The sequence below is a fragment of the Equus quagga genome, chromosome 4, assembly GCF_021613505.1.
Source record: "Equus quagga isolate Etosha38 chromosome 4, UCLA_HA_Equagga_1.0, whole genome shotgun sequence".
In the NCBI taxonomy this organism is placed as follows: domain Eukaryota; kingdom Metazoa; phylum Chordata; class Mammalia; order Perissodactyla; family Equidae; genus Equus; species Equus quagga.
The window spans coordinates 80,162,444-80,306,622 of NC_060270.1; the positions used below are offsets into that span (position 1 = coordinate 80,162,444).

General features: G+C 38.9%; 1 protein-coding gene across 1 annotated transcript; it reads right to left on the reverse strand.

The window, feature by feature from the left end:
- Nucleotides 1-6,444: 6,444 nt before the first annotated feature.
- DARS1 (aspartyl-tRNA synthetase 1) lies at nt 6,445-65,240 on the reverse strand. The gene is made up of 16 exons (XM_046659153.1): nt 65,018-65,240; nt 62,630-62,687; nt 59,477-59,569; nt 48,771-48,873; nt 26,606-26,708; nt 23,801-23,881; nt 22,743-22,802; nt 20,970-21,081; nt 19,992-20,126; nt 17,816-17,963; nt 14,004-14,150; nt 12,673-12,715; nt 11,244-11,324; nt 10,066-10,177; nt 9,820-9,891; nt 6,445-7,117 (listed from the first exon to the last, which is right to left on the reverse strand). Exons 1-16 carry the CDS (start codon nt 65,081-65,083, stop codon nt 7,026-7,028), a joined length of 1,506 nt encoding a protein of 501 aa, XP_046515109.1. The 5' UTR covers nt 65,084-65,240; the 3' UTR covers nt 6,445-7,025.
- Between the last annotated feature and the right edge of the window lie 78,939 nt (nt 65,241-144,179).

A 144,179-nucleotide genomic window follows, 5' to 3' on the forward strand; every position in this document is an offset into this window, starting at 1 on the left:
TTAGAAGACAACATTGAGGAACTCATCCAGAACACAGCACAGACACAGAAGATGAAAAATATGACACAGAAAAGTTAGTGGCCCAAATTTAGCTAATTGGAGTTTCAAAAAAATTAACAATTGAGAATATGTAAAGAAGCAATATTTGAAGAAATACTTGCTGAGAATTTTCCATAACTGAAAACAGATGTGGATCCTAGACAAAAAGCACACTGAATACTGAACAAGATGAGGAACAGTCACACAGATCACAAGGCATTGGTAGAATATCAAAGATAAAGAGGCAACTTAAAAGCTATCAAGAAAAGAGGCCAGATTATCTACAAAGGAAAAATAATTAAACTGACAGCAAACTGCTCATAGGCAACACAAGAATTTAATGATGTAATACAGTAGTCCCCTCTTATTTTTGGGGGATACATTTCAAGACCCCCAGTGGATGCCTAAAACTGCAGATAGTACTGACCCCTATACATACTATGTTCTCTTCACTTAAAGGAAGCACTTTACAGCTTCTCTTTGGCATATCAGAATTGTCAGCATCACTATGCTTGTGCTTTGGGGCCATTATTAAGTCAAATAAGGGTTAGTTGAACACAAGCACTGTGATACTATGACAGTCAATCTGATAACCAAGACAGCTTAAGTGACTATGGGCAAGTAGTGTATATAGCATGGATAGGCTAGACAAAGGGATGATTCATGTCCCAGGCAGGATGGAGTAGGACAGCTCGAGATTTCATTATGCTACTCAAAACAGTGTGCAACTTAAAGCTTATGAGTTGTTTATTTCTGGAATTTTCCATTTAATATCTTTGACTTTAGTTGACCACAGGTAGCTGAAACTACAGAAAGCGAAACCAAGGATAAGGGGGGACTACTGTATTTCCAAGTGCTAAGGGAAAATAACTGTTAACCTAGAACTTTATACTGAGCTAAATGTATCGAAGAGCACAGGACACTTTGAGTTTATAATTAACAGATACTAAAAGAAATATTAAAGGAGGTACACTTTAGTAAGAAGAAAAGTGAACCCAGACGAAATATACAAATATAAGAAATAGTGAGCAGAAAACTTGATAAAAATAAATCAGTATATTAACTACTGACTACAAAAAATAAACTTAGCAAACTATGGGGAAAAAACCTTAAGGAAAGCAGAAGGAATGAAAATGATACAAGAGCAGAAATTAATGAATTAAAAAACAAAGAATAGAGAGGATCAATAAGATCAAAAGCTAAAAATGTTAGCTGAAGAGATTTAAAACATAGGTAAATGTCTATTAAGACATTAATCATTTACAAAAGTAAAAAAGGCACAAAAAGATGAGGTTAAATCTTTTTTAAAACCATTAGAGACTACTATGATCATTATCTCATTAAATATAAAACTTTGTCTCAAACAGTTTGAAAAAACAGGCTGATGATGCCATAGATAGCCAAACTGGAGGAGACCAATATAAAAAAGCAAATAATGGCTATAAACATAGATATAAAATCCTCAAACATAAAATTAGCAACTATAAGCAGACTGTAAAAGTTAAGAATGTATATTATAATCTCTAGAGCAATCACTAAAAAAACAATACAAAGAAGTTGAGTTAAAAATGCCAAAGGAAAACTAAAATGAAATTCAAAAATATATTTAAATAGCCATTAAAAAAAAAAGACAGGAAAGGGAAAATAGAGGAACAAAGAACAGAGGAGGCAAGTACAAAACAATAAAATGATACAAATCTAACCATATAAATAAATAATTACATTAAATCTTTTGGGAGGAATTCTCCAATGAAAATGTAGAGCTTGTCAGAACGGATAAACAAGACGCAAGTATATGCTGTCTATAAGAAACCCACTACATATAAAGACACAGGCGGGCTGAGGGTAAATGATGGAAAAAGATATACCATGCCAAACAATAAGCACAAGAAGATGAGAATGGCTATATTAAGATTAGATAAAACAGATTTCAAGAGAGAGCATTACCAGAGTTATAAAGGGGCATTTCATCAGATAACAGAGCCGAATCATCAGGAAGCTATAACAATCATACAGTTTATATGCCTAATACAAAGCTTCAAAATAAATGAATCAAAAATTTACAGAATTAAAGGGGAAAATAGACAATTCCAAAATCATCTGTCCAATTTCTACAATTGCTAGAACTAGACAAAAAAACCCAGCAAAGACAACGTTCTGAACAACACCATCAACACTATTTCTATTACTATACTCAACAAGGACAGAATACACGTTCTTTCCAAAAGCACACAGTTAGATTTACAAAGAGATGTGATGAACTAGTACACAGAACACTGAAAAGTACAAAATATTGCAAAGAGAAATGAAAGAAGACCTAAAAAAAAAAGGAGTATTTCATATTCATGGATTGGAAGACTCAATACTGTTAAGATGGCAATTCTCCCCAAATTGATCTATAGAGTCAATGCAGTCTCAATCAAAATCCTAGCAGACTTTATTGAGGAAACAGATGAGATGATATAAAAATGTAAATAGAGGGGGCCAGCCCCGTGGCCTAGTGGTTAAGTCCGTGCTCTCTGCTTCAGTGGCCCAGGGTTTCACCGGTTCAGATCCTGGGCGTGGACGTGGCGTCGCTCATCAGGCCACGCTGAGGCGGCGTCCCACACAGCACAACCAGAGGCACTCACAACTAGAATACATAACTATGTATTGGGGGCTCTGGGGAGAAGAATAAAAAAAAAAAAAGATTGGCAACAGTTGTTAGCTCAGGTGCCAATCTTTAAAAAAAAAAAAAAATTTAAATGGAAAGGCATAGGACTTACAATAGTTAAAATAATCCTGAAAAAGAGGAACAAGGTTGGAGGATTTAAACTCCCTGATTTCAAGATTTACTTTAAACTGCAAAAATCAAGACATTTTGGTATTGGCGACAGAACAGATATATAGGTCAATGATTCAAATAGAACAGCTTAAAAATAGACCCATACATAATGGTCAACTCTTTTCCACAAAGGTCCCTAGGTAATTCAACAGGGAAAGGATAGCCTTTTCAACAAATGGTGCTCAATCAACTTAGTATCTATATGGGGAACAAAAAGAAAAAACCTTGACCCTTACAAATACGACAGACAAAAATGAACTCAATATGGATCATAGACCTAAATATAAGAGCTCAAATGATTAAAATTATAGAAGAAAACATAAGAGAAAATATTTGTGACACTGGGTTAGGCAGAGATTTCTTAAACAGATTACAACAAGCACAACTATAAAGTTAAAAATTTTTGCTCTTTGAAAGGCAGTTAAGGAAAAAAAAGAAAATGCAAGCCACACGCAGGGAGAAACTAGTTGCCAAACATACATCTGACAAAGTGCTCCTATTCAGAATATATAAAGAGCTCTCATAACTCAAGTAGAAGACAATCAACCTAATAAAAGATATAAAGACACTTCACCAAAGAAGATATTCAAATGGTCAAAAAGCACATGAAAAGATGCTCAACATCATTACTTACTAGGGAAATGCAAATTAAAGCCACAATGAGGTACTACTACACAACCACTAGAATAGCTAAAATTAAAAAGACTGACATTTCTAAGTGTTGGTGATGATGTGGAGCAGCTTAAACTGTCATTCACTGCTGGCGGAAATGCAAAATGGTACAGCTACCTTGGAAAACAGTATGGCAGAATCTTACAAAGTTAAACATACTCTTCTCATATAACCCAGAAATTTCACTCCTAAGTATCTATCTAGTAGAAATGAAATGGGGCCAATAAGACTGACCTTGTAGGATGCTGTGAGGATATTTGGGTGAAGCACATGCTCAGCCCTGGCACATGGCAGGTGATGAGCTAGTAGCAGGGAGCATGTCTACACAAAGGCTTGCAAAGAAATCTTCACAGCAGCATTATTCATTGTAGATTAAAAAGCGGATGCTACTTCTATGACCATCGACTGGTGAATGGATAAGCAAATTATAGCATATCCATTCTATGGAGTACTACTCATCAATAAAAAAAAAATACACTGTTAACACATGCAACAACATGGATCAATTTCAAAAACACTGTGCTGAAAGAAAGAAATCAGATGCTATTGTTCCATTTATATGAAACTCTAGAAAAGGCAAAACAATAGTGACAAAAGTAGATCTTTAGTTGCCAGAGGTGGGGGGACTGACTATAAAAATGGAACTTTCGGGGGCAATGGAAATATTCTGTAGTTTGATTATGGTGGCGGATACCTGACTATAAAATTACCAAAATTCATCGAACTACAGGCTTAAGATGAGTTAATTTTGTTGTATATATTAGCAAGTTGAATTCAGTAGTATGTACACAAAATATTACCTACTGATCAAAAAGTATTACTTCCAGAAAAATAGCAGGAATTTCTAATAACATAATCTACCATATTCAAAACTGAAAGAAAAAAATAATTGCAGCAAATATAGAAAAAGTATTGGACAAATTAAATAGTCATTCATTACAGAAACTCAACATATAGAATATTCATTAACTTGATAAAGGGCATCTATTAAAAACCTAGAGAAAATATTACACAATCTTGAGACTTTAGAAGTATTTAAAATTAATCAACAACAAGAAAAGCATGCCCCCATCACTGCTTTTATTCAACATTTTACTGGAGGCTAAGCTAAATGCAATAAGTATGTATAATGAGGAAGAGAGAAAACTCTCCTTATTTGCCAGACACTCTTCTATGTACCAGGTGCTGTTCTGAGTGTTTTGCAGTTTTTAATCCCCACAATAGTCCCATGAGATAGGATTATGCAAATGAGGAGGGTTGAGGATAAGCAAGTTACCCAAGGTTATACAGTTAGTAAACAGCAAATTCAGGATTTGAATCCAGGCCAGTGTAGCCACAGGATCCACTTTTTACTACTATGCTATCTGTCCTCACATCTGTCTACTTGGAAAATACAAGACACTCAATATAAACTATTAGAATGAAGAAGAGTTCAGGAATGTTGCTACATAAAAAAAGCAACATATAAAAACTGATAATTGATAGTGTTCTTATGCCTTACTAACAATTTAAAAATAACAGAAAAAAAGGATCCCATTCCCAATTGAAAAGCAAACTGTAAAGTATGCTAGCATAAACTAAAAATTAAAAAAATTTTGAGATATTAAAAAATATCAATATATTTTACCATGACTAAAGAAAAAAAATACCAAAAAATGAAGGGACATACCATGATCACTCATTAGAATACTAAAGAGATAGAAATTCCAAGCCTTTCTAAATTATTTAAATTCAAGGTAATGCCAATCAAAATCCCCCAGAATATACATATCAAATAAATCTGTAAAACAATACTAATGTTTACAGAAACATAAATATTTAGTTAAAATATAAAAACATGGAAAAGAATTAAAAAACACTGAATTCATATAGTAGTTACCACTAGGGTGGGGAGGAATAGGATCAGGCTGGGTATACAGGAGGCCTTAACTGTATCCACAATTTCTTTTCCCCTATTTGAAGCAAATATGACAATGTTAAGATTTGATAAAGCTGAGTGGTGAGTATAGGGGTGTCCTTTTTATCCTGCTGTCATCTGGTTGGCATGTTTGAAATACTTCATAATAAAAAGAATTAAACAAAAAAGATTATATCATTCTAAGACTTTACAAACCATTTATTTTGAAAGAAGCTATAATTCTATGAACTTGAGAAGACCAGCTCTGGGGCCATTATTATCATACTACTTTAGGGCCTGGAGATTACACACTACAGAAAAAGATGGATAGCAGTCCATTTTATTTTTGGTGTGGTTTAAATTTATTAGACACTTTTGAGGTGCCTACTATACTCAAGATACTCTGGTAGGATATGAAGAAAGATATAAAACTTGAGTCTCTACTTTCAAAGAGTTTATAATCTAGATGGTGAAATAAATTAACCTTCAAAAATAATGGGCAGATGTCTATGGTCCAGGGGTAATCTCCTACCTTTCTGCCCCTTCTATTTTTCTGTATTACTTTTTCTTTTCCTGTAGGAAAATATCTGCATTACATTATTTTGTTCGTGCTCATTACGTGTGGCTCACTGTAAAATTAACATTAGCATCAACATATTTAATAATCTAGAGAGAAGGTGTTTCAAATTGTAATTCTTACATAGAAATTTGTTTTTGGTAGAGAAAATGGGAGTATATTTTAGCGACATTCACTAAATACCAGTACCAGTTAAAAATGAAACAAAATTCTGAAATATTTTTTAATCTATGTGAAATAAACTGTTAAGTAACCCAACCTTTCAGCTTTAAGAGCTCATATCCTTACACTTGATATGAATACATGTTATGAATAATGTTTCGTTTTTATGCATTTACATAAACCAGTTGTATATTTTTTCTTTTCCTAAATTCTAACTGCCAAGAATTAGTTAAAAAATCAGACTGCCATGAAGTAACACAAAGACAACTATAATTAGTTTTAAAATTTTATTGAAATCCAGCTTTATAATTTAACAATTTAATACAATATTATATTGAATACTTTCTAACCAGTATTCTCACCTGCTTTACATGATTTCTGGGCAGCACAACTTTTAAGAATTGATACTTTCTGCCTAATTTTCCATGATATGCCAATTATACATTCATTAAAATCTCAGATACTTCCCTACATTGTTCTTATCTCAATGTAAGAATTTAAAAAAATAAGCTCAAATATTCAAAATTTAAGACATTAATATTGTAGCCACTGTAATATAGAAAAGAAAAAAATTTACACAATCTTAACTGTTTAAAGTTGTTAACATTTATTGTAGTAATGCAAAATGAATTTTTAATGTAACCATATGAATTTTTCATTAAAATGTTCAACCATTTTCTAATGAAGCATGTCCAAAGTTATAAAAATCTTTTTTAAAGTAACCTATACTAAATTAATCCAAAAGTAATTGTGGCACTTCAGATAAGACATTTATTCTATTGCATATTTTAAGTACCTAAGGTACAGCCTGATCAATAGCAGGTTACTGGAAAGAATAAAAAGTACGGCTTTCTTTAAGGAGTGAGTCGTTTGGGATCACGGGGGAACATTGAGGTCTGTCGGACATTGTGCAATCCCAAAAACAGCATAGTCACTCGTTCCAACCCTGGGGAAAACGAAAAAAAAAAATTAATTCTTTTTCTGAAAACCTCTCAGAGTCTTACTTATGGAAAACTACCAACATAATATCACTGATCAGAAAAATACTCTTCCTTGTTAGGAAGGAAAATGACTTCTCTTATTTTGAGTTTATTTAAAATTGAATGATTTGGGTCTAATTCAGAATAGAGACGATGCTGATGTGGGAGGGACTAAATGAGATATCTTTAAGTTGTATGGATTCTGTGAAATATGATCTACAAAAATCTATATGAACATCTGAAATTTATGATATAAACAAACAAAACATTTTATAAGCCTATATGTTTTCAAATGAGACCAGATTTTAATTATGCGGCCCAGGCTATCAGTATAAGATGAGAGCCATAAACTTGTTCATGGAAATTTATCAATGGAAGTACCAGAAATTTACTGTAATTCAATAGACATGCAACAAGGTAGTTCCTAGTATAAAAGACTCTAGAGTACATGTACTAAATGTTTTGAGTGAAGAAGAGACTGATTTTGACATGGGACTTAAATATTATAGTACTGACAAGAATTAAGACTAACAAACAGAGCAGAACTAGCAAAGGAAATTTTTTGTGTGCAATTTATTTCACTAATGTTGTAGAGGACTAAGAGGAATATATTTAACTTCTAAAACAAAAATATAAATGAGAGAATTAACATTTTTATTGCTATTCCTTACTAAAAAGCATCTGCAGATGTAAATTTGAACCTTGTATTATAGTAATCTAACACTAATCAAAAAAAAAAACCATACCACATCCCATCTTCCTCTCAAACGTTAATTGTCAAAAAACAGGTGGTATTTTGATAACCATTCAAGTGTCCTTCTTCACAAGATTAAAATTTACATTATCAGTCACAAAAATTTGTAAAATATTATACAAAATACACATTACTGAATAAGAGAAAATAGCTGTAAATTTCCCATTAAAACAAACTATATAGTCAATGTAGCATTGTTTGTAATAACAAAAAGCTGGTAACAACCTACATGTCTATTTACAGGAAGCTAGTTAACAAGATTACAGTGTACCCTTTCAATGGATTTTATGTAGTGATAAAAAAAGAATGAAAAAGTTCTTTAAGTATTGATAAAGAATGAGTTACAAAATATAAGTGAAAAATGTGAGGTATTACACGGTTGATATAGTATGCTACAATTGTGTAAAAATGTATTTTAAAATGCATGTATTTTTGCATATGCAAAGATTACCTGCAAAGGTAAACAGAAAACTAGAAACAATACTTTCCTGTAAGGAAGTGAATGTACACTCCTCTATACCCTTTCATTTTTTTTTTTTTTAAAGATTTTTAAATTTTTTTCCTTTTTTCTCCCCAAAGCCCCCCAGTACATAGTTGTATATTCTTCGTTGTGGGTCCTTCTAGTTGTGACATGTGGGACGCTGCCTCAGCATGGTCTGATGAGCAGTGCCATGTCCATGCCCAGGATTCAAACCAACGAAACACTGGGCCGCCTGCAGCAGAGCGTGTGAACTTAACCACTTGGCCATGGGGCCAGCCCCTACCCTTTCATTTTGAAAATTTTCTAAGTATACTACCTATTCACAAAAAAAGCTCCAAACAAAAGCTTCAACAAACCTTTACATTCAGAATTCTTTTTTTTTTTTTTTAAGATTGGCACATGGGCTAACAACTGTTGCCAATCTTTTTTTTTTTTTCCTGCTTTATCTCCCCAACCACCCTCCCCTCACCCAGCCACATAGCTGTATATCTTAGTTGCAGGTCCTTCTAGTTGTGGGATGTGGGACGCCGCCTCAACGTGGCCTGACGAGCGGTGCCATGTCCGCGCCCAGGATCCGAACCCTGGGCCGCCGCAGCGGAGTGCGTGAACTCCCTCGGCCACGGAGCCAGCCCCTCAGAATTTTTTTTAAGAGTCTTTGATATGGACATCCAAAAGCTGAGTCAGTTAAACATTTACTCATTTTAAATCACAAAGCAGTATCTTACATATACTTGAGAAATCACCCTAAAAGTCAATGAAATGTTACATTTCAACAAAAACATTGAGCAGCAGTCTGTGCTGACTCAAGGGAAAGCATTAATTTGGGCTAATCTGAATGAACTTGTGGATGCAAGAGAAAACAGGATACTTAATATATGAGACATTTTGCTTCTAAACTCTTAGGAGAAAAAGAATAGCTAGAACTTTACTAAAATATTTCAGAACACACAAGTTAGCTCTTCATTTTCTTCCTTGGAAATCAAATCTCACTTTAAAAAATTCTTATAATTCGGGGCTGGCCCCGTGGCCGAGTGGTTAAGTTCGCGCGCTCCGCTGCAGGCGGCCCAGTGTTTCGTTGGTTCGAATCCTGGGCATGGACATGGCACTGCTCATCAAACCACGCTGAGGCAGCGTCCCACATACCACAACCAGAAGAACCCACAACGAAGAATATACAACTATGTACCGGGGGGCTTTGGGGAGAAAAAGGAAAAAAAAATAAAAATCTTTAAAAAAAAAAAAAAAAAAAAATTCTTATAATTCAAATTTGTATTACACTTAGCACTTACGGACTTATTTGTAAGCAATAACAATGAACACAATTTACTTTTTGGAGTCTAATGCTGAGGAAATTTACTTAAAATTGAATGAACACTTTGCCAAACGAAATCTGGGTTGGAAATATTATTGTCATAATATTAAAGGAATATTACCAATGCCTCCACCAGCATGAGGAGGGGCTCCAAAGCGGAAGGAATCAATGTATGCCTTAATTTTCTCCAGATCTACAAAAAAACAAACAATTTATTACCTTATTTAGCTTAAAAAAAGTAGGAAAGCAATTATTGTTCAATGAATATTAAAACAAATGACTGTGTTTCTGAGACGTCTTTAAACTATTTAAAATGTACTGTTTTCAGAATATTCATTACCCTCCTAAACATATTTAAGTTGTTTACCAATTCCATGATGTAAGGCTCTCTCTGTTAGCAGCTGAGGATCATGTATTCTTTGAGCTCCTGACAGTATTTCTTCTCCTCTCATAAACATATCATAAGAGTTAGACTGTTTCTGCAAGAAAAACAAACAAGAAAATACCACTCTTCAAGTGGCTATCATACTATTTCCACTACACTTTTGTGGGGAAAAAAAATCTCTGTTGCATGAAGACCAAGTCCATTTTTTCCTATAATTAATGTTGCAACCTGCTCCAGTGAACTTAATTTGTTTCTCTAAAGCAGAATTAAACTAGTGAGGGTTGAATAATAACTTTTTATTTGCCTCTATCAGATTTTCTCCCATCCCTTTCAATAACAAAGCAGAGCACCATATCCAACTTTTAAGATGTAGTATGGACTGTTATTTCCTTTATCATATGAAATGTTTTTAAGTGTGATATGATTTGGGGGTCACTTTTGGAACTTCAGATTATCAACAGGTGTTAGTCTTTTTAATTTTTAAAATTCCTTTTTTATTTTAAGGAAAGTTAATTGCACATCAACTTATCATAGCTTAACCTATTCCCTATTAGGTTTTAACTTACTTTCCCTAAATTAAATGGTTCTCACAGTGTGATTCCTGGACCAGTAGCCTCAGTATACTGGGTAACTCGTGAGAAATGCAAATTATGAAGCCCCACCCCATACCAACTAATCAGAATGTGTGGTGATGGGGCCCAGGGATCTGTTCTAAGGAGTTCTCCAAGTGATTGTCATGCACACTGGAGTCTGGGAACCATGCAACGGAAACCGGTAACAGCCCACAAGACATTATTTCCATTAACTCAAGACAGAATGTGAATTATTAGTTCCAGGTCAATGAGAAGATGATTTGCTGAAGTCTGCAAAGCTAGTAGTACTATTTATTATATTTATATGGTATTTCTTCCTTATAAATCTTTAAAAAATGGCAACTGATAATGATTTTTAATATTGGGACTAATTTGCTAGAATATTCAAATTTCACAGTATCATTTTGACCTGAATTGGCAGAAACCAGTTAGTAATAAATATAACAATGTGTCCATCAAAACTGGAAATTACTAATGAAACCATTATTCCCATTGTACAATTTGACACAGTGACAATAAAGTTTTCCTTCTTCCCCAAAACAGGTTATTTAAAATCAAATTACTTACAGGATTCCTTGGGTCAGGCATGGTATAGAAAGGTCTTACAGCCAATGGATATTTATCAAGAATATAAAAATCTGTATCATACTATAAAAAGAATAAATATCATTAAAATAGAGTTTTAAGAAATTTAATAAAAGTACCAAAATGTTAGCCTTCTTTTTAATTAACTGTCTTATTTTTTATGTTTTGTTCTTCAAAATTACTGTAATTACACTGAATATACAGTAAGTATTCTTCTTTCAAGTAACATCTGTATCCTGTAGTATTTTGCCATGATGTTATAAATTCTTCCAATACTTAATTTTTGGAACCTGCTGACTATGCAATCATAGTTCAAATATTCATTCATTTTATGAACATGTGCTTTCTTTCCAATTTCTCCCTCATCAAAAATAAGACTGCGGTAAACTTATTTGATTTTCATTTTTTTTTCCTTTTGCTATTTTAGCTCATTTAGGCTTTCAGATCCATTTTATAATTGTTTTTGTTAAATTATCCCAAACCTCTTTGGGTTTTACAAAATCTATAAATTATTAAATCTATAAATTATTTTGGAAAAAACTGACATCTTCTACAATATTGATCTTCAAAAAAATCTTGATTCTTTTCCCAATAATTTAAAACTCCATTTAAATATCTAAAAGAAATTTGGTAGTTTTCTTCAAATGAAAACTACACTCGAAAGAAATAACATTAACATGCAATTACAAATTTTTGTTAGAAAGAGTATTTACTATGGATTTAATTAAAAAGAAACCAATCACATTTCAACTGTTTTGACGTTAAACATTTTTGCTAAAACTAGAGTGCAGAGGGAATGTCAACAGAGCTGACAAACTGGAATTGGCTCTGCTGAAACAGCATTTTAAAGGTATAAACTCAGTGCAGTTTCAGAAATAGTTCCCCAGTCAGTTTAACACTTTTGAGTGCAACCAGCAGGAGGAGCTCAGGGTCTGTTTTCATTTCATAACAGAATTCTCTTAATTTCTTTAAAGACAACACTAAGTTTAGCTTTTATCTTATCTGGAGTTTTAGAAAATGAGATAGGAAAGTAGCTTTTACCTAAGAGGTGGAAAGGAAACTCATTACCTTCCAGTCCCATGAATCAGCAGGGGCACTCAGGGAAGACCATTTCTAAATAATTTCAAAACATCATGAGGTCTTTTCCAACTAATCTGACAATCTGACATACATACCACTTTTAGTGATATAACCATACAAAAATCAAATATTGAGCTAATCAAGCCATCTGGGCAAAGCCTGTCTGGAGATTTTTTATTTTTCCAAAAATTAAAAAAACTGCCCCCCTTGGTTTTTATTTATTCTGGAATCATACCATTCTAGGAAGATTAGTGCCCTCTGCAACTGTTCTTTAGTACCAGGATATGTTTCAGATTTAGAAAAAGAAATGCAGCATGTAGAAGAATCCTACCTTTTCCTTTACCAAACGACCCAACAGTTTTTCATTTGGTGTACTGAAAAAGAAACATGAAATCAGGTGTTTGAAGATCAAATAGTAACTTAAAAGAGTTATAAGTTAATAAGGCACCTTTTCTATTTGAAGTTCTCAAAGGATAAAAAATTTGGCCAAAATACAGTTATCTATCCTGCTGCTTTTTTAAAAGGTAAACACTACTGGGAACCACTTATGAATGCACCTGGTACAGCGACTTAGCATTTAGTAGATGCTGCTCAACAATATATAAATAAAACCAAAAACACAATTTAGCAATTCAATGATTCAGAAATGATACGGATGAAATAATTTCCTAAATTACATACAATAAAAGTTCACCATACCAACATAGGCTATTCTTGCCATTAAATGGTTCTGCTTCAAAATGGTCTCTCTTTTTTAATTTTTATCAAAGGTTTATAAAAACAAAAATCAGTATTTCCAAGTCTTTAAATACAAGTGTTTATATAAACCAATTAAATTTCTATACCTAAGAGGTTGCTACTTTAGCTACTATCCTATTTAAGAACAATTTCCAAAATACTTAAGAAAATATTGTCCAAAGAATTTACAATTTGCCTTAAAATGTCATCTAGCAATGCAGGGGATGTTTAAAACCATATACATGTATCTATATATTTTTGTTACACAAAAATAAAGCGTTTTGAGTAAAATATGTTTAAAAAAATAAAACCTAGGAAATGACAATAATCATCCGTTCCCTCCTACATTCATGTGAATTACTGTGATAACTTAAATATCTTAATTTAAGAACCTTTCAATAACATGTAAGTAGATAGTAATTTCCAATCTTTATTAAACTACATAGTAATTTGTTTCAAAATTATAAGTTGTATGATCTGAATTTAGATAATACTGGATATCAAATAAAGAACAGTGATTTACAGAACTTTTGGCGATCTTAACCATTGTATGCCCTAATTCTATGTGGGGATGGATTTAGACTGCTATCTATCCTGTCTAACACACTGATTTAGAAATAGAGGTTACACATGAGATGATAAAATCACAGACAAAAGTCCCTATGTTCTTTAAAGTATTACAAATATGAGGGGGGGAAAACAAAAAATGGTGTTTATAAATAAAACTATTGAAGCTTAGGCGAACTGCATTAAACCCAACATTTTATTTCAGATCACACATTAAACAAAACAGCAGCATACTATATGCAAAGTTAATAAACCGAAGTCTATCAACTGGGTAAAAAAAATCACCATTCATTAACATATTCAATCTTTCATACCTGAAACATAATCACTCAAGTTTTAAAAATCACAAAGACAAACCTCAGATCTTCTTCATCTCCCATTTCGATCCCAGCTTCCCTCAGCATAGCCAGTGCTTCGCAGTACTCTAGTCTTAAAGTTGGCTCCAAAAATTTGAAGGGCTCACATGGGAATTGTTTATTCACCGTCTGAATTTCAGTTTGAAACCTATTTGTACAATGATTCAGTTAATAAAAATGTGTGAGATAAATGTTTTCCCCACAAGAGGTCACTGTAGCAATGTATAAAAACCAATTTAAAAAAAAAATTCTATTAAAACTGGTGAAATAAGGAGCATACAGCTTTATTCTCCCACACACTTGATACACTTTTTTTTTTTAACAAAGAAAACATCTTTAACATTTCACAGGAGTCACTATATGTGTAATGATGAAGAGGTTCAGGCGTGAAAGCTCAACGGTTAGCTAAGTGCCCTCTCCAGCTGAACAACGCAGCCCCACAGACCCTCCCAGCTGTCTCGGGAGCCTGTTCCCACGTGGCTGGCTGAAACGGACCCAAGAGTCAACTGTATATACTATCAGTTCTAGGTGTTCCACTGAATACAATTTGAAATTCAGAGATAACTCAAAAGGAAATGCTTTTAGAATAAAGCTCTTTTGTGTAAAATCAGCCTCAGTGCAGAAATTGCCTCAGGGCCGTTTTGGCTCTTCAGTAGTATTACCAACAGCAAAGAAAAAGTACCTATCTATGGCACAGAAAATCATTCTTTGAATTAGTGTATGTACCAGGAACCAGGACAAAGTATTATCAAGAAATTTAGTTAAAGAATTTAAATACTTAAAATATTAAACACCACTTCTCAGTCTCCTGTTGTTAGTCACCACTGTGGTATTAAAGGATTAAAAACTTTGTAACTCATAGGAGCTAACATTGTTAGAAACATAAAAGACCCATTTTATGAGGCATTAGAAAAAATTTGGAGCCAGCCCTGATGGCCTACTGGTTAAAGTTTGGTGCGCTCTGCTTTGGCAGCCCAGGTTCTGTTCCTGGGTGTGGAACCACACCACTCATCTGTCAATAGCCAAGCTGTGGTGGTGGCTCACATAGAAGAACTAGAAGGACTTACAACTAGAATATACAACTTTGTACTGGGGCTTTAGGGAGGGGAAAAAAAAAAGAAAGCAAGGTTGGCAAAAGATGTTAGCTCAGGGTGAATCTTCCTCAGCAAAAAAAAAAAAAAAAAAAAAAATTGACTTTTTAACCCTTTAACAACACTTATCTATCATCAATGAAGACCAAATGAATGAATACTTATCTTTCCCCATTCTCATTATACTGTAAGGTTGTTTAGGAGAGTACCAATTTCTTTCCCATTTTAATAATCACTACAGTATAGTGTCTAACCTCTCAACAGTAGGCACAAGATAAATGTTTACTGCACTGAACTGTTGCTATGGAGGATGATATTTTATGAAGATTAAAAAAGAATATTTTTGCTAAAGTATTTATGGATGAAATCATAGCTGGAATTTGCTTCAAAATAATAAGGGGGTGGGAGAAATGGGTAAAACAAAACTGGCCATGGGTTTTGTCTGACTGAAACTGGGTGATGAGTACATAAGAGTTCATTAGGCTAATCTCCCTACTTTTGTATGTGTTTTGAAACTTTCCATTATTAATAGCATTGAAAAAAGTATGTTTATATTCTATGAAAACAGTAGAAATTAAAACAATATCACTTCCTGTTTAGTCTTAAAGACTTTCATGGGAGCAATAAAGCTAAGCCATTGATTTATTCAAATATTCACATAAGAAGGGTTAAGAAGACCTCAATAATTGATTTTTTTTCCTTTTAAAGATTGGCACCTGAGCTAACATCTGTTGCCAATCTTTTTTTTTTCTTCTTCTTTCTTCTCTCCAAAGCACCCCCCAGTACACAGTTGTATATATTCCAGTTGTAGGTCCTTCTAGCTCTGCTATGTGGGACGCTGCCCCAGCAAGGCTTGATGAGCGGTGCCATGTCTGTGCCCAGGATCCAAAGGGGCGAAACCCAGGGCCACCGAAGCGTAGCGCATGAACTTAACCACTCGGCTTCAGGGCTGGCCCCCAAATAATTGATTTTTAAATTGCTTTTCTTTGCTTTGGATATTAACCTCCATTCATGTCTATCAATGGTAATACCAAAATATGACTATCAATATTTTAAAATATGTTTGTGTATTTTTCTTCTATGAGAGATAAGTACTAATGATAACGTGAGAGGGATATGACATAAGCCAGGGAACCCAATTTACAACTGAAGTGACTCATAGAGTATAGAAAGAAGGCTTTAAAAGGTCCAGTGATAATAGTGTCTGGGTCTCTAATTTGCTAAGGAGAGATCTGATTAATCCCAAGGGCCCGATTCATGATTGGTCTGTTGTTACCAAGACCAAAGTGAAAATTTCACATTCCAGTATTAAAAAGACAAGATATCAGTATCTAAAATAAATGGGTTTCAGAAATTTTCTTTAATTATAAATGTGAAAAGGAAATGAGAAAAGTTCTGTTCCTTCATTGTAGTTTCAAAGGATATTCTGTTTTATAAGGAAACATTAACTGTTACATATACTATCTGAATGAAAGTTGTTTAAAATTAAAACTGTATTGAAATGTTTCAGAGGACAAAAGTTTAAAAAAAAAGGCTGTCAATTAACAAGTTATCAAATTAACTGGTATTAAAGGTACAATGCAATGCAGAGAATGCCTGGAAAATATCTTATCTTTATAAGATCAATGATTAATTTCTGTGTTCTTGAAATTACTCATTAAACTTGCAATGAAGTAAATAAGATTAATATTTCTGAACTCTTTATGTATCAATGAAGCATATCCAAATACGTCAATTAATAGTTAAGTCTATTATAGCCTACTTACTACTTGAAGTACTGTCATAAGAATGGAGAAAGGGAAAAAAAGCCTCTCTTGATTCTACTAAACTTGCTTTCCATTTTCTTTCCCTATTTTCTCTATATTAAACATCGTCACAAGTAAACTTCAATGACCCTTAAGGGAGAAGCTGTTTGCCAGTTTAGAGGGTGTACCTAAAGTGAACATTTTACATAATTCAATTTTCTGACCATCCAAAACATGTCTAATAATTTTCTGTAAATGATGTCAATTTACCAAGCCCATATAAGTCAAAAGTCACTTCAGTGTACTAGTTTCGAGCCTTTACTGGGCACTCAGTGTAAATAAAAACTGATGTAAGAATTAACCATTCCTGACACAGGCTTAGTTTACACAGAGAAATTCAGTAAGATTAGAAACTAGTAGACTGAAGGGACTTTTAACTTCTGAGGTATATTGTCTTCACTTACTATAGCTGAAGAAATTTGAGGCACAGAGTTAAATAACTCGCAGAAGGCCCACACAGATATGTAGCAGAGGTGGGATTTGAACTCAGGCTACCTGGATCTAGCTGAATCCAAGCTCTTAACCACTACCCCATACTACCTCCTAAATAATTAATTGTTATAAAAATAACATAGGCACTATTTCTTGAGATGTTCAGGTTGTCAGTATAAAGGAAAAACAAATATGGTTAGGTTGTTCACAATCTGGTAAACTTCCCTAGCTGAAACCCCAATTGACTTGAATCCAGAAGTACTATTTTACGTGTGGATTTTTTCACTAAGTGACTGATAATTTAACTGGCAAGTCTTTATATATATATATATATATACACACACACACATACATATATATACACACACATGTATTCAATAGACATACATATATTCAATAAAAACTAGTTTTACATTTCAAGAATTGCTTTATTTTGAAGTGCCCAAACTGATTTGAAACTAGGTATATAAAATATTTTTTTTTACCTTTCTTGAAGTCCTTTGAATATTTGTACTAAAGTGTCAGCAATTTCTTCCACAACTTCATGGTAATGGTAACTGAAAGCCATTTCAATGTCCAAACCAACAAATTCAGTTAGATGTCTGTGGGTATTAGAGTCTTCAGCTCTGAATACTGTAACATTAATAAAAGAAATACATAGTAAATGGTGTTTTAAATTTTGGAGAAATTGGGATTTAAATACAAAATTCCATTTACTAGTACTCAAATGGTACTATTTTCATTACCATTAATGGGTTGGAAAGACCTTTGATAAGCCATCTGTTTCAACATTCTCTTGGACAGCAAACTCCTATAGTCATGTAGTAAAAGCTGTAACAAATGTAAATTAATACACGAGGCTCACAAGAACCCCAAGGGAATTCAAGATCCCGAAGTGCCTTCTCAATAATTAAAAATAGATTCAATATAGTGAGTTCCTCTCAATTTTATTAAAACTTGACTCAAGCTAAATGAAATCTGTACAAATGAAGTAACATTATACATAAACCAGCCATCACCTCAGTCCAGCTCTTATTATTCTCACTGCACTTTCCTCCTTTCCAGTCTTCCTGACACTAGCTCTGCTCCATCTTTCACACCACTGCAAGAGTAATATTCTTATAACACATCCTTGCTCACTAACTTACAATGGTTCCCAAATGACTACTGTAATAAGACATAAAATGACAAAAGTCTAAAACCTTTATTGCTTCCATAATTTAATCCTACCCTACATTTCCCATTTCTTCTTAACACTAACTAGTCTTATTTTTATTTTCTCCATGCCATTTACTTATCCTGCTTCCTCTGACTAGAATGCCACCTCCATTGTCTATATCTCCCACTCTGTCCTTAAAGCCCCTTTCAGTTTGAGTTTTCTTATATGGTGACTCCAGCAAACTCTTGTTTTTACACTATCTATACTACATAATTAACACCAACCTGCTGATTGTACAGCACAATCTGGTTATTTATTGTGAAAATCAGTCGATTAGTCCCTGTGACTGCTATAGGTATGCATGTCTTATTCTCTTCTGGGATCAGGGACAATGTTTATTCCCTTGTTACTCAAAGCATGGTCTGCAAATTAGCAGCATCAGCAGTACCTGGGAGCTTGTGAGAACTGCAGAATCTCAAGCCTCACCTTATATGTACTGGTCAGAATCTGCACTTTAACAAGACCCCAGGTGATTTGTGTGCACGTTAACATTTGAGAAGTGCTGGTTGATTCTTCTATGTACATGGTACCTAGTGCAAGGCTATATATGCAGCAGGTGTTCAACAAATAATTGGTTGAAAATCAAGACACTTAAGGATCTTGCCAGTTTCTCTATTAGCGGGTATTTAATTTTATTAAGCTATCAAAAAACTTATATAAAATAACTTGGTAAGTTTTACATAATGAACTATAAGCTGGTTTTTGCTTATAATTAGCCTCATGAAAAATTTTGCCACATGATGAGTTTGTGATTAACTTAGCAAATACATCTTAAAAACCACGCTAACACAATCTATTAAATATCAGACATTTGTTAGTAATTTCTAACAGACTTTAGCGTATTATCAATACTAAGGACAGCACAAATAGAAATAATAAAACAACAGGTTTGGAATAAAATTGGTAGCACAGTATACAGAGGTACCTTGGTAAACTTAAAATAGGAGAACAAAATATATTATTTGGAAGATTGTAACCACTTGTTCTTTAGTGTTTAGTGTTTACAGAGAACATGACATGTTCTCTTAAAATGACAGTCCAAATGATAGCTAATTCTGTTCTAATCACACTTAAGAATAATAAATAACATACTTAAATATATTTCAGAGGGTGTATATTTTCAAAGCACACATTTTTAAAATGAGATGCTCCCAACATAAAAATTTTCTTCAGCCTTCTTCTGTAGGAATATACAATGCTTATGATTCTATTCACATGAATGATGCTCAACTGTTTAAAGAACTATTGAGCAGACAATTTTCTTTTTTTGGAAATGTCTACCCAAGCACACTGTCATTTTTACCTCAAGGTCTGGTGTTTATGTAGTCCGCATATAAACGGATTTAAGCTTTCAAAATGTCTGTATGTAAAATGTGTTTCTAAATCCACAACTATGGTACAATTAATGAATCTTGAGAAAACCATAATTGCTAAAACCTTACCTGGTCCAATGCAGAAAACCTTCTCAAAATCAGCACAAATACACATTTGTTTGTACAGCTGTGGGGACTGAGCCAGGTATGCATTATTTTTAAAATATGACACAGTAAATACATTGGCTCCTCCTTCACTGGCGGCTGAAATGTAAACATTTATGTTATTATCAATTATAAGCTTATCAATGCAAACTTCTAGTAAAAACATTTATACTTTTGATTCAAGTACTTCACTTAAAAAAGAAAAACAGAAAAATCAAGAATTGCAGAGAAACCACAGTCTGTACCTGATAGTCTTATACCTGATTCTAAATAATTTATATTTAGGGCAGATTTGCTTCTTTGTCTATACCTTCATTTTACTTCTTTGGATACATATGCTACCCTTCTGCATCAATTTCAAATCTATTAAAGCTAACTTGCGATTGTAAAATTTTTTTTAAAAACGAAAAAATATGTACTTAGTAATGTGTCTAATTATCAAGAATGCAATATTCAATTTCTTATTTATAACTAAATGCCATTCATAACATGTTGTTTAGTGTTATTTAAGCAACTCTAAAAAGGGTAAAACGATTAAGATAAGGTTCTCATATAATAATAAGTAATGAGATTTTTCCATCTATAGTATTTAGTAATTTTACAATGCAGTTTATACAAAGCAAAATTGCAATACCAATTTAGAAAGAAACCTACATAATGAAAGTAGTGTCTGGTACAACTTAACTAACAACAATCTTGCTTCGTGTTAGACTCATTTTATAATCATTGTTGCATAAGGATTCCTGAAATAAGGGGATTTAGTATTACTGATGTTAGCGATATGTGACTGCTGCAATATAGCAGAGTTTTCGAAATAAATAGTCTCATGCCAATTACTCTTAAGTGACACTTGGGATTCTAAAGTTTAAAAAACTAATATTAGGCAACTTGAGGAAAAGCAAATCTATTTTTAAATATTAAGAGAAATATCTTAAAGCATACCTGAGATAATTTTAGGAGTTTGGATCTCCACAAAACCCTTGTTAATTAAAGTTTCTCGGAAAAGATGGCAGATGCCAGACTGGAGACGGAAGACCGCCTGACTAGTTGATGTCTATAAGACAATAATAAAATCTAATTAAGTCAATTTGATACATTAACTGAAGTGGAGTATTTTCTAATCAGTCCACCTGCCTGGAAAGTTCATAGAGAACATAATTCATTATATAAGAGAAAAGTTAGGCTACATGACAATTAGTGTAAGGATATATCTTAGAATTTTCCACATTATAGACGGAGAAGGGCAATTTTGCCATTTATCTCCAACCTCTCCAACTCCTGCCTTTATTAAGCTGAGAGTCTATGAAAGAACTGGCTTTAAATTAGATAGTAGTTCAGACATAAGCTAAGGTGCTAAAAAGATTTCACGTTACTAATGTACACAATGCTTCCCAAAATGTAAAGTCAAAGTAGGGGTTAAAAATGTGAACGCAGGGCCAGCCCCGTGGCTGAGTGGTTAAGTTCCTACACTCCACTTCGGCGGCCCAGGGTTTCGCTGGTTCGGATCCTAGGTGCAGACATGGCACCGCTCATCAACCCATGCTGAGGTGGTGTCCCACGTGCCAAAACTAGAAGGACCCACAACTAAAAATATACAACTATGTACTGGGGGGCTTTGGGGAGAAAAAGGAAAAATAAAATCTTTAAAAAAAAATGTGAATGCTTACAAGGGCCAGAGAAATAACATAAATGAAATAAATAAATGATACTTCCTGGGTGGTACAGGGCATAGTAGAGGACACAATGCCCCATCTAGAGTGCTGACTGTTGTTGCCATGTGGGTCCAGTATTGCCGGATTCACCTTCAACTTTTTAAGAAAAGCCATCTCTAGATTTAATGTGAAAACCCCAATTTTTCAATAGTGGCAATGAATTTAAATTAAAAGAAAAAATGATGTGGGCCAAAGAAAAATACTCTTTGGGCCAAATTCTAGAGGCACAACCAACAACCTGTGTGAACAAACAGCATGGGCAAATACAGTATGATGTCTAACAACTGAGGACAAAATTATGAAAAACCTGAGGTTTCTAGGCAGTATTAAGAGGACTTTTGATGACTGTTAGCCTTTTCTATATGCTGCAAATTAAAATGGAAAAGGTAAAAGCAGACATAAAGCAAATAATCAGGGGAAACGGAGGAAGATGTGGTAAGAACATTAAGAAAGAAAGATGACACTGGTTTTACTACAATGATGAAACCACTGAACTCTTTCACTTGCAACCAAACCAGAAAGGGAAACAGAAGACCTATGAGATTACTATGTAAACCACCAAGGCCAACTCCTTCTTTGTTAATTCTGCGCTCAGATCAAATTCAAAGGATTGAGGCATTAATTACTATCTCCACCTAGTCATTCTAACATGTGCACATAATTTCTTTCACAATTTTGTAGTGATATTAATGGATATGCTTCCACTTGCTGACTAACTTGTCTAAAACGAGTGTCACCTGGAAGCAAGCCCATTTATTGGCTTTATGATCCTTTGTCATTTTAAAACCAACCAAGTCAGTATCTTGTGAACTATTATTACACTGTCCTTGTTGCCTGCAATTCTTTTTAGGGGAGGGGTCAGTCAGAAAGAGAAACTGTTTCTTGTATCAGCATAGTTACATAGAGACAGATGCCAGTTAGTTTTGTAAGCCTGAGACCGGTATTGTATCTCTGCCTGCCTTGATTTTGGCACAATCGCATCACTTAAATAAATGAGGCATACCCTAAGATCAATGACTCTGTTGTCTAATCTTGTATCCTGGTTCACAGTAGCTCTTCCTTCCTAAAAAAAAGATGAAAACAAAGATTACCAATTTTTTTAAGAACATAAAAAACACTTTTAGAAGCCATGTTTACTTTTAAGTGAGAATGGTGTGTTTATGTGTGTTAATATTATGCCCCAAAATCAGGGATCCAAGAGACAAGCAGCAGGCAGAGAGAAGTTACTGTTAAAGAGAGAGGCAGAAAAAAGAGAAATGAGAATGAACAGAAGTTAATGCTTTCTTTCCATCTCCCACCCCCAAAAAGTTTGCCTCATTATTGGGACATCAGAAGAATTAACCACCTGTACGTTCACAGATTCCTGATTTTACCTGCTAAAGATTGAAGGAACAGATAAAAGCTGACATGGAGTAGTGGTTCTCAAAGTACATTCTGGGCACCACTGAAGGTCCCCGAGACCCTTTCAAGGAGTCCATGAAGTGAAACCTATTTTTTATAATAAAATCTTTTCACTTTCATTTTCTCCTGACTGTACTGAGGAGTTTTCCAAAGGCTTCCTGATGTGTGCTATCACACAGAATGAATGCAGAGGCAGATATGAGAATCTAAATGTGGTCTACTAAGCTGGACATTACAAAGATTTGTAGATGTAATAGTGTTACTCCTGACACTAAATTATTTTTTGTTTTTGAAAATATTTTTCATAAAATGTTATTTATTATTTTTATTATTGATATAAGAATATAAAGCACATAATATATTTATATTATTTTAAATAAATTAATAAATATTAAAATATTCTGTTTTACTTCTAATACTGTAAATATTGATTGATAGACCTACTACGAAAACAAAAGCCTGTAGGGTCAATTATTCTTAAGAGTATAAAGGGATCCTGAGACCAAAAAGTTTGAGAATTGTTGATATAAGAGTAAATTTAAATAAAAATAAAGCTCACATCAATTCACAAATCATGTCCTTCATACAAAAGTAGGGCGTCAAAGTTTTGCAAACTAAGCATAGAGAGGAAGCACAGTATTTCAAAAGTGTAATTTCTACCTCTTCTCCTTCCACCTCAGGCCGAACAGCATCATCCAGCTGCAGGGGCAAGCGGGGTTCAGCTAAACTGATCACATAAATCTGAAAGTGAGAGATTACCAAAAATATCATGAAGCACACAAAATCTGTTATCTTTTGCTTAAAAAAACAATCTGCAGTTGACTTAAACATGAAGCAATGTTTGCATACATCTTTAACTGAAACTACTTGCTAAAATTAAACAAGATGGCACATTTTTTTTACCTATAAAATGGGGATAATAATATTTCTTGCCTATCTACGTGGGCTGTTGGAACAGTCAAATGAGATAGCATATATACAAATATTTTGTAAACTCTAAGGTGCATACCAATGTGATAAATAAGTAATAACTGGAGTTGAGGGGTCTGGGCTTAAGGCCTTACTTTGTTACATAAAAGCTGTTGTTAGGCAAATCGCTTAACCTCAGAGCTTCAATATTCTACGCTGTAAAGTCTGTGGTAAGAATCAAAAGGAGTAACAAATGCGAAAACACTTTGCTTGCTCACGTGAAGGGGCCACTCACAAATGAGTTGTTATTTATTGTTAACAGCATTTAGCCATTTCTACCACTAGGACCAAAGTCAGCCGAACTCTGCTGTACTTCTCCTTCCTTTGCTCGTTCTTCATCCAATAGCCCTTCACTGCCTTCTTTCATCAAACATGTTATCTCTCATTTCCTGCTGCTCTCCTGGTTGGGAGCTGCCATAGAGGGTGTTCCTTTATGTGTTAAAATCCCTCAATATTCACTCACCCTAATTGCACATTTTAGTGCTAAAAGGCAGGTAGGTCATAAAGAATGAGTAGGGTTTTTTGACTATCCTTAAAAAACATGTTACCTTATTAGTTATTCCCAACTATACCTGGAAAACCTGCACAAAAGGGAAATAGATCTTATTTAGTTAATTCAGGAAAGGAAATGGTATTCTTCCAATTGGTACATCACATGTAGCATTCAGCTCAGACCTTCCGAGACAAAGTGTTGGGAAGATACTCCAGTCCTCCTCATAGTAAAAGAGAATTCTCTGTCACCATCCTCTATCTGTTGTAGACTTCCCTTTGACCTCCAATGCGGAGTTGGAGAACCGGACAGCTGCCTCTTCTATTTTTATAACTAGTAGAAGTTCACCATCTCTTTCGCTAGGTTGTAAGCACTTCCATCCCCAGAACCTTACATAGTGCTTGGGCGCAAAGTATATACTCAGTCACTGCTGGGCAAGTAATAAGGAAACGAGAAGAGAGAATCACTGCTTATTCTAAGATTCTATTTAGTATACTTTATGCTTTTTGAGATATTTTACAATTATTTTATTAAGGCAAAATTCGTCTGTAAGCTCTTTAGGCTTTATATTTATTATTAACATTTGTTAAGGTTGTACTGAATGCTACATAATTAGAATATTTTAGAAGTACACTCACTTGCTCTAGTCACTAAAATTTTATTTATTAAAGTATTGAAAAAGATATGTTACTTGGAAAATAGGGGGTTGTTTTTTCTTGGTCAGCATACCCTTAGGTTGGTTTGCTTTTACTAGGTTACAGACTTCCTGTTGGAGTTGGTTTGAAATGAGAGATACAAAAAGAGAACAAAATAATTGGCAAGTTCGGTCAGTAAAAAATACAAGATTTTCTAAGTGTTGAAGAGTTCCATGACAATCAGATCCAGTTAAATACAACTTTACTCCCAAATTAGTGTCTATGTATGAGTCTATCTTTCTGCATCTGTCTGCTCTATTGTACACACACATGCACGAGGCTAAGGGTGGGAAAGGACTACTCTTTAAGAGAAACTGAATGATGCGTATTGTGAATACAGACTAGGTCTGGATCTGAGAACTGCAGGTTCAAAACTGCAGTTATTTCAACAGTACTAAATATGTGTTGATTCACTTAGAGTATTTTAATGGTAAATGATAATGAGCACTTCTAGTTTTTATGTCTAAGAAGAAAAAAATCTTATACAAAAATAAATTATTGCTGGAATGTAACACCAATACAGTGTTGTTTCTTTTGACTTCTCAATACCGTAAAGTATCAGAAATATGATTATAAGGAAATGTAATGATTAAGAATTAGTATAATTCATCAATCCTTAGAAGTACATCATCAGAGGAGAGTTCACAGCAAAACAGGTTCATAATAGTGAACAAAACTTTTTAGATGTGTTTTATATTTTTCCCTATGTGACTATGGTAGATTGTTTAAAAAAACGGCTGCAATAATTCCTCCTGCTCCTGTATATAGGTTCTTTTTCAATGATGTTGCCCTCTTCCTATCAAGGGGTAGAATCTATTTCTCCATCCCTTAAATCTGAGTTTTGCCATGTGACCTGCTTTGACCAAAGGAATATTTAGCAAAGGTGACACAAGCAGAAGCTTGAAAAGTGCATGCACTTAGGGCTTCCCTCTTTTGCTGCTTTCCTAACCCTTCTGGCACCATGACAGCAAGCCTGGGCTAGGCTGCTGGAGGAGGACAGGCCAGAGGGAGAGATGTCCCAGAAACATCAGTGAGCCCGATGTCACAGGGAACAGATAAGCCATCCCAGATGGGCCAACTCTAACTGCCTGATGCACAGAATTGTGGGCAAATAAATGTTTGTTTTTTAAGTCACTAAGTATTGGGATGGTTGGTTATGTAACAAAAGTGAATTGATTCAGTAATCAATTTATAAATCTCAGTATTTTACATGAACTCTAATTATTAAGAACATATAGGTTTGATATGAATAGTTACAAGAACTACTCAAATCTACTTCCGTACACAATGTTGTATTTTGAAAGAAGTTACCTTTTGAACATGTAACTCCACATCTTGCTGTGTACAGCTTCCAATTTTCTGATTCACTTTTCTCACAACACCTTCTACATCTACGATGCTCTCTTTGTTGATGCTGTCAAAAGAAAAAATCCCAACTTTAATCATCTCGTCAGAGGTGTCAGAACTCATTTGGCGTCTCAACAGTAAAGCTGAATATATTAAACTCTTCTTTAACACAGTCAGCCTCTTGAGATAAAGCTGGTCTTTTTAACCTAGTTGCAATAAGCTATTATGTAGCACACCTTGTGAGATTCCTTGAAGAGATGATTTTTTAGATGCCGTAATTTAGTTACCATTTATAAAATACTCTGGACAAAAAGGCAGTAGGAGTAGCACTGAGTTGTGAAAAGTAGGAAAAAGTCTTTCAATTATTTATTAAAGGACATTTCCCTCCCTATGGTTGAAATTTACTACGATCAGCATTTCCTATAACGAGAAACACTGGCTTCAATAAATGCAATTACTGGTGTGTAATGGAATTAAATAATAGAAGAAGGTCAACTGAAAAGATATCAAGGTAATAAGAGGGCAGTGGGGTGCTGGAATTAAATCCTCATTGTCTATGGCTTCTGAGTACACACTATCTTTGGATTTATGACAGACAGCCTACTGGATTGTGTAATCCCAGTTAAGAATATCTATATGAAACTTAATATATACTAAGAGTAAAGTAAATGCATCTCTTGGGCAGTTTAATTCTCTAACAAGCTTGAATTTTGAACACAAGACACTCAAATTCTGAAACACAAGATTTATGAAGTAGCATATTAAACTCACCATTTGATTGTTTTTTGATCTCCAGTACATAACCCAGGGAGAAATGGTGTAATCCAAAATGGTGGTTCCCATACAAAATGCACCAGTTTTACTTTTGTGTATATTCCTGTACTGATGGAATGTGTCAATATATTTGTGGAAAAGGATAAGATTTAACTTCCAGATCTTGGAGAGTGATGTCAGCATCATGGCGGCTCAACTGGCCAAAGGGAGGTTTCTATGTAAAACTGTCAATTAAAACTCTCAGGTGGTAACTGCAGCTGCAGAAGTGAGGTGAAAAGAGAAGAAGGAAGAAACATGCAAGAGCGACAACCAGGAGAGAGTGGAGTTCCCGGGGCAGCTGGTGTAATAGAAAGGGCAAACATGTATTAGGAAAATCTGTCCCAGACTCTGTTTATCCAGTATGTCATAAGCCCCAGTTAACTTTTGTATTAAGCTCTCATGGCTCAAGTCCCTATCCAGAATCCTGCAAAATCAACGGCCAGAATCTAAACAAAACAAAACAACAAGATTTAATTTTCAAAGGAAAAATTCTATTCATTCTGATGAGGAATTGGGTCCTTAGTAGTGGTGGTGCTTTTGGACAAGATTCCAGATATCCAACAATGCTTATTTTATAAAAGGGAACACCACAATCCACTTCAATAAACATTTGCTCAGGATTGGAAAAGGATCAAAAATGAGGATGATAGGTGAAAAGTGGTGAAGAAAGAAAGAAAAAAATTTTCACTTCACTTTGCTAGACTGCCTAGAATTCTGTCTGTTACCACCTACCTTCAAAAAACCCACAACAGTACACACATCTCCTGCACTCTCAGAAGTCTCCTGCACCTGAGTGATCACCTAATACTTAGTTAAATTCTTGTGTATTGAAAAACTCAGAATTTATTAAGGTAAGAGAGGTAGTTGGTGAATAAGATAAGGCTCCTCTGAGACCTGCAGTGAAGGGGCTTCAGTTTAGTATTCCAAGGGCTTTCTAATACTGGCAATCTAGTGTCACTGAATCTTTCTTCAATGTGACTGCCACCTACCAGTATGATTCAGGCCTTGTGAGGCTTCTGGTGCTTATCTCACACGTTTCCACGAGGACAGTTTCTCTTCCTTACTGATCAGTGTATTGCTTCACTGAGTAACCTGACCTGCCCCAACTAGAGCTCCACCCTGCGGCATTCCCACTATGTCCCGGGCCCTCTTGGTTGTCTTACCTCACCCCATTTGACTCCCTAGTAGGCGGCCTTCCATTATCAGACAGTCTTCTTCAAGTTACACACATCTGCTCTAAGCTAGTATCCTTCCAGAAAGAAGCTGGAATGTGGTCAAAGACACTCTGCCCAAGGCTAGCTAAAGCTCCAATTAAAGAAAACAAAATTTTCTCCTCTTCCTCCCTCAAAAGTACCAGATGACTCCTTTTATCCAGGACCTGAAACTTGGAACTAAGTCTATCTCTAGTACTTTAACTCAGTAGTATTGTCTGCTAAAACACTTGATCAGCGAGACTAGAAAACCACCACCATTTTTAACATAGTTTCCCATACTAAACAACTCACAAATAGCACTTCTGAAAACCTGACCTGTTTCTTAAGTTAGGGCCAAAGCTAAACTTCTGCTATCACAAATTGGTCTACTGAACCAACCAGAAGGCAGAATTAACCAGATACAGAGGATGCTTATAATCCATTCTTTCTGCCATTGCAATCTATTTCCCCTTCTTGTACCTAGCAGCTATATGCTGTTAAAATAGCCTATTTAGATATTAGTAAAAGCATTCCATGATTTTTTAAACCTTATGTAATTTAGCTCTAATGTCTTTTATCTACATCTACATCCATAGCTATATCAATATACCTATCCCTATTTATTTTTAGATATAAATGAATTCAGAAGAAAAAACATTAAAACAAAACAAAAAAATGAGCCAAATTTGTGAAAAAGAGTCGGATTAGAACTCGCTAGTTAGAACTAGTAAAAGGTCATATGAGGGTTTCATGTGTCTGTGTGCATAATTAGAGTCAATACAAGATGGACAGGAATACCTGAATAACCTCCTGCCAGTAGGATAAAATTCCAGTTTGTAGAAAAATCTAATTAATATGATTTTAACTGATGTTGTTTGTTGATGGCTTAACACTTTATAGTATATGTATTGTAGCTTGACTGCTACCATAAAGAGACCCTACTATGGTTTCAGTTTTACATTTTGTTAACTAATATGCCACTATGTTGGTATTCTGAAAGAGGGTTATGTCTAACAGGCAATTAAAAGCCTTAGGTTTTTACAGAGGATATGGTAGGGAAAAAAAATCCATGGTGGAAAGCAGAGGAACTCCTGGGAACTATTTTATTGTAGGAGAAATGAATGAAGTAAATTAAACACATCTTTTCAAGAGCTAAGTCAGCTATTTTTATTATTACTACCACCTCCCAAACACACTATCACTGCATTGTGTCTTATACCTCTTGCATTCTCCAACCACCTTCTGATCCTACATATAATTCATCACTCTACAAATAAGATGAATTAGTGTAGCTTTGATATTAAACATGCCTTAAGAGACACAACAGACTGGATGTCATCCATTAGGAACTGTCAACCATCAATTTAATAGTTAACTTCTAATTTAACACCGTCCTTAGAAAACAAAATTGTAAAATGCACCATTCTTTATATAAAATATAAAAACATTTTGAGTTGGCTACCAATTATTTTTAAGCAAATGATATAATGTATGAATAACTCAATTATAAAACATGCAACTTGGGAGAAAAACACACAGAACTCAGTTATCTGAAGGAGCAAAATCCCATCATTCCAACACGAGTGCCACACAGGTTACTACTTTATCTGTAGTTCTGTCAATCTTGATTCTAAGTTTTCATGTCTACATTACATAAGAAGCAACAAACTGAAAAACAGAAGTCTGGTGGAACTATTAGAAGTAGGCATAACCGTTGTACTAACAGTTTTGATTGCTGAAGAGTATATATTAAAAAGCAAAACAAACGAAAACAGGGAAGTGGCAAAGAACTGCATTGTAAACTAGCACAGCAATAGATGTTCACAATAGTGGCCCTCTGTCATTAAGAAAAAGGTACGAAGGAAGAATGTATAAAATAGACTTAAAGGATTCTGTTAAAACTGTCAAGTTTCAATACTTGAAGGAAGTAAGCTTCATTAGTCTAAAATAATGTACTAATGAGTAATTCTTTACTGTTGCCAAACTTATTCTTTAATGTTGCCAAAAAAACTTTGAAGTTCTTAGCATATCTCCATGGTACACTGAATTATTGGTCTCAAGTCTTCATTCCTCTATGATAGTAGTATTCATCCATACTTCTGCCATGGCTTCAAGGTAGACAGAAAGTACTTCTCTGCCTCTTCACTTTGGGTGTGACCATATGACTTGCTTTATCAATGAGATGTCAGCAGCTGCAATGCCAGCAAAGGCTGGAAATGTGTGTGAGCAGCTGAACTTGCCCTTCAGCAATCCTGCTTTTCTCCATGAGAAGATGATGCCTCAGGTAGCCGCTGGTCCTAGGAAGTGGAGAAACAAAAGCAGACCAGGACCCAAACCACAGCTTCAAAATAAGCCTAGGATGAGCCGAACTCTGGCTGACCCACAGATGTGTAAGCAAGAAATCAAGGTTTATTTGTATGCAGCCGAGTTTTTTTTAAAGTTGTTTTTTTCTATTGTGGTAAAATATACCATATATAAAACTTACAATTTTAACCACTGTTCAGTGTACAATTCAGTGGCATTTACAATGTTGTGCAACTGTCACCATTACCCATTTCCAGAACTTTTTCATTATCCCAAGCAGAAACTTTGTACCCATTAAATAATTAACTCCCCAATCCCCCCAACCCCAGGTTCTGGTAACCTCTAACTACTTGCGGTCTCTATGAATTTAACTATTCTGGGTAAGTCATGTAAGTGGAATCACAGTTATTTGTCCTTTTGTGTCTGACATTTCATTTAGCATAATTTTTTTTCATCCATGTTATAGCACATATCAGAATTTCATTCCTTTTTAAAAGCGATATAATATTCCATTATATGTACATACAACATTTTGTTTATCCATTCATCTGCTGATGGACATCTGAATTGTTTACACCTTTTGGTTATCATGAATAATGCTGCTAGGAACAATAACATACAAGTATCTGTTTGAGTCCTTACTTTTAATTCTTTGGGGTATCTAGAAGTACAACTGCTAGGTCATAGATAATTCTGTTTAACTTTTTGAGGAACTGCATATTGTTTTCCACAGTAGCTGTAGCATTCTACATTCCCACCAGCAATGGATGAGGGTTCCAATTTCTCCACAACCTCACCAACACTAGTTATTTTTCCTTATTATTATTATTTTTTATAACAGTCATCCTAATGGGTATAAAGTGGTATCTTACTGTGGTTTGACTTGCATTTCCCTAATGACTAGTGATATTGAATGTATTTTCATGTGCTTATTGGCCATTTGTATTTCTTCTTTGGAAAAATGTCTACTTAAGTCCTTTGCCCATTTTGGAATTGGGTTTTTGTGAGTTGTTGCTATTATGAGTTATAGGAGTTCTTTATCTATTCTAGATATTAATCCTTTATCAGATATATGATTTGCAAATATTTTCTCCCATTCTGTGGGTTGTTTTTTCACTCTCTTGATAGTGTCCTTTGAGGCAAAAAAGTTTCTAATTTTGATGAAGTCCAACTAATTAGTTTTTCTTTTCTCACCTGTGCTTTTGGTATTATATCCATGAAATCACCGCTAAATGCAATGTCATGAAGCTTTTGGCCTAAGCTTTCTTCTAAGAGTTTTATATTCTTAGCTCTCATATTTAGGTCATTCATCCATTTTGAGTTAATTTTTATATATGGTGTAAGGTAAAGTCTTTGGCATATGGATATACAGTTTTCCCAGCATCATTTGTTGAAAAGACTGTCCTTTCCCCACTGAATAGTCTTGGCACCCTTGTTGAAAATGAATTAGTCACATATGCTAGGGTTTATTTCTGAGCTCTCTATTCTATTCCATTGGTCTTTATGTCTTTTTTTTTTTTTTTTTTTTTGGTGAGGAAGATTTGCCCTGAGCCAACATCCATTGCCAATCTTCTTCGTTTTTTTTGCTTGAGGAAGATCAGCCCAGAGCTAACATCCATGCCAATCTCCCTCCACTTTTTGCATGTTGGATGCCTCCACAGCATGGCTGATGAGTGGAGTACGTCTGCACTGGGATCTGAACCTGTGAACCCGGGGCGCCAAAGCAGAGCATATGCAACTTTCACCATTCTGCCATGGGGCTGGCTCCTTTATGTCTATTCTTATGCTAGTACAACATTATTTTGGTTACTGTAGCTTTGTAGTTAGTTTTGAAATCAGGACGTGTGGGTCCTCTAACTTTGTTCTTCTTTTTCAAGATTGTTTTGGCTATCCGGGGCCCCTTGAAATTCCATATGAACTTCAGGATGGATTTTTCTGTTTCCGCAAAAAAAACCGCCATTGGACATGGCACTGCTTGGCACGCCATGCTGTGGTAGGCGTCGCATGTATAAAGTAGAGGAATATGGGCATGGATGTTAGCTCAGGGCTAGTCTTCCTCAAAAAAAAAAAAAAAAAAAAAGCCATTGGGATTTTGACAGAGACTGTACTGAATCTGTAGATTGCTTTGAGTAGTACTGCCATGCTACTAAGTTCTGAGGTGGTTTGTTACACACTAGTATTTTTGTAACAGCTGATTAATACAATCTTAAGCTTAATAAAGTTATGAAATTAAAAAAAAATCCTTGAATTCAAAGCTATTATGATCTGATCATAATAAAGAACTCTGAAATAAGTGAAAGTTTATTTGTACTTCATCACTTAGACACTGTAAACCTACAGTGTGTCCTATGCATTGTAAAGAGATTTTAAAAAACCAGATATACAAAATTTGACTATGAAACATTAGGGTTGATTTCTTATCAAACACAGCAGAATTTATCCATTCAAGTGAATACTGTCCTTTTCAAAGTGACTGCTTAGCGGAAGGAGGGAGGGGCTATAAACACATTTCAAAATCAGCACTGCCTTAAAATGACTTATCTGGAATGACCTCTTGGTTTTACCACAAAATCAGTTTTTGGGGGGGGGGGGCGGTGTCAATCTCATTTACATCTATTATTTACTATCCTTTAGAAATGCTGAAGACCATGATAGAACTCTGGGTGGGGGAGGAGACAATTAAAAAAAAAATCAAAAGAGAATGGCATTAGAGATGCAAACAAGTTACGTGTTTCAAAAGAGAGAGAATAGTTAATCTATCAAATATCGGGTTAATATAAATAGATATTAATCTTATATGTAGGGTTAATATAGATGTAGATAGTTAATACACCAACTAGAGGGTTGAGTAGCTGTCTCCAGTAAAACAATTGGAGGTATGTACCCCAATATATATATATTTTATTTATTTTTAAATCATACACATGTAATACTAAATGTAAGTATTACTTTTAGACAAATATAAACTTGGGGTGAGTTTCATAATTAGCATTAGTGAATGCAAATCCACACTTCACAGTCTTCTTAATAATTTCTAATTAGAGGAGTACTAACATCTTGTCAGATCTGATTAGATTATCATTTAAAAAAAATAAGCTTCAGAATGTGGCTGATACAAAGGTCTCATGCTACGAGTAGAAGCGCCAGCATTAACATTTTCTCATTTGTGCTTACATTTTAAGTTTTATCCTCAAGCTATGGTCTCTTAGTAGAAATCCTTTCAAGCCACCTATCCGTTTTTCTGAGGGTCAGCTTATTATTTTAATAAATATAATCCCTCAAAACCAGTTAACGGGTACAGTAACCTGCACCTGGGTATAATACGCTGCAAGTGAACCAGAGTTAGGGCACCATGTTAGCTCCTTTGCTTTACTGGAATTCCACAGACTTTCAGAGACCTCACATACCATAGGTGATATCTGACCTTCGGAGATACGGTCCAAGTAACAGGCCCAGTGCTTATCCATAAATTAACTGTCAGGAAAACTCAATTCTTTCTTACTCTTTTAGATAAAAAAGGAAGAAAGGAAAAGAAATATAAGTTTAATTATTTTCTTTTCTTCAATGGGTAAATCACACTTTGGAGACGACTGGGTAGAACACAAGAATCATCAAGACTGAGAAAAGCCTGCTGGAGAAGGTGATTTGTAGGTCATTGCTGAAAGTATCATTTCTGTATAGAAGATAGCTGAAAAAATATGTAACAACACATGACTAGTCAAAGAGATCACCATCTTGCATATAAATGGTAGAGAAATAGATCTGGGAAAGAAGTACTTCATCCATCTCTTGTCACTGGGTCCCAGTGTGAGGTTGCTGACTGTGGAAAGTCATCTTGAATAACGAAGAATCACCTCCAATTCACGCTGCCCTTCACCAGTGAGGGATGGGAAATGGCAGAGCTTGCTCTTACATTTGTTTGTTTGTTTGTTTTTGCTGAGGAAGATTCACCCTGAGCTAACATCTGTTGCCAATCTTCCTCTTTTTGTATGTGAGCCACCACTATAACATGGCCACTGACAGATGAGTGGTGTAGGTCCATGCCTGGGAACTGAATCCAGGCCACTTAAGTGGACTGTGCTGAACTTAACCACTAGGCCACTGGGGCTGGCCCTGCTCTTACGTTTTTAAGTTATTTTTGAAACAATGTTTCAAAAACATTTTTTTTACTATAAAAGAATATCCTTATTTATTAAGAATTCCAATGTTAAATAAACATGTAAATTTAGAAGTTTAAGGCGCCTATCATATACCCAACCCCCTCTTCATATAATCCCTGTTTACTCTTTGGTCTATACTCCTCCACAATTTTTCTCATTTCCAAAAAATATGGACTGCTTCATAAATTTTGTGTCATCCTTCTACAGTAGTTTTGTTCATTTTCTCTGTATTATTTTAATGTTGAAGCAGTTTTATTTTTACAGCTCAAATGAAACTGATCTTAATATATATAAACACCTAAAGTATTATTATTCCCATATCACTTAGAAATTTCCTTTTACGTTCCAGTTCCTGTGTGAAGTGCTTTACACATATACCGTCTCACTTAAACATCATAAAGGCCTACAAGGTTAGGTATTAATATCATTTTACAGCTGAGAAAACTTGAGACTCTAACAGGTCACGTAAGTAGCCTAAGATCACACTTAGTAAGATCATGTACTGATTATTGCACTAAACAATTCTGTTACCGAATCACAAATTAGCACCAAATTTTAAGGACTCCAGAATGCATCGTCAGCTCACTTTAAAATAAAACAGTCTCATTCTTAGAAGCTCACGAGCTGCCAGATTCCCTCATAGTTTACATGAAAGAAACCAGAAATAATAAGCCCTTCACAAACAGTTTTCAAAATGCCCAAGAATCGTGTTACCTTCTCCGGTAACACTGATCCAACTTGATGTCCTGCTGTTGCTGCCAGCCTCAAGAGAAATTCATCAGAATCTTTGTATAAAACAAAATGAAGTTATTACTTAAAGTTATATTTAACTCAGAAGAATTAATCCAATAAACTGGGAATTTCTGACATCAAATTTTAGACCTACTTTTAAAGCAGATCTTTATCAAAGTTTTCAATACAAATATTGAACTGGACAAGGCCAAATACAGAAGTTCTGCTTCTCCTCCGACAGATAAGTACGTCATTCCAGCAAGCAGGTATAAACCATCTAGACAGAGTTGTTCAAAGAGTTGCAATCTCTAAGAGTGTAATGATCCAGCTTATGTTCACCAACTTATTCACATGATGCTAAAGGGGTACCCACATGCCCACCTCCCTCTGGGCCTCAACTGTAGATGACACATACATATACTTCTACCAGAGCACCTGTAACATGTCTCTGCATGCAGCTGTTTATCTATTTTTGCCCTCTCCCCAAATTAAGATCCTTATAAGATATATGCGTCATTGTATACCCAAGCCCAGCAAAGTGCATGGACCAGAGCAGGTGCTAAATAAAAGTTTTCTAAATCAATGAGACTACTTCTGAGTATTATTTTGATAATTTACAGTTCTAAAAGTTAATGTAGCAAACTGAAATTTTAACCTACCAACTAAGTAAAATACCTATTTTTAGGTGAAAGATCTAGAAAGGAAAGAAAATAAGTAAACAAACTTGTATGCAGCTAGGTGACTCATTAGAGAATGAGAAACATACTTGTGACTCACCAGCTACCAATAAATCACTTAACCACAATGACTAATACGAAGAAAAAGAAAATAAAATACCTATGTCTTCAAATAACAGTCTGAATAAGCCTTTTTTTCAGAATCCAAACATCTCTATGCTGTGGGGGGCAGGGGTGTTACATAAGAACAAATAGCAAAACACAATTTTTAACAACTGCTATTCAAATTAACTGTAGCCGTTTATAGTAGTCGCTATAATTTTAGCTTTAAACTTTAAAAACTGGCATTTACATTCACTGTAGTCCTTAATAGCAGTCAGTACAAAAAGGCCTCCAGGGCTGCTTTTAAAAAAATTTGTCTTTACAAGACTCAACTCAACCATAACTAACACAGACTACTCTGTTCATTACTTTAAAATGGGACTAAATAAAAAATAATTTTAAAAAGAAAAAAAAAGGATGACTTCTTGCCTCAATTCAAATATCAGCTTACAAATGTTAGAACATTAATGTCAACATAAGATGGGGATCCAGAAACACAGGCCTGGATAGTTATCCCATCTTCCTGCTTCCAGACAGATTTCATTTAAGGACCTCAAACCATTTCGGATACACAATTAAGATCCCGTTCTTAAAGATCTCTAGGGAATGAGATGTGCCATCCTTCCTAGGTAACTCATTTAGTTGCTTCATTTTTATATGCATTCAACCATGAGAAAATTGATCTTTCCAACAAACTGATTAAAATAATGTGTTGAAGAGTCCTATGGCACTTCAATCCAATTAGTGAGTCAACTTTTCGGATTAGTATATTGATGAATTGGATATTCCTAGGGAAGATAATTCGGGGAAAACCACTGACCCCATATTAAGCACCAATGTTTCTCTGAAGGAAAATACTCAAAAGCTAGAAACTGCCAGCAGTACAATCTAGTCAGTAAGGCAAAGATAAGATCTCAGATTCAATATCTAAAGTAAATGCTAAGATAGTTATCTACTTAGGATATTAAAGATGACCTCATATTTTGCCTTTTCAATGATTAGGAAACCCCAGCTGGAACTATCTGATTTGATATTTTTAATAGTGGAGTCCTTGCTTTTTTCCACCTGGTATATGGCCAGAGGGAATAGACTTAAATGTAGGGCCTCGTGGAATTAACATATAAATACCATTATTTGTCCGACTTCGTTGCACAGGAGTTCACATTTTCAATGTCCAGTCTCTTAGGGAAGCACTATCCAAACTAGAAACACCTTGAGAACAAACAAACAGTTCTTAGGCACTCCCCTAGTACTAAAGATAATTACAAGCATTTCATGTATAAAAATTGACCTAAGACAGAATGAAAATTAAATGAGGACTAGAAATGGTCTTTTTCTCATCAACCTATTTCTACCTATGCTATTTTCCAAACCAAAGATTCTACGAGAACGGTTAGTTGGCTCACTAAGCTGCTAGCTTCCCAAAGTGAATGTGTTACTAAATATTCATTTGAATTACCTCATGCTTCACTGGTCCTCAAATTTCTAAAGTAAGCTAAAAATATCTGTAAGTAAGGATTTTTGCCTTATTTAAATAACAAAATCCCTCAGAATTTATGTGTTGTTGTTCATGCGCTATTTTTAGTCTCAATAGAAGGTTGATAACATATTAAGCAATGGAACTCATAGTATTTTCCAAATTTTTCTTTTCTAATTGTAATTATACTTAGAAACTAAGGGATAAAGAGGAATGAGATCCCGAAGAGTTTAGTGAAACAATGAAACTACAGGCAGCCTATAAACCTCTATTTTCATTGTAAAGTAGAATATATGCTACTGGGCCCAGCTGAAAAATAAAAAACAATTGTTGTGTCACAAATACACAACACACTCTTTAACGCTGGTGTTAGATTATGAGATCAGGAGTCTATGGGGCAGAGAGTTTGTGGGGCATCTGTAGGGCAAGAGAAAGAGTTGGGCAACAGTGAACAAGATGCAGTGAGAGTAGTTCTACGAATGGAACTGGGGTTGTGTGAGCGTAAAAGGGGACAAAAAAACTAGGAGAAAGTGGAGAGACTGATAAAAAGACTAGACGTCTTGGTGAGGTCCAAGAGAAGACTGGAGGCACGGGAGAGGCAGAAAGGTAGCAGGTATTGAGAATGGCCACTGGAGTTTAAAATGAAGTCCGAAGGGCAAAATCCATGCTGCGGCCTCAGGAGTCAGTCGTTAAAATGAAGTAATGGTGATGATAGTGGAAGGAAAGTAAGAATTTCAAGGCTAAGGTGTTCCATATGGACACTTGAAAACATTTAGAATGAGAGGATGACTTGGAAAGGGGGGAGCAGAATACTATCAGCCAGAAAAATAAAATGGTTTTCAGTAAAACAACTTATTTTAGTCTTTGGGCTTTTCATAAACTCAAAAGGCTGGAACTTCTCTCCAATTTACTTTACACAGATAAGCTTAGGAGACACTGCCAGCTGCCTATCCAAACCCACTCTCCCTTTCTTTATTGCTACAGAGCCCCATCCCTGCTCAGCATCCACTCTTCGTCTGGCCAAGTGCTCTAAGAGAAGGTGAGCCCAACCTCGCTCGAAAGAGTAGGCTGTGTTTAGTCCCAGGCCATCCTGGGAATTTACTCCAGATTGATGATATAATTTCCACATAGTTTCTCAAACTAGGAAGTTTAAAATCGTTTTTCACTTCTTTCTTTTCCTCACTCCCACACATATGAGGTCAGCAAAAGATAAGACTCATATTTTTACCCACTCACTGGGCAATGTTCTCTTTCAAGAGTATAGTCAGCTTTGCTATAACACTTGTTTTGAAAATGTGAATTAATTCCAACACAATTGATATATTAGGGATCAATCTGAGCATAATGAGAATTTTGTGGTTTGCCTATGCCAGATTTCATCAGTGAGAAACACTACATCAATGCAGACAACTGTACTCAGGTGAACTCAGCCACAAGAATACATAAAACACACACCTCAAACATCTACCTGTGTTATAAGCCACATCCAACCACATCTGGTGGTCCAACTTTCCTTCTCATTTCAGACAGCCTTCCTTCCACCATCTCACAATAATTTACAAGCTGCAACTCTTTTGACACCCACTTCCATAAGGAAATAGCATGTCTTTTTATCTAAAAGTGTGATATTTATTGTAGTGTTTATGTATTTCTCAACCATTCAACATGTATAAAACTATTCTATCTACTTTTTTTTTTCCTGAGGAAGATTAGCCCTGAGCTAACATGTTGCCAATCTTCCTTTTTTTTTTGCTTGAGGAAGATTAGTCCTGACCTAACATCTGTTCCAGTCTTCCTCCACTTTATACGTGGGTTGCTGCCACAACACAGCTAATGAGTGGTGTAGGTCTGTGCCCAGGATCCAAACTCATGAACCTGGGCTGCCAAAGTTGAGTGTGCTGCACTTAACCACCACACCATGGGGCCAGCCCCTCTGTTTTTTAAAAAAATTAGGTTCTTTTTATAAAACTATGTTGCTGATGAAGTTTTTGACTATTGTGCTATTAACCTATTTTCTACATAAACCTTGAGGTTTTTATTGCATAATTTTGCATAGTGCAGTGATTTTTAAGAATGTATGTGTTACAATACAGCAGAATTGACTAAACATGAGCACCACTCTACAAAAAGTTAACCAAAAGGACACTCATACCTGAATGCCCCAAGATCTCCTCCCTTGCCTGCAATAGAGCAATTCTAGGATAGGATTTTAGTTTGTACAAGTGTATAATGAGAGCCTGATGTGTTAAGGAACAGCATCAGTTACCCAGGCAAACTCTCATTTCTTTCCTGCATCCAGAATCTTAGTAAAGGATAACTTCTTATTTTAAACTCTGAGCCTGTGGCCTATTTTCTACATCAGTTGCATACACCATGCAGCTGCTTTGTTGAGTGACTTTATGCTTTACTTCTCACAATGGAGTGATAAGAATGTGTAAGATGCACCGTGTGGCAGTGCTGATGATGACAAGAAAAAACGGCAAAAGACTGAGCAAAAGTAGGTGCAATTATTAAATTTGCCTAGTAAATTTTGGATTTCATGTTTATAATTATAGCTATCAATTATATTGAAATTATTCAAGAAAAATAACTATCTTTGCAAACATGAAACTCTCTATTTTCTAACTACCTTTCCAACCACTGGGGTTTTTTTTGGTGAGGAAGATTCGCCCTGAGCTAACATCTGTGGCCAATCTTACTTTTTTGCTTGAAGAAGAACAGCCCTGAGCTAAAATCTGTGCCAATCCTCCTCTATTTTGTATGTGGGATAGCTGATGAGTGGAGTATCTGCACCTGGGATACGAACCGTGAACCCAGGCCACCAAAGTGGAGCGGGTGGAACTTTAACCCCTGGGCCACAGGGCCAGCCCCTGCTTGCCCCCACTGTTTTTATAGCATGCTTTTAAACAATGGGGTGATTCCTTAGGAAGGCAACTACTACTCTATAGCAGAGGAGACAAGTTCATTAGTATTACTAATGGTTAGAAAACTTTTTAATTCCTCCTTTGATAAACTGTTTTTAGCATCAATTTACAACAACAAAAAAATCTTCCTTATTACTTTATAATCAGTTACACTTTTTAAACCAAAATTATTATTTTTCATCAGTTCTGGTTCCTAGTAACTCGGGGGCAGTATCTCAAAGTCATTATCACCCTCAAGAAACAAAATAGCTATCTACTCCTTGAGGGTATATACCAGAATAAACAGCACACTCTAGAAAAGATACTTTTGAGGCAGAAAGCAATGGGGCTTCCATTTCTCAGTTACCAACATATTTTAATGACATTGAGGTTATATTCTAAGTGAGCTATAATGTGGAGGGCTTTGAACTAATATCATTATACCATCTCAGAGAGGCAGGATAATACAGACTAGAGGAGTGTAAGCCCTAGAGTCAAAGAGGCCTTAGTCAAAACACTCTGTATTTTAAATCTCGAGTTCCTCATCTGTAAAAACAGACCAAAAAATCCAAAAACAGGCAAACAAAAGGATAAAATACTATCTATACCTCATAGTGCTGCTGTGAGCATCAAGGGGGAAAATGCAAGTATGGCACTTTGCAGGTCCATATTTAGCGTACAGTAAGTTAGCTACTGCTGCTACTGTTTCATCATAAGCAAACCTGCTGTTTTGTCATTCCCCCTGTATATCAGATAGGGAAGCTGCTGGTGACCACTGCATCCCAAAAAAGTGAAAAATTCATGCTAGACAATGGAAAGCTTGGCAAGACAAAGCAAGAATATCATTATACTGAATTATAATTGTAGATTAAATTTCTTAAATATTAAAAACAATATTTCACATGCAATACAAGTCTAGGTGTGTGTGTTGAGGGGGCTTTTTCCCATAGCCTTTCATCTAAAATATACATGGCACCTGTTACAGAGGTCACTGAAGAATATCCCATCATTATTCACATAATCCACCCAAAATACTCAAGATAACGGAAGGTTAGCAGCATAACCTTTGTATGAATAGTGGTTTTTACCTTTTTTTGGTGAGGAGATTAGCCCTGAGCTAACATCTGTTGCCAATCTTCCTCTTTTTGCTTGAGGAAGATTGTCCCTGAGCTAACACTGTGGCAATCTTCCTCTATTTTGTATGTGGGATACTGCCACAGCATGGCTTGATGAGTCGTATATAGGTCTGTGCCTGGGATCTGAACCCATGAACCTGGGGCTGCCAAAGTGGAGCACACGAACTTAACCACTACGCCACTGGGCTGGCCCCTACCTTTTATTTCACATTATCTTAGGTACCACAGATCTAAGCTCCTCTAAGTGCTTTATTATGTTAGATCGTCACAGTAAAGGCCTAAAATATGTAAGAAATCCTATTATTTTGATATATGTTGATTGTTACTTGTTAATAGTAGGAATAAACTTGGGAGTTGGTGAAAGGTAGGTGACGACCCAAATTATAATTTAGGTAGTCATCAGTTCATATTTTTTAAAACTATTCCCATTGTATTCCTATTTAACTCCTTCTACACCAAAAAGATAAATAATGGTGAAAAAGACACTACACTGAGCTTTTCTTTCTGCATATTTACATATATTTACATAAACATATACATATATTTACAACAAAAGTAATTATTAAAATTTTAACACTTATAGAAACTTGAGTATTACAGGTTTTCAGCAAAACTGGCAAAAATTTGTTAGCTTTCTTGTTGTCAGAAATAATCTGTTGAATCTTACTATACCCAATGAGAAACGTGCTCCACAGATGTACACAACCACTCCCATTCAAACTAATTTTCAAATCCTGGGAAAGGTGTATTAGATTAGTTAGAAAAGAGGACAGGCTATAAAGTTGCCACACACTAGGTTTCCGAGTATTGCACCAACAAAAAATGCTTCAATGATGTAAATTAAATGTACGATTCACTGAGGCAAAGAATTCAAAATGCCCAAACACGAAAAACCATATATTTGCCAGTTAAATCAAACAGCATCCCAAAGACACAAATTATGTAAGTATTTTTAAAAATAGGAAACCAGCTTTTGATAATAAAAACCTATATTCCAATTCTAAGCCAGGTACAACCTTGGATTACACGTCAAGTAACTTCTTTCAATTGCAGTGAATTAGTATGATACTCAATCTCAGACTTCTATATTCCCAGGCAAACAGAAATAAAGATGTTTAAAGAAGGGTTTTAGCTCTAAAGAACTAAGTAAGACTAGCATACAGTAAACAATTTATGAAGTCATGCTGCTAGCTAGTGGGGAGCCAAGTCTCTGGAGTCTCTGGCCCTCTATTACACCCAGCTGCCCATCGGTGCTTTGTAAGAATTAAAGGTTTAACTTAGCAGTTCTATGATGACTTGCTTTTTTTTTTTTTAAAGGAAATCTCAAGAAACTTTTTTTTTTTTTTTTTAATTTTATTTTTTTTCTTTTTCTCCACAAAGCCCCCTGGTACATAGTTGTATATTCTTCGTTGTGGGTCCTTCTAGTTGTGGCATGTGGGATGCTACCTCAGCGTGGTTTGATGAGCAGTGCCATGTCCATGCCCAGGATTCGAACCAACGAAACACTGGGCCACCTGCAGTGGAGCGCGGGAACTTAACCACTGGGCCACGGGGCCAGCCCCTGATGACTTATTTTGTGAACTCATTTTTCTTCACCAAAACCCCAAGAATTTTAAGTTCAAAACAAGCTTGGTAAGAATAAAGCACTACTCAATATGGCACAGACCAGTGGTCCTCAAACTACTACACAGGCTCTCTTCAGCAGAACAAAAACACCAGGAACCCTCCTCAGTGAGCATTTAAATTAGTTTTATCACGTTACTTAAATACCTACAAATATAAAACTAGCATAAATGCCTTATGCTTATAGCTCTTAACTTTTAATCAAAGCAAAATTTTAAGGAAAATAAAAACAATTATTAAAACCAAAAAATGTAAATTAACAGTAGTAATTTAAAATTCACTAGAATTAAATTCCTGACAGTTCACTTACTTATAAAGCTGTAGCCTCAGATCCAGTTCTATATTTGATCTGTTTCTGCATTTTTACTTTAATACTAGTAATGTGAAGAATGCCTGTTCACAATTACAGAAAACATCAACTTTGAGTTGGTTCAGGATACAAGGCCTCATAATTAACCAAAATTTTGCAAAGAGCAATCCAAGAATGACAATTTAAATAAAGTATCAGCCGATAATTTTATAAAACTATCTTGTCATATGAAAATTAATAATGCAGAATTGTTAATTGAAATTTGAATCTAATGGGTATCTGATAACTATTGGAACTGGAAATAGAAACATTTTTCTTTGCATGGAAAGTATTATACTATTAGTGACCTGCAGCCCTCATACAGGCAAAAACAGGATTCAATAAATCTGCTTGAATGGCAAGGTTTGTTTATTGTTTTTTTTTCGGTGATGAAGAGTGGCCCTGGGCTAACATCTGTTGCCAATCTTCTTGCTTGAGGAAGACTGTCCCTGAGCTAACATCTGTGGCAGTCTTCCTCCATTTTGTATGTGGGATGCTACCACAGTATGGCTTGATGAGCTGTGTGTAGGTCCATGCCTGGGATCTGAACCCGCAAACCCCGGGCCACTGAAGCAGAGCACGTGATCTTAACCACTAGGCCACCGGGCCAGCCCCTTGAATGGCATAGGCTTTTAAAAGTTCAGGATGCCTATCAAGTACTATCAAGTACTACCTAGCAACCCAGCTCGTTCAGATTGTGACACTATTCAAACTACAGTGAAACCTTCATTTGTACAGAACATGGGTATCATTTGGCTTCAGGTGGCATGAACACAATTGTAAATATGCCAGTAAATGCTAAATGGAAGTAGTGAATTCACACAGAAGATCTCTGTTATAAGTTAACCTTTAAAATGATATGGAACAATACTCTTATATAACTTTATTTATCAAAATATACACTAAAATTTAAAAAAAACATAGAATACTCCAGTCTCATCCAGTCTCATCCAGTACTCATCCAGTCTCCTAAGAACATATCTGTGGACTCCAAAGAAATGAAAAGAGAAACCAATCAATGAGGATTATGAAGGACAGGGGCTTAAGCTAAGAGACAAAGAATGAGGATTTAATGAATAAAGCCAAAGCCTTTAAAATCAGAGGTAAAGTAAGAAGAGAGGTCATTGCAAATACGGAGAGGTGGTCCCATCTGAAGAGTGTATGTTGGGAAGTAGTGGTAAATAATATTGCAGCGAGGGAACTAGCAGGCAGAATTAATATTCGACATGGTTGGAAATAGGAAGCTATTAAAGATTTTAGATCAAAATAACACTTAAAAAGAAACTTTTGGCAAGTATGGACTTAAGGAGGAAGCAGAAAGAGTCTGTCTCTCTCAATAAAGATTAGTGTAATAGATGATTGGACTATTTTGTTCTAACCCAACTAACATGCGGTAGAAATTATAAAAAACAACACTAAAAAGCGAAAAAATTTTTGAAGCCAAATACCTCAAAAAACTCATTTGGAGAGACAAATAGAAGACTTTATTCTCAAATGTTTTTCAACATTTTAGTAAATAATTATAACATTACTTTCATTCTGGTTGCATATCTGAAAACTGGATTATCTTTCACACTTAAAAACAACGAAAGTCCATGTGAACTTAAGGTTTCAGCAGTATGGTCTAACAATAATAAGTGAACAGTTAGACCACAGCAGGTTATAAAATTCTTAGTTTTCATCTGTTAATATCAAATAGAGGAATTCCTTTTTATTCTTATTTAGGATTTAATAATAACGTTACACCTTAGATTCTTGTTTTACAGAAGTGCCAGCTCACCAAACAGCACTACCAGAGCAAAGATCTCAAAGATAAATGTATGAAAGCGATCTTAATCTTTGTTTCCACACTCATTTTAAATAAAACATACTGTTTATGTTAAGCCTAGCCAGCAAAGATAATTTTTAAGAAAACAATTCTGAAGAATGAAGAAAAAAACCAACAAATCTTTTCCTTAAATAAGTTCTGAAAGCTCCTCAGACTTTACATTACTACTTCACTTGATTTATTATTATTCATGAAAAGAGCACGTAATTTTCAAAGTAAAATTTTTTCTGTTTTTGATTTTACTCTTTAAAACTCAATACTTTGAATATAAGATCATACTACTGGCTTTCTGTCGGAAGGGGTATGTGCCTTAGTCTTCTATTACCAAGAAGGATCAGGATTTCTGAACTGCCTCAGAATTACAGCCTAAAATCACATTAAAAAGACCAGTTGACTGACCTATCAAGAGCAGGAAATCATGTTCTGAAGAAAGTTATCTTATCAACCAACCACGAAAATTAAAAACTCATTTTTCACCAGTCTTATGCATGATCATTTTCCTTTTCCACAAGGTAGCAAAAGCTATTAAAATAGTTACTCCTAATTATTTAGGCTAGATACCTTAACATATGAGTAGTGCCAAAAGTTTATTAATTATAACCTAAGTACCACACGTTAAATCTATTGTATAAAATTGGCTCCATTCACTTGTACATAACCACTCAGAGGCTTTATAATTTGCAACAGCTGTATTATGAAACCATCTTTTCTCATACATTACTAATTAAATAAAGTCCAATTTTTTTTAAAGGGACTAAAAATAGCTACATGTTTTTTGCCTTAAAGAAAAAATCCAAGTCACAACTTAATTGTTAAGCCTGAATTGTATCTAGATCTTGACTGAGTTCCATCTCAGGATTATGAAATCCAGGCTAAGTTATCTAAATTTTTCCCTTCTCTAAAAGAAAGATCACCCTTACACTATCCCATTTAGATGAAAGCCTTTCTTTATATATTATAAGGGTATTAATGGACTGTTCTGTTTGGGAGACCATTTGCAAGTAACTCTTCTAGCTGGTAAGCTCTGTTTGACATCTGATCCGGTCAATTGCTGTTAGTCAACTCCGGGGAGTTTCTGAGGAGAACCAAGAGAACAAACAACTATTTGTGGGCTACTTTAATGTGTCTACTTCTAAAGACATCAAATGAATTGACTGTCCTCTTGTCAGTAGAGTGCCTCTTACTGAATATTAAGGGTAAGTGGGATTTTCAAAAGATTTTTAGACTAGAATTTTTTGTTTAGGAATGTAACATTGAGGTTATAATGCAGTTTAATGGAAAAATATATTCTATATAAAACTGCCAGCTTTGCATATTAGTTTTCAGAACCAATTTAATACATGAAAGACAAAAGTTTAAAGGTTGTTTGTTGATTTGAAGTTGACTTTTTCCCAGTATTTTTCAGTATATTAAATATAATTTAGCATAAACGTCTGTGGTTTCCATGGCCTCTTTTAATAGAAGGCTCTCTGTGTAGATAAAGTTTATTTCTAGGGACCAAGTTTATTTATGTCCCACCTCATAGGACACAGATTGACATTAAAAGACTAGATGACAAACACACCCAACAAGCACACACTCTTACAGACTATGAGATGAAAATAGAAAACCTAATTATCAAAAGATACAGGTAGAGGAGATGAAAGTGACAGTCTCTGGGCACCAGGACTGGGAGACAGGGAGAGGTGAGGCTACTGTACTAGCAGTACTAACACTATGGAGTTCATCAGTGAATCGATGTAATTAATGGCACTGGAGTTTTTAAACCAGAGCACAGGTATTGCTATGATACAATAAAACTAAATTTGATAAACAAATCAACCAAAACCAGTTGCTAAGCATCTACTATATGTAAAACACTGTGCTGAGGGAGTCAGGGAGGGCCCAAACATAAATCAGAATGTAAAATTAGATCATTTTTAGTTTCCTTATAGTTCTAAAATTGATAATTCTATCTATACTAGCTCATCTTTAAAAGCATACATTTAAAGAACAGAGATAAAAATCAACAGAAAAAATATTTATAACATTTACTCTAGATTGAATTTCTTTCTTTTAAAAAACACTTACACCTATGAAGTACTCTCTTACTTAAAATGTAAAGATGGTCCATTTTCCCAAGTCTTCTTTGTTATCATGGAAATAAAATTTCGATTGAGAAAAACATATAAACAAAACTAGCCACAATATCAACTACTATTACCTTAGAGCTACAGCATGCACAACCACTATGCTATCTCTATATCCTGCCTCCTGCAAACTGAACAAAACAATGCACTTCTACAGAACTCGAGCTAGACAGCAACACTTTTGTGGGGAGAAGAAAGCAATTTTTACTTTTTTGTAAACTCTTTTGGTGTCAAAGTTAAAAGCTGTAACATGTTATAACATTTTTTTTACTTCCTTCAGGAGGGAATCATTTACAAAACTACATTCCTTTTATAGTCTTTAATTATTCAGTTAGAAAACTTGTTGCTTAATATGCAAATCTCAAACTGAGGGAGGGAGGAAACGAAGCTCAACAAACACAACAAAATAAAGTTGCTCTGCTATGTTGAGGCTGCCAGGCTTTTTGTTACTCTACTTGGAAGTAAATGTGACTTGTCTGTAAAGAGTGCTGCTTCAGCAGTTCCAAATGAATTTCAAGCCTGTGTTCCATATTTTCTCTTTTGTAAGTTTAATGTATTCAGTAACACTGAACTGACAATTTAAATAACTACATTTTTGAACAAACGAAGCATTGATGTTAATGTATGAAAATGGTCCAAACCCCTGGGAGTCCTGGTTCCCACCATTGTTTATTCTGACAACAGGATATAATTGCTTACTTACTTGGCAGCAAATTTAACCATCTGCTTGCTCGCATGGTCTCCCACTGCCACAAGAGCCTGGACATTAAACTGCTGCTGACGTAGGACTAAGAAACACTGCTTTCCTGAATAAGACAGAAAGAACACAAGCGTACTAAGGACATGTTACTTCACATCTTACGAAGAAGGAAAATGCTTCTCTACTTTAAAATTGGGCCAAAATTTACTATACTCATCAGTGTATACTATACACACGTGTATCTGGTTTCTACAGCCAAAACACTCAAACTACTCAAATGACAAGCTTTAAAGAGATTCACCTTCCTACTATGAGTAACAAAAATGCTTTTAACATGTTTGTTATGAGAACATAGGCAAATCACTAATTTGAAAAAAATATTATAAATCAAGAAAATTATTGTCATTGCATTGATTTATTAAACAAATTTCAAGTAACTTCAGATCAATTTCAACGTTTATTCAACAGCTAATACATTCTACAGGCAAAGGCACTGTGCTAACCACCGTGGGAGCTTCAATGATACCATCACAAAAGTACTAATAGAGTGCTTAGTAACAAGAACACAAGCATTCTATGGGGACGGTCCATTTTACCTCCTAGCAAAGCACATTTTAAAGAGCATTTAGAATGACAGGCTAGTTTCTTTCATGTTCTATTTTCCTCATTTTTCCTTTATCATCTTTCTAATAATCCTTTATCCTTTATAACAGTTCCACTTTTTTTTTTTCACTTCAAGTGACTGACTTTGTCTATAAAAGATCATTCTCTTTATGCCCTATAACCAGTTTTATTTTTACATATTCTGGGCCTCTTGATTTCCCCTCTTTTCATAAGGAACTGTCATTCCTTACTCTTAACTTTTTGAAAAATATTATTCATAACAGATTTCAGTCACTATGTATCCTTGTGACATCCCTTTCCTCCAAACTAGATCCTTTCAAAGTCCCAGATCAAGTTTTGGGAAACTATTTCCTCATAAAACAAGTGAAATCTTTTCAAGACCACTTTTCTCATCAGACTATCTTGCAAAACATCAAAAGAAGATTTTGGTTTTGAGAATTATCTTTTATACTGAGAATTAGTCAAACAAAAAGGCAAGCAGACTTATAGTTATTACTTTCAACATACACTCTTTTAAGTGCAAGTCGTACAGCAATCATGAGTTAAAAAAACACAGACATAATCTATGGACTCCCAAGTCATATATGATTGATGTACTTTTACCACTAAATAGACATTTTCTCTTTCCTTTGGAGTATGAGCCAGTCACAAAGTAAAATCTTAAAAAAGAAAGTTAGATGTACTGAACAAATTCAAAGGAATTTTAAGATACTGAAAGGACAACGACTGTTATGATAGAGAAATCTGCAGATGGATCCAAATGACATTATCCCAGGAACTACTGAAACCACAGCCAGATTATTAACTGACTTAGAACAGAATGTTAGTGTGACATGGAAGGTAACGTGCAGGGTTTAGTTGAGTACTTTAGCTGCTCTGAAAGTGCAGACAGAGGCAGAGACCTAGCTGCACTACAAAGCCATCCTGTGACGAACTCCAACGCTATACAGACAACTCAGAGAGAATGGAGAATTTAGAGGACTTACCAAGGGCGAGCACAGGAAAACGTCTCTGGATCGGCACTAGGGGCTAACGTTAGTGTAAGGGTTTGGTCAAGAGTAAAAGCTTTGAAATCAAAAAGACCTAGGATCATATCCTATCACTTCCTGTGAAGCAGCCTGAGGGAAAATTAGTAAACTACTTAATGCCTCAGTTCTTCATCTGTAAAGTGGAGAAAATAACAGTATATTACTATGGGGTTTTCTGCTATAATCTCAAGGATTACATAAGTAACATGTTTACAGTTGTGACAGACAATCAATTAATGTTAACTATGAATTAATGTTATTAATTAATGTTAATTATTATCATTAATAGCACCACTGCCACTGGATACTTATTTGAGGATTGATTACCATTCCTATTTCACAGCTGTATTACTTTGTGCAAAAACTATGCCGGGTGCTAAGAACACAGAGTAAATATTTGTTAGGCACTCATGATAGACTATTACATGAAAAAAAGTGATAAAACCATATATATTGTATAAACCCAATTTTGTTTGTGTAAGAAGTATATTAAAATTGATTGTGTAGGAAAAAACCCACCAAAAGGTGAAACTGATTGTATAGGAAAAAAACACCATAATGTGGCCATTAACAGATGGTGAAATTATAGGAAATTATTCTGTTCTTCGTATTTTCCTGTATTTTCTGAACTTTCTACAATAAGCATGTACTACTTTGCTAATCAGAAAAAATAATTTTTAAGAGAACAATACAGTCAGAGAGGTAGTTGTAGAAGAAGGGTAAGGATTAAAAGGAAGTCCTGGCCATGTTCAAGATTCAACACAAGCAGTAAGTAGAACCTGGGAAGTTCTGAGAGGCGAAATATAGAAGCAAATGCACTCCCTAAGATTTGACATGCCTGCTAGGGAAAAGAAATCATGAAATTGATGGTCATGGTTGACATGAAGAATGTTGACTATTCTCTTTTAATGTTTAATGTGTTTATTGTACGTAATTCTAAAAATTAAACCTCTTATTTTAAAAAAGTCAACAGAGGGGCCACCTGGTGGCATAGTGGTTAAGTTTGCCCACTCTGCTTCAGTGGCCCTGGGTTCATAGGTTTGAACCCTGGGCACGGACCTACATACTGTTCATCAAGCCATGCTGTGGCAGCATCCCACATACAAAACAGAGGAAGAATGGCAACAGATGTTAGCTCAGGGCCAATCTTCCTCATCATAAAAAAAAAGCTAACAGATGGGAGGAAGGGAATGAATTAGTGAGACAAGTACCATGAGCATACTATGTTATAAACCTACAGTAAGTAAAAATATACCAGCACAAAAACAAATCAATAAGTATAAGAACTGAGAACAGACTCTATTGGAGAAAAGAGATTCTAATTCTAGATGGAATTCAAGAGATTTAAAAAAAAACCCAAAATAAAAAACTGAGTAAAAAATGAAACAATATTAAACTACAGAATAGAGGAGGTGAGACCTTTCTAAGTTTAAAAAATACAGAACGTCTATATACAAAAAATTAAAAGAAAACACTGGGAAAAAATATTTGCTGAATGACATATAACCTATATGAGTTAATATCTTTAATGCATAAAGATCTTAAAGGTTTATGAGTAAAGAACACTGAGATCACAATAGATAAATGGGCAATGGACCAGAATAGATAACTTGAAAGAAAAAGAAAAAGACACTAGTAAGGAAAAAAATGTTACTGGAAACGAAAGTAACGCAAGTTAAAGCAAACAATGACACATTGTTTACATCTTAAAGTACCAAAGATTTAAAAATATATACTATTATCCAACGCTTGGGAGAATTAAGTGAAAAATGTTCCTCTATTAACTTGCTGATGGTAAGGTAAACTTGCACATGCTTTTAGAGAACAATTTAGCAATGGGCATTAAAAGGCTTAAAAATGTTCTCTTTGACTTAAATACATTTCTTACAATTTATGTTATGGAAATTAAGTATGGAAGAAGTCTTAGTGACAAAGACGTTCACAACAGTATCAATCACCTACAAGAACTGAAGTTCTCTTGTCACTCACTTCATACTTATGTCGTCTTCCCTAGTGGAACAGGTCTACCTGGGACTCTAATGCTATAGTTCTCAAGTTTTCTGTGTTCAAAGCACTTTCGAACACTAGACCCTTGATGGTGCACTCAAAAAGAGTTTTAAAAGACAAAAAACAAAACAAAACACAATTGGTAGTGGTTTCCTGGTAATAGAACTGTCCGCTCAGACCCCTAACAAGTACTTTTGAGACCATGTTCTTGCCAGGTGTTAGTAAACAAAACTCTTCTTTCTTCGGCTCTGGTTGGTGACACACTGCGCTGCATGATCTGCTTGCTTCAGTGTTTTGCAAGGCACTAGCTTACAGACACTGGTGAGTGATAACAAGGAGCAGTGTGTATGACCCCTTTTACATAAATTTAAAAAACAAAGGACATACACATGCTTGTAAACACATTTTTTTCCCTGTAAAAATACACAAGAAACAACAGTGGTTATTTTGGGGGGAAGAGACCGTGAGGGCATAGAGGGGCTAGAATTTTGAGACTTCTATTTTTCATTTTACATCTTTCTGTACTACTGGAATTCTTATTTTTGCTATATCCATATGTTATTTTTTATTCTAAGAAGAAAATATGTAATTTCTCAGTTTAGCAAAAAGTCCTCAGTGCATAAGCTGGTATAGGAAATTTATAGGACAGATTAATCAACTGCTAAATATTACTCATCTTTCTTCTTGGAACTCTCCAACCAGGAGACAGTTTATAGAAAGGAAAAGAAAGTCAGTGTTCAAAACAAAAAATGAATGAATTCACTATTTTTAGCTATTTGAAATTTAAGTCCTTAACAGTTAAAAGTTTGTGTTGCATTTTGTTTCTTAACTTTTTAGAAGTGGTTTCTTTCTTAAATTTACACAAGAGTACTGTTTTAGAAAAATGTAAAGTTGGAAACTTTCTTTTATAGCACCAGGTGCAATTTTTATTTCCAAGCTGAAGAACAAACATGGTAGGTAGTCAGGACAAAAGGTTTTTTTACTCTCATGTCCTTATGTTGAAGGCTCAGTGATGAAGGGGGCTTTTGTGGGAGAACTAGGTTATCAAAGATGTGAGGCAATCTTATGTTTTCATCTCTTCCTACTCTCTTTTGGCTTGCCAAGCTCCTGAATTCATTATTTAGATAATGTACCCCAACTTCCTAGTAACCAACATGAACATTTTCCTTCAGCATTTATGTTAATCTATTAGGGACTAAAACAGCAAAGATGTAAAGGTTTTGAAGTACTTTCCATTTATTTCTCCTGAAATATTTTTGCATGGGTATACGCTGAAGTTCTGACCTTTGGTATTAAAAATCCTAAACTATTTGACTTTAAAATAAACTAGCTATTTTGGAAGTATAAGAATTTAGGAAGAATAGCATGGAAAGGAAATTATTTTGTGCCAATGACTTCCATGTAGTATGTATAAAATTTGAAAGGAACCACACATATTTCAATTACTCTTTCAATATGCAGACTTAGCTCATAAGGTTTCACAATCGAAAGACACTAATCATAAGCATATCATTAAGAGTTAAAAATTTCTCCTTACTCCTATATAAAACACTTGATTTAGGGATGTCATACATAAACCTACTATAAGAAACCTGATCTTAATTTTTAAAAATGTCTCAGACACTGTCCTTAATTTAAGGAAAAAGTACACAGATATTTGCTATACAGCCTTTTTTTTTTTGCATAACAGGATTCTAGTTGTCATACTTTTGACACTACGATTTCGACACTTCCATTTCCTTATGCATGTTTTTGCAGAGTTTTGCTCTACTTGAAATTGCTAGCGTGGGTTGTTTTTCCAAGTCCAGTTTTAAAGTGTCACTACTTCTGGAGTTGAAGTCCATGAACGATTCCAAATAAGTCACATTTATTGACCTAATTTTTCCTATGTAAGACATAGGAAGAAAGGAGTAGCAGCAATCAGGGTTTTGCAAATTCAAAGCACAAGATTTCATTAACTTTTTTGTAATCTACTTCGGCAGAAATCAAAAACACTGACAACCCTTACTGGCAAGGATATGGACAAAGTGGCACTGTCACATATTTGTGGGAGTATAACTGAGTACAGCTTTTTGGGAGGGTTCTCTGGTATCTGAATCTATTAAATATTTGCATACCCTCCAAGCCAGCAATGTCACTTTTAGATATCTATCTTGGATATACTGCCTTATGTAGATCTATAACTAGTATCATGGAAGGATCTGCATGAAACACTGTTAACTGAAAATAAAAAAGTTATTGAACATGTAAAATATTTTATCTATAGAAAATAAGACAAATTAAAACTTACACACATAAAACAAAAAACTGTATGTACATATGTACGTGTGTGTGTTGCATATGTGCATTTAAAGAAATTTTTGGAAAGACTGCACAAATTATTAAGCATTAATATCAAAGATTGGGGCAGAGAACAGGCAGTAGAGAAGAAAAAAGGGAATACTATTTCTGTATTCTTTGAAAAATTCATGTGAAAATATTAATAGATTACTTGGGTAACTTACAGCTTAAACACACACACATAATCTTAAAAACAAAATAGGATTTTCCAATCAAAAATTATGAAAACCAAATTAATGCAAAATTCCAAAAAACATACTATTGAAACTTAACCTAGTCCTACACTAAAAGAATAGCACCCATACCTTTGCCAAATTCAGTTTATTCCAAGAACCCAAAAATGGCTCAACATTAAGAAATCCATTATTGTAAATCATTACAATTACACACAGTTGATTTTTGTTATTTGTGTTATATTCTATAAAGTCACCAGCAACAATGAATTAGCTAATATTATACCAGTGCTCCTGGGAAAAATGCAGGGTTAGGTTCCTGTGAGCCTCTGGTCACAATATTTTCATTAGTCCATCAATATATAACCTTGCTTTGTGTGTGTTTCTGTTTAAAGGCAACTTATTTAATATACATTGTTGATTCATTAACATTGAACTCATGGCCAACAGCAGTATAACTCATGCTTGAACAAAGCTTGTCCAACACACATATTTTCTCTTTAAGGCATATTATAGTTTTCTTGCACTTAGGAACACTAGAAAACACCTCAGCTCTGTGCCTGGAAGACATTTTAAACAGCCAAATCACCAACAAAAAGCACAAAACTGTGAAGAACACGGCATTAAACAGATTGTGAAAAGGATACTTGTTTATAAGAGCTAATACAAGATGGCAGAGCTTTGCTGTGTTTGACCTCAGCTGGGAATGTGTGCATTGGGCAACTCAAACTTTTTGCTACTCTGCACACGCATATGTCTGGTATGTCTGAATGACAGTGAAAGTACAAGTACAGTCGTGTGCCGCATAATGTTTCAGTCAACAAAACTGCATATATAATGGTGGTCCATAAGATTATAATGGAGCCAAAAAATTCCTATCGCCTAGTGACACTGTCGCAAGAGAAAAGGAAACTGCAGGAGAAAAAAACGAAGAAGAACCCCCAAGAAAATTCACAGTGAAGGGTTTAGCAGAAGCTTTTGCAGACCCCAACAAGCTCTTTAAAAAGTTTAAAAACATGGATCACAATATCAAAAGATTTTCATTAATAGGAATGTTCATGGTGCATCTGCTTACAAGCGAATCCATGATAAAAAAAAGAAACAAACCAAGCAAACCACCATGGACATATTTCTGAAAAGAGTGACACCCCCACGAGAGCCTCAGGCAGGGTCCTTCAGGAGGTATTCCAGAAGAAGGCATTGCTACCACAGATGACAGTTTCATGCGTGTTCCTGCTCCTGAAGACCTTTCAGTGGGACAAGATGTGGAGGTGGAAGACAGTGATATTGATGATCCTGACCCTGTGCAGGCCTGGGCTAATGTGTGTGTGTGTGTGTCTTAGCTTAAAAAAAAAAAAAGTTTAAAAAGTAAAAAAAATTTAAAAATTTTAAAAGTAGAAAAAAGCTTATAGAATAATGAAAGAAAATATTTTTGTACAGCTGTACACTGTGTATTTTAAGCTAAGTGTTATTACCAAATAGTCAAAAAGCTAAAAAAATTTATAAAGTAAAAAAGTTACAGTTAGCTACAGTTATTACTGAAGAAAGAAAAACTTGTTTTTAAATAAATTTAGCGTAGACTAAGTATACAGTGTTTACAAAGTCCACAGCAGTGCACGGGGATGTCCTAGGCCTTCACACTCACTCACCACTCACTCCCCCAGAGCAACTTCCAGTCCTACAAGCTCCTTTCATGGTAAGTGCTCTGTATAGGTGTACCATTTTTTTCTCTTTTATGCCATATTTTTACCGTGCCTTTTCTATGTTTAGACACACAAATACTTACCACTGTGTTACAACTGCCCACAGTATTCAGTACAGAAACATGCTGTACAGGGTTGTAGCCTAGGAGCAATAGGCTATCCCATACATTTTAGCAACCAGGTGAATTTGCAAATATACAATCCATGAATAATGAGGATCAACTGTATTTTTAGTTTTTTATTATATGGAAAATTTCAAACAAACACAAAAGCAGAGAGAATAGTATAATGAACCTCTCAATCCACTCAACACAATTATATTTTGAGGGAAAAAAATTGCTGGAAAAAGCTCTGATAAAATTTAACATCAATTCTTGGTAACAGAAAACTTGGACTAGAAGAAAGCTTCTTTTAATCTACTTTTTAAATTTTGGCACTGTTGTCTAGTGACATTTTATGCAGAACACCTAAAGTCATAAAATAACTCATCAGGAGTAAGATAAACATTTGAAAGAAAGGGACGAAATGATCCTTTCTTATAAATGATACCAATGTCTACCTATAATCCCCAGGTATTTCAATAATTATCAACTCTTGCTGTTCTTGTTTTAGCTTTACCCCAATCCACTAATCCCTCAAATCCTGTACAACTTTGAAGCAAACCCCAGCCACATTACTTCATTTGTACATAATTCAGTATGGATCCCTAAGAAATAAGATCTTCTTAAAAATAATGTTACATTTCTATTATCTCAATGAAAAGAAATGAACAATTTTTTAACATCAAATATCCAGTAAATATTTAAATTCCCAACAGTCTCAGGTGTACCCTTTTTTTCTGTATATTTAAACTAGGATCCCAATAAGTGACTGGTTGAGAGATACTGTAAATCCATTTTAATCTACAGGTTCCCCCTCCCTTTTCAATTTATTTGTTGAAGAGACCAGGTTATTTCTGCCCAGTAGTCTTCCATAATCTAGATTTTACTGATTGCATCCCAATTGTCATAACGTGCTCCTTTTTCTGCTGTTTTTCCTCTAACTTGGTAGTTAGATCTAAAGGCTTAATGAGATTCAGGTACAATTTTTTTGGGCAAGACTATTTTATTGGGTGGTATTCTTTCAGGAAGAGACATAAAATATTTTTGATGGTCTCTCTACTGTGTCGTTAGCAATCACTGATGATCAATGCCTAGATAACTTCCTAGGGGCAAAATGGTGATGTTCTAACATTCCTTTTTGATTTTATTGGCTGGAATACTTCTCCAGAGACACTTCCCCACATCTACCATTTGATTAGCCAGTGATATACAATTCATACAGAAATGATACTTTCATTTACTTGTTCAAAATAATGAGCTTATCCCATTGGCGACCAACTGGGTCTTCCATTTGTTTGCCTTACCATTATTATAAACTTATGGATTTAAACATATCTGATGCGTCTCAATTCACTGCAGTTATCCTTACTGATACTCAGGGTGTTCCATTTTTGGGATGGGTGTAAAGGGAAGTACTCTTGGTTCAGACTTACATGTAGCAGGCACTCTATCTTTTAATTTGCTAAATAACTATGTTTAGGAAACAAAGTGCCTAGTTTGAACAGAACAAAGGCTCCCAGTCTAACGGGAGAAAGAAAAATAAATTAAGGATTACAATACGTTGTGACTACCTATTGGTAGAATAAATGGCCCAATCTTTCAGGAAGGCAAAAAAGTTAAAACTCTATCAGTATTCTCCTCAAAGTCCATCAGTATTTATCTATTTGGGGGGAGGATATTGGAAGAATAGACAAACTCTTACTAGTAGTAATCCAGAGAGAGATATGTATAAAACGTTGGAATTTTAAAAATAATGGGCCTATATAATTCTATAAGTATTTTCAAACACAATGTAAGAAATGCTACAACATAGAATGTATTAAATACCATAGAAGCAATAACTGTGCCAGGGAGACGGTGTCTTAGAAAGCTTCTGGATTCTGTTCGTATTCCACCAACGACTACGAGAAGTTGGGCAAGGAGCTTTACCATTCTGAGCCTCAGTCTCCTCATTTATAAAGTGGAACAGCAATGTCGGTTCTGCCTACTTCACAAATTTGTAGGAATGATCAAATGTGAAAATGTTTGCGAAAAGTATAAAGTTACAAATGAATACAAGGGTCATTAATATTTTTAGACAATTCTGAATACTAGGCAAGGACAATTTTCCATAAGGAACTGAGGTTTGTCTAAACTACCCTAATCGTTCTTCTCTATTGTTAATGCTAAATTCTTAGCACTGTCCAATAGAATTTCTACAACAATAAAAAGATTCCGTATTTGTGCTGTCTGTCCAATACGGGAGCAGCTAGCCACTATGGCTATTAAGCTCTCAAAATCCAGTTAGGGACGGAGCTATTCAATTTTAATTTAAATTTTAATAGCTACATGTAGCCAGTGGCTGCTGTACTGGACAACCCAGTCTTACAGCCTTCTCTCTCTCCCACCTCTCTATCTAAATATTAGAATATTAACAAATGAAAAGCTTCTCAAAAACATTATTCTTTCAAAATACTAAACTTTGGAGAGATGTAAAAAAGTACCTTAAACTACCAGAAAAGTACCTTAAAGTCTTAAACTGCATCTTAGTCTTTAAGGTCAAATTATTTTTAAGGATATCTTATAAGAACCTAAAACCATATTAACCACAGACTAATACTTTACAGTGATTTAAGAAAGAAAACAGGCGTTTCTGTTTTGTTTTTAAAGATTTACTTTGGTCTGTGAGGAATCTGCAAAACAAAAACTTCAGAGTCCTTATCCAAAGGGCTTTAATCATTAAATCAATCCTACCTTTAGCTCTGCTTGTATGAACTCTTGCACGCACCCAAACAACTTCATCAGCTTTTTTTACTGTCAAGTTGCTAACTCGAACCAAAACTCGATCTGCAGCAAATAAGGGAAAAATTTTGTAACTAATAATTTACAAAAAGATCATAATTATTTTGGTTTGATAGCTAGCATAAGTACTTGCTATTATCTTAAATAATTTTCAGTCTCTGACAATACCTTCTTTTCTATCACCCTCCATGTGCAATTTGCCTCAAGTTTTGTGAATTGTACTTTCTAAATGTATCTCTAAAATCTATCCAACTCTCTTTCATCTTCATTGCCACCATACCAAACCAAAGTACTATCATCTCTTGCCTAAACTACAGCAATAGCTTTCTAACTGGCAATCCCCTGATCCCCTAATTCAGTCTACATGGGACTCAGAGTTTCAAAATGTAAATCTGCTGAACACTTCAATGACCTATAAGGTCAAATACAGCCTGTCTTCAGCTGCCTTTGCCTAATGGACATGGTATTTTTGCTTGCCTGCCATAGTAGGTAAGTCAGCTAGCCACAGGGTAGGATTCTCTGCTAGGCCTGGAGAGTCATAGTATTCCATTCCCCAGGACAAAGTGACTGCTCCAGGGAAGGGCATGTCACTCAAACTGAGCTAATCAAAGTCCTCCTCTGGGACATAATAATATTGAGATACTAGAAATGAAGCTCTCTTCCCTGGGGTTGCTGACTTGAGATGGTGTAAGCCCATGGCTACAGCCACCACCTTTCCTACTACCTGAGTTTGTAGGATGAGAGAATGAAGCAAATAACCTAAAGGAAGCAGAGCCAAGAAGTGGAGACAGAAAGCCCTGAAGATGCTGCTTGAGCCTCTAGATCCAATCATGCCTTACGCCATTTCACACTTTGTTTCCTATAGTTATATGAGCCAATAAATTTCCCCTTTGGCTGTAAGTGAGCCCCAACAATTATTCCCCCCAATACTAATAACAAAGTATTATATCCATATTGGGTCCCCCAAACAGCAAAACTGTAACAAAACAACTATTATATGAAGGTAGTGATATGAGGCATTCATGATCCAGAAATCATTTCGTTATCATTTTAAATATGCAATAATTTTAATATCAGAGAAAATAACAAGTATTAATTAAAAACATAGTAATAAACATGACATCACAACATCAAGAGTAATGAAAGATCTCTATTCTCAAAGATTATGTGGCCTAATTGTAACCAAATCTGTCCATATCACATGCAACAAAACCTAGTTACTACAATACTAAAAATACCTTTGAGTGTGATATTATAATGAAATCAGATTATATTTTACCTGCTATGTCTAAATGTATTTATAATTTGTCTCTTGAAGCAAAGATGCATCTTAGAGAGAATATGATGTACAGGAAAATACCATGGTTCTCATTGCCAAAAGGAAAGAGAATGAATGAAGGATTTTTAAGCCAATGGACATCACAAGAGAATTTCTGCCAAACACTGCCAATGGATCTTAGAGTTAAGCCAACTTCCAAGTCTGCTGTGTAAACTCAGGCAAGACAAAGTGTGAAGAGACAAGACAGACAAAGCAGCATAAAATTTTAAAAGACAGATTTGAAAATGCCAAGACTGAAAAAGCAAATGACTTACTAACTAGGAATCAAAACACAAAACCAAATGAAACGGAACATAAATCTAAGAGTAGACTTATAAATAAATGTCATGATAACGGTAATTTTACTATCACTTTGGAAAAGAAAGAGTAATGGCCCTTCTTTCAGGTGGCATTCTAATTAGCATAGAGGTTCTCAACCTTTAACATATCCACATGTACTTGGGGCACGCGTCACACTCCCACCAATATGACTGACTGAGGCAGTGATCAATGGCAGCAGGGTTTCAGTTCGAAAAACTACTGTCTCCTCCACACTTGTAGGTCACTAGCATTAGAATAAAGGAATTTGCAGAAATAGAAGCAGATGGCAAAAGAAACTTTATGTTGAGTAAAGCATTAGAATTTTAGCAGAATAAAACCAAAAGCAGAATTTTACTGTTATGTTACTATAATCAGAGTACACACATAGTTTATCTTTCCCTCTGGTGGGGAGAGCTGGTGAATAGAAGACAGTGGTCTGGATTTGCCAGCCAAACGGTAACAGTAATTATGGCAGTGAGTGATTGGGGCGTACGTAAGAGAATGAAACGTCAGTGAGCTTCTTTGTGTTAGAGCTCAAGGAACTACACTTCAGGAAGACACCTAAGCTGGAAAAAAGTCTCAAATGACCCCTCCTGCTTGTCCTGGCAGGGAAATGTCATCTTCTATATCATATTGCTTGTATCCTATTTTATACTCAACTATTTCACTTCATCTTTATCTTTTGGAAATGGTCTATTTTTAGCAAACTATTTTAGTCTTTATTTTTCACACTTTTCCAACAAAGTTGAGAAGGAAAAGTAATTTTGTGATCATGAAATAAATTGAATCCAAAATAAGGATAAAACGGACCTGGAGGTCTATCATAGCCAAAACATAAAATTCATAGGCAGGCCTCTAAATTAGAAGTACTTAGTAGTTCCAATGCACCTCAACTTAAAGGTCTAATTTAGGGTGTCCACCAAAATAAAAATGTCTGTTAAATAGTTGAGTAAGATAAATCTGTTGAAATTATACATAAAAAAATAGAAATAAAAGCCAAATATTTACAAATAGAAAAACCTACAGGTTTGAGAGAAATAATTAATATGTGACAAGTCAACTTCGAAGGAATTTAATAAAGTCAAGGGTGAAAAGGATATAGCTTCATAAAGCATGCAAAAAGGTAGCATATGATGAAGGCAGTTATTATTAACCATTCTTTTATCTCCTAGGCCAGAGTTAACATCTTAGTTAAATCTTTTACCTAATCACATAGGAATATCTTTTTAACATAATTTACCGTTTAAAATATACTTATTTAACGTATCTTCTTCCTTTTCTAGATTAAGGACCCTAAACTGACAATGTTTATTTAGAGTTATGGCATCTGCTTCGGTTATTAACGTCATTTAAGCTTTTCAGAGTTATGCCTTTAGTTACGCCAACCTTGCTTAAAACTTCATGAAGAGTTTTCCTGGAATTAGAAAGGAAAAAAGAACCTTATTTATTATCACATAACTACTAACCTGGTTTTTCCTGTGATTGTATCATTGAAGATACTCCGTATCTTTCTTTAGCAAAATCCTGCAAAAAAATGTTTTTGCATTATGATTTTTTATTTAAACACTAATGGCACAGTAAACACAAAAATACAAGTAATAGATATAAAAATGAATTCATTGCAACTTTCAGGACCACGTCATTAACTCAGAAAGACGGTAGTTTTAAAGTGGGGAAATGTGTCCTGTCATTTACACACGTTCTCTGTAGAAAAAGGATAAGCACTCAGTTTCTGGTTAGTTTTGAAGATCACCACTCCTGGACGGATATACCATACATAATAGCACTCTCAGAAAAAAATTAACGCACATGTACAACACATCTCAACTACCTTCTTCAAAAAGGATATTAAACTACTTCAAAGCAGGGATATAAATTTCCTCCATGAAGGGAGTAGGATGAAGTACCACAGTTTTATTAACTTCCTATTACAGGAAGAGATGTTCAAAGAGAAGCAACGTTTCTGGGTAAGCTTTCTGAGCTCCAGATGTTCACAGTTTTTAGAAATTGGAGATGTTGGATATAAGCTAACTACAACTTTCCTTTTGTAAAACACGATAAAAAAATTCACCAGCTTCCTGTCTCTAAAAACCAGCCTCAGCATACCAGGTTGCAAGTGGTTCAACACTGACAGTATCAAATTTCTTGTTAGAGATTTAAAGTCTGGAACAGGAAAGAGGGGACCTAGTGTCCAGACTATTATTAACAAACTATACTTACTAAATAGCTAAGTGGCCTTTTACTTTAATCTCCCTTTACCTCTAAAATGATCTCTTATGAACCTTCTAGCTATAAAGTGACGTTAACACTGCCACAATGTCTACCTTATATCTAGCCATTGTGTTTACACCTCACTTATCACTTGGGTACTAATACACCCAAGTGATATCTTGTATCTAGACCTTCGCTATTTGCAAGGGGTCACTGCTATATATTTATCAGATCAAGAATACATAAAAATAATTTTTTTAGGGCCAGCCCTGTGGCCGGGTGGTTAAGGTCATGCGCTCTGCTTCGGTGGCCCAGGGTTTTGCTGGCTAAGATCCTGGGCACGGACATGGCACCACTCATCAGGCCACGGTGAGGTGGCATCCCACATGCCACAACTGGAAGGACCCACAACTAAAATATACAACTATGTATTGGGGGGGATTTGGGGAGCAAAAGCAGCAAAAAAAAAAAAAAAAAAAGATTGGCAACAGTTGTTAGCTCAGGTGCCAATCTTTAAAAAAAAAGATAACTTTTTTAGTTTTTACCAAGGAACTTTAAGGTGTTTTGACACAATTAGTTTCTATCACTCTACAGCTATCTCTTGGAATCCTCCCCTTTAGATATGGATTTGATTTGTTTATACCAAAATAACCGACAACACATTAAGGTGCTTACTGAGCTATTTTTTTTGTGTTTTTTTTGCCAATGAAAAAAAAATACACCTTAAAGATAAAGATAACCCCAGCCCTAGTAGAAAGGTAAGTCACACAATGTAGCATGAGAAAGCATAAGCAGTTACACTGTGTGAACAGAAAAAAAAGGGGTCATTTATTAATACTGATCATGTATCAACAACCCTTATTCCATCTCATATTCTTCTGATAACCCATTCCTCACGTAGCCCATCACAAATTCATAATTCCGCAATAGAAAAACAGCCCGGTAGAGATTAAGGCTCAATTTTACTACAGCACACAACTTGTAGGATGGTTTCAAACTTTCTTTCCTGAAAAGCACTGAAGGACCAGTGGGTGTTATGAATTACCCACATGATTTTGGGTCACTTCATCTCAGATGCATCCTCTGCAGACTTCCCTATCTACCTCACTGGGTCACTGAGAGAAAGGAAATAATGACAAGCGTTCTTTAAAGGTGTCACATGGAAAACGATCATGAAACATACTAGCAGATCGTTTTACGAAGTACTGTCACTCTTTGCAAATAGGAACAGGAGGGCTGAGCAAAAATCCATTACTCGTGGACGCTAAAATTTTCCGGGTAGCATGGCGGATTACGTGAGGGACGTGCCTAACCCAGGGAGGCTTAAGTGTGACCCCGCCACTCCCACTTTCGGGGCAGTTGACGCTTCACGTCCACCCCATCCCGGGGACACGCTTCTTGAAAGCCAGGCCTCCCAGGCGCCCCCGTGAGAAATGAGACGCGGAGTGGGTCTGGCCACGTTGCTGGCGCAAGAGCCCTGGAGGCCCGGTGACGGCTCTCGGCGCCCAGACCCTAGGCCCGCGGCCTGCAGACCAAGCGCCGACAGGGACCCCCAGGCAGGGCCCCGCTCACCCTACGCCCTCCCTCAGCGCAGTCCGGCCCCGGGGTCTGTCCTCCCAGGCCCTGGGAAGGAGGAAACCCACTTCCGCCGCGTCCATGATCTCCCGCGGCTTCTCCTGACTCTTGCGGCTGGCGTCGGCGCTGGGCATCGGGACAACTGGACCGGGCAGCGGTCACCACCCTCCCTCGCAGGCTTCCGTAGGGCAGACCCAAGGGGCTTCTCCCTCCAGCACAGTCTCCGCCCTCCCGGAACTCCAGATACAGCACACGCGCTCGGACTCCGCGTGGAGGGTCAGCTCTGGAAAGATCGCGAGAACCGCAGCTCTCTCGAGATCCCGGAGCGGTGTAAGGAGGACTGCGGCGCGCCGCCGTCTCCTCCGCTTGCCCCGCCTCTGTGCTGTTCGCCGGGAGTTGGAGGGAATCCCCGGGACTTCGTTATAGTCTCCTGGGATTGGCTCTAAGGGGGCGGGGGCGGTGGCGGAGGCGGGGGGGGGGGGGGGGGGGGGGGGTGCCGGTGTACCAGAGGGCGCGTGATGGAACTCCGTTGCTTTTTAGCTGTATGCCAAGTAGGACTTCTGCTCTGTTCTCTCTTCGTGTTTATCGAGCCCTCCTGGCTTTAACCGCAGGCTATTCGCTAAAACACCCACCCAAGCTCAGGCCTCGGCTTTTCAAACTTCCTTGGGCTTCCCGGCCCTCGCTTTCCCCAGCGGCGGTGTAGCTGCCTGGGATCATAGGAGACCTCTTCACAACCTGCTGCTCTGTGCATTGGGACACAGGAGAGCTGGGTTACAGGCATTTGGCGTACTAAGGTAGGATTGGGTACCGGTACCCAAGTGGTAAGTGACGTGTAAACACAATGGCAACCCCCGCCCCCCCACACACAGTTGCACCGGTTGCCTCGACCTGTTGCTTTGGTAGAGGCAGTGCATGGTGTTGGTTGTCCGATGGATCTCCCATCTCCAAAGGAATCTCCCCAGGTTAGCAGCTCAGTTAGCAGCTTTTTTAAAGAAAAAAATGTCATTCATAAGCCTTTCATCGCAGTTGAAAGTAATTTGGGGGCTTGGTTAAATACTATCTCCCTGTTAGACTTCTTTGCACTCCATGAAGTTTTAACGCTCTCTGTAGTGTCTTAGCCTGGCACAAAGTGGCACAGTTAATACTTGTTAAGGAGTGCAGGTAGACTCCAGTGCAGGTGAAGGGTTCTGGAGGCTACGTCGTTCAGGTCCTTGGATAAAATAGAAGAAAGACATGGTCCCTGCCCTTGTGTGTGAAGTAGAGGCAGGGGTGCTATGAAAGTTTCTTTGAGGGCATTCACCTCAGGCTTCCCCGAGGAAGCGATACTTCAGCTAAAATCTAAAGCAGGAATAGGAGTCAGCCAGGTGAAGAGGGGCCAAAAGAATATTCCAGGCAGAGGGGGTTAGGGAGAGAAAGATCATGGCTCAGTTTTCAATGTAGTGCATATGAGATGCATTTGAGACATTCAAGGGGAGATGTCCAGGTAACCACTGGCCTTGTGGGGTCTGGAGCATAGAAGAGAGGTCTGGGTTACAGGTCAAGATGAGTAAGACGCCAACAGGTAGGTAATTGAAGCCCTGGACTAGGGAAGAAAACGTTCCAAGAAGAGAGTGTTAACATTGTCAGCTGCTGCGTAGACCTCAAGTAAGATGATGACTGAAACATATTTGTTGAATTTGGCAACATAGAGGTCATTGGTGTTCTTATAGAGCCTGTTGATGGTAAAGTAAGGGAGTCAGAATGAGCTGAGAAGTGAGTGACAGTGAAGAAATGAGAATAAAAGTCATTTTAGTAAACCTTTATGTAGTGCTTACGGTGTGCCAAACGCAGTGGTCAGTGTTTTACATATACTCGTTTAATTCTTACACCAGCATTATCAGAGAGAGAATGCTATCATCTTGTTTTACATATGGGGGAATTGGTACATAGAGAGGGGAAGTAATTTGCCCTTGGTCTCAGAGTCATTAAATGATGTATTTCAATTCAGGTAGTGTGGTGCCAGAATCCATGTTCTTAACTACTATACTTTGCTTTCTTTCCTGTCTTCAGGAGACAATGAGAAGACTGGATGTGAGGGGAAGGGAAAATGTAGATGGTAGCTAATGGGGAATAAGTCAAGTGAAGCTTCTTTTAAGAGAGAGACTCGAATGCATTTAAAAACTGATGGGAAGGATCATGAAAAAGAAGATGAATATGCAAGACAGAGAAGGATTGAGAGATGGTGTAAGATTTTTTTTTTTTTATAAGGGAGAGATAAGGTTCAAAGAACAGGAGGTTGGACAAAGGGAAGTGGGAGAGTTCCGCTATCACAACTGGAGGAGAGGAGGCTAGGACAGTTGTAGTTGTTTGGTTTCAGGAAAATGAGAGAACTTCCATTTGATGACTTCTGTTTTCTGCAGAGAAAGCAGCTAAGTCATGAATGATGGGGTTAGGGGTTCGAGGGAAGGGAGAAAAGAGAGATTGAGGAGAATGGAAAAGGTTAAAATAGTTCTAGAGGTGCTGTGGTATTTGGTATTATTTCTGGGCATAAAGGAGCCAGTTGGTATGGGATCATGAGTTGGTCATGGAAGTGAGACTCCTCCAGTAGCACATGGCTGGTCTGGTGCAGTCACATGGAGGCAAACAGTTGCTTCACTCAGTGTGAAGTTTTGGTGCTGATGCTGCTCAGCAGAAGGGAGCCCAAAATAGATCTGTCTTGAGTAGCCGTACATATGCTATACACATCAGGTGAATGAGAAGGAAATTTTTACGTGTAATTTGAAAGTCAAACCAATGTTGGGCAAATTAATTTATCCTTAAATCAGGATGGAGGAAAGGACAGAGGTTCAAATAGTTGATTGTGGTTATCCAGAGAGATAGGTCATGCTGAAATTTGAGGAGTAAAGTTTGAAGAAAAGGAGTAAGATTTTATTCCACATGTAATTGATCAATGATTATAAGCATCTACTTTATGCCAACCATTGTGCCAGGAAAAAAGCCTTGTGATTCTCCTAGAACAGAAGGGCATGAAAGGCCATCTCCCACTCTCTTCCTTATCTCCCCCAAGAGGCTGTCTGATGAGGTCTGGGACTGTCTGCCACCCCCTCCCACCAATGTAGCTGCACAATGTAAAATTGCGTAGCTGGAGTCTAGAAGTGGCTCCTCACCAACAAGGGTCCCATAACTCACATTGCAGGCATCTGGCCCTTTTTGCTGTAGTGTCGTCCTTTTTGGTGTAGGACAAGGATCACGGGGAGCTGGCACCTTTGGCTTATTCTTTTCATTGTTGAAGTAAGTAACAAACCATCTAAATCTAAAAGTGGCTTGTTATATCTTTACTGATGGAGTCAGTCGGGCTTGACCTTGGTCTTGCTTGTCTTGTGTGTTCCTGTCTGGCCAGGAGCCAGCGTGGGATTCTGCCAACTACCAAATGTGTCCATTCCAAACTGTACCTGTAGGGACCAGGAAAATGACTATGTGAAGGCCCCCATAGACCTATTCTAGGTGTTGTTGTTAAGAGGTTTGAAGCACAGTTGTGATTCCTGATCCTTTGTATGTGATTCTTTTTCCCTTGGAAAAAAGAAGGTTGTAGGATATCTATCTGCTAAGTAAGTTACTGCTAGTCCTTCTCTTTGTTCCTAATGCTCTGGAATTTCACAATGTGTACCATCCTATGAGTCTAAATTCACCATTGTGCTAGACACTCATGTTACTTTGTTCTGGGGCATTTTCTTGAAAAGTTTCTTTGATGATTCTCTCCCTTTCATTTTCTCTCTGCTCTCTTACTTAAATTCTGACTATTCAAATGTTGGCCTTTCTGAGGTGGTCTTCTAATTTTCTTATCATTTCCATTTTCCATCTCCTTGCCTTTTTGGACTGCTTTTGGGAGATTTCTTCAGCTTTATCTCCTAATCTTTCGTTTGAGATTTTCTCATTTCTGCCATCATGTTTATAATTTCCCAAGCACTTTTGTTTTCTCTGAAGGGTCCTTTTAAAGAATAGCATCCTGGGGCTGGCCCCATGGCCGAGTGGTTAAGTTCACACGCTCTGCTGCAGGCGGCCCAGTGTTTCGTTGGTTTGAATCCTGGGTGCAGACATGGCACTGCTCATCAAACCACGCTGAGGCGGCGTCCCACATGCCACAACTAGAAGGACCCACAACGAAGAATATACAACTATGTACCGGGCGGCTTTGGGGAGAAAAAGGAAAAGATAAAATCTTTAAAAAAAAAAAAAAAGGAATAGCATCCTGATCTTTTTACATGAGTGCAAGATCTTATCTTTCTGAGCATGTTAATATGGTGATTGGGGGGGAGGGGTGGTAATTTTAAAAATATTCTCTCTGCATAGCCCATTTCTTACAAGTTGCTTTTTGTTTGTTTTTGGTCTCTGTCTTCCATGTTGGAGACTCACCACGGCTGTCTGGTGAATCCTTATTTATTTTATTTTTTTCTGTATATTGTTGTTTTAACATCTTTTTTTGGGCGAATCCTCGATTGTCTGCTTATGTTAAAAGTGGGGACTAAAAAGCTAGTTAGAAGCTCTGAGCACTGGGATGGGGTTTGTTAATTCTGAGTTTTACTGTACAATGATCTCCTTGGGCCATTTGATGGGCAACCCCAGGTGTCAGTATCTTTAGATCTTTTCCCCTGGCTGGTCAGATTGTTCAGGAAGAGACTCTCCTAGTCTCCTGCCTGAAAAGTAAAGGCCTGCCAGTATTTGGGGAATATTTAGCATTCAACATACCTTTGGTGACTGACTAGCCCTCATTTTGGGACAGTACCCAGTTCCTAAAGTCAAGGACCCTCCTTGTACCTTCTCCAGAGAATGTGTCGCGTCAGATGGGAGAGGACTCTTGTCGAAAGAGTGGAGAAGGGAGGGATGCAGAGAACAGACTTCTCGTGCAGCTTTCCACAAATACTCCTTCTTACAACTTCCACTCCACACCTCCATTTCCAGAGGTACTTGGTGCTGCTTGTCTTGAGTTTTTTGAGGTTTCTATGGGATCAATTAGCTTTCCTGACTGCTACCTAAGGATTCAGCTTTTCATATCTGCAAAGTTGGTTACCACTGGTCTGTCTGCTCTCCAGCTTCCCACATTTTGTGGGTGTTGTTTCCCCTTCTGCTCTCCCATCTTCTTGATTGTAGTTTTTCTAAGATTAGCGGCAGGAGCAAAACTGGATCTGCCGTCTTAGCACAGAAGTCACTTTTCATGTTTTGTTTTATATGTGTCAGCATACACGAGGCTTTTAGCAGGTGACTTGTACTTACTATGATGAACACCAGTGCTCATTCATTCTTTCAACAAGTATTTATTTATTTATTTATTTATTTTTATTATTATTATTTTTATTTTTTTAAAGATTGGCGCCTGGGCTAACAACTGTTGCCAATTTTTTTTTTTCTGCTTTATCTCCCCAATCCCTGCTGTACATAGTTGTATATCTTAGTTGCAGGTCCTTCTAGTTGTGGGATGTGGGACACCGCCTCAATGTCGCCTGATGAGCTGTGCCACGTCCGCACCCAGGATCCGAACCCTGGGCCGCCGCAGCGGAGCGTGTGAACTTAACCACTCGGCCACGGAGCTGGCCCCCGTCAACAAGTATTTGTTGAGTGAGTGCCAACTATGTGCCAGGCATTAGTCTAGGCATTTGGGATACATCAGGGAACAAAGTAGATAAAGATCCTAGCTCTTGTGGCTCTTATCTTTTAGAGAAGGAGGCAGATGATAAATAATAGATGTAATACGTAAATTATGTAACATGTTAGAAAGTGATAGAAAGAAAAAGTAGAGCAAGGTAAGGGGAGTGGGGAGTGTGGGAGGGCAGGAGGGTGGGGTGGGATGCAGTATTAAATATGCTGGTCAGGGTAGGCCTCATTGAGAAAGTGACGTTTGAAGATTTGAAAGCAGTAAGAGATGTGGCCATGTGTATATCTGAGGAAGGGCATTCCTAGCAGGGGAAAAGCCAGTGCAAAGGCTTTAAGGTAAGAGGAACAAGGCCAACACTGTATATAATAGAGTAATGTCTTCAGGGCCTCTAAAGTGTAGGACTAAATGAGTCCAACTTGCCAAGCTATTTTTTTAAATTGTGATTTAGAAAACTACATAATATAAAATTTACCCCCCTAACCTTTTTAAAGCATACTGTTTAGTAGTGTCAACTATATTCACATGGTTGCATAACAGATCTGTAGAACTTTTTCATCTTGCAAAACTGAAACTATACTCATCAAACAACTCACCATTTCTCCCTGCCCCAGCCCCTGACAACCATCATTCTGCTCTCTGTTTTCATGATTTTGCGTACTCTAGATATTTCACATAAGTGGAATCATACGGTATTCGTTCTGTTGTGAATTGCCAAGCTTTTTGAGTTCTTGTATTGCAAATTTGTTCTGGCTCTTCTAGCTGTCTTTCTTTCAGCTATTACTTCCTCATGCCTGCATGTAATTCATATCTACCACCCCCTATTTACCAGCTGAATCAGATAGGATGCCTTTGGCTGCAAGGAAGAGAAACCCTGACTCAGACTGTTTTAAACAGTCAAGGAACATATTGCTCACATAGTACAGAGTTTAGAGAAAGGGAGAGTTCAGGTTTGGTTGATCCAGCTGTTCAGCAATGTCATCAAAGACTAAGCAGTTCTTTCTCTCAGCTCTGCCGGCTTCATCCTCAGGCTGGTAGCAAGATGGCTGCAGCTAATTCAGTCATCACATCCAGTCATGACGACATCAGGGAAGGAAAGAGACACCCTAGTTTCTTGTTCTTGTCTCTTAGACACAGAAACCTTTCCTCAAAATCCCTGCATAAGGCTTTCCTTCACATCTCATTGGGCAGAATTAGATCAGATGCCTGTGCCTGAACCAGTTATTGGGATGAGTTGGGAGTGTTGCCTCCATGGAAGCACATGGATGCATTGGAGAGAGGTGGATACCTAAATAAAATCAGATTCTGTTAGAAAGGAGGACGGGGAAAATGGATGCTGAGTAGGACAGTTGTGATACTGTGGTATAGTAAGAAATATATGTTTGGTCTTTATCTCTGGTTCCTGGCAAAGAACTTCTAGGGGCCAGCCTGGTGGCCCTGCGGTTAAGTTCGCATGTTCCGCTTTGGTGGCCCAGGGTTCACGGGTTCAGATGCCAGGTGTGGATATGGCACCACTTGGCAAGCCATGCTGTGGCAGGCATCCCACATATAAAGTAGAGGAAGATGGGCAGGGATGTTAGCTCAGGGCTAATCTTCCTGAAAAACTCAAAAAAAAAAAAAAAAAAAAAAAACTTCTAAAACCCTTGGAATTTCCTAAGTGATAGAGGTGATAGGAGTGTCTTTTGTTATTCATAACAAGCACCTTTCAACCACACTTGAGTTTACATTAATGAGATGATTGGTGGCTGAAAGCCCCTAGATAACTCCAGGATGTGGACTGGTTGCCAGAGAAACCAACAGTGTGATCAGAGGGTTGGAACTTTCAGCCCCACCCCCACCTGCATCCCTGACCTCTGGGGAGGGAAGATGGGCTGGAGATTGAGTTAATCACCAATGGCCAATGAGCTAATAGATCATACCTATGTAATGGAACCTCCATAAAAACCCTAAATGAGGGGGTCCAGACAGCTTCTGGGTTGGTGAACACATCCATGTGCCGGGAGGGTCATGTAACCCAAACTCTGGCGACAGAAGCTCCTTGTGCTCAGGATCCTTCTGGACCTTGCCCTGTGTACCTCTTCATCTGGCTGTTCAATTGTATCCTTTATAATAAAAGAGTAATAGTAAGTAAAATGCTTCCCTGAGTTCTGTGAGCCATTATAGCAAATTATCAAAACTGAGGAGGAGGTCATGGAAACCCCTGATTTGTAGCCAAGTCAGACCCAAGTGTGGGTAACCTGGGAACTGTAGGGGAGGAGGACATTTCCTCTCCCCAAATGTGGGTTCGTCTGGCCGGAGAACGAATTAAATTCACATGAGACAGAATAGCAAGAGAAAATTAAACAAAGCTTTATGAGGAACCATGGCCCGGGGCCTTTCTTCCCGAAGGAAGGGCACCGAAGAAGTGGGGTGCACATAGTGGTTATATACCCCCAAATGGGGTGTTTCACATGTGATTGAAATGTCCCTCCCACAATAGTCACAAGATTGCCCTGTCGGCACAGTGCTTGATGGACACAGCAGGCAGTGGTCTGCTATCTCGGTGGGTGCAGCAGGAGGCAAGTGGATTGTCTGGAGCTGGGTGGTCACAGGTGAGCGCAGCAATCAGTTCCTAGCCTAAGGAAAGATGCTTAATCCTTAAAGAAATGCCAAAGTTGGGAGGGGTAGGGAAGTCAGTTACAGGAAGTTACCAGACTAGCACAATAAAATGCAGATTTTAAGTCCTTGTCTTTGGTATTGATTAAGAGTTTTTGGAGAGAAGGTCATCTCCTTTCTTCTTCCTGGTACAGAGAGGGAGTCACCTTTTACAGATAGAGATTTACCTTACAAATGTAAATGTGTCCTAACAAAGGGCAAGTTCCATTCCTCAGAGCCTCCTTGCCTGTCCCAGTTTATCAAAAGCAATGAGCCTCAAATAATCCTGATGCCAAAGAGACATATCTTGGGGTGGCCATTTCCAGGTCCCCACAGAACCAAGTATTTTTAACTGGTGTCTGAAGTGGGAGCAGTCTTGTGGAACTGAGCCCATAACTTGTTGGGTCTGCACTGACTCCAGATAGTTAGTGTCGGAATTGAATTGACTTGCAGGACACCCAGTTGGTGTCTGCAGGGAAATGGAGAATTGCTTGGTATGGAAAACCCATACGTTTATGATGAGGAATTTTAGGCTGCTTAATTTTAAAACGGTTTATGATGAGGATTTTAGGCTGGTTACTTTTAAAACTACAAATGAGAAGGAGGCTCCGAGGACTGGAATTTTGCTTACCCTTTTGAGAGACATTTGCGTTTGTGAAGGAAGGGGGGATGACCTTGTCGGGACCTGAAATTGGCCACCCGAAGATATGTCTCTTTGGCATCAGGATTGTTTTGGGCTGATTGCTTTCGATAAACTGCGGGAAGGAGGCTCTGGGGAATGGAACTTGCCCTTGTTGGGACACATTTACATTTGTAAGGTAAATCTCTATCTGTAAAAGGTGCCTCCCTCTCTGTACCAGGAAGAAGAGGAGAGATGACCTTGTCCCTAGAAGCTCTTAATGGGGAAGGCAAGAACTTAAGTTGGTTGCTGTCTGTCAATCTCATATAACTGGTTTAGGGTGGTGGCGTCTAACCTTTCTAACCTTTACTTAATCCGATTTGATTCTTGTCTAAAAGTCATGGGATCACCCAATGACCAGACCCCACCTGCACTGATACCATTTTAACTTTTTTTCATGTTCTTTCCTTTGTCTTGTAAAGAGATGAATCATATACCTATGCCTTAAATTTAGCCCTAACCCTCAACTCGGGGCAGCAGCAGGAGCTCTGACTGCCCGTGGGTCCTGTCCCCACGCACCAGCTCTGCCTGCCCATGGGTCCTGTCTCCAGGCCAGCGGGGGCAGCAGCAGCGGCCCTGCCTGCCCATGGGCCCTGTCCCCATGCTATTCTATTGTCTAAATAAAAGAGCACTACTGCCAGATCTTGAGAGTCCAAGAAATCTTTCTTTCGACTCCTCAGCTCACCGACCCCGCATCACACTTGGTGTCAGAAGTGTTATGAGTAGAAACAGATAATAGTAGTAATAATGAAGCCCAGAGTGTCAGCTACACTATGTGATTTGAGGAAAGTCATTAAACATCTCTGATCCTCAATCTTTTCGAGAAAATGAAGATAATGGTATTTTTCTCATGTGATGATTAAATGACATAATAATTGAAAGGAGAAAACATGCATAAAACCACCCAGGACAGTCCATGGCACATAGTATTTCCTATTCCAGTAGTTCTGCAATTGTGGTCCCTGGACCAATAGTATCGACATCAGCATCACCTGGTGGTATGGGCTGAGTTGTCTCATTCCTCCCCCACAATTCATATGTTGAAGTCCTAACCCCAGGTACCTCAGAATGTGACTGTATTTGGAGATAGGGTCTTTAAAGGGGTAGTTAAATGAAAATGGCGTCAGTAGTGTGGGCCCTAATCCAATATGACTGGTGTCCTTCTAAGAAGAGGAGATTAGGACACAGACACACACAGAAGGATGACAGGGAGAAGACAGCCTTCTGCAAGCCAAGCAGACAGGCCTCAACAGAAACCTACTCTGCCTACACCTTGATCTCAGATTTGAAGCTTCCAGAACTGTGAGAAAATAAATTTCTGTTAAGCTCCCCAGTCTGTGGTACTCTTATGGCTGCCTGAGCAGACTAGTACTGCTGGGAACCTGTTAGAAGTATAGAGTCTCTGGCCCCATCCCAGACCTAGAGTCAGAAACTCTGAGGGTGGAGCTCAGCACCCTGTGTTTTACAAGCCCTTTAGATGATGCTGATACACATTCAAGTCTGAGAAGGGCTGGCCTAGTTTTTAAAGTGCAGGAACCTGAGCAGCCTGGGTTCATATCCCAGCTCTACCACTTAGTGGCTGTGTGATTTTGGGACTTTTAAAACCTCTCTGTGTTTCAGTCTCCTCATCCGTAAAATGGATATAACCTAGTCCTTAGCTCTTGGGTTGCTATGGTGATGAGTCCATCCAGATAGAATTTAGAACAGTGCTTGGTGCATAGTTAATGCTCATCAAGTGTAAACTATTATTATAGTAGGTAACATGTAAATGTTGAATCTAAGTCTCATTTTAAATGGTCGGGTTTGGAAAAAGAGACAGTAGCCAAGTTTATTGGAATTATTTGTAAAGTGAGGGCCTGGGGACTCCCCTGAGTAAAGTGGAATGCTCCAATCCCTATTACAGCTGCTTGAAACACTTCTTTTACTCCCTTCCTGGTTTATGATTGTGATGTGGAAAATGCAGATGGGGCCAAGTTCTTTGGAGTTTATGCAAATAACACATAGCACACATTGTTATGTTGCTCTTCATCCTCTGAGAAGGCCCATTGTCATCAATTCTATATCCTGTTCCCATGGGAACTTTACCTTTTTCTCCTCTTCACATTCTGTTCTTGATGGATTGTCTAGTTTCTCACTTAGACAACTTATCCTCTTCCCCTCATGGCTCGTTTAAAACCACCTTCTATTTTAAAAAAAAAAGTTTCCCATCGAGGCGTCTAGATACTCATTTCCCTTGTTTTTCACTTGCCTTCCATCTGAGGAGATTCCAATTGTTTTACAGTGTGCAGCTGCCACTAGAAACTAATGATATTTTCACTGAGCAAGTTGCATTTCCAAGACTTGTTTCTGTATATTTGATTGTCTTCAGTATTTTATGTGAGTTGTAAACACACTGGGTAGAAACAACTCAATAAATGACAAACAGTAAAATGAATAATAAAAAGTTACAGTCTCATAAAAGGAGAGTGAGTGGGACCCCTCTCCCAAATAGAGGTAAGCCAGGAATATCAGTATGTGATGAAAATGCTGGCTAGCTACTTTACCTTAAAATATTCTTTCAGTCACAAACTTGTTTTTATAACCTTCCCCTGCAGTACACAGTTTGCTTTCCCTTCTACTTACCTTCTTAATCACTCTAGGAAACATAACCATTCGTTTATCATCTAGGCCCCAATCTTGGTGTCATTTCTTACTGCTTTTTCTTCTCCCCAACACTGAAAAATCTGCCCAAATCTTTCTGCTATTGCCTTTTTAACATTATCCATCTCTAACTTATCTCAAAGACCAGACTTTCTACAATTGTGTGGAACTGGAGAGTTCAGGGTAAATAATAATCCATTTGCTAGATTATCTCCAATCTTTTTTGTAATTCCATATATGACCGTAGCCACATCCAGAAATTCTATAAAGGCCTTTAAACGCCCTCCCTGCAATAAACTGACATGTAAAATACAAAGCAAATGTAAAGTATATGCCACTTTTAAAAGAATTGTACATGATCCAGGAGCTGGGGGAAGATCAAAATCTCAGTAATAATAATTACAGGACTCCATGGGCCTCTTGTTGTCTGACTTTTCCTATCCATTATTCAGGTGCCTTTTTGTTGTTTTCTGCTTTGTTCACTTTAACATAATATCCTTCAGTTTTTCACTATTAAGCTCACCACTGTCACTATTCAGGGAGAATGTGGTTTTATCATCTACCTTTTCTTTAAGAAAAAGTTTTTACTTTTAGAAATGCTCTTCACTGATAATTATTTTCTCCAACTTAATGTCCTTTATCTATTCTCAATGTTCCTGAATATGCCTTTAGACCCAAAGGAATTATTTTCCATATTCTAAAGAATAACCCTGCTAAAGTCATGTATAAACAGGTTATGCTAAATTAAAACACTTAATGCCATTTACCTCTTCATTTTATTAGGTAACTCTGTGATCCAAACTTAGATTGGTCTTCCTAATTGAGTCACCCAATCCAAATGTTTTTAAGAAAATCTAGTCCCTCCCTATTCCCTGAGCTGTGGCAGATCAGGTTTCTAAAGGCAGCTGCAACAATATCTCCCATCCTGTATGTTCTTTTGCAATGTGACCATGCTACTCCCTCCTCAAGAAGTAGAGTTTATTTTCACTCCCTTTCAATCTAGACTGGCCAGTGATCTAGTTTGACCAACAGGATGCAGCAGAAATGATGTTCTGCAACCTTCAAGATTGGGCCTTAAGAATCTGCAGCTTCTGCCTTCAAGTCTTGAAATGTTCTTTTTTGGAACCAGCTGCCATCCTGTGAGGAAACCCAAGAAGCCATAGGAAGAGTCCTCATGGAAGAAAACCAAAGACATTGGCCAACAGCCCCAGCTGAGCTCCCAGCTGGGATGTGAAAGAGGCCATTTTGGATGTTCCAGCCAACTCAGGACTCTTGCTGACACTCTATGAACTAGAACTGCCTGATCAGCCCATAGAAATATGAGGAATAATCAATTGCTGCTGTTTTAAGCCACTACATTTTGAGATGGTTTGCAATGCAGCAATACCTAACTGGACTACTACGGCTTCACTCATCTTGTTTTTGAGGCCTTGCACCAAGTTCAGCTGCATGCCTCACCACCCTCAGACCTCTGCAAGGAAGTATGACATTTTCTGGGTCTTCACAATCTCCTTCTAGGCTCCATCGACAAAATAGTTCACCCTTCAGTGATTCTGAAAATGGCCAAATGATAATCATAATACTTATTAAGACCTTTTTAACGCTTGTGAGGTGCCAGGCACAGTTTTAAGTGTAATGTATTTATTAATATATTTAATCTAGAACAACTTTTTGAGCTAGCTATTATTATTATCCTCATTTTTACCGATGGGAAAACCAAGGCACAGAGAGGTGAATTAACTTGTATAAAGTCCAACAGCAGGTGGTGGAATCACCATCAGAACCCAAGCATCAGATTACAGAGCCACATGCTTAGCCGCTGCGATGTACTGCCTCTCATAAATAATGCCTCAGATTCATCGGGTTAATCCTAAAGTGACTGAGGTGAGTGGTGTTTCTTTCGCTTATGTCACTTGATCCTCTTAGTTTAGTTAAGAAAGTTCTTTAAGGCTTTGATTGCCTCACTCATTTGTCCAAGGTTCTGGGCTGTGTCCCATGCTACCACTTACCTTTAGAAAAACCTAATGTTAGAAGAGTCTAAATGCTTGACTATTTCTACATTCACAGTTTGGGGTAGGATAGAGCGTTTGCCCGGTTTCTCCAGGTTCTTCCTCCCTGTGGGGCCACCGCAGAGGGCAGCAGAGTGACAGGCAGGCAGTGACCCGGAGGAGGAGCAGAGAAGGAGAGCTGGCCGAGAGGACCTAGGCGGGGCCGGCGTGGGGCTGAGCTCTTTACACGTGCTCTGGACCGCGGATGAGAGCCGGGCGGGAGCGCAGCACAAAGTCCCGGTGCCACTTGCCAACTAGACTCCCGCCTGCAGGTCCCTCCTAGGCAGCCTTCTAGAGATGTCACTCCAAAGGGGTGTGATTTTGCTTTAAGTAGCCTTAAAGCCCTTCTGCTTCCTATCTGCCTGATAACTGCCTCAGGAACTCTGAGGGAAATAAAAAAACTAATTATAAAATTCGATAGGTTGGCATTCTCATGCTGTATTCAGAGCAAAGCCTTTGGAGACAGACAGTCCTGGGGTCAGAGCCCCATCTCTGCTGCTTAATTGCTGTGTGGCTTTGGAAGAGTACTTTCTTCTCTGAACCTCAACATCCTTAGCTGTAGAACCAGTTAGGGCTATTTACCTTGTGTGGTTGTCGTGGGGCATAAATAAGTCCTATAGGGAAAGCTTGTGGACTCATGTACCAAGCAACCATCAGGGTACCTATTATTTACATGCACAGTATGTGTTGGACTCCTGTATAACCAGGAATTACCATGTGGCCTTAGAGTATAAGCTGCAAAGCGTGGAGCTGGTGTTTCATGCTATACTATAGAATGTTTGCTCAGGAAAAAGACAACCACCACAATCTAGTTTAGAAAAATACAATCTTTTAAACCCTTCCCTTTTTACTTTCATCCCTTAAATGCTTTAGAGATATGTGGTATGAAACTGACTTCTATAAATTTAAAAAGTATCTAAGTCTCGATTGCATGTTCTTAATCTGAGGTTTAGTGGTTTCCCTGAGTCCATGACCCCCTGGAAATGATCTGCAACATTTTGTGTGTCCACATGTATGTGCGTTTTTTTAGGGGGAGATGATTCATAATTATCAACAGACTCTCAAAAGGGTCTGTGCCTAGACAAAAGACTAAAAAACTCTAATATAGAAACAACCTTTTAAATCTTCTACTGAAAGTAACTTGGAGGCCTTCCCTGACTTAAGACAAAGCAGGCACAGCTTTGGAAAGCGCTGGAAGTGGATCTCATCTTTCAGCCAAGGCCCAGTCTCTTTTCCCCAGGGTCTTCCTAAGAGAGTGGGAGGCTGAGGGTGCCCACTGGTACAGGTAACGCTGTAAAGACAGGACCACGTGGATGGAGAGGTGTTGCCTTCCCTAATTACAGCTGACAAAGACCAAAGCCCAAACTCAGCTGCACCTTCTGTCCCTAGGAAGTCACTTATGGAACAGACCTGTAATTAGGGTTTGCTACCTGAAACATAATTCTCAGGATGACGAATATCTAAATTACATCCCCAGACACATACCTGATGGCCATAAAGGGGCGGGTGGTATTCTTCAGCCAGTGGGGATTAATAAATGAGGATGATATCACTCAGAATCTCACAGGGGCAGGTGTCCAAGAGGCCCTTTTGGCTCCTGCACTGGGGCCCGACAGCCCACGCACTGGGCGCCGTCATTTGTGCCTGTGGGACAGAATCCGCACAAAGCAGAAGTGGCCACATCAGCATTTTGGGATTTCAGGTCAGCTTCTCTTATCCACAGACCCTCTCCCCCAGACTGTAAGGATGATTCAGCTAATTGATTCCACTTTATTTTTAAAGAACATGATTGTTGGTGTATAAACTAAATGAAAATATAGTCCTGGGGGAGGGGACTTACAGTGATTTAAGAGTTCAATGAACGATGACTGATTTTGCAATTGTTTTTATTACATCTGTTTAATTAATAGATAGTTTGTGAATTACGGAGTATACAATGTAAGATTTGTGGACTGCTTCAGGGAAACATTTCTGATCCGTGTAAATAAATTGAGATGAATGGTGGGTGCACCTGTTCCTAGCCTGTCCCGGGAATATTTGAAACTCTTGCACAGGATGAACGTCTGTTGGTGTCAGTGTGACAATAACAAAGCTGGCGCTGGGGTCAGGAAGTCTTTGGTGGGCGGGGAGCCACTGTCTGCAGCCAGAGCCTAGCCCGGCTGTGTGTTGTGATGCCCATCAACCAGGAAAGGGAGTCTAAGGTTTCCAATGATTTTCCCCCTTCACAAAGCTGTTGTAAAGTAAAGTACAAATCCTTCCTGAATGTTCCTAGCTTTCCTTCCTTTAGGAAGTTTTCAGTCAATGGGAAACAAAGCCTTATTCAAAGGATTAAAGCCGTAGTCATTCTATTGTTTACCGCTTCAATAATGCGGCTTTCCTTCCACAGACAAAATTTTCAATTCACAAATCATCTAAAAAACAGGAAACTTTTGGGAAACACGTGCTTATGATAACAAGGGATCTATCGTGCGGTATAGAAGTTTACACAAAGAGGCATCCGATTTTATTTAAAATTTTTTTGACTGTGCTGCGCGTCTGGATGCATTCTAGGAAGAGTATTCCTTAAAAGAAAAAGCCATACAGCTTATAACATAAAAGTAATCAGTTCGCACCCCCGTCTGCAGTCTCCAGAAGGGGGAGGAGTGGAGAGGTGGGGGAGCAGATTCTGGCTGTGTTTTCAAGGCTGCGCTCCAGGCAACACTGCAGAGGCAACAGGCATCTGCAATACCCTCTTCTCCCTGCTGTCCTTAGTCCTCTGCTTCTTCTCTCACTTCAGCCAAGTCCCCGGCCCTTACCAGGGGGGATGGAGGGAGAAGGGCTGGCAACACTGTGAGCATGGCTGGAGAGAATGTGCGAGAGAAGTGGTGGCAGGCGGCTCTGAGCTCTGGCTGTGGGAGGTAGCCATAGGGAGCCATAGAAGGTTAAAGAGGTTGTGTAAACAGTCATTACTTTTGCAAGCAGAGGAAAAGCAGGACTGGTGGGGGCCAAGGATGAAGCTGCAGCACTAAACTGTGAGCAAACTCACTCTGGAAATCAATTCCAGCTGCTTCTAAATAAGCTACCAAGAGAATTATTTTATTTAGATTCTTTACTTTGGTGTCAATCTTTTAATTTCTTTATCTGTATGCTAAAAGGAACACCACAGATCATCCTGAATAATAATTTTCAGTGTCTTTAATTCCCAATGTCATGATTTTTCCTGAGCTCCCCAGCTTCAACCGTTCCCTTTTTTATCCATACTTCTAGAGAAAATACCACTTTTCCCTAAAGGATGACAGAACCTATTTACTTCCTAACATTTTCTTCTATACTCTTGCTGCTCAAAGTGTGGTCTAGATCCCAGTAGCACTAGCAGCAGCATCTAGCTTGGTAGAAATGCAAACCCTCAGGCCCTACCCTGTGACTACTGAGTCAGAGTCTGCATTTAAGGGGATCCTCAGTGACTTGCATGTGCATTAAAGTTTGGGAAGGGCTGGTCTGTACCATACTACAAACCTGACTTATAATCCACACCATCCAGGCCTGCAGGATCCTACATTCTCTGGCCTTGCCCACTTCTCCAGTCTCATCCCATAGCACTCTACTGCTCATTCGGCCTCCAAGCTCTTGCACTCACTGTTCCCTCTGCCTGGAGTGCTCTCACCCCTCTGAGTATGGCTAACTCCTTTATTTCACTGCGGTGTCAGCTCAGATGTTACTTCCTTAGAGGAGGCTTCCCTCACCGCTCTATGTGAAAAATCACCCCCAATCCAGCCACTCTCTATCCCATTGCCCCGTTTTATATTTTTTATGGCACTTATTTTTAATGGAAGTCATTTTATTAATTCATTTTGGGGTCTGTTTTGTTGAGGGTTATATTTCCCGTGCCCAAAGAAATGCCTGGCACATCGAAGGTGCTCAGTAAATATTTATTGGGTGATTGAATAAAGCTTTGAGGATCATGAACAGTGAGAACCTGTGCCTGGACAATTCTAAGATCAGGAACCCTCTGAACCAACTCAACAGCTTTCGGTTAATTGGCCTAAGACCAATGCTTTTGAGTCCCAGATCAGTGGTTCTCAAAGCCTGGTCCCCAGACCAGCAGCATCAGCATCCTCTGGGATCTTCATAGACAGGCAGATTCTCAGGCCCCACCCCAGACATACCGGATCCAAAACCCTGATTCAGCAACTTAACATTAACATAAATTGTTAAGTCCAGCAATCTGTCTTAACAAGGCCTCGAGGTGATTCTGAAGCACTGCCCCTTCCAACACTAACAGCTGACCTGTGTAAAGAACCCAGTGTTCAAAGCCCTTTCACATGGATCACTGTAGTTCTGACTTCAAAAAGTAGACCTGAGAAGTGGGCAAGGCAAGTGTCATTCCTATTTTATAGATGAAGAAACTGAGCCCAAGAAAATGATTTGTTTTGCCTAGAGTCATAGTTTTATCAGAATCACCTGGGATACTTGTTAAACTTGCCAATACCCGGACTCTACCCCAGACCTGCTGAATGAGAATCACTGGGGCTGGGGGGCCTCTGAAGTCTGGATTTAAAAAAGAAAAAGCTTCCTAGGAGATTCTGAAGCTCCCCAAAGTTTGAGAACCAATTATGCTAGAGAATAGAGGAATGGGAATTAGAAGTCATAGCCCCTTGTTCCTAAGGCGCTGCTCTTACAGGGTCTTGAGAAGCATAAGTACAGATGATACTGATCTTTAGTGAAAACAGTTAAACCAAAGTCTCAATAATTCTGTCACTTTTATTAGACCCTAACTCTATTTGCTACACTTAGGAACTAGGGAGAATCAAATTGCATGACAAGGGGCTGTTTTTGGTATATCATTTAGCTGTGACTATTATGGAATTAGCTAAGCAGACCATCAGCTAATGTTTGGCAGATCTTGTTAGTTTGTGATACAGGAATTAAAAAAAATTTTTTTCTGCTGTCGGGATTGTAAGGTATTTGACCTGTTTGGTGTACTCCTGCGGTCCTTTACCAGCTGCTATGCTTACTTTCCTTTGCTTACATCTTCCAATTAAGAAGAAAATTTAAAAAAAGAAAAAAGTTTCTCAAGCCAGGAGCTATGGCTGTTGAAGCGATCATTACAACCTCAGACATCATTTATTTACCTGGCTAGCCTGGAAAAGATGAACTTTTAAAAAGACTTCTCCAAATTGTCATGTAACTCCCAAATCTCTCTGTCCTCCCCAACCAGCTCCCAAAAACTCCAGACTCATAAATTCAACTGCTGTTGGAACAGTTCTCTTCTGAATGTCCTGCAGACATCTCGAGCTTGGCGCATCCAAAACCAAATTCATTACCACCCCACTCATTCTTCCTCTTCCATACACTCTATCAGCTAATGACTATACCATCTACTGCATTGTCCTAGCCAGAGAGCTAGGCCTTGTCTCTGGATTCCTTCCTTTCCCCCTCCGGATAGTCAACCAGTCCTTTCATTTTACTCGTAGATCCCTCTCTAATCCCTCTCCTCCTCTTTGTCTTCACCTCAGCTCTACCTCAGGCCTTCATCATCTCTTACTTAGGCCACCACAGTGCCTTCCAAAGTGGCCCCCATTATCTATGCTTCTAGCTGACTTCATTTCCCACTGTTCCTTCCTTCAGTACTACCAAACTGCTTTCACTTCTTTTTTTTTTTTTTTTTTGAGGAAGATTAACCCTGAGCTAACATCTGCTGCCAATCCTTCTCTTTTTGCTGAGGAATACTGACCCTGAGCTCACATCCGTGCCCATCTTCCTCTGCTTTACACATGGGATGCCTACCACATCATGGTTTGCCAAGTGGTGCCATGTCTGCACCCGGGATCTGAACCGGTGAACCCCAGGGTGCCAAAGCAGAACGTGTGCACTTAACCGCTGCGCCACCGGGCCGGCCCCTGCTTTCACGTCTTAGTGATGTTTTGTGCTTCTCTGCCTTTGCACATGCTACTTCTGCTCTACTGATTTTCCCTTCCCTACCTCCTATGTATGGCCAACTCCTACCTGTGTTTCGTGATACTGCTCAGTGTTGTCTTCTCTGGGAAGCCTTCCCTGAGGAGTCCTCTCTAGACTGGACTGTCCCCTCCTTCGTGCTCCCAAACCAGCATGTACTCTGCCTTCATTATAGTGCCTCGCTCACTAGGTTGCATGCGTGTTTATACTCTCTTCTCCCTCATCAGAGCATGAGCTCCCTGAAGGAAGGGAACATGTCTTCTTAATGTTTGAATCACCACCTCCTGGCACAGAACCTGGTCCATCAGACACACTCATACACGTGTTCAGGGAACACCTGGCTAGATTTATGGATTCCAGAGATGGCTGACAATAAGAGGAGCTAAAATGTATTGAGCAACGATCATGTGTAAAGAGCTTAACACCTGTTATTTATCTAATTTTTACAGATAATACTTAGAAGTAAATGTTATTCTAATTATATACATGTCGAACCGTGGTCTCGATGCGATTACATTACATGCTTGAGGTCTCACAGTTAGTAAATGAGTTGATTTTGGCTTTTCTAACTCCAAACTCCATGTTCTTCCATCCCTCGCATGTGGCCCCCAGTGTTACCCTAGCATAAGCCATAGGTTTTAGGATGACTTCTCTCTCTTTGTTTGCAAAATATGAAAACATTTCGTCTCTAAAGAGTAGTGGTGTTATCATGTGTAGTAGGTCATCTCCACACATGGTCCCCAGTGAGCCCTGCCTCCTGGCATTCATGCCCTTTATAGTCCCCCTCCCATGTATCGAGGCTGGTCCTGTGTAGCCAATATAATGTAGCAGAAGCAGAGTCATAAGAAGCTTCCCAATGTCCACCTGAAACACTTGTTATGGGCAAAGCCAGCTGCCATGTAAGAAACCTGACTCCTTTGGAACCACCGTGTTGTGAGAAGCCCAACCTGACCACATGGTCAGAAAGAAACATCTGACCAGCCCCCAGCTTTTCCAGCCATTCCAGCTCAGGGACCAGACGTGTGAATAAAGAAGTCTTAAGATGTCCAGCCTCAGCCACCATCTGATTGCAACTGCTTGAAACACCCCAAGGGAGAACTACCTACAGGAGCCAAGTATTATTCCCCCTCACAGAACCATCACAGATAATCAGAAGTTGTTTTTTGAAGCCACTGAATGTTTTGGTGGTTTGTTAGCAATAGGAAACTAGAACACCCTGACTTTTTTTTTTTTTAAAGAAAATAACCTAATATTTATAAGCACAGCTCTTTGAGCTTCTTTTTATTATTTTCCATTTATACAAGGACACCACAATATAGGTCCATTTCTAGCTGCATCCTTAATGAGGTTTATAACCTTAAGCAAGTCTCTTTATAATAATGTCACTGAGCTTCACGTGCCTCAGTTCTAAAATAAAGGATTGGTCTAGTAAATCACTGAGGTTCATTCTAGTTCCAAAGTTGTGTCATTCCCTTCAAACTATCAGGAAAAATTGTGTCTTTGTCTGACAAGTTTTAACTCGCAGTAAAATTTGACAGGCACAAGAATTTTCAGCAAAGCCATGAATGCCAGTGAAGTGCTGACTCAGCACACTGCTGTTAGCAGGGAAAAAATGAGTCAAGAGCAAATCTAAATCTGATCCTTTCTCTCTGAAGCAAAATTCAAAGAGATGATTATCTGTAATAAAAGCTTTGAAAGAGGATTCTTCTTTTCCCCCTTGCAAATCTGTTAGTGAAGTCTGTGGGTGACTTGAGGACTTTTGGCAGTCTGCTCGTGTTGCGTGGTCGAATCAGTCTCCGGAAGATCCCAGCACACAAACGCTAAGTTTAGGGCAAGTGGACTGAGTGATTCCTAGAGGAAACAAACTCTCGCCTGAGAACAACAGCTGAGGTCAAATCCCATAAGCCAGGAAAACAGCCACACAATCACAGTAACAGGTGGTTGGTTTCAAAACAAATTTCAAGGTCTGACTCGAGCGGCACCTGCTCTGGAACCACAGACGGCAGTGTCACTCTGTCTGAGTCCGCGTTAGGTCATGCCTGCCCTGCTAGGAGGAAGACTGACTACCTTGATCAGCCGAGCGAAGTTGAGTAGGTTAGCCGCCGCCTCGCTGTGTTAGTAACCCTTGTGTTCCCTGTCAGAAAGGAAGAGGGATGAGGGAATTTGGAAACTTGGAGATTAACTAGTTCAACCCCCTTGATAGCTGAGCAAAGTGAAACCCAGACAAGTAGAAACTTGCTCGAGGTTGTGTGAACATAACACTCACTCCCCACTGCCCCCAATTTTATTATGAAAGATTTCAAATACACAGCAAAGTTGAAAGAATTTTTACAGGGAACACCCGTATACCCGTTACCTACATTCTACTGTTAGCATTTTATTAAGCTTATCACGTATCCATCCATCCCTCTATCATGCTGCCTTATTATTTGAATGCATTTCATGGTGAACTGCAGACATTTGTACTCTTTCCCTTAAAGCAGCATTGTGTTTTATCATTATTCATCTAATTATTTGATAATTTTATACATATCATAGAACCAGAAAAAGTTACCAAAAAAATCACGGGGCACAATAAATGTAAATTAGCAACAGCCAGCCTGAAAGGGAACCAGCTTCTTAACTCCAAGGCCCTCAAGGATTCTTACTAAGAGCAAATTCCACAGAAGGAGAAGGCAGAAATGTTGGTCAGTACACGACGCTGCTTACGCTGTTCTCTCCACCGGCAATCCCGCTCTTTCCCCTGTCGAAATCCTCCCCATTCCTCCAAGAACGAGCTCAGATGTCTACAAGTAACACAAACTACTGTGATATATGAATTCCTGTTTTAGGAAAAAGAAATATTAAAAACCCTGAAATGCCATCTTCTTCTCAACGCCTTTCCTGAACCCTAAGTTTTAATCTTTCTCATTTGAGTGCTCACAGGCCCTCCTTGCCGCTTTTTCTGCCGCGTGCTCCCTTGTTACAGTGTAATGTGTATTTGTCTATCTATCACTACCTTGCTACTGCTACTACTATTACTACTACTATTGTGGCTAATTCCTCTTTGTAAGGGGCTATATCTTGAGACTTCTTTCTCTATCCCCTGCAGTTCCTTGCACAATGTTGAATGTGATGTAACTTCAAATTTCAAATCAACAAAATTATATTTGGGCAACTTTGTGAAAGTAGGATCCTAAGGACCATGTGTATCAGAGTTATCTGAGGGACTTGTTTAATGTGCAGATTTCTGGACCTGCCACCCTCAGAAATGCTGATTCAGTAGGTTTGGGGTGGGGTCCAGGAAGCTGCAGCTTTAGCAAGTGCCCCTGGTGATTTCAACGCGAGCAGTACAGGGTTTGCACTTGGGGAAGTTTGCTCACAGGTCTGCAGTACCAACCTTACTTTCCGTTAGGCCTTTAATCACTTTTAAACCGGCAACCCGAATCTGCCTGTCCCTTCCATGGATCCCGGATAAAGGTGTGGCAAATGAAATGCCTATCACGGTGGGGTGTGACAGTCACAGCATCACCCCTCACCACATCATGTGCTGCCAGTCACCACTTCTGCTGTTGCCACCAACCCCCAAGTTTCCTTTTGTCATTTCCCCCTTGCCACCACCAACTGCCACTACTCCTCTTGCCCCTCACCCTCTAAGGCTGAGTCAGATCATTGTGGAGCATTGAGGGAGCACGTTTTGGATGACAGGTTGAGGGGTTCTCATTCTGCATCGACAATCCCATGTCTGGGAGCAAAGGAACACCTACTTCTGACCCTGCCTTCTTAAGTAGCTCTGCAAACCAGGTTAGAAAGTTGGGCCAGTGGTTTGAAGTTCCTGCCGCCTTTGATTTTACAATGAGTGGAAACTGAAGTTGGGAAACTGATCTCTTGCCCAAGCATTAAAGGTCACCACAAAGCATAGAGCAATGGGACAGGAGTCTATAAGATGTCGTTGCTTCTCTCCTCCAGGCCACGTATATCTGTGTGGGGAATCCCGACTACAGTCGTCCGCACTGTCTGGTCTTAACAGAATATTTTTTATATACGCTGAAATTTACTTTCTTTTAGGTGTCAAAAGGATAATACTAAGAAAGACTATGGACCAGAGAGTTATTTCATGAACCATAACCTGAAATATGTTTGGAGTTGAATATACTTGGAATCACTTTCTGTAAGACATTCATGGCATTTTTAGTTCAACATATTTCTCTGCTGTGGTGGTTTCCAAATTTTAACAGGCATCAGATTTACCTGGAGGGCTGGACCTCACTCATCTGATTCTCCAAGTCTGCGGAGGGGCCGAAAATTTGCATTTCTAACAAGTTGCTGGATGATGCTGATGTTGCTGATCCAGAGAACATGCTCTGAGAACCACTGCTCTGAGAGAAACCAAAATGGTAGTACTTATTAGACCACTTGCAGATCTGCCTGCCTGTCTTCTTGTATCACAATGGCTGATGACAGTGTCCATCAGCCCTAGCTGTCCATTAGAATTACCTGTGAAATCGTTAAGACATGGGGTCTGCTTAGGATGATCAGACCCCATCTTAGAACCAAATAAATCCACAGCTCTGGGATGGGACCTGGGTATTTTTTTTTAATAAAGCATTTTTTTCTTAAATACAGCATATTTTTTTTGAAGAGTGGCCCTGAGCTAACATCTGTTGCCAATCTTCTTCTTTTTTTTTCTTTTCCCCAAAGCCCCCCAGTACAGAATTGTATATTCTAACTGTAGGTCCTTCTAGTTCTGCTATGTGGGACACCGTGTCAGCATGGCTTGATGAGCAGCGCTAGGTCCTCGCCCAGGATACCAACCAGTGAAACCCTGGGCTGCCACGGCGGAGTGCACAAACTTAACCGCTCAGCCACAGGGCTGGCCCCAAGGGCCTGGGTGTTTTTGAAAAAGATCCCTGGGTGATTCTAGACATCTAGGGTTGAGAACTACAGGCATATGGCAAACTCTCACCCTATTCTGTGTTAACATATGATTCTCATTTGACAGATATTTATTGACCACCCAATATATGCCATAGAAAATGATGAAGTGTCTAAGAAATGGTCCCTGACCTCAAGCAGAGATAGATTACATACCCAAACATTTAAACAAAAAGCTGGTGTGTGGTGAGTGCCAATTAGAAGGATAAACCATTACTGAATCAGAAGGCTAGATGATCCAGGGTAAATCAGTGCTGAGCTGGAGCCTCACATCGTTTGTGATGAGTTATGTATGCTCTTGCCACACAGGAAACCTATCCCTTTGGTGGGGGAAATTGCTCATTTATTGGTTCATTGAGGATGCTCCAACTGATTCACCATGGTAGGCATGATTGAACCATGGAAATGATGGAACATTAAATCAATAGCTAGTCAGCTGGCAACTATTCCTTTGCTAAGTATGCTATTAACGTTCCGTTTTGGAAACCCTGTGGTCAACAGAGGTGAATCTTCCAGTGGAGAAATAAGACATGAATTGTGTTTAGAAATAACTTCAATCTGGGGTTTTAAATGAACATTCCTTAAATATGTAAAACAAACCCCTGAATTTATTTGTAAATCAAAAGATAAGTACCTTAAACAATAGGTACTTATTTGCATCCACTGGAATACCAAATGATTTAATGATTCAATGACAGCGGACTCACAAAGGGGAGAGTTTCTTAAAAGGGAGAAAATATCCTCTTCATGTGTTACTTACATATTAAAGGCATTATTTAATTCATTGCACTATTTAATTTGGTTATCTTTTTTGAGATTTTGTTTTTGTGTGAGGCAGTTTTTCCAAGAATAAGAGATCCTAATGACAACAAAAGAGAATAATTTTCAAGAAGAGGAAATACTTTTTAAACGGTTACATTTATTTCCATTCAAAAATACAGGAGGCGCATTTTAGGCATTGCGGGAGCTAAGATGACTATGACAAAGTAACCTGCTCTCAAGGAAACTTATAACCTAGTACAAGGGAAAGATAAGTACTATTTGAAACAAAATATGATACATGCCTTTAGAGAAGAATAAATTTTAATGAGGCTTCAAAGAGCTGGAAGAAAGGGAGGTCAAGGTTCAAAGAGCCTGAGATAAGGCATAGAACTGGGGTTCTGCTGGGATGCATTACTGCATGACCAATTTTCAAAGGCCAGCTGTTCCCAGTCAAATGAAGACCGAAGATGAGGGTAGGTGCAACCCATGGGAAAATCAGGCCACCCTCCCTTATTTTCCTAGCGATGTAGTTTCGAGATCAATAGTTTTACAATCTCATTTCAGGAAGCAAAATGAAAATGAATCTGATGCATTCTTTTTAGTTCACTTCTTACCAATAAAATCAAATTTAAAGGATTTTATATGTTGGACATATGGCCACTAATATTTGATAAAAATGTTTGGCCTTATTAGTAATCAGAGAAATGAAAATTCGAACAGCAATGCAATAACTGTTTTTGGCCTACCAAATTGATAAATATTTTAAATGATACCAAGTGTTGGGGAGGGTGGGAGGAACAGGCTTCCTCCTTCCACCTGTGGAGTGCTCCTTGGTTCACCATAGCTGGAGGAAAATCCGTAGCCTACAGCTCATCAGTTCTTCTAGGAATATATTCTAAGGAAATAGTACAGAAATATGCAAATACTCGTGTATAAAAATATTCCTCAGTGTTTTGTTTGTTATTAGGAAGAATCAGTAAAGAAATAAATGTCCAACCATAGGGTAATAAATATTAAAGGTATTATGCTAGGAAGGGAGCTGTGGTGGTCCCCTCTCCTAGAAACCTATGAACCGTGGTCTGGAAAAAAATCTTCCTGAGTGTTTCAGGTCAGTCAGTCCCTTCTACCCAGGGTCAACTCCCTTCCCTTCATTTCCCTCATAGTTGTAAAACATACTGGGTATGGTTGTTGAATGAATGAATGAACAAATAAATGAAAGCAGAAGTACATTTGGAGCCAAATTCTAATATTGTCCACAGATGTGGGATGAACTTGATAAGTGCTAAAGATGCTCTTTGGTGCCTCTCTTTTGTGTGGCAGGGGGTCTGAAACCTTTGATCTGAGCCATGGTGATGAGAATAGCGAAGGCCAGGATTGAGAAGGAATGGTCTGAGAGGGAAGACCAGGATGATGAACAACCTGCAGTCTCCCCTCTGTCCTCAGACACCCTCTTCCCCATTTAGTGGAAGAAGGGTAGACTAGAATTTTAAGCAAGAGGGGCGAACTGATGAAGATCTTTGCAAAGGAAAATAAACACTTCTGTCAGTTATCAGTTCTTTTACCATCCCAATAACATCTGTTTAAATCAGCAGGTCTCAAAGACAGCACATTTGTCAACAAAATGAAAAGATGAGGATTATCCAGATAATTGAGGAGCAAAATAAAAGTGAAATGTTTTCAGTGGGGGAAAAAAACTAATTTGGAAGAGTTTTAATGATGCTCATTGATTTATATATACATTCCCAGATTCAACAGACTCACAAATGTCATTGATGTTGATGGTGAAAATACCTTGATGCTATCAGTGAGGAAGTTAATAAGCAGAACTGCCGTTCAAAATAGTCAAGCTTAAGTTGACTTGCTAAGCTTGCTAAGGCATTTTCTGTCTCCACCTGGTACAACCCATACCTACATGTCCTATTATACTTAGCAATACACCTGCTGGCTTTTGTGGGCCTTCAGGAAATGCCTTTACTTCCTGAAGGATGCAAGACCCTACAACACAAAACACCACTGCAGCCAGCTGACAGCAAACTGTGAACTGTGGTTCCCTTTCTGATAGAGTTGGGTATGTGGGTGAGTAGTATTTGCAGCTTGTGCTATGGCCAGATTCACAAAATAAATTCTTATATATATGGAGAATTCACATAGTATGGATTCTACTATATATGTATGTATGAATTCATGTGTGTGTGTGTGTGTATATATATATATATATATATATATATATATGCATAATTTTGAGGGGGACCATTACTTTTTTCTTTTAAAGCTCCCTAGTGTGGCAAATTTAAGCCTCACTGAAGTGGACTATTTTTATCACTAAACAACAAAAAAACTGCTTTTCACAAAACAAAGGTCCGCTCGCTCTGCCAAGTCGCAGTGATTTACAGACCTAAGATGTGAGCAAATGGGAAATACTGTATTTCCAGACTTCGGTAATGAATAACCGCTGAGGGCTTGAACTTTTCTCCGTTCCCACAGACTGCATCCACAGAGCGGTGCTCTTGCCCTGAAAGGAAGGATTTGCCCCGGTTTGGAAGGAAGTGGAATAAATAGAACTGGAAGTGGCAAGGTCACCTTTAATATCATATGAACTGCCTCTTAACAAGCTTCACAATTGCTTTGTTTCTTCCTCCCCCAGTGCTATAAACAGGCAAAGTCAAAGCAAACTCTTAGAGCACGAAGAGTGCACGGAGGAAGCTCCCAGAGCTGTGAGGAAGGGGAGGCTGCAGGCTCCATGGGGCCCATCCCGCACGCCAGGGTTACAATTGTATTATGGTGTGGTGGCCAGAAGGGAAAAATGCTTGTTTTTAAAGGAAGGAGTTATATTGTCCTAAATTCCTGTGTATAAAATGTAGGACAAACAAGTTACAGTGGGAATATTTAAATGGAGTATGTGGAATATATGGCATATTTGCCTTCCACTTGGCTTTCCCCTACTAACTTTAAGAATCACATGGTGATTGCATAAATACAAGAATGCCATTTTAAAAATCCTTCTCCCTGGGACCCCATTAATTTGGCATTCCAAACACAGTGCAAGCTCTTTACTCGCATTCTGCTTCACAGAAAGATTTTTCTTCTTTTCCCAGCTCCTTCAGGCACATGCAGCTGGGTTTTCCTCTCTCTCTGTCTCTCTCTCTCCTCTGTTGTTTCCCAGCACTTCTTTTTGAATGTCTCCCTACTGAGGGGAGGGAAGAATATCTAGGGGGCATGGAAAAGGTTGGGACGCCAGAGGGTTGGGCAACAGACAGGACTGGAATTCCAGCGTCCTGGCTTTCAGTAATTCTTAGTCCAATATATAACTCATCTTGGAAGACGGTTTGGGTGATTAGTACTGTCATTATCAAGGCAAAACAGAACAATTCAGATTAGGCTTCAAGTCTAAGAGAGATAACCTCACAAGGCTTAAATAGTCAAAGGGAGCATAAACCAAACAAAATTGAGGTGGTGCTTTGGGTATTGTTACTTACCCCTCTGTATGGATTCTCCACCTTTGTCAAAGGTGTCTAGGAAAAGCTCCTCCTTCGTATTTTGAAAATGCTGTAGAGCTATGAACTGTTGTAATTTTCAAAAAGTAATGAAAAGGTTGTACAAAAGATACGATAAAAGTCTTTAAGGGGTAGAAAGAGAAATCTAAAGGGCACTCTCTGTCTAATCTGAATTTTTGCTATTCCTTTACAATTCCAAGAAATTCTGAGTTCCTGGCATTGCAGATGATGGGTTAGAGCTGAGCTATTGTGGGAACTGCTAGACGGAGCTGGAGCAGGCCAAAATATGTGGCCAAATATTTTGATCTGTGGATAACACATAATATCAAGAGATTCTGATCTCTGGTAGGTGTCTTAAATTAAGTGTCTGGGGAGCAGACATTGAAGCCTTAGTCTAGAAATTCTAACAGATGTGCTCTACTAAAATAGCATGCTAGAATGGACCTGACTAGGCTAATCATCCTCTGAAGTGCCTCCTGCACTATAATAGCTGGAAGACATTGTCTCCCTGCCTGCAGGAGGGGGTGGGGGTGGAGGGGAGGATGAGCTCTTCCTTTGTCCTCTGACCCCCTGGAACAGCATGGCTAATTTGCTTTGTCCAGAAATAAGAATCTTCACAATATATTTAGCTGTGAGGCTGGGTGCATGCATGTGTGCTCACACTCACTTCATACCTTCACCTTTTTCACCTTTTCTAAAATATGAAAGTGGTGAATCCGATGGAAACTTGCCACACTTTTCAATCGGACATTCCCTTTTCTCTGAGGACAGTGGGACCTCATCCAAATGTGTCAGCAGAGCAGTCGTGCTGTTCTTTCTTTCCAGATGACAAAATAGCAACATGTTTTATGATGATGAAAACCAGTTTTATTTTTTCTTTTCCCTTGTAGTTCCCTTTGTAGCAGGAATCTGATACCATTTACCCTTTGGGCAGAAAGTCCCCCAAGTCTGAACTATGTGATTGCGTGAGCTTTGCTCCCTGTTCATTAAGACTGCCCTCTTCGAAACGGAATTGATGAGTTTTCAGCTGCCATTCGTAGCATTTGAGATCCATAGACATCAGGGCTTGATGCATGGCCCTCATCTCCGTGGGCTCCTGTGCAATGATTCTCATCTGTCTTGGTTAGAAAGTGAATTAATCTCGACCTTGGCCTCTGGGGTGTGGTTCTCTGTCTTCTCACGTATCTTCAACTCACTTCTTTATCAGAAACACATCTTGCTTCAAGCCCAGGCTCCCTCTCTTTCAATCACACCTAGCCCTTTGTCTTTAAATTACATTGCTTTTGCATTGATTTTAAACAAAATTTATATTTCTAGTCTTATATATTATATTTCTGCAAAGTTCTCATTCTGAGTTGTAATTTAATTATATGGATCGTTAAAGCTTTGAAGGATGCTAAAGGGCAGGAAGGGATTAACAAAATGAAACTTATTATTAGGAATTACAAATCACTCAGCATTTCAACATCGCTTGTCGGATGTGGGCATTTTGTTGAAAGAGGCCTTGTTTTGAAGAGTGACAGTGCAGAAGCTGCAGAAGACCTATGGAAGAAACGAGCTTCCAACTTGATTTCTATTGTTACAGCACATAAGAAATTATCAATTATATTTTATATTAATAAAATTTAGAAATACCTTTAGCAGAAAATTTGATGTATTAGTCAGTGCTACACCACCTCAGTCCAACCACTCAACTTTATTAACTTATTATTAATAACTCAACTTATTATTTCATTCATACTTTCTCTGGATGTAAATGAAATTGGTACTTCACACTGAAACTAAAATTGCTGGATATTCTTGTTTATGCCTTCCGTGGATTGAAGAGTTAAACCATGACAACACTGTTGGTTAGAAAGGCAATGAAAACTTCAGGTAGTTTAGGATTATTCTTATTAGCAAGCATTAGTTAAAAGTTAAATTTAGGAAGACATTACCCAGATAGTAAAAGTACATGAAGCATACCATGCTGCATAAGGTAAAGAATGAAACATTGTATGACTACATTTATATTTCTACCAAATTTCATTGAGTTTATATATTCAATTGTTGTGCCTTAGGCAGTAACACGCTGAAAGTTATGCTTGTCTGAAATCAGGAATAGAAAAATATTTCAAGTACACGGAAAGTAGCCATGGCTGGAAAATCACAGGTAAGTGGTTAGTTATTCGTGTCAAGCATACAGCTCTCAGGTTTTGCTGACCGGCCATGCAGAGCAAATGAGAGAAACAGAATGGTTTCTAATAAGAACATTTACCCCCCCGCGACCCCACCCACTCCCACTCAGCATCTCCTAACTTGATTGGCCCCCTTCATCCAGGCCACCGCAGAGAAAGGTGCTGCATAGTAAGGAGACTACATTGGCCACCAGGTGGACTTCACATTGGCCATCGGTTCCATTTGATGTGGCTGCAAATTGATGTGGTTATATTTTGAAAACAATAGGGACAATGGAGACTGCTAATACTGCTTTGCAAGCCATTGGTTGTGTTTTCCAAGGGACTACCAAGTTCTGTGATAACATATCCACAGAGAGGAAAGAATATAGATAGATGTAACGGCACACAGAAAAATACCCTCACTTTGTACTGTTGATTTTGCACCATCCAGGTATTTAAGAGTGGGAGAAACAAGATAAATGGTGGTGGTAGGAAAAGCATGCAAACAGGGAGAAGTAGAGAAAGAGAAGAATTTGGGAGGGGCCTGTAAAAAAAACGAGGGAAGACGGAAGTGCAACCAAACCCCAAAGAGTAAGTGAAATCGCTGTAAGAAGAGATTTCCTTTTGAATAAAACTCTGAGGTATGTTCTAAGTATAAAAGGAATAAGAAAAGAGAGACAAAAGAACACTTACTGAGAGGTACAGCTATCCAAAAAGGGAGGCAGAAGTAGAAAGAGGCAAAGTGTGCAAAGACTACACCAAGTAACCTTTAATGTAGTGGAAGGCTTCTTTTATTTTACTTCTTATGACTTGTCCCTTAGAAAAAGGTCCCTGCTTTGTCGGTCCATTGACCAAGGAACTAATTGTAGATAGCTGCCTCAGAGAAGACTTGGATTAAATGGCATCTTCCCTTTTAGAACTGAACTGGTCTAACCAAGTTATTTAAAAATTGCGCCAAAGTGCATAATTTCCCCATTCTCTTAAATTCTGTTAAACTACTTCGAGGAACTGAGAGTTATATTTTTATGTAATCTACACCCCAGAGTAATTTGTGGAGCTCTGGAAGGGAAATGTGAGTTCTGATGGTATCTCAGCTTGAAACACATGAAGCGGAACCTGAGGTCATACTCATAACCTATCAGGAATTAAGGAAGTGATTCCACTTGAAAGACCCTAATGTATGTTAAGACTGGAGGAGATAGGTCCCTCTCCAGAGCGGGTAGAAAGGGAGAATAAAGGTAGAGAGATGACCAAGAGGGAAAACAGTTACATGCATTGTGCCTGCGTAAGTGATCATCCTGTTGTGTCCTAAATTCTGAATCTGGATGTCATTGATATCCTGTTCAAACTTCCTCTGAATCTATTAAACTGTTGAAGCCACTGCTCGGTTCCTGCGTGGAGCTCCCAGTGTCGGTTAATACATGTTTCTATTGGCCTGGGATCTCTGTTGCCACCAAGGCTGAAAGGAGCAAGCTGAGGGAAGATGAGACTGACTCTGGGCTGCCTCCAGCTCCTGGGGAGCATTGAGCTGCACGCTGCATCTGCCACATGCACCTTCCCACAGAATTCTTCACTCGCAGCAAGTGCTGGCTTTAGGTTATTTGTTGGAAGAGCACAGGCTGGGTTCGGAACCTGTTGTCCCTCCTCTGCTTCCTTAGATCCTGAGCATACCTTTCTGATCACTTCTCACGGCTTATTAGAAGGCAGGTTACCAAAGTGCCTTATTAAGAGTATGGCTTCTGGAGATAGACCGCCTCTGTTCCCATACAGGTCCACCCTGTACTAGATATGTGACCTCGGGCAAGTTACTTAACTTATCTGAGCCTCAGTTTCCACATCTGTGGAATGGAGATAATCATAATATCTACCTCCTAGAGTTGGAATGAAAAACTTAATAGTGTCACATGCTTGGAACACTGACTAAAATGTTAGCCATTCATGTTATTATAAATCTATCTTTTCTACCAGAATATGTTTCTAAAAGGCAGGGCAAATTTGTATATCCAATCCGTAGCATAATAGAATATTCAATGTTTATTGAATGTTACAAGGTAGTTTAGGTAGGTTTGGTTTTAGAGATATGGATCATAGGTATGGGGGTAGGTATACGAAAGAATTCAATATACTTTCATTTTAGACTATACATACATACATACATACATATATATATATATATATATATGTGCAAAGCTCAAAGGGCCGATCCACATTTGCTATTCATTCACTTAGTCACTTGGCAAATGTTTCTTGAACTCCTACTCGGTGCCAGGGATCAAGTGTTGGGTGAACCAAAGGGAGAAGATGTCTGCCCTTGAGGAGTTTAGTGGTGGAAGCTATCATAAAAGAATAAACACAAAAATAAACTTATGATTACAATTTGTCGTAAGCGCTTTGACGGCAAAGAGGAGAGAATTAGGAAAGAGAAGGATCTTTTGTTGTCTTCAGGTCCCTGATCTGCAATACAATGGGGAAAAGACACTGCAAGATGGAAGAGAATTTGTATGTGTGCTTCTCGTAGTATGTTAACAAATACGAGTGATCAAGGTAGAGACATTTGTATAACTGATCTTTTGCTGGTTCTTCTTATGCTTTGGCTTAATCAACACATAAAGCTCCCTGATGTCCATGGCTGGTTAGCTCATTTGGTTAGCTAATGAGGTCAAGGTCAGAGGCCAGCATGGGTCAGCAAGCTTTTCTCCTTTCTGTGGCCGGATTGCACTCTTAACCTCAGTCATCTTTCAAAAGTGCGTGTTTGGTCACAGGAAGGCTGTGTCAAGAGAGTGTGTATAGAGGAGCCCCCAAATTACCTCAGTTGCAAGCCTCACTGATAGTAGGTCTCTGCTGGCATTTTCTTATGTTAATGATAGCAGGCTGTATTTTATTATTCTCGGTCCCTAGGGAGGGGCTAGTCCCATTTTTGACAAACGTAGCCAATAATTTCAACAACTTAATTCCCCAAAAAGAAAACTGCCATTTCAAAATAAGCAAACCACTTTTAAATATCATCTGGGCTGGATGGGCGCTGTAGACTAGAGCAGCACTCCTCTAATGACGACGTGCATAAGAATCACCCAGGGGTATGACTGAAATGTGGATTCTGGTGCAGTAGGTCTGGGTGGGGCTTGAGACCTGGCATTTCTGCCCAACTCCCAGGTAATGCTGTTGCCGCCCATGCACAAACCACATTGTGAAGGGAATGGGACTAAACAAACAGTAATAAATCAAAGCTAAGTCCAGATTTTAGAAGTACAGCAAATACTAAGCCAAAGCATAGTGAGTCTGACCACTGGTACAACTTGCTGGAACTGCTTAGTGTTTAAGGCACTTCATTGTTTACAGAAAAGCTCTCCCCAAACAATGTTTCCTTTCAGCTTTTTTTCTTTTTCTTTTTTTTTAAATGGTGTTTTGTTTTCCTGGGGGGGTAGGTATACGAAAGAATTCAATATACTTTCATTTTAGACTATACATACATACATATATATATGCGCAAAACTCAAAGGGCTGGGGCTGCAGCTAATTCCATGTTATGCAACATAAAATGCCTTTGAAACACACACAAAGCACTTTTATTTTATGGAGGAGATTTTAGTTTCATCTTCAACTTACTCCACCATATGTGACAAGTGCAGTAAAAATCTTTTGCATCTTCTGTATTTATTTTTGATAATAAAGGGAGACAGTTCCTTTTTCCCATTGCCCAGAAGAGGCTTATTCTCCTGCTGACACGTCTGCGTAACTCCTATTGATACTAAGATGATCGCGAGCATGAAGTTGCCAAAGAAACTGCTGGTCTGAGGAAATTTCCATGAGTGTGAAATCATGGGAATCAAAAGTGATGGGAAAGTCCCTCTAACCGTGTGAAAATTGCCAGGATTCTTATAGGAAAAGAGCCTAGAAATACCATGATTATCTCCTTTAACATTCAGTGAGATGCATTTCTATTACCTTTGGAGAAAACGGTCAAGCTCTGCTTAGTGCAAAATGCTTCGTTTATTTTTCTTCAAATGCTTTGGGTGGATATACATTGGTAAATTTTGTATTTTTATACTTTATTTAGTTCAATCTCAGCATTTAACAGGCAAGGACAGCCAAGTACAGAGGAGCTAAATGACCTTTTTAAGGTGTTACATCCAAGCTAGAGGCAGAGCCTGTCTTCTGGTCCTTTCCATTGCACCTCCATGCCTTGGGGGCCTTCAGATAGTCACAGGCACAGAAACTCAAAAACACATTCAAGAGAAGTTTGAGATTTGCACATATCTTGGTTCCTCAATTTATTTAAGCCGTCAATCAATAAATATTCAATTAGCTTCTACTAAAGCCTAGCACTGTTTTACATAATGTAGAGTAACTTAATATTTATTTATTGGTTCAGATTTTCTGTCAATAAACCACTTTGGGGTGCGTTAGGCACTATCGATTACTGAGTTAACTCTTGGAGCCCACTCGAGAGCTATCGATTATAACAAACTTCTCCAAATTTGAAACCTCCACCACTTTTCACTCCTTCGTCTCATCTCCCTCATGTAAATCAGTGGCTAAGGTTCTTTCCCAAGCGCCCTCTTACATCACTTCTTTCTTTTCTTCATCTACTTTGTCTTGAAGGCCCTGTTACACAACTGTGACCTCTAGCCTATGGTTGAGGCTTGGGGCCCTTCCTCCCAGAGCTCCCCCACGCCCCTGACATCCCTATTCTCTTTTCCTTCAAAATGTACTTATCCTGTGTTTGCTAGGTAACTGAAGCTACTTTACTACTAACACCCTAGTTTCCTTCCTGCAATCTTTGACCTTGATTCTTCCAAACTTCTGCTACTGAGTGCCCTTGACTGAAGCATTTTCTCTCTCCTGTTTGTCCCTAGACATAGCTACTAAATCCAGGTTTCTAAAGTGTGGTCATCTGTATGCATGACCTATCCTGCCTGGAAACATACATGAAATGCTGCCGGCAACTAATAAGTGCCTCCCTCTTCTTTTTCTGTCTCTCCTACATATATAAAAGCTGGAAGAAGTCCCTAATGATTAACTTTCCATATATGTAAAATGAGGACAATAATTGTACCAATAATTTCATAAGGTTTTGTAAAGTTTAGCTATTATTATTACTGAGAAAAATTCCAAGCTAGGAATAGTTAATTTTATTGTCTTCTATCACCTGGCATCATTTCATATATGCTAGTTTCATTTTTTTTTAAAAGGAAATAATAAATACTGTGAGGAAAAGACAATGTTTTGCATTTTAGAACTCCCCGCACTCTTTACTCAATTGCCTAGCATGGAGCTGTGATCCCAGTGGGTGTCAGCAGTAGTGATCAGCTGGTTCCCACCCATGCAGGCTACTGGCCAGGGTATATGCTTATTGCTAGGGCATCTGTTCTGATGGGTCAGTGTTTGTGCTACATAGTCTTGACAAATATTCACACATCACCCCCTGCTTGATTTACTTATGGTAACTGGAGTTTGACATTGACCAAGTGAAAAAGTTAAAATAGATTAAAGGCATATAGACTTTTGCTTTCTCCCTTCCACCTCCATAATATGAGTTCTGTATTAAAAATAAGTTATAACTATAGTTGGAATCCCTCTCATGGCCTACCTTATTACATTGTGCCTGGGTTTTAACAGAATGTTATGGGAAAGGGAGCATAAATAACGAGAGAAATACAGAGATGGCAGGAGGCTGCAGGTGCAAGCTACACCTGGATTCCCACACTGGCACTGCGCTGAGATCTAAGGCAAGTGCCTGCGCCTCCACCCCTGGCCTGCGGATGGCGCTGTGGGTGGAGCCCACACTTGGGAACTCTAGCTGAACAACAGGCATTTCACATTGATAATAGTAAAAAAAAAAGCCAGGCAGCTTAGTGTTACCTTCATGCACGTCTCCCTCAGCAAGTCATTGTTACACTGTCCATTTAACACTGTTGAAGAAAAACAGACTCATGTCTTAGGATGTTTTCCTTTGGAGGGAGACCCCTTTCAGCTTTACATGTAACTGCTCCTAAGCATGACTTAACGTTTAACATTTCTCTTCCCAATTCACCACCGAATTTCCCCGAATCCCAATATGATGTTGAACACTGGGTCAGGGAATAGAGGGTGGTGAATTAAATGTAATACTCTTCAGACTGGAGGACATGGGGGCCCTGGGAAATCCCAAGGACTCTGCGCTGACTTCAGCCTCTGAAGTTTGGGGAGTTTGGCAGACACCATAGAAAAGCTCCCTTCATCTCTTAAATTGTTTGAGTTCCATGGCAACAGCAGCCTTAGAAACTTGAGAGAGAGGGATGGGGAGAGCGGGGAATGGTTGAGAAGGAGATAAGAAAAGATGACCGAATAGGCCTGGGATTTTATATGCGGCGCTCAACTTGAGAGAGAAGGAAACGAGTGGGGAGGAATGCCCAAGACCGCCGCCGGGGTGATCTCATACCAGCCAAAAGGCAAACGAGGGCCTGGCCGCCAGCTGAAAGGAACAAAGGCGGTAGGTGGGTGGATGTAACGAAGGGAGGGAGGGAGACAACTCGCCCACGCTTGCGAAGCGCTTCAGCCTGCGTGTGACAGCCCGGAGTTCTGGCACGGAGAGGGGATGCATCCCAACCCACAAAGGCTCTGGCCCAAAGAATGGCCCGGCGCGTAATTCAGCGCAGGCCCCGTGACCACACTGGAGTTGTAGCCTTTTGTGTTAGCTACAACAATGGAGGGGGAGAAATCAGGCCGTAGGCTCGCGGCGCAGACGGGCTGGTGCGGATGTGTCTCGGCCCTGGCGGCAACGTGTGCTGCCTTTCGGGACGTTGCCCGGCAACCGGACGCTGCCCGCCTGTGCCTGCCGAGCCCATTGAAAGCCGCGCAGCCGGGTGAAAGGGAGAGCCGCGCTGTTCACAGGCCAGGCTAGGGGAAGAGGAAACAAAGGACAGGGAGCTGGGGCAGGGATTGCGTGGGACCATGGGAAGGCTTCACATCGTATGATGGGAGACATCGGGAGTCCCCTTTTCTGAAGGGCCTGAGTTGGTACCCTGCCTTGGCCCAGCGCGTGGACTGCTTGAACAAATATAGCTCTTCCTCCATCTTCAAGTTCACGGCATTCCTAGGCCAGATGTTGTATTAAACTGTCTGGCTATTGTGTAAAACATGTAAACAGCCCCATACAAACAACAAAAACAAATCCTGTTCAAGTGACCAGCTGAAATTCATTTGTTAGGCAGGAATATTTTCCAAAGTTGGATCATGCACCTGGTGGAGAAATAGACAGATGCTCGCCATACAAAACTGTTTGCTAAGTGCAATGTGGTATCTTGGATTGCATCGTGAAACATTAGTGGAAAAACTAGTGATATACAGTCTGTAGCTTAGCAAATAGTAATGTAACAATGTTAATTTCTTACTTTAGACTGGGAGTCAGCAAATTTTTCAGTTAAAGACCGAAAAGTAAAGACTTTGGGCTTTGTGGACTCTATGGTCTCTGTTGCAACTATTCAGCTCTACCGTAATAGTGGTAAAGGTCGGCAGACAATACGTAAAGGAATGGGCGTGACTGTGTTCCTATCAAATTTTGTTTATGGACACTGAATTTTGAATTTCATATGCTTTTTATGTGTCATGAAATATTATTCTTCTTTGGATTTTTTTCAACCATTTAAACATATAAAACTCCTTCTTTGATTGTAGGCCCTACAAAAACAGGCAGGAGGCCAGATTTGGTCTGTAGGCTGCTGTAGTTTGTCATCCCCTGGTTTAGACAACGGACCAAGGTTATGTAAGATGTAAACAGGGAGAAATTGATTAAGTGTATAGGAGAACTCTCTGTGCTTTCTTTGCAACTTCTTTGTAAATCTAAGGTTATTCCAAAGTAAAAAGTTTGTTAAAAAATATTTAAATGGAAAGCTTTTTAGATGGAATGTTTGGAAAGGGGTTTGTTATGGGGAGAGGGAAAAATCAGTGTTTGTAGCATGTGTGTGTCTGTGTGTGTGTATTGGAGACATAAAGCATGTTTTTCTTCGTATTTCTTGACATGTGGTACTAAGACCTCCTGAAATGAAACTCTTTGCTACATCACTATATTGGTAATCAAGCCACTAACATCAAACAGCCTGAAAAGAAAATAGCATTCCAATAACGGGGAACTCTTTGACCCTGAGGGTTGGACAAGTAGTATTTTGAACTCCCACTGAACCAGGATGGGAGACACCGGGACAAAGAATCAAAACCATTTTGCTCTAATAGGAAACTAGAAAATTCTTGGCTAGCTCGTTTTTAACTGCACACCCACTTATGTGCACACACGCTCCTTTTTTCTTTCCTAATCTGGCTAACATCTATACCAAATAGAGCACACACGAGGCTTTGCTTTACAAACCAGGATATGTTTTCCTTTCCTGATTTTACTAGTTGTACAAGTACAGAATATTCTTTACATTTGCTAAAAGTGTTGTGATATTACAAGACCCTCTCCTGACTTTCTTTCAAATTGAGTTCTAAAACATTCTGTCTTCGGCTGGGCACTACCAGTTAAGACTGGGTGATGAAAAAGTACAGGAGAGCGTTTAACGTAAAGCATGCCCTCTTCCTGACTGCGATCCTAGAAGGGTAGGGATGCAGTGTGAAGATGATATCAAAGTCCACGGGTAGCTGACTGGTGTAACACCATGCATGGTGGGTAGAGGAGAGCTCAGTAATGCACCTAATGCTGAAAGTGAAGGAAAGACCTGTAATAGTGTTTCTCGGCAAAGTGTGAAGCAACTGGAAATGAGATTTCAGGCATTTTCCATCGCCCCTGTCTTCTAATTTCCTTTCCTGAACTCACACTCTCACCTACAACACATTAAGACTTTGTTTTTTCAACCAGGGATGTTTCAGGACTCATTTATTCAACAATTCTTTTCAAGCCTGGACTTTCCCTGTGCTATGGATTGGCCCTGGATTGGGGCTGGAGATATGAAGATGAATTAAAGATGGCTCCTAGCCTCCAGTGTCAAGGGACTCTGGGTGCAGACAAGGCCGAGTTCTCCAGTGTTGTTGGTGGACACCAGTGTCAGGATCACCAGGGAAGGTTTATTTACAAACGCAATCTCCTGGGCCTACTCCACACTCACTGACTCAAAATCTCTGTACAGGGAAGGGACTCTGCATTTTTAGCAAATTCCTCAAGTGAATATTTTTCTCACTAAACATTTGAGATCCAATGGAAATGTGAATAGATGTGAAAATGTCTTAAGTACAGTGATGCTGATATGAACTGGTTATTATGGAAGCACAGAAAAGGGGTGAGGGTAGGGTCAAAAGGGAAGTTCTCTAAAAATGACACCTGAGCCTAATCTTAAAGAAAGGGAAAACAAAGGTAGGGCTGAGGGTGAGGAATAGCATGATAAAGGGAATGGGGACAGGAAACAGAATCCTGAAGTGTGAAAAACCACACTCTCATGTAGCTGGAGTGTAAGCAGCAAAGAGGAATGACTGGCTAATGGTGGACTTTCAGGCCTTGTGGTAGACAGTGGAAAACTTATTTTGAGCAAGGGATCCTCCTTTATGTCACTCTGCTGAATTATAAGTTCAAGTCCATTCCTACAATAAGGGTATATATAACAGGCTTGGCCTTTTCCCTCACATTGTATTCTCTGTAACACAGACATGTGGAATAAAAATGTGTTCTATGTCCAAGGGCAATAGCAGATAAGGGCTTATTAGGTCACTTAGGCCACTCTGCTTACAGACTCAGACATTCCTGGAAGCAGAGCTGTCTTCCTTTTGATTAGAATAAGGCTGTGAGCTCTGTGATGTATAACAAGGAAGATGTGGGTTATCCTTTGGTGCTTTTAACAGAAGGCAGGCAATACCTCTATTTGGGGGGATGGTTATGAGGTAGTTATGGGAATAGAAATATGGTCTCCCCTGGCCTCCCAACCTCTATTTCTAGTTTGGCCTATCATTGCATCCTCATCAGCATTTCTGTCTTCTTCCAATGTTTCTTTTTCTGGACTTTAGCAGGTGGCCTTGGCATTGCAAGACTTTGATTCTTCTGAAAATGAGATGATTGGGTGGTCAGCCTTATCTTCTTTCCCATGGTTTCATGTTTCCTTCCAGGTTCATCTGGTTTCTTTGACTACCCTATTTTAGGAATGAGGCATTTTGCTGGGCCAAGTGCATGAATGAATGTAGCCAGGGCAGCTAATCTAGACAAAAAATACTCAACATGCAAACTTACCAACAGCTGCAGAGACCATTATCTGCATTGTTTTCCTTCATGAGCTAGAGAAGAACCTCAATTCATCAAAATAGTTGAAGACACTTGAAAAGTTAGCACTGACCATTCGGCTCCTGGAAGAGAGAAACATTTGTTTTGTGCTAAAAGTGACCCTTGGTGTCTTTCAGTAAGAAGCCATAGATTTAGGTGAAAGCAGAATGGTGCCCAGTTATATAAAGGTAGAGAAGAGGGTTTTGAGGGGTGGAGAAATAAAGGAACAAATAAATACATTCCCATTTCACCCTTACACATCCATGCCCATTTCCATGGAGCAGTTGTGCAAAAAATAAAATTCGAGTTCAGAGTATCTCAGCATAGGCTCTATTGACATTTTGGGCAAGACGATTATTTCCTGTGGAAGGGCTATTCTGTGTGCTGTAGGATGTTTAGCAGCATCTCTGGCCTCTACCCATGGACTGCCAGTAGCAACACCCACTCCCGCCCTCCGAGTTGAGACCATCAAAAATGTTTCCAGACATTGCCAAATGTCCCCTGAGAGGTAAAACCAGCCCCTGTTGAGAACCACTGCTCTGGTAGAATCACTTATCACTTTCATAAATCAAGCAGTATCCAAAGTGTCTATGGTAGTGATGGGAGGGCAGGATGCTCCAGTGGCTGCATATTTGTGGTTGGCAGCTTTCATAGCATATCAGGCTTAAGTGGACATGGAGCACAGCTTCATCTCAAGAATGTGACAGTCACAGCTGTGAGTTGCAGGATGGTTGAAAGAAGCAAATCCTTTTGGATAGGATATCCTGTGAGCATAATATGTGACATTCATTGGTTTTAGAAGTAGCTTTCAAGTTCTTTTTCTTCTGCGGCTTTGTGCTGTTTCTGTCCTCAAGCATATAATTTCAATTCTTCACAGTTCATAGGAGTTGCAGGAGAAACATTTTTTCTCCCTTTGTGTAATATGTGGGTCTCCTTGACAATATACTGGTATTCATAAAAAAGAGAAATTCACTTAAACTTCTCGCTTGTGTTACTTGATTTTACCCAGACTCGGAGAATGTTCCGTATTCCAGGTCCCATTAATCTTATGGGGAAAATTAAGCTGTAGACTGGTACATCCTTCAGTAGGAAATTCCCATGGTTCCCAGCCCCTAGGGTGGGTCTCTGTGCTGAATCTGGAGGAAATCCATGCTCCCTTCTCCAAACTGTGTTAAGCCTTTCCTTTGCTCTTATCGGGCCTGCCCTGCCTTTTAATACAATAAGGTCTAAACAATGAAAAAGTAATGGTGAGATTTAGACCAAAAAATCACAAAGGAAGGAAATTTTGAATTACTGCTTTCACTCAGGCTCTCATTCAACGGGTCCCAGTGTTATCAAAAGATCAGGGAATCGTATTATACATCCCACAGCATATAATTATCTATGAATATGCTATTATAGGCTTAGAATCTTAAAATATTTCAATCCCTGAAGTGTTAGGTAAAAAATTCCAGAGTACTAGCCAGGGATGTCTTAGAGATCCCAGAAATAAATTATGGGTTCAATTGTGATTAAACTTAGCAGAATGCAGTTAAGATTGGTAGTTACAATGTCTTTGGTCTTTGAGCAAATTTAATGTGGTGTAGACTTTGACATCACGCTTAGATATTCTGACCTTCTTCCGTTTTTTATATTGTCATTACGGTCGAATGTGCATTGACATATTGACGTTAGTATGTAGGGATCAAGTTGCTTCATCTTTCCAATACTGACATTAGTTATGTCTCTTTTAAAGCAGCAGTTTAGATCTGTGGGGTTTTTTTGTTGTAAGTTAGTGATTGTAGTTTCACTCTATTCTCATGAGTGTAATTTAACACTGTTGGGCTTACCTTGGCATGTGAGATAGTCATAATAACATTAAACTTCAAAATCTCTGGGACAAAATCTAGGGTTTGAGTTTCCTAACTCTTTGCAGAGCTGTAACTTAGCTGGGAAATTATACTTCAATTGAACATTCTGTATTGCTCTGAGGTACTGCAATAAACGAGTGTGAAAATGCCAAGCACATCCCGTCCTGGCACTTCTTATTAAGCATATAACATTCTTGAGTGAAAGTAATATCTCGGAGTAATTTGGTTATTAAGGCAATAATAGCATATCTTGTCCTGGTGATAAAATTACCTTTTGTTAAGTTTTCCTCCCTCATTTTAATAGCTGCATTAAGAAAGATGCATAATGAATTTTCTCTGAAAAGACTGCGTGTTCCACATTATTTTCTTCTATCTGATTCTACTACTATGTCTAAGGCTGGATGACAAAGTCCCAGCCCTAGGGCTAGTAAATCCAAAGATTTTACATAAATAATTAATAAACGAAAGACTTCTTAAGTCAGACCTAGGAGGATACATTCCAAGTGCTTATTCATAGGTGGTGGGGATACAGATGAGTTGTTGTAAGTGTTTTCTTTGTGCTTATCTATGTTTTCAAAATTTTCTGAAGTTAGTATATATTATTATGTATTTCAAAAGTATTATTGTAGGAGTGTTAATGGATCCAGCTTCCTAACAGTTTCAAACTATTCAACCACAGAAATTCAGTAAAAGTTTTTTTATCTATGGAGATATTTTGATTGCTTAAAAATGCGTACAGGCAATATTTTCACTCCTAAAGCTTGTTTAACTGAGAAAGGACCAAGTCATTCTTAGCTTTTGGTTTGAGATATTCCTAGGGAGATGTGAGTTTATAGGTATTCATTTAAGTATCTCAGATGGATCATATTGAAACAAATGAAAGAATTAATTGTGCATTCAATTGACTTGCTTTTTTAGGATAAGTGATGCTTGGAATGTATTCAGATACATTCCTGATAAGTCGTTTTAATTTGGTTAAATATGATTTAAGAAGGCCATATCTACACAAGAGCAGCCCTGTATTGTAAAAGTGTGAGAAAATGAGTAAAGTTACCTGCCATTCAGTTTGCTGCAAACTTTCATGTTCTTTCTGTGCATCTATTATTATTTAGTTTTTTATTAAAAAAATGAAAAAGGAAAAAGAAAAACCTAAGTAGGAAGCAAAAATTCATCTTAATAGCCAGTTAGTCAACAGTGTATGTTGAGTACTGAATATATACAAGTCATTTGCCTGAGCACTGTGGAGAGTTCAAAGCCATATAAATTTCTTACAATCGCAGAACCTGACACATAATAGGTGCTTAATAGACATTTGTTTAGAGTGAATGCATGAAGTCATAAAAGATAAATCATGATAATGAATAAATAAATGTAGAAATTCAGAGAAGGGAACCCTGATTTTCATTTGGCTTTTGTTAAAATTTTTTCTTTGTACTTATCTGTGTTTTCAAAACTTTCCACCAAGAAGGTGGAACTTCAGCTTGGTCTTGAAATATGGGTATTTCTTAGGTGGAGAAGGCAGGGAACAGATGCCTCAACTCAAAGGCCCTAGATTCACAAAGATCAGATCTTTCCCGAGTCGAGGGGGGAGGGCGTACTTTGGAAGAGAAAGGGAAAGTGGTCAGATAGAAAAAGAACAGTTCAGCTGCAGAGATAAACCCAGCCCTGCTCACTCCACATCTGTGTTAGGTAGACCCCAAATTATGTCTTGAGGGCACTCTTGGGGAGGTCTTCAGGGAGTTCCTTGAGGTGTCTGGCCTTCTATTTAATTTCTGGTTCTTGTCTAACTTCTCCCCTGCTCACAAATGTAACTCACTCCTGTCCCCGCTGGGCTGACAGTTTAGGACAGATGCCGCTGGCTACAGGGTTCTTCTCATGGGTATGCGTTCAGACTCACTGCGGCTCAGAGCTTAAGGAAAACTGAGTGGAGAAAACCAGCCAAAGGGAAGGATGTCTGAAGACTTTTTCTAGCTAGTGGTTTTCATGGGAAAAAATACACAGTGACCATAAGATAAATGCTTATGTATTGTGATGTCATATATATATCATAGTCACTAGGTTTTATATATATATATATATACACATACAAACATATCTTTAAATTTATTATGTTAAATTATATCTATTTCATATAATAATACTCATGTATTCACAAAATTTACCCTAAAGAATGCTTACTCTAATTCCATATCCTTACAACTTGGGGCACTCTGATATATTCTGAAATACTCTGTTTTGTATTTCATCTTTAAAAATGCTCATCTTGGGGCTGGCCCTGTGATGTAGTGGTTAAGTTCAGCACGCTTCACTTCAGTGGCCTGGGTTCGTGGGTTCAGATCCTGGTCATGGACCTATACCACTCATCAGCCATGCCGTGGCAGCAGCCCACATATAAAGTGAAGAAAGATTGGCATAGATGTTAGCTCAGGGCTAATTGTCCTCAAGTGAAATAGAAGAATAGTGGCAACAGATGCTAGCTCAGGGCTAACCTTCTTCAGCAAAAATAAGTATATAAATAAAAATTCTCATCTTGACTCACTGAATTCGTTTAATACCCCATAATGAGTCTACCCATAGCCTGAAAAACTTGGCTGTAGTAAAAGTTTCTCAAACATCAGTGTGCATCAGAATTACTTGAGAAGCTTTTTATAAAACTAAATTCCTGAGGCCCCTTCCCCAAAGATTCTGATTCATTACATCTTGGGGGAGGCCCAGGAATTTACATATTTTAATGAACGACCCTAGTTTATATTGACAGTATATAGATCACATTTTGAGGACCATAATGTCCAGAGATTTAAAAAAAAATCTATCCCCAAATTAAGTTGGACCAGCCAAAAATGGATCCTGTTGTTTTGGAGCCTCTCATTTCCATTAGTCTCACTAATTTTTACTTTTTTTCCTGGTGTTATGCCAACTGCCTACATTACTGGATGTATTTACTCTAAGAATATTGTTGAGGACAGTTATTGTTCACCAGAGAGTACAATATCTTTTGTCTGCAGACCATGGAGAGAAATTTCTCTCTGTTCTTGGTATCAGGGACTATTGGACTTATCCTGAGAAATTGGTTTGTTGTTTATCCTATTTACACAATGATTCAAGTATCAGATCATGTTCTCCTCACAGCATGCATTTTGTATGACAACCATACTCTTGGCTTTATCTTATTTTCTAACCATAGCTATTCCTTTGTTCCAATTTTGTGATCAGCTTATTTTAAATCTTATGTTATCCTGTATGAAGTTTTGTAAACTCCCTGAAATTCTATTTTGGAAGAAGGGAGATATATAAGCAAAGAATAAAAATAATAGAGACAAATTCTTAGGAGTCATCTAATCGATGTTGTGGTTCCATTATCAAGCCTTCTGCCCGTGGTTGTCTTCCTTTCTCCCGGGACTGCTTTCACTCCTTTCAGTCTTATTCCCACAGCTGAACAACTTCAGTCCATAACTACCCTATTGGTTAGTCTTTTTGCCTTTAGTTTGCCCTGAATTTATTCATCTTGTGTAATTCCTTCAGACCAATCTTCGTAAAAACTGTCTTCCGTCTTGTCCTCCTTCTGCTTAAAGACCTTTAATGGTTCTTTATCCTGTCCAAGCCCCTTGGCCTTGAACAGGGGGTCCTCTTCAGTCTGATCTCATTCGACTTCTGTGATGACTTGACGTATCCTTGTACTTCACTCAGGTCTAGCACAGTACCAGGTATCAAGGGTAGCGCTCCATACATGTTGATTTCAGATGTAATCTGCTCAAATTCTACTGCCCTTTTATATTTAGACTTTGAAGAAGATTTTTTTAAAGTAACATGATTAAAAGTTAGATATATTCAATATTGAGACTCAAAGAGGCAGATACAATCTTTGTCTTCAGTTAACTCACACCTTTGTCGGGGAGAAAGGATCTCTACATAGAAAGAAAATAATGATGTTGAGTACATTCTGCTAAGGTCCATATGAGAGGTCCGACAGTACGTTAGATTCATGTTCAGAGTGAAGAGTGTTTACTGTCTTACACATATGCTCTACAGTGCTCTAATTGTACCTCTCAATGGACACTCATTTTGAAGGTCCCAGAAAGAAAAACCAACTCATGGAAGAGTGACTGAAGAAGCAGGTTCATTGGAGAAAAGCTATTCATGTTATCTGTAAAAACAAAAACTTTTAGAAGCATTGCTTCATTTAATATCTTCACCTAACTTACTAAGCATTTAAAAAATGTATTAATCTTCCTCTCTTTCTTCTCAATGTAGTAGAATAGGCTTAAAGTATGATTAAGTTAATGATATCTAGAGATGATGGGCTAAAGCAAGTTAAACACTGGGTAAACTGCCCTTTGGTTAAGAATCCCGTAACTGAAGAGGTCATCAATAGATCGCCAGGGAAAACCGCAAAGGTGCTTAAGTTTGCCATGAAAATAAATAAAGGTCCACGTGCCCAGAATCTAAAAACCTAGTCACACAAAGTCAACCCCATGTTATTCAGACAGTGTCTAAGAGAATGGGTTATATTTGCTCATTTGCCTTTTTTAGAGCCCTAGAAGGCCACACTTGTTTTAAGCAGCTGCAAAATTAAGTAGATTTTTAGAGCAAAATCAAGATTGGCTGGAACATCCTCATTCTCATCAAATAGTCTAAGTCCCAGATGCTCTATGATGCGCTCATAAATAATGTGTGTTCTGTTCTAGGAGCTGACATTTGCAAGGAGATGCTTGGTAAAACTGTAGATATAAATACCTTCTTGTAGAAATATGGTGTGCTGTCTTTCACATAAGAAGATAGTGTTCCTGACCTACCATCCTTTATTCTGAGGCTTTTCTCTCTGTGTACTCTCACCTTGTTACCCTCATAACCAAGCACATATTTGCCAAAAGAACAATTCATGGAACAAAACAAAATGACATGGGCTGCACAAACTTAGTTTATCACTCTGTGGTAGCCAACTGAGCTAACCAGTAAAAGACCCTTAGATTGGAAAATGCCTTAATCTGGTTCAGGGCAAAAGAAATATTTATATTATATAAATTCCATTTTCCCTGAATCTTTGCATTATATACATCTGAAAAACAGCTTTCTTTGTTTAATACAATAAACTACACATATTTGAGTATACAATTTGATAAATTTTGACATACGTATACATCCATGTAATCTCTGCCACAATCAAGGTAATGAACATATTCCGTATTCATTACTCCCAAAAGTTTCCTCATGTAAACAATACCCTCCACCGTTGCCAGGATCCCCAGGCAACTACTGATTTGCTTTCTGTCACTATAGATTAGTTTGCATTTTCTAGAATTTTATGTAAAGTAACCATACAATATGTACTCTTGTTTTGTCTGGCTTCTTTGACTCAGGAATTAACTTTGCAATTCACCCAGAGTATAGCATTATCAGTAGTTCGTTCCTCTTTATTGTGGAGGAGTGTTTCATTGTATGGCTATGCTATAATGGTTTATCCATACTCCTATTGAAGGATATTCAGATTGTTTCTAGTTTGTGGCAATTACAAATAAAGCTGCTATGAATATTCATGTATAAGTCTTTATATAGATATATGCTTTCATTTCACTTGGGTAAATATTTAGGAGTGGAATGTCTAGATCATGGAGTAGGTCTATATAGCTTTTTAAGAAACCGAAACTATTTTCCAAGGTGGTTGTGCAGTCATGCATTGCTTAACAACGGGAATACATTCTGAGAAATTCGTCATTAGGAGATTTCCTCATTGTGCGAACATCATAGAGTGTACTTACACAAATAGATGGTATAGCCTACTACGTACCTAGGCTATGTGGTACTAATCTTAGGGGACTACTGTCATATATATGGTCTGTTGTTGACAAAAACATCATTAAATGTGTGTGCCTGTACTATTTTACATTCCCCTCAGTAGCGTGTGAGAGTTCCAGTTCTACACATCACAAATGCTTGGAATGATGAGTCTTTTTAGAAGTATCTTCTTTAATCTCCAAATATTTTAGAATTTTCCAGCTATCTCTTATTCATTTCTAGTTTAATTCCTAGTTTCTAGTTTAATTGTGGTCTGAGAACGTACTTTATATGATTTCTATTCTTTTAAATTTGTTTAGGTGTGTGTTATGGCCTAGAATATGGTCTGTCTTTGTGAATATTCCATGTGACCTTAAGAAGAATGTGTATTCTGCTATAAATGTTAATTAGATCCAGTAGATTGATGGTACTGTTTAGTTCAACTATATTGTTACTGATTTTCTGCCTGCTGGATCTATCTATCAGTTACTGAAAGACGGGTGTTGAAGTCTCCGACTATAATATTTGTCTATTTCTTCTTGCAGTTCTGTGAGTTTTCGCCTTGTGTATTGTGATGCTCTGCTGTTCAATGTGTACATATTAAGGAGTCTTATATCTCCTTGGAGAATTGACCCCTTTATTATTGTGTCATGCCTTTCTTTATTCCTGAAACTGGTCCTTGTTCTGCAGTCTGCTTTATCTGAAATTAATATAATTACTCCAGTTTTCTTTTGATTAGCATTAGTATGGTATATCTTTTTCCATCCCCTTTATCTTTCCCTTTTTCTGCCTTCTCTGGTTTTAATTCAGCATTTAATATGATTCCATTTCTTCTCCTCTCTAAGCACATCAATTATACTTCTTTAAAGAATTTTTTTAGCAGTTGCCCTGAGTTTGCAATATACATTTGAAACTAATCTAAGTCCGCTTTCAGATAACGCTTTACACCTCATGGGCAATTGGTAATGAATTCTTTCAGCTTTTTTATGTTTGAAAAAAAATTTATTTTGCCTTTGTTCAGAGAGATATTTTCCCAGGGTATAGAATGCTAGGCTGATAGTCTTTTGTTTCATTTCATTAAAGATGTTTCTCCACTGTCTTCTCACTTGCATTGTTTCTAATGAAAAATCTGCTGCCATTCTTATCTTTGCTCCTCTGTATCTAATGGGTCTTTTTTTCCCTCTGGCTGCTTTTATGATTTGTCTCTTCATCGCTGGTTTTGAGCAATTTGATTATCATGTATCTATACCAACTAACCAAAACTATACCAACTAACCACAACTTGGTATAGTTTTGTTTGTTTCTTGTGCTTGGGGTTTGTTGAGAGTCTTGGATCTGTGGTTTTAAAGTTTTTCATCAGATTTAGAAAAATTTTGTCTGTTAGCTCTTCAAATATTTTTTTTCTATCCCTGTAAATCATTTCAGGGATTCCAATTACATGTATATTATGCCCCTTGAAGTTGTCCCACAGCTCATTTGTTCCCTTTTCTTTCTTTTTGGATTCTTTTTATCTTTGCATTTCATCTTGGGTAGTTTCTATTGCTGTCTTCAAGTTGACTAATCTTTTGTTCTGTCATGTCTACTCAGTTGTTAATCCCATCCGGTATATTTTCACTTCACACATTTTTATTTGAAACATTGTAGTTTTCATCTCTAGAAGCTTTATTTATTCTTTTAATGTATATCTTCCGTTACTCTACTTAACTTTATGCAATATGGAAAACAGTTAAAATATTTATTTTAATGTTGTTGTCTGCTAATTCCAACATCTGTGTTTCAATTGATTGATTTTTTTCTCCTCATCATGGGTTGCATTTTTCTGCTTCTTTACATGTAACTTTTGACTGGGTGCCAGACATTGTGATTTTACCTTGTTGGGTAGGAATAGTGTGAATCATGAGGTTTTCCAGTCTAGCTGGTGGTAACAGGCACTAATCTCTACGCTATATGAACACTAGGCATTGTTCCCTCTAATCCTTTCAGGTGGCTTTTTCCCCTGGCTTGAGCTTGGGTAGCTTTCTTACATGCATCTGCTTATCAGTACTCAGCTGAATTCTCAAGGGGGCCCCTCTGCACATCTCTAGAATGCTCTCTCTGTTCAGTTCTCTCCTCTCTACATTTTATATTATGAAATATAGCTGTCTTGATCTCCCTAGAGTTTCAGCTCCATCTCTTCAACTCAGTGGGGATGGGGGAGTCACTGGGCTCTGCTTTGGGTCATTCTCTGTGTGCTGCAGCTTGAAAATCCTCAAAGCAATAAGTTGGGGTAATTATAGTGGGGCCAGTAATTCTTTGTTGTAGGAAGCTGGAGTGCATTGGACGATATTTACCACCATCCCTGGCCTCTATCTGCTAATAACATTGCCATTAGTTGTGACACCCAAAAATGTCTCCAGACATTGCCAAATATCCCCTAAGGGCCAAAATTGCTCCCAGTTGAGAACCATTGATTTAGAAATTTGAACACAGACTTCTCAACTTGGTATTTAAGCCTCCAAAATATATTCCCAACTAACCTCTTCCAGCCTCATCATCTAGCCTTTTACTCATTCCATTCTCTAGCCAAACAACTGCTTGCTGCTCTCCTATCGAGCTTTGAATACCAGTGCCCCTGTGCCCCTTCTCATGCTATTCTCTCTGCCTGAAATGCCCTCCCTTGTCTCTCTGTCTATAGAAATTCTCCCTCTTTTAAAAGACCCATTACAAACACCAACTTTCCCATGAAGGCCTTTCTGATTTTCTAACCTGGTATGGTTTTCCTCTAGTAGTGGATTTGTCTCACTCTTCCCCTTAGTAATTGTAAGCTTCTTGATGTACCTTTTTCTTGCTTTCTGCACATGACACTACCCTAAACTACACATAGCAGGTGATAAATATATATTTATTGAATTGTTTGTGATTTTTATGTATTGAGGTTACATTAAAAAACTGTATATCTATTACAATTCAATAATAAAAAGACAGCCTAATTAAAAAGTGGGCAAAGGATCTAAATAGATATTTCTCCAAAGAAGATATACAAATGGCCAATAAGTGCATGAAAAGATGTTCAACATAATTAGTCATTAGGGAAATGCAAATCAAAACCACAATGAGATACCACTTCATACCCACTGTGATGGCTGTAATCAAGAAGACTGATAATAACAAGTATTGGCAAGGATGTAGAGAAATTGAAACTCTCATACACTTCTGGTGGGAATGCAAAATGGTGCAGCTGCTTTGGTGAAAAGTCTGGCAGTTTCTCGAATGGTTAAACATAGAGTAACCATATGATCTACTAATTCCCCTCCTAGCTGTAAACAGATCTAAGAGAAATGAAACATATGTCCTCCCCAAAACTTGTATATGAATGTTCATAGCAACATTATTCATAATATCACCAAAATGGAAACAACCCAAATGCCTATCAACAGATAAGTGGATAAATAAAATGTGGTCTATCCCAACAATGGAATGTTTTTCTTCAATAAGAAGAAATAAAGTAGTGATTCCTGCTCTAATGTGGATGATCCTTAAAAACATATACTGAGTGAAAGAAGCTGGTCACAAAAGACCGCAGATTGTATGATCCCATTTATATGAAATGTCCAGAATAGACAAATCTATAGTGACAGAAAGTAGATTGGTGGTTGCGCAGAGCTCGAGGGGTTAGGAAGATTGTGGGGTGATGGCTAAAGGGTGGGGGTTTCATTTTGGGGTAATAAATGTGTTCTAAAATTGATTGTGGTAATTGATGCAAGACTCGGAATATGCTAAAAGCCATTGAATTGTGCATTTTAAGTGGGTGAATTGTATGGTTTGTGATTTATATCTCAATAAAACTGTTTTACAAAGATATGTCTGTAATTAAGATTAAAAGAGAAATATGTAATATATGAAGTATGTAACATATGAAATATCAATATAAATAAACTATCTTGATAAAAAATAAAAGTCCTTTTTTGTGAGAAAACAATTGGATAGCAAAGCCAGTTTTTTTGGCAAGAAGAAAATTGCTCAAGCTTTCACAAATCTGCCTCTAGACTAAACAGAGGAATTCTACTAGGATGGATGCCATTAATTTTTGCTAAGACATCATCCTTTTTGGCACATTGTTATTAAGCTTTGGCTCATTACCACTTCTCACAAAATTGGTAAGAGTCCCACCTGATCACTCTCCTTTATTGTATTATTTGAATATCCAGCCAAGGCTTGTCTTCAGTCTTTGCAAATAGCAAAAAAGCCATTACTTTCTCCATTCATAATATGATCATCCTGAAGTAAATAAGGTGGGTTTTACTTGTATAAAGAACAAGTGCTTGAGGCAGAAAAAGTAAGGGGCAGACTTGAAGATCAGATCTGATATACTCTCCTCTGCTTTCCTGACAGGCTCCTGACTTTGGCTGTACCCCTTCAGGTGGACAATTAGATGTTATGTGTCCTTTGTGTGAACTGCAGTAGATTTACATCCTTTTTTTTTTTTTATAAGGAAGATTGGCCCTGAGCTAACATCTGTTGCCAATCTTCCTCCTTTCTTCTTTTTTCTCCCCAAACCTCAGTGCATAGTTGCATATCCTAGTTGTAAGTCCTTCTAGTTCTTCTGTGTGGGATGCCACCACAGCATGGCTTGATGAGTGGTGGGTAGGTCTGTGCCCAGGATCTGAACCAGCAAACCCTGGGCCACAAAAGTGGAGCATGCAAACTTAACCACTATGCCACCAGGCCGGCCACAGATTTATGTCTTGAGTTTCATGGGTAGAAACACTCAGAGAAATAGGAACAATGTTTCAGAGGACTCCAAACCAATTTTTAAAATAATTTTGTTACCTGCTGCAGAAAACTTTATTTACGTAAAGAGTGATAGAGTTGATTAGGTATTTAAAATAGTGTAAATCTACATTTTTGATATTATGACAACTAGGCACTTCCTTTTTCTCCTTCTGTTATGATCAGTAGAGTGAAAACATCAGCTATTTTAACTCTTGCCATTAGGAATACTTTATGTTATTAACTGGGATATTTTTCAAATACAAAAATAAATAATATGTTGTGCACGTTTGTTTTTAAGACAGGCATTTTAAAGACCACATGTTAATAAACCGTTGAAATAGCATCAGGTTAATTCTAAGAATTTTTCAGGAAAAAATGCATCTTGCTGGAAATCCTTCCTGTGTATGTATGTGTGTGTGTGAGTATGTGCTTCACTGCAAGATGTACAAGGGGTAATTGTACCCCTCTGATGGTTAATTAGTTTGAGATAATCTGTTTTACTGGAAGAGCCAAAAATATAAATGAAAAGAGTTTTGAATTTTTTTTTTTTAGCTAGCTTTATCTTAGTGTGTATGTAGTAAAAGCAAATCGAAGGCTGCTTGGCTGGGAACCTCTTGGTAAAGTGATCAGCTTGATATGAGTCTTTTTGATAACCCACCTGATTTTGGGTGGAGGATAGCCCAGCTCTTCAGGATTTGCTTCCACTCCCCAGGGTCTGATAAACTTGCAAATTCTAAGTTTATATGGCAGCACCTGCAGGCAAATAATAAGCAATGGGGAAAATACACTATTCAGGGGAAACCCGAAAACAAGAAACGGAACAAAAATATGTGGGAATAGAACACATTTGAATTTTTAACTGGAAAAGAGTTTAGAGATAATCTCGTTCAACATTTTAATTTTGATCATGGAGAAAAACGGGTCCCAAAGAGGTTAAATGAAATATCCCAGATCAATAGAGAGTTAATGGTGAAACCAGATTTGGAACCCAACACTGTGCAGTGTTTTTAATCCTATACCAATTATTTATTCACTTGGTCATTCATTCATTAATTTTGCAACTATTTATTCAGTGCTTATGATGCTCTAGGTTTGTGGCTGGTGCTTGGCTTACAATAGTGAATAAAACATAAAATGGTTCTTATCCTCATGGATCTTACAGTTTGGTAATGGAGACTGATATTAATCTCTCTTTCTTGTGTGAACACACAATTATGAACTCTGGAGGATAGAGACAGGGTGCTGTAAGAACACATAATAGGGAGGCCTTGCTAGTGGGGGCAGTCAGGGATGGGTCCCCACCCTTGTATAAATCCACACCCCATTTTCCTTGTCCCTCAAGTCTACCTTCTTATTTTGACTTCTAGGCCTGAATGTGTCTATGTTCACCTTCTCTCTGCCTGAAATAAATTCTCTTCACTTTGTTACGTGGCAGACATCCACTTATCTTTCTGGGCCCTTAAATGTCGTTTCCACAGAATGGCCTTCCTTGACCACCCAGACTAGATTACACACCCCCATTATACAATTCTCATAACACCATACACTTTTCCATAGTAACACTTCCCACGATTAATTGTGCAGTTGTTCATTTAAGATCTGCCCTCCTCACTAGGCTGAAATCTCCTTGAAGGCAGAGACCATATCTGCCCTGCTCAGTCCTCTGAACAGCCCTGTCACATAGCAGACACTCAACAAATATTCACTAAATGACTGATTGAGTGAGTGACTCTGTCTCTGAACTGTCATTAATAATGTTGACCACTCTTTTCCTCGAAACCTCAAAAGTCCACGAAGCCAGAAGGAACTCGATTCATGTAAGGGACACCTTCCCTGCTGCCCTTTTTCCTTACTCTTCTGTCTGTCCTCAATTCTTATAGTTCTTGACATAAAACAATCCTCTCCCTAGACTTTGTTTTCTTCTTTTAGTCTTTGGAAGAATCAGCTAAAGTTAGCCCAGGCATCTAATTAATTTTGGTTGCAAATGAGAAGCTCCTTATTTGAAGTTGGTCTGTCCACATGCCTCTCCTCATGTACTGACTGACATGCTCTGGAAAAAAGAAACTTCCTCCAGCTGACAGTGTTGTGAATGTTCCTCCAGAATATACATTTCCTTGACGTGTCTGGGCAGGAGCATGTTCTGATGATAAGGAAGTTCTGTCAGCATGTACTGGTCCATGCTTTCCTGAAATGGCCTAACTTCCTGGTACAGATAGAGATACAAAGGAAGAGTGGTTCAGAACAAAAATAAGTTTTAAAAATGAGAAATATCAAGAATTGCAGAAGTCTGAAGGGGAAACCCATGGAAAAAGCAATGTGCTGATATAGGAAACAAAAGATAATAAAAAAAGCATAAGTGAATTTTCATAGGCTATCCAAACTTTAGATATTGGCTATGTTTATGTAATGAGAACACATTCATGCATCTTACTTGTCCTTCTTCAACTTGGTTCAACACATTAATGAACATGTGTTGAGTACCTACTCTGTGTAAATCTATCAGGACTATGGAAATGAGTAAGACCTGACTCCCTTCAGAAAAATAATCTAGTAGAGGATGTAGACATGTTGACTATAATGCCAAGTATAAACAATGTCCACCAAACAAGAGGCGCAAACAAAATGTAATAGGAGCTCAGAAGAGTGCATGGCAATTGTGACCAAGAGGAATCAGTGATGTTCTTCATGGAGGCTTTAGCATTTAGTTAGGCTAAAGAGAGTGGGTTTCAACAGTCAGATGTGGTAGGGCAGAAGGAATGGTGGCAGGAAGAATGGGGGATATGAAGCATGCAGGAGAAGAGAATATTCCAGCCTGAGAGAATGGCTTGACTGAAACCATAGAGTTATGGCACATTTGAAAACAGTTGAGTTGACCCTAAAGTGTATGTTGTGGGGCTGGAGAGGCTTGATAGGGGATAAGAATAGAAAAGTATTTGAAGCCAAATTGTAGCAGGTCTTCAGTTCCATGTTAAGGAGATTGGATTGGATTCAAGTAAGCTGGAGGCTTTGGAAAGTTCATGAAACTCAAAGTGTTTAATCATCCTCCAAACCCATAAACTCTATGGACATCTATTTTAATTTACTTCCATTTTATCCTTTTTAGATTTTTTTCATGGAATAGTTTTGGTAAATGTTTATCTTTTTTGTTTCTGTATCCCTGGCACTTTAGCACACAGTCTAGCTCATATAGGCATTCAATTAATCTGTTGAGTGCTGTTTGCATACCCCCTGGGCCTTGTTTATACACAAATTAAAAACTCCTATCACAACACATCGACTCAATTCCGTACAAGTGACCAATCTGGACCATTCAGGCTAAACGAACCTTTTCTACTAGCCTGTTTTCTAACCTATCTGCATAATCAAGCCGGATTTCTAATTCATCTTGCTTTTCTGGACATAGTCCACTGAAGTTCCTTTTGCATTTTCCTTTGGATTGCCAACGTTCTATTTGGTAAGAAGACAGCCGACCTAGGTAATTGGAGAGGAAAAAGAAAAAAAATGTTTTTTCACCATGAGCAGTCCTTCAGTTCCTTGTAATTTTCCTGATAATTGCTTTAACCTTGCACTTCAAGTTGCCTACCTTAGTTTTTACATTTCAGGGTCTGATGCACAATTCATTGGAATTCAGTTGTCATGTTACCTTTGAACCTTCAAAGAAGAAAAGCTTTCACTCCTGCATAGTCACATATGCCTGAACGGCTTGCCTTTTTACATACAGAACAGGCTTGGTCGCCTTTGCAGAAAATTAAATAACTCATCCTTTTTATGCCAGTGCCAAACATCAAAAGGGCCAACTACCTACTGTGTGGTGTTCAAAGACCAGCTTAAAGAAATCAAAAGAGGAATGAAAGCCAAGGTTTCTGCAAAGCAAATGCTTGCAAGAAAACTCTGGTAGTCATGGAGTAAAATCCATCTTCATAGTTTCGCTTGCTGCTTTTAGATACATTGGGCTAATTTTCCTATTGCTTGTCTTATTCCCAGGGGTAAATTAGGTACTTTTGCCGTTTTGGAAATAAAATTAACCTAGGCCTTTCTGATGAGATGCACAGTAAAAATGTATCATAATGCCAAAGTCATGGAAAGGAGATGACACTTCTGTGGGAAGAATGTTATGACCCAGGGTATGGCTGAGTCCATGGAATGCTTTCCATGGGGCGGGATAGTACCACAGGAGCCTGTTGGATTAGTGTAGTTTATGTCACCCATTAAAACTTCTGTCTTCCATGAAACCATCTCTGTTTCCCATTGGTTCTGGGCTGAGTTGGGAGCTGGCTTGGACCTCACTCCTCCATGGCTTTGCTTTCTGTCTCCCTCTCTTGCTAATGTGCCAAGTCTTTGTCATCAACACCTGTCTGTGCCTGTCAAAGACAGTAGCCTCTGGCTCTGTTCATTCTTTCTTCCTTTCCTTCCTTCGTTCCTTCTTTCTTTCCTTTCTCTCTCTAGCAACAGTAACCAAAGTTCGTTTGGAGATGTCTTGTCTTTTATTTGTGTGAGACAGGAATGTTTCCAGTAATAAACAGACAAAAAGTCTTAGAACCGGACTAATTTGGTGGGAGAGGAACAGAGAGGAGGGGAAAGAGTGCAGGGCATTGATATCTCCACCTTTCTGCTCCCACCTGCTGCTGTTCTAGACACTATGTGTCACTGAGCCTGACCCACTCACTGTCCCAGGCACAGTCCTGATGAACGGGCAGCTCTGTGTGCCTTGGTTTTGTACCATGTGACCTTGTTCTTCCGAGTATAATTGATTGGACCAAGACAGGATACTTGTGCCAAAAACAATCTGTAGACTGGCCAGTGCCCTGTGGTATGGCCTGGCAGAAAAAGATGTGCTGGGTCAATTATATTCTCTCCTTGAAGGATTTCAACAGAGATATACTCAGAATTTCTAGAAGGAGCTGAAGCTGAAAGGTCATCAAATTAAGTGAGACTTCAGATGCCTTAAGTGGCCTGTATTTGTGAGGAAGCAGAAGATGTGAGGCAGAGAAAAGATACATGGAGTCAAACACTGGAGTGAAGACCACTAAAATTGTAAGTGAGGGGTCCTGCCTTGGATTTAGAACTGTTCAGTTCAGGGTCTGTGAGGCCTGGAACTATTATAAAAGTGTTATGAGATTCTCTCTCCCTGTGAGCCACGTGGATCCTTTGAATAAACCCTTTTCTTGTTCCGGCCTGAGGGAGTGCATGTTAGAAATGCTCTCAGCTGCAAGGAAGAGAAAACTCAACTGGCAGTGTCTTAAACTTAAGGGCATTTATTATTTACGTTACAAGAATTCCAGTTCCAGGGTTGGTTCTGCAGCTTCATGATGCCGTGAAAGATCCAGGAGCCTTTGCCCTCCTGCGCTGCCTTGTTGCCTGAGGTCACTGCAGTTCCGGGCTTCACAGGACAGTGCCTTCAGCAGATAGGGAGGGAAGTGGGCAAAAAAGGACCCTTTCTCCTTGAACTCTTATGATAATTTTTCTTTTAGCAGGGAAAAGAGTCTTCCCAGAAAGCCCTTGGCAGATGTCTCCCTGTGTTTCATTGGTCAAGACTGGGTCACATGCCCACCCCGGGTCAGTCACCAGCAAACTAGATTTGGATTTCCTATTGGATTAGACCCACTGTGATTCATGTCCTGAGGCTGGGCCCATTGCTGCCCATAAGAAATTGGAATGCTTTTGGCAAGAAGGGAGAATCGCTGTTGGATGGGCAACTAGCTATCACAGACTAGGTTCTCTGGAAACAGATGATAAAATCGAATTTGGCATGTGAGATGTTTATTCAGACCAAAACCTGTAAAAGGAGAGAAGCCTAAAGAGTCATAACATCTAAATATAATATGGTATCCTGGATGTGATCCTGAAACAGAACAAGGATATTAGGTAAAAAATGAGGAAATCTAAATAAACCATGGACTTTAGTTAATAGTAATGTATCAATATTGGTTCATTAATTGTAACAAAAGTATTATACTAATATAAGATGTTAGTAATGGGGAAACTGGGTGTGAGGTATATGGGAGCTCTTTGTATTGTCTTCTCCATTTTTCTGTACATCAAAAACTATTCTAAAAAATAAAGTCTTTTATAAGACAAACAAACAAACACCTGTCAAAGGAAAGGGAGGTAACAGAATTGGGCAGAAGAAAATGTTGAACCACAATGCAAGCCCAAAAGAATCTTGGCCAAACCCCTGGGGGGCTCCGGAGAGAGTATTGCCTGTGTGCATTTCCCATGTTGAACTAAAGCCTCTGGCCCTTATCCCACAGCCTCACTCAGTCACTAGATGCAGACTATGCCAGGAAGGCACAGTCCTGGGTAAAGTGGCTTTCTCTGGCTGAGGCTGGCCCTGAAGGAGCTGACAGAAGGAGGCCGACTGTCATTGGTCACACTCCTCGCAGCTAGGTGGTGAGTCCCTCTTTGAGAGGGGACCTGGGTGATGTATCTCTGAGATACACCAGCAGTGTGTATCTCAGTGAATCTCTGTGATAGACATGGAGACGTGCCGCAGATCCATCTTCAGGAAGGACCTCTTGCCTCAGCTGTTGGAGATGCAGCCATTCTGATACTTGGAAGGGCCTAGGTGGGAGAGACCCCAGTGAAAATGCTTGGGGAACTCCGTACCAACCACCGCAGTCATCTCATAGTCATGGGGTATCTGTGATCACGGAGACAATGCAAAAATTTCCAAGAACTATACGACTGGGGTCACAGTCTCAGGCTATTTATGAACTGTCTTTATTCCAAAATTGCATGTGCAAGTTGGTTATTTGGAACCCTAAATATATTTTTTCCATAGCAATAGTAAGTAATAATTAAGTTTCCTGGTAAGCCCACAAAATACCTCAATGCACTTGAAGTATAGTATGATTTCACCTTTACCAATTGCTATATATAAAACTGTTTGTTCACAGTAAGATACATTCTGGAGTCTGGGAAGGGACCCATTCCCTCACTGTAGGTGGTCCAAGATACAGCCACAGAAGAGAAGGAAGCAATTTATCTCTTACATCAGAGAATCAAAGAAGGTTGGACTGAGAGTTAGGGGCCCTGGGTTATAATTCTGGCTTGGCTGCTTTTTTTTTTTTTTTTTTTTATCACTGTTAGGGTATCTTTTTCTGTTCTGTCAAAGGATGGGGTCTAAGCAGATCATCCCTAGAGCCTCTTCTGTCTCTAGCATTAAGTATCTCTCTAGAGCGGTCACAAAAATAAACTGAATTAGGAAACAAAAAACATTTGTATACAATAGGACAAGAACATGGTTAAAAATTCATATTTTCCTGCAGCTTCTTCACATGCAAGAATTACGTGGTGTCATAATTCGTTACATGAGCCACCATACTAAATCTAATGTGGATTTCCCCTGAATATAACAATGAGGCCTCTGTCTTTCTCCAAAGGACTGGGCTTGTTTAGAGCAGAGCCATGCCTTAGTCAGGGAACAGGGTGAAAACAGTGAAATCCCCCTTCCCTCTGAGCCCTGCCCAAGGTAAGAACAAACCTTCTACAGAGTAGAAGGCCATTCCTCAATGCCTTTGCTAATGTGGTTGCTTTTAGTCACACAAGATATCTTGGGAACTCCTGGGATCTGAGCAGAGGGAGTGATCCCCCATTTGCGCCTGCCCCAGCCTGGTCTGGCCTAGACTTGGTCCTCTTCACCTCCCGGCCCCTCAGCCAGCCTGGTGATTCCGTTCCCACTCTTCTACTGGAGTATCTAAGGATACTCATAGTCCAAGGGGCCAGTGTCAGTGCCTTTGATGCATTTATTTAGAACAGAGCTTGTGTTGGTAATGTGAGGTTCTTAATATTCATACCCGAGTATAATTTTGAAACTCTCATTTCCATATATAAGTTATAAGTTAAGCAATTTATGGTTGTCATTAGAAGTCTCTATGTAAAGTTATTTGTAGGACCATAAGGAATAGGATCATAGCTATGGTTATCTAGGTCATTCAGGAAATAGTGTCAACTTTGGGATGAATTTCAAAGGTGACTGAGGTTGACGTCCCTGCCTTTGCCTAAGTTGTCTGGGAATTTAGACAGAGCTGACATACCTCAGAAAAATAAAATATTTATTCTACTTAAATGTATGGCTTAAGATCTACTCCCTAAGATCACACAAATATTTCACTGATCACTGATCTGTGCTTTGTCATTGAGGCTCCTTGAGACTTAACAAGTCATTGAAATTTGCTTAGCTTCAGTTTCTTCATTCATGAACTCAGGGATGATAAAAGTTTCCAAAACAGTGCAATTTTTTCATATTTCTATTTTTAGTCTTTTGGATGGTAGATTCTCAATTCCTTGTGGGTACCTAATATAGAAGAAATTTACATCTAATTCCTCCAAATCTTAAGGGTGCGTCAGCATTGACAGTGGTCATTAATGTGCAGGGATCATTTGCTAGTGCCATCAAGTCAATTCTGACTCCTAGCGACCTTGTGTACAGCAGAGAGGAGCCCTTTCTGATCTTTTTGCGTCATTCTGTCACCTTCTGGTGCTCTATCAGACAATGCTCCACTGTTATTCACAGCGTTTTCATGGCCAATGTTTTCGGAAGTGGGTGGCCAGGTCCTTCTTCCTAGTTTGTCTTAGTCTGGAAGTTCTGCTAAAACCTGTCCACCATGGGTGACCCTGCTGGTATTTGAAATACTGGTGGCATAGCTTTCAGCAACACACAGCCACCACAGTATGACAACGGAGAGTTGAGTGGTGTGGTTCCCTGACTGGGAAATGAACCTGGGCAGTGGTAGTGAGAATGCTGAATCTTAACCATTAGACCACTAGATCATAGATGCCTACATATTACTACTAGCCAGTAGTTTCAAAATTTCCTCCCTGATGCATCTTTTTACCAGTGCTAATATCTAGTAGAAAGATGTTTGTGTCTGTGCTATTCAAGAAGAATCAAATAATACTCCCCCTTTTTTCTAGTAATTTCATCTATCGAATGCAGAAATCTTGCTTGCTTTTCTCCCCAGTGTGTACCCTCCTCTCTTCTGCAATTGAACAGGCTGCAGTATGATCTAAAATGCATGCATCGAGCTGGAAGTTAGGTAGACCCAGCTGTTAGCTTTGGCTTTGTCACCAACTAGTTGTGGGTCCAGCATACCCTGGTTGCTTGACAAACGTTAAATGTAACTTCCTTAAATTCTCTTGGCCTCAATTTTCTTATTTGACACGGAAGACAGTTTTCACCAGTGACAGATACTATTGATTGGCTAATCCTGTAGTCATTTCAATCCCCTCTTCCCTGCCTACTTCTCAGTACAGAATAGAGACTGGAAATGAAATATGACTTTACTCAGCCTCCCTTTGCAGCTAGGCCTGGCTCATGTGACCCAAGGGACAGTCTGCAGAAGGGATTTTGGGAAGGATTATTGTCCTAGATAAAGTGGTGGCAACGGGGGAAGAAAGCCTGTTCCCTGCCTTCTGCTTCCTGCCTTGAAAGCAGCTGGAATTGTGATGACCATCTTGCCTCCACGTCTAAACAAGTGTGAGGATGAAAAGCCAACACTCTGAGGATGGTGTGGCCTAGAGACAGTAAGAGGCTGGGCCCTTAGTCATACTACTGAGCCGTTTCACCAACCTTTGAACTTCTTACCCGTGGACTTATTATTATATGAAGTAATCACATCTTTAGTTCTTAAACAAAGTCAAATTTAGCTCTTAAACAAAGTCGGGTTTTCTCCTTCTTGCAGCCAAAATCACATCTGGAGGCATCTTAACTACTATAAAGTGATATCTCTAAAGACACTTTGTTCTACAGTTCTTTCTCCTCCAGTATCGACTGAATCAAATATTTTCTCAGTATTGTCTAATTATAGATGAGTTTCCTTTTCTTTCCTGTGTTCTCTAGTAGAGGTGCTAAAGAGCATTGAAATAACAACAAAGTTAATTAATAGGAGAAAAAGAAGTAAGGAATTAAGATTTCAAAATAACCTACATTTATATACTTAGAAAATAATCCAGAGGAAAATACACTGGGGAAGCTGGAGTGCCTTGGGGGGGCTGATCTGCATTTCCTTTCTCTATGCCTGGAAGACCTAGGAGGCTGTGTGAGCAGGAATATAACAAGAATTTACTGAGTCACTCTCTCCATCCTATAAAAGAACTTCAGCCTCGACAACTCCCCTCCCCAAATAATTTTTACGTAACTTGAGGTAAAGTTCGCTTTCATATACAGATGGAATTCCAGTGAAGAAAGTTACATCAGGACAATGGGGGAAAGAAAAATGGTTTTGTATTTGCATTGTATCTCTAATCCTGGTATCTGATAGCCCTTTACGAAGTCCAAGAAAATGGAATTGAAAAGAGACTGTGGAAGCACCTGTTCAAAGTCATTTTTGAGCTTCCCACATGGAGTGCTGTCTGGTTTCCTCTGACAGGCAGAGTTCTCAGTAGCATCAAGAGGGACAGTATAGGTCTGCTTGAGAACAGAGTTTTTACCTCAGCATCTGTGAAGGTTTTGCTCTATTTGAGTTGCTGTGAACAATGGGGCTTTCCATAGACATACATTATAACCATATATATCAGGGTGACTAATACAACTCTTCTCTGGGTGTTCTTCTCGTAATTCACCTGACCTGATGTGAATACTCTGGGTGTGCCTTCTGGTGAGTTTGTATGTTTGAGTAATCAAAGCCTTTCAGGCCTCACCAAAAAATGTGTTTTTGAGTAGATAGTTTTTAGATCATAATTTGAAAACAATGGATGGAATAGTCAAAGTCATTGGTGAAACAAAATTATGTTGAAAGAGTATGTCTCAACCATGCTGCCTTATTTGTTTATTTATTTTTTTGCTAATCTCACACCCACAGAGAGGCATAAATCCTCTCCCTTTGGGTGCATGTTTATCAGTTCGCACATTTATCTAAATTTTCAGTCAAAGAAGAAATGCAGTAGCTCTTGAGTTTAGTACAAATGTAAGAACTCTGGCCCAGAGTGGACCAGTGGCGAGAGAAGTGAAGAATGACTGGTCCTGAGCCACTTTCATCACCTCTCTGGGCCTGAGTTCCTAATCCGTAAAGTGGGGCAACGGTCCTAAAATGATCTTTAGGATGATTCCTTATAGCGCTATCATGCCGTGATGCTGTTGAGTCTTCTGAATAAGGCTAAAGCCCTTCATTATTTTTTTTCTAAAATTTTTTTTAATTGCTGAAAGTGATTTCAAAGGAACAAATCCCTTGTAGCTTCAAAAAGATTTTGAGTAATTGCTATTTCTCCACACTGTTTTCTGTAGGCAATGTAGATCCTGAGCAAGCTCCCACTGTATTCCTTTGGGACTTGGTTTCTCCTTAAAAATAGTGATGCCTACCATGGACTATAATATGATAACCATTTTTAGGATAGTACTGAAGCCAAGACTTTCTTTTTTGAAAATAGTTCTACAATCATGTTTCAGTGCGTGTATTATAATAAAACCTGGGGATTTGTTTCAAATATAAACAGGATGCAAAAAATTGTTTTTAGAGAAGGCAGGAGGAAACTTTGGGAGGTGGTGGATATATTTATGACATAGATTGTAGTGATGGTTTCACGGGTGTATACCTGTTACCAAACTCATAGACTTGTATGTGTTAAAATATATACAGCTTTTTATATATCAATCATACCTCAATAAAGTGGTTTAGAGAATTATTTTTACATTTCTTTAGCATATCATTGTTAATTGGTAGGAAGCATTAGAATTACGTGATAATATGTTTACGGAGCCCATGTTAGCTTGTATAAGAGAATTCTTTTGTAGAAAAATTAAAAACCTCAAGAATATAAGTAATAACTACCTTTTAAAAACAAGTTCTGGCAGTATGCTAAGTACTCTATGGAACATGAGAGAAACACAATTCATGATAATGACAATGATGATGAAAATTGCCATCATTAATTGAATGTCTACTATATGCTAATTGATTATTATCCAGAATTATTTCTAATTTTTATAACAATAATATGAAGAAAATATTATTAGCTCCCTTTTAGAGATAAAGAAATTGAGACTTAGAAATGCTAGCGAATAGCACTGGCATTTGAACTCAGGTCTGCCAGACTCTTGCATTAGGCCAGGCTGAAAGGCATTTCTGCAGATCATTTTTGCAAAAATAATTGATATACATTAAGGAGGCCTGTTAGACCCAAAGCATGATATGCAATACTCTAAGATAAGCAGTCTGAAGGAAAGTACTATTTTAATAGAAAAGAAAACATTACAAGAGAGGATAGAGACACAAAAAATAGTAGCAAACACTTGTGTGGTGCCATTTTGTATGAGGCACTGTTGTAAGTGCTTTATGAATATCAGTACATTTAAAGCTCATAGCAACCTTATGGGATAGATGTTATTATTATCACCCTGGTTTTCCAGATTAACAAACAGAGGCATAGAGGGGTTAAATACCTTGCTGAAGGTCACTTAGCTAGTAAATGGTAGAGCTGGGATTTGATCCCTGGCAATTCGGCTCCAGAGTCCATGCTCTTAATCCCCTCACCCTGCTACCTTTGTCTTATGTTTAATTCCTCTTACCAGATACGATCTAATAGCCTGTCCTACTGAACCTCTTGTAAACCACGGTAAGAAGGCATTTGAAGATCCCTGACATGTCCATATTGCTTTTCTTTGGAGCTGAAGGAGGGACTATTGCCCCTCTCATGGCTGGAAGATTGCTGTGTAGTCATACAATCCCCATGCAACACCATCTGCCTCCAAGGGGTGGATTGGTAGAGCTGCCATGATCATAACCTTCCTTTCTCCATCCAGTCTCCTCCTTGGCCAGTTAAAGAAAGAAAGAGAGAGAAAGAAAAAGAGAGAGAGGAAGCACAGGAACCCGCTACACAACATTAAGGGTCAATGCGATGAGGGACCAGCTTGGGCTGCAGGTGTCCAGGAGGGCTTCACTGCAGATGTAGGATGAAGCTGGGCCTTGAAGAATGAGTACAGTTTGGACAGGCCATCAGGGGAAGGAAAGATGGTCAGAAGGCAGAAGAGAGGCACTGTGGCTGAAGGGGCGCCATCTTTCCTGCTCCCCCTGCATCTGTTTATGACTGGCATCCTGCTGCTACTGCTGAGTGCCTCTGATTGATCCTCCCTGGAGTCCCGGCCTTTCCTTAGGCTCAAGAAGCTGGATGGCTAACACATTCCTGGATGCAAAATGGGCGATCTGTGTCCAATGAGACATTTGTCTTCTAGTGAGTTCTCCATGAAGAAATGAAAACGCTGTATTTGAAGAAAGTCAAGGGAGTAGCTACAAACTACTAAGCATTGACACAATGACTGGATGGATTGAAGCCTTAGGCTATTAAAGACCCAGTAATTACATAGTACAATAACATAAAATTGGACAAGGGTTACAGTTTACTCTGCACATAGGAGCTCATGACAACCACAATATTCCTTTGCAGAAGTACATCAAGTCTTGTACATGTCTCAAATGAGTTTTCTCATCTGTAATGATAACAATAATGACCGTATCTACCTCAGTGGGTTGTTGTGAAGATTAAGTGACTCAATATACATAAAGTGCTTAGACTAATGCCTGTTGGTTTATATTGCATACATGGAGAGATGTTCTTAGAGGGAGGTGCTAGTTAGCTAGCTAGCAGAAGTGATACCGGCCATGTGTATTTTGAAAGAGGTGAGTTTCAGAAATGGGGCCCAGAGGGACAAATTCTTTTCCAGGGCCTAATAGGCGATATTTAGGAGAAGACATGCTAAATCTCCATTTCTTTAAGGCTGTAAAATGAGCCACTTTCTTGAAGAAATGTCACGTGATCCAGGTCTGGATCATTTGAGCGTGGTGAGGTATATAAGAAATAGAATTTGCCTTGTTTTACATACATTTTTAACAAACTAGTAGTTGTTTAACAAAGCTTTATTATTCTTAACATGAAGGAAAAACCAATGAAAGTCTATAAAAAATGATCCTAGTACGACGACTCAGTAGCTTTCATTGTTTTCGAAAATTATCTGCACTTTGGGGAGGGGGAAAAATGAGGTCAGAAGGATTACAAAGGGGGCTTCAATTAGATCTGTGACATCTTATTTCTTAAAACAAAGGAGTTGGGGGCCGGTGCTGTGGCCGAGGGGTTAAGTTTGTGACCTCCGCTTCGGCAGCCCAGGGTTTTGCTGGTTCGGATCCTGGCCGTGGACATGGCACTGCTCGTCAGGCCACGCTGAGGTGGCATCCCACATGCCACAACTAGAAGGACCCACAACTAAAAATACACAACTATGTACGGGGGGCTTTGGGGAGAAAAAGGAAAAATAAAAAAAAAATCTTAAAAAAAAGACACAAAGGAGTTGAAGCCAAAAGTCATAATGTTAACTTTTGTTTAATCTGGGCACTATTAGATTATTTTCTGCATATTTGAAAATTTTTATCCTTCATCTAAAGATATGTAGCCCCTAGCTCATTTTCTCTTGCCATATAACCAATTTTGCACCATATTCCACCCCCCACTCCCACTTTGGTTCCACAAATCTCTCCATCCCAACTAGAAACAGTAGAGTGTTTTGCATCTTTCTCTTTGGGGATTTCCACTTCAGTCTGACCAGTTTCGGTAAATACTAACCCCATTTTTCCTTTCATCTCAGCCAACCCACTTGGTAGCAACTATTTGCAGGGCTTCACTCTGAAGGTAAAATGTCTGCACCCGCTCCCCACTGACGCAGCAGAGATCTGAAACCTAGTAAAAACGAAACTTCCAGAGCAGCCTTGGTCGGTATGAGTATCAACACTAGGGAGAGCAGTGGGTAGAAGTGTTGTGGGGGAAGCAAGGCAGTCAAGCTGGGAGATGAGAAAAATGACACCAAACGGGCAGAGGGCTGGGAATGGGGCATTTGGCAGCCAGGTCAAGGCCTTACTCGGTTACCTTGGTGATGAGAAGACAAACAAGGAGGCAGCTTGTTGATTGGATACCAGCTGGCCAGATGACTTGTTAGCCCAGCTGGCTTCCAGCCTGATGCTGACTTGAGTCAACATTCAACTCAAGTTTGTTGGTTTCTATAGAGGAATGAGGGCCCTTGAGTTCCACAGACTCTAGGGACAGCTCTCTATGCTGGCAAACTTGTAACTAGCAGTGAGCCCAGCACATAGTAGGTCCTCCCAAGTGCTTGTTGACTGACTGAAGGACCATTGCCAATGCAGATGCACCCTTCATTATAAATATAAAAATTGATAGTAGCCTTTCAGTCAGTGCATATAGACTTATTGATGTCCCTGTATCCTGCTGGTTGTACGGAGTGGCCAGGGGCTGTGCTCCCTGGTGGAAATGTTAGGGTGTATGAAACTATGCTGTAAAGCCTGTCCTTTCACACTTACCACGTCAGTTTCCTCTTGACTTCTCATGGTGAATCCGTTTTTCAAATGTAAGGCCCTGAAAGAGGCTTCTGCAGGCTGTTGTAAGCCTGGCCAGGACCTTGTGGGCTTTCAATGAGTCCTGTGATGAGTTCCAGTTGGTTGGCATATACAAAAAACAGCTGTGATTTCCAGAGAACTTAAATCCCTGACTGTTGAAATTTGTTATCTTTAACTCTGCATTGTCTTTTATCTCTTGCTTTAGATAACAGGCTTCACTGTTGTGCTTTTTACGATCAAATACACTAATTACAGACCACCTTTTGACTGTTTTGCTATCTCAATGCACCCACTTTGAGTTGCTCTCTTCAAACAGTTTGCTTCCAATACTTTAATTATGACTTCCAAATGGCATCTTAAACTTGCTTGAGAAAGTTGAAAAGAATATTTTTGAAAATCTATGCATGGCTTTTCGTTGATTTAATCTTTTATTCAATAAAACTGTAAGGAATCCCTCACTAACTGTGTCATCCTGGATTAGTTGCTTATCCATCTCTCTCTCTGCCTCAGTGTCCTCCCATGCAAAATAGAGCCGGTCATAGTACTTATCTCAGAGGTTGCTATAGAGATTAAATGCTTAACTTAAAAAGCTTCCCCTCAAGAATATGACCATCTAGTTGGGGTGATATTGACTATAAATGATGTTAAATAACCACCCAGAGTTGAGTTGCCAAGTGAGGGTATGGATGACAAATACTCAGGAGCGGTTAGCCCCTCTCTCTAACTCAGAGATGGTTTTCCGCATTCAGTCCCATCCTTGTCCTTGCTCTACTCCCAGACAAGGCAGAGCCTCCTGCAGTGCTCTGCCCCCACCACACACCGGCTCAACTCCCAGCTCATCCACAGACCCCATCGGCTCCCCGTTCTGCCTCCCAGCTCTGCCTAAGCAAGCGGTGTTCCCGGCCAAGCCCTGTTCAAGGCTGGTGGTGTCCCCACCTTCCTCTCAGGCAGCACAGACAGGTCTCTTCTCTCAGAAAACCACCCTTTTCCTCCCTCTCTGACACAGGCTTGACTAGTGAGAAAGTCTCTTCCTGGGTTTCCCAGAGCAAAATTCTTGTTTGCTTTTTACTAAAGACTTGTAACTAGCTTTGGCCATTAACAGATGTCATCCTGAGAACGCCAGGATGCTGGGGTTAGAAAACGGGGTGCTGGGCGAAGGGGGTGTCATTTGTCTCACTTGTCATGGCGAAGGACAATCAACTTTTGATGTCAGTCAGGAAATAAGCCCCTCTATGGTCTGAATTTGTTTACCCTAGATTTATTTTTCTTTTCTGTTGCTCTGTGTCCTTGAGGTTGCTGATTTTAGATATTCCTGCAGTTTGCCCTTTAAGCCCAAACGACATTGATTTTCTTTTCTTCTCTTAGCTAGTCATTTCATTCTCTATGATGTTCCAATGGTACTCTGGACCAGTATTTCTATTACTTGCTGTAATGCAGTTTCTGCACCTCTTTAAGGTTATGAAACGAACTAACCTTGTTTTAAGATCTTTGGGATGCCAGATGTTAGGCGGGTTTCTTATCACTGTGAAGCACTGGAAAGGTATAGTGAATGACAGGTACAATCTAAAATTTAATGGTTTGTGGTGCTTATCTTTCCATCAGAGTTCAGCAAGAATATGTGGTGTTTCCTATGGAGTCTCAGCATCAGACAAAGGCGTAGATCTGTCACTCAGCTGCACGACGGCTATGAGACAAACAGCACACCTCCAGTTTATTAATTCAAACAGGCAAAATGAGCTAATTCCTGCCCTAACCGTAGGCATCCAGAAAAGAGATGATGTGCAATCCCAGACTCCCAGGAACTGGAAGGAGGCCATCCCGGGAGGGAGGGAGTGTATCTCTCCATTGATGCCTCTCCCCCACCCCCAATGTGGGCAAACTGGTTGAAACAAACACTGAGGGTAAAGACATCTTGAAAAGGAAATTTGCTGAGAAGTATGGGCCAAGGCTTCTGCATCCTGCTGTCTGGGAGGGAGCGAGGTGGTGGCAGTCAACAGGTGAGTCCTTCTTTCTTTCTTCCCTTCACATTCTCCATGGGAGGTCTGAACTCAGGGTACTCAGTTTCCACATATTTTGACAGGGTGTGTCAGTTCAAAGGCATAGAGCAGAGCTTCAGCACTGGGGGAAATTGAGCTTATTAACGTATTCCACTGCACACATTGGAAAGCCCACAAGACGATTTGCATGCCTAATGACTGTGCATAAGTCCTCTTGCCCCAGTACACACTTCCCGAGTCCCTAAACCCTTCCTCATCTCTTGCATTTCTGATCCCCTGTAGCATCTGATCTGAATCACATACTCCTACTCTAGTTAGTGCAGCTCCAGCCCTGGAAGTGCTCACGGTCAAGTGGGCTTAGCTATTGTACACAGGTACTTGTGTACAAATCACTGCTCCCCCAGCAGATTATGCATTCATTGAATTCAGGCAGGATCCCTATTAGTTTTATATTCCTGAAGCGCCTAACACAATGCCTAGGCGGGTGAAAGCAGAGTTACAGCGTTAATCCCTGTCTCCCGGATCAGACAGTTTGAATGAGAGAAATAGGAAGAATAGAGAAGGCTCTGTTGGTGTCTTCAGGGGGACAGTCTTCCCAGTGGCACCCTGCCTGAAAGCCATCTTTTCCAAAGCCACAGTGCTGGGAAGATGGCCTTTCAATATGCCGAGAGATGAGAGCAGGGGGATGAATGCTTCCCAAGGGTCAGGGCATACTGAAGATGGAACATGGAGCCATATGTGAGGGTTGGTCAGACCACAAAGATGTATGGTCAGCAAGAGGTCACTGGTCCGTATGACCACAAACCTCAAGGGGACACTTAGTGTTGCCCAGTGATAAATTTCCAGTCAACTCACTCTCTATTCTCTTAGATGTCCATTTTACACCTTCTCTCTCCTAAACCATCAATACCACCTCCTCCTTCCTTGTTCTCAGCTGATGACCTTGCTTCTTATTTCTTACTAAGAAAATAGAAGCAATTGGAAGAGAGCTTCCACCACCTTAACTACCTACCCATCTCTATCCGTGTCCATCTTCCCTGTCTTCCCTCTGGTAGGCCGGAATGAACTGACTGTGCTCCTATCTAAGGCTAACTCCTCTCTCCTGCATGACTGGCCTCTTTCTCTTTCCCACATTATTAGTTTTTTCCCTCTCTACTGGATCATTCCCATCAGCCCGCAAATCAAAACATAGCAAAGCCTTCCTTGACCCCATGTTCCCTTCCAGCTGCATCCTCAGTTTTCTGCTTCTTATTATAGCAAAATATTCAAAATCAAAATATATTTCATCCTTGACTCCATTTCCTTTCCTCCCTTTCTATCTCTTGAACCCATTTAAACTGGTCTTCATCCACACAACCCTGCCAAAACTATTCCCTTCAAGGTCACCAATGAGCTCCGCATCGCTAAATCCAGTGGTCAACTCTCATGTGGACGTCACCACAGTTGATTACTCCCTCTTTTTTGAAACTCTTTCTTCACGTAGCCATTGGGGCCACTCTCTGAATCCCCTCCCACCTCATTCAGGCACATTTGTTGCATCCTCTGAACTCTAAATGATGGTAGGACCTTCTGCTCAGCACTTGGACGTCTTCATCCGCATTGACAGTCACTCAAGGTGATCTCATCCAGGTCCATGACTTTAAATGCCATGTATATACTGATAATTCCCTAATTTATAACTCCAGTCCTGACCTCTCCTCCAAACTCCAGAGCTGAAAATCCATTGCCTACTTGTCGTCTCCACTTGGATATAGAATAAGCATCTCAAATTAACATTTACAAAAACAAACTTCTGACATTTTACTGCCTTCATATTGCAATCCAAGCCGTAATTGTCTCTTGCATAGACAGCTGGAATTGCCCATTAATGCTGTTCCCTGCTTTCACTTTCACCCTCTACGGTGTACACTCCACACAGCAATGAGAGTGATCCTCTTAAAAGTAAGTCAGATCATGTTATTTTTCTGCTCAAACTCTCCCATGGCTTCCCATTTCTTTCAGAAGAAACTCTAAAGTCCTTACCGTGATCTATAAGGCTGTCTCAGTCCATTCGGGCTGCTAACACAAAGTACCGCAGACTAGGTGGCTTATAAACAACAGAAGTTTATTTCTCACAGTCCTGGAGGCTGGAAGCCCGAGATCAGGGTGCCAGAACGGCCGAGTTCTGGTGAGGGCTCGTTACAGACTACTGACTTCTCCTCACACAGTGGAAGGAGCAAGGGAGCTTTTTGGGGTCTCTTTTATAAGGGCACTAATCCCGTTCATGAGGGCTCCATGCTCATCGCCTACTTCAAGCCCCACCTCCTAATACCATCAACATGTGGATTTTTGGGGGACACAAGCATCCAGCCCATAACAACGCCCTAACTAGTCTGGCCCTCTGCCACCTCTCTGCTCTCGTTTCCTATCCCTGCCCTCATCCTCACTCCACTCTGGGCACCTGGACCTCTATAGCCCTTTAACCACTCTAAGAAACCCCCTCCTCAGGCCTTTGCATTTGTTGTTGCCTCTGCCAGGAGGGCTCCTCCCCTGACATCCATATGCCTTACTCCCTACTTCCTTCGTGCTCAAACATCATCTTTTCAGAGATGATTTCCCTGACTATGGCCCACTCTATACTAATTAACCCTCCTCCCCTCATTCCCTCTCACTCTGTATCCTTTACCCTGCTTTATATATATAGATATATATATATATAATTTATTTATTTATTTATTTATTTTTGAGGAAGATTAGCCCTGAGCTAACTGCTGCCAAGCCTCCTCTTTTTGCTGAGGAAGACTGGCCCTGAGCTAACATCCATACCTATCTCCCTCTATTTTACATGTGGGACGCCTGCCACAGCATGGTTTGATAAGTGGTGTGTAGGTCCACACTCGGGATCCGAACTAGCAAACCCTGGGCCACCGAAGTGGAACGTCCACACTTAACCACTGCACCACAGGGCCGGCCCCTGTATATATATATATATATATATTTTATAACTCTTATCATTTGACGTTTATATAGAACAGGATCCTGGTAGGAAACAGATGACACTTTCCTTGGGGTAATTTAATTAAAGAACTATTTTCAAGGATGTGGGGAGAGTTAAGAGAACCAACCAGGGATGGTTAAGCATCCAGCATTTGGCCATGGTGGGAAGCTATTTTAAGGAAAGTGTGGTGACCCTGAAGGGACAATGGAAATGGTTAAGTATCCAGGGTTTGTCCATAGTGGGAAGCTATTTTAAGGAAAGCATGACGACCCTGAAGGGACAAGGGAAGGAAGCTGATACTGGAACCCACAGAGAGCTGTAGCCATGGTGGAGAGGCCTTCCATCAGGACACGTGGCCCTAGGTAGAGGAACATAGTTGCTGCCAAGTCACCACCTGGTAGAGGGAGGACCAGGGGAGTAAACACCTTCTTTTTCTTCTGACCTTCCATCTCCTGCTGGTGCCACACATTGGCCAAACCCACCCAGAAGCCAGATGTCAAGGAAGCCCAAGCAATGCAATAGATAGAAGTCCGCCTCTTGGGGCACAGAGCAAGGTGGAGGAGGGTGGGGAGTGGATCTGGAGTAGCAAAGAGAGACTGTCCAGCACACATTGTCTATCTATTTGTTGATAGTCTTTTTCTCTCACTAGATTGTAAGCCCCATGGAAGCAGGAACTAAAAAAGTGCCAGGCACAAAGAAGGTGCTCAATAAATGTTTTTAAAGTGAATGAATGGGTGACATGTGGGCATGTAGTGAAGTGGCAGCAAGGTGTGATCTGTGAGGTCATGGCCCTGTGACCCTATGTCTAAAGGTGAGGAGTCACTTGGAGAACCAGGAGATCTGATAGCCATTTTCAAGGGTAAGTGGTCAAAACTGGACACAAAGCACATCCCAGAGCAGGCATCCCAAAACTGAGCCGACTAGGACATGATGCAGAACACACAAATGTGCTGAGACTGTGAAAAGCTGCCAGCTGCGACAGCAACAGCAGCTAGAGCAGAGAAAATTTGCTGGTAAATTGAGAAAGTTCTTGCATTATAATCACCAGAAAACAAAAAACACAGAGAGTCCTCGAGAGCCCTGGAGTCTGATCAAGAAGATTAGCATGAAAGCACAAAGCGGATAAACTGGATCCCCTCTGTGGCATACCCATGGTTGGGGTATACAGGGTCCCACTCATTTACATGCACTTGGTGCTGCAGGATCTGGTAGGCAGACCTGGTGCCTCTACCATTTCCACACCAAAAAATCTAATTATATTTGCACTTTGTGATTTTTAAGGACAGCCTATGGAAGATTTCATAGGGAAAACAGAGGTCATTTCTATTGTGCAATACACAGCAAACAACTGCAGATGTGGTCCCCAGACAAATTTGATTGCCCAAATCCCCTTCTCCTTCTCCATCTCTTTCACCTTTTTCACCAGAAAGCTCAGTTCAGTCCCCAACTTGTATACCTCCTCAGTCTGCAAAACAATGGCCCTCTCTGAAGGGCAGTTTAGGGAACACCTATTGCTGCCAGAGAAGGTGCCTTAGGGGTTCCACCCCCAATTCAATGGAGCAAATAAAATATTTATCCCGAGCACCCACATGGTCTTCCTGACAAGAGGACTATAAATGGAATTTTCTCTAACTCATGAGATGTATGAAAAAATTACCTAGGTCAGTAGGTTGTTAAACAACCTATGTGTAGCTCATTCATTTTCTTCCTTCGCATCACATTCATTTTGTGGCTTCTTAAATCTCAAGTAAAAGAAGCCCTTCAGGTACTGTCAACCAGATGCCCCAAGCTGGGTAGACTCCACTCACCACCCAGCATTGATGTATGTGCTGAACTAGGGGAGCCCTGTTTGAGGCCGCCAGGCTGCCTGTTCCACAGATGCCGGCTACAGCTCAGGCACCAGCTGTGTGACATGGGACCCAGCTGGAGGGAATACAACAGAGCAAGAGGCACTGACCTGTAAGCACCCTCAGCTTCTCTTCAATACCAGTGTGGAAGCAAAAGATTGTGTCAAAATGCCTGGTGGAGATAAGGCAGGTGATGGTGGGGAAGGGAGACAGTGTGTGAATGAGGAGAATCAGATTGGAAAGTCTTCTGGAGTATGCGTGTAACCAGGGGTCCAAGATGCAGTTTACGTGAGAGGCCGGGTACAAGACTGAGGTGCATTTTGCCTTTTGGGGAGACATCTAAATCTTCTGTGTTACTGAAGAGCTTGCTGTGCTCACAGGATAGAGAGAAACATTCAAGATGTCTTTGAAGCTAACTCAGAATTAGCCAGTAACAAGGCAGAGGGGAGGCCAGTCTGGCTGAAGCAGTGAGTAGGGGAAATCTAGCTGAGGGCCAGAAGGTGGGGAGAAGGCAGGTGATAGGGAGGCTTGGGAAGCACGCTGGCTAGAAAGGACATCATCATCCTACTCTGCGTTTGAGTGGCCTTGACAGTGGTGTTTCATTTGACCTAAGGGCCGTGATCCAGAGAAGCAGCAGTAACCCACATTTGGATAAAGTCATACTTTCTCTGAAAATTCCCTTAAAAATCCAGTGATTCTCAAGTTTTGTGATTTTTAAAAAAAGACTACATTTACTGTAGAGTTCATGCTCTTATTTATGCCCTGTGATATGAATGCACCTTCTTTCAACAAATTCACCATGTCCACTTTTCCCTGCAGAGTTAATATAGGTGTGCTGCATCATCTGTGCTCTGGAGTATATGACCAGCCTTCAAAATCCTTGTTACTGTCTTGCCCTTTGGGCCCATGTTGAATCAAAATAAGCCTAGAATTGAATCAGTGAGCGCGAGGGAGATGGAGAAGCCACGGCTGGGTGTAAACTCCCAGAGGAATCTGCAGGTGTTGCTTTACTCCAGTTGGCTGACATTCCCAAGCATTCACTCCATTCTCCAGATTCAAAGATGGAGGCTGGAGAAAGTCTCCCATCCGTACTGCACTTAGACTGCCCTGAGCTCCAGGAGCAGGGATGGCCCTGGGAGCTAGCCTGTGGAGGGAAGCAGAAGAATCAGACTGCAGTTGAGTGGACCTCCCTTAAACAGAGTCATGATCAGGATCCACATGGGCCACACCGTGAAATGGTAGAGCCACACATGGCATGGTGCATCCTGTGGATGGGTGAATTCATGAAGCCAAATTCTGTTAAGGTGCAACACGACTTTGTACGTCTAAAAGCACTGGATAACTTGAATTTTGGCCTGGGAGACAGACTCTTGCTAATGAAGTTTCAGCAAACTCCTTTGAACTGTTGAGAGTGTCTGAGGCGGCGAGCAAGGGGCAGCTGGTGAACAGTCCGTAGACTAACCCGACCGTGGGAAGCTTCTAAACTCTGCCCTGCACACAACTGCTCGGCCCAGGGCAGCTGCTTCGAAAGGAAAAAATAATTAGACACCACAAGGCTCCCCTATGGCTTAAGATTCTCTTTGCCTCCTGGTCTAACGCAGCCCTCACTGGTATGTGGTGCTTTGGGCTACGATTCTTTGCGTTTCTGCCTCATTCAAGATGTCTTTGAAGCTAGACTCAGTGTAAGCCAGGCTGGGATAATAGAGGGCAGGTTGTAGCTTGATCTCCATTTATATTTGCAAAGGTTGCTTAAAGAAGAAAAGCTATTTGTGGCATCCCAATACCCAGGTAACATGAATGCTGCCACAAATTGCCTCCTGGGCAGAGTAGTTCTGGGTGGTCGTCTGGCCCTTATCCTTGGTTCACCTTACCAATTCCTTTAGTCTATCTCCCTCCCTCCCTTCTTTCCTTCCTTCCTTTCTTTTTTCCTTTTCCTTGTTCATCTATTTTACATAGGGTCTGACCCTGTCACTGCCCTAGGTTTGATTAACTTGGGCAAAACCTTCATCATACCCAGCTGCTGATTTCAGATGGAGACAGGGGAGATAAAAAACTGTCAAGAGGAGAAAATGGATGAGCAGCCGACAAATGGGGGAAATCGCAATTTGCTCAGGCACAGCCTGCCACTTGCCTGGCTTATAATTAGAGGCAAAAGGAATGTGTTTTTCCTCTCAGTTTCAGACTCTGTTTTTATTTTTCACAGAAACATCTGAATCCCGTCTTTCGTGTGATCTTGTGCTATTTTGCTGGCAGTTTCACAATAGTGACCAACTTAGGGACCGCAGAGAGAAGCTAGATATCTCTGCCAGAGAAAACGCATTCCTGAACCTGACATCTGGGCCTTGCAGCTGGAGAGAAGAAGACAAAAAAGAAAAAATCCTGAGTGTCATCAAAGGCAGTTGATGGTGCCAAGTGAGTATGGAAATCACATACAGTACAGATGCCATTTTCAACATCAGACAAATAATGCGGCTATTTAGGAAAAACAAAGATGTGCTTAGAAATTGATCATCCGTGTACGTGCCATGAAAATGTCTGTAGCTTCCAGAGAGTGATAGGAACGGGCTGAGTGCTCGTTTCCAAATGACTCACATTCTTTTCTAACTGTGATTCTGAAAGAGGAGGGCTGAAGTAATCAGATCCACCTCTCCCCACCCCCCCTTTATGAAAACAGGAGGAAAAAAAGTCATAACTTGAAATAAAGCTCTACAAACACTCTCTCCGTGGACAGTTAAGTTTTTCAGATTTATGCTGGCTCTCCTTGTAGGCAGCATTTTAGATTGCTTTGTATGACAGACAAGGGAATATGAAAGCAAGAAAGTACACCCTGTTATCTACAGGCCAGGATCAATCACAAAGAATTAGTGCATTGTGCCCCATTTCAGGGAGGAGGAGGAGCAGGGAAAGAGGAAATTGGAAATGCTAATGAGCATGAAAGCACCTTGCTCCTCTTGCCTTTCTTTCCTCTTCTGAGTTAGATCTGTTCAAGATTAGAGGCTCCAGGATGCCTAGAGCCGCCATTGTGCAGGTTAGAGGCACTGTACGGTCACTTTGGGTGACTCTGCAGTGAAGGTTGGAGGAAGTGTGGGGCAAACACCAGCTCCAGGCCCAGGAACAGACATTTCAGAAAAAGGCTCTACTATCTTTTCAAAATTTTTGTTATTTGCAAAACTCACATCTTCAGGGGAGAGGCCTTTTCTTTGTGAAAGCGTCTCTGCCGAGGAGAAAGGCGGCAGGAATGGGATTCCTTCAGTCTAAAAGACGACTTGAAACAGGGAATCTCGTGTTTCCGTGGGAAGAGCAGGTGGGTTTAAGTTAAGTAGTTCTTGTTTTTAACTGCTCCTTTATAATTCTTATTTTTGTTGATGTTTAAAGGGAAATCACAACTTGGTGAAAATGATGTTCCAGAACTTCTGGGTATCGAGAACCGAGCATGCTCAGTGGCATCTCTAGAATTTCTTTGTGGGAAGGCTTAGGGGTGGAGAGCTGTTAGAATAGGGGTGACTAGGGGACCTGGCTTGAAGCTGTGCTTCTGTAGTAAGGACACTGTTGTCACTCAGATTATACAATTATTTGTAGTGGCTTGAAGAA

Bases quoted from the DNA above. Each gene is read 5' to 3' on its own strand.
- DARS1 (XM_046659153.1), bottom strand. From the start codon at position 65,083: ATGCCCAGCGCCGACGCCAGCCGCAAGAGTCAGGAGAAGCCGCGGGAG. The intron at 62,688-65,017 runs GTGGGTTTCCTC...ATTTTTTTGCAG, and splicing joins AGATCATGGACGCGGCGGAA to GATTTTGCTAAAGAAAGATA. The intron at 9,892-10,065 runs GTAAACAACTTA...GTTTTTTTGTAG, and splicing joins AGCCTTACATCATGGAATTG to ATCTGGAGAAAATTAAGGCA.